Raw genomic sequence first — 144,179 nt, 5'->3', positions numbered from 1 at the left:
GCCAACAGTAAGAGCTCGGCGAATAGATACAGTCAGCTGTCCCCATTATTTCGGCATGTCATTAAGTGTCTTACAGAGACACAATCAGTGTGTTCGGGAGCGGTGTCAATTCGACGTCCTTTGGACTATTCGGCCACGCAGCCAACAATGAAAAGGAATCAGCAAATTAACTCTTTTTGGAAACTATCACACATTGGTAGCAAAGTCTAAACGCTCTTCAATTTGACAAGAATGCTTTGTTTAGGGTTCGAACAAGAAATTTTGAAAACTTTGAAAAAACAAGTTAAAAAAATGTTCTATACATTTCAGACCAACTGGGCCAACCCTGTATCTGATGATTATTATCATACTATTTCGGAAACAGCATGAAAGAAGTTCAATGACTTTTTCTTTATTTTTATTATAATAATAACAACATTTATATATATAGCGCCACATTCACAATGCAAACTATGCTCCTGGGTGCTGTACATGACAACGGTGATAAATAATACAGTACTTTTAGTTATTATTATTATTCCCTGGTTATTATTATCAAGTTAAAGTTATTATCTTGAAAAGCGAAGATTGTTTTCCATTATTTTCAAGTGAAAAGTAAAGTCAATATAAAGTTGAAGCTACAGTGTATGTAAACTTAAGCCTCATTTCGTTTTTGTAATTGTTTAGGAGGATCATTTGAAAGTGCATCTTTTGCCATGTCACTCCATTTCTCAATCTTTTCAGAATGTTCCCGATACCAGATAGATGCCATGCGAGATCGTTTGATCTTTTTTTGTAGTTGCAAAATTCCATAAAGTAAAGCTTCAGCTGTAGGGGGGCAACCAGGAACATAAATATCAACAGGGACTATTCTATCACAGCCACGTACAACTGAGTAAGAATAATGGTAGTAACCTCCACCATTAGCACAACTTCCCATTGACAATACCCACTTTGGTTGAGGCATTTGGTCATACACTTTACGAAGTGCGGGGGCCATTTTGTTTGTGAGAGTTCCAGCAACAATCATCAGGTCAGCTTGTCGGGGACTGGCACGAAATACAACACCAAACCTATCCATGTCATACCTTGGGGCTGCAAAATGCATCATTTCAACAGCACAGCAAGCAAGTCCAAATGTCATTGGCCACAATGAGGTGGTCTTGACATAGTTGACCAAATCATCAATCCTGGTGGCAATGTACTCAGCTTTGTTGGGAGCATTTCGAATGCTTCCAATTTCCTTTCGTATAGGCTGAAGGGCCTGTGCAGGCTCAGTGTCATTAGACTTTTTATTCTTCCACAGTGATGTTGATTGATGTAATGCTCGAGCATGTTGGCAGTGACTGAATAATCTACATCGCAGCATTCCGAAAGAATTAACAGAAGCCATTCCACTCATGAATTAAATTTTAAAACATTACCTGGAAAATACAACACGGTGAAGTAAAATTGAATGGTTGGTATAGCAGGCCTATTAACTTAATATATAAAAGTGGGGTAGGCAACTTAACATTAGAGAACAACTACACGCCCTGTCAAGCAAGTGCAAGAGAGAAGCCTAATTACGCTTAAAAATGGGGTCTAGGCAATTTAACGTATTAGAGAATAACTACATACCTTCACCGTTAAATTGCCAGTGCTACAAGGAACTAAAGTTTGAGAATTTTTGTCCGCTAAATCAGGGGTCAGCTAATAGTTAAGACTGTTCAAAGTCTAGCCAGTAGGTCAAATCCCGGTCAAATCCAAAACCAAGCAAAAAAGTTAGAATCAATGTTGCGTCATAATTGTAAAATCAACTAATATTGTTAGTCAAACATTCATTAGTTGTGGTCGTCGTTCATATATTTTCTTAATAGCCAATTTAACGACCACTTTTGAGATTTTGCCATAAATGTGACCTATTGCTGTTCACTTCCTTCTGGTTGTAACCGGATGAGGCTCATCATCATCATCATCAACCAATTTTGATTATACAGGCCATGAATTAATCCTCATGTCGAGGGTGTGGCCTGTCTGTCTGTCGAGAACGAAGTCTTCCCCTCCACACCTCGCGATTTATTGGGTTGGCAGAGTCCATGTTCAGGGCTACAAGGTCACGTTTTACAAGTTCTTCCCAAGAAAGTTTTGGTCTACCTTGACGCCGCTGTGCTGCGATGTTGACACATCTGACCTGTAAGATCCAGCTGGAGCTGCGCTCAACGTGACCAAGCCATCTCAGTTTGCCTAATTGGAGGACTTCACTGATGTCTTTTAATTTGAGCTTTGATAGCAGAGTCTCAAACTGGATGTTGTCTTCAGGTTTGACCAGGCAAGTCCATCTTACCATCGCTCTGTCATTACGTTGTAGGCGCTTGACGGTGCTTGCTAAAGCCCACGTTTCAGAGCCATAGAGCATGACACTCCCCACACAACTGGAGTAAACTTGTCCTCTGGTTGCAGCAGGAAGTTGTTTGCTTGTGAGGATAGGGAGGAGTTCTCTAAACTTTTTCCAGGCTGACTTGCACCGACTTATAGCTGCATGCTCACACCCCCCTCCAGAAGACATGGTATCACCAAGGTAGCAATAAGTCAGCTACCATGTCAAGTATGCCCCCTTCAACCTCAACCTCGCTTACCGGCCTGTCATCTATTGGTCTTGCTATGCCCTGACAGCATGGGCATGAGTAGTGTGGGTCCGGTCTGAGTGACCCTTTAATTCCACTACGCTTTTTGTGGACCCAGTGGGAGCAATTGGTGCAGAAGATGGAGTTGCTACCGGTTCCACTTAGGCATACCAAGCAAGGGTGCTTTCCTGATCTTCTTAGGGAGTTCTGGTTGATGTCAGAGATCATTATTTTGGTCTTACCCATGTTCACTCTTAGGCCCTTTGCTTCCATTCCCTTCTTCCAGGCGGCGATTCTGTCAACTAGTGACTCCAATGAGGTGTCGATAATGGCAAGGTTATCAGCGTACAACAGCTCCCAAGGGAAGCCTGTGTGCAGTTCGAGTGACAGGGCCTCCAAGACAATGATGAAGAGCAATGGGCTCAATACAGAACCCTGATGCACACCTACGCCTACTTTGAAAGTGTTACTGTGCCCATCCCCAACACGCACATAGCTCCTAGCATTCAGGTACATTGATTGTACTATCCGTACTAGCCATTCCTCAACACTCAGCTTTTGCATGGCCCACCAGACCACCTTCCTTGGCACTCGATCAAAGGCTTTTTCTAGGTCTACAAAGGCCATATAGAGAGTCTTGCTTACGGCAAGGTGTTTTTCTTGAAGTTGACGGATGATGAAGATGGCGTCAGTTGTACCTCGACCTGGCATGAAGCCGAATTGCATTTCATCAATCTGCACTTGTTGCCTAATCAATTGTTCTGTCACTCTCTCAAGTATTTTCATGGTATAATCAAGCAGCTTCAAGCCTCTGTAATTACCCCTATCAAGGGCATCCCATTTACCTTTATAGATGTTGACGATGTAACTTTCTTCCCAGTCTGCTGGTATACAACCCTCGCTAACAATAGCTTCTACAAGATCTCGTATAAGAGCAACTCCAGCTTCGCCTGTTGGCTTCAGCATCTCTGCTATTATTCCTGAAGGACCAGGAGCTTTGCCCATGCGCATCTTACTGATGGCTCTTTTGATCATCTCGGTGGTGATTGGTACACTAGGGCCCTCAACACATGGTTCATCTGAGAGATTATCCGGGTTCCAGGGGAACTCTACATTGAGAAGTCATTCATAGTATTGTTTCTAAGCGACCTTCCTTCCTCGTCAAGAGAGAGTTCACCGGCATCATTTTTGATGGGTTTATCACCACTAACGTCTTGATTGTCACATCGCATTTGCTTAGCCAGCTTGTAGACGGTCCCTGACTTTGAGTTGACATTGTAAAATAGTGTCTTCTCAGCTTCGGTTTTAGCATTGTATAATGTATATGGCATACTTAGCAGTTCTTTTGGCATCGTTGTATGCTTCTCTGCTTTCTCCTGCCTTCCATGCCTTAAAGGATCTCCTCTTCTCCTGCACAGCATTCTCCACTGTATCATTCCACCACCAGGTTTGTTTTCTCCATCGGTGCCTAGATAAAACACCACAAGTTTCTTGTGCAGCTTCAGTGACTCCTTCCTTCAGAGTTTTCCATATCTCTTCTACAGTGCTTGCATGGGCTCCTTCAATCTTGGAGGCAAAGAGTTCAGCATACTCAGCTTGTTTGTTTGGATCTTTAAGCTGCCAGAGTTTCATGCGGGGCTTAAACTGTCGCTTTTGTTTGTGTGAAGCTTGTACCGTCATGTCCGACACCATGAGTCTGTGCTGGGATGCACATTCTTCACCCAGAATCACTTTTACATTTGTAACATGCTTTCTGAACTTGCGCCGATATAGGATGTAACCGATCTGCGTCAAAACTTCTCCAGATTGGTAAGTGACCAGATGTCTGTGGTCCTTCTTAAATACGGAGTTCCGTATCACCAGGTCGTTTGCTACAGAAAATTCAAGTAGTCTTTCACCTTCCTCATTGCGTTGGCCAATGGCATACCCACCATGAACTTCTACATATCTGTCTGGATTGCTGCCTATGTGGCCATTCCAACCACTGCACACAAACAGTTCTTCAGTGGCAGGGACAGTGGTGATAAGGCTGAAGTTGTTCGTAAAACCGAGTCTTGGCATCTTCGCTGAGCCCAGCCTGGGGAGCATAAACACAGATGACAGCAAACACAACTTTACCCACAACTAACTGCACTAAGAGTATCCTGTCGGAAATGCGTCTCACTTCGAATACCTTCTCCCACTAATCTTCAGCCAGCATGATACCAACCCCTCCTGTGCCCTTGCCATTACCACACCAGAGAAACTTGGCTTGCGAGTCCTTCCCAGTAATTTTCCTAGTTCCAACATGCCTCCATCTGGTTTCCTGGAGACAGAGTAAGTCTATTCTTCTCCTAGTCATTGTCTCTACTACTTCATTTGCCTTTCCTCGCATGGTTCCCACATTAAGTGATCCCACACGGAAAGGCTTAGGGCGTTCATAGTATTTGCCACAATGGCCGTACTCTGCAGACCCACACACCCGGAGGTCCGCCAAGCCCGAGACATGACCAGTTACCTTGTTGTTACTGGCACTGCCTTGCTTATTTCTTCTTTTTCGACTTGACATGTTTTGATTTAGGCAGTTTTTACAGCCGGATGCCTTTCCTTGACTAACTTGGTACACTTTTGGCAGACCAAGATCTCCACCGTTCCCAACTAACTAGAGCAGCTGTGGGAAATTCCACTTGCATAATGCACCGTTGTCCCAAAAATATAACAGTGACCCGCTGCATAGGCTACTGTCATCCAGGTTATGACAGGCTATCCAGAGATAGCAGACGCCACATATCCCAGTGGCCGGGGATTGGATTGGTGAGTGCCGGGACGTTTCCGCAGTGAGTGCCGGGACGTTTGTGCAGGCCAGCGGGCCCTGCACACTGCACCTCTAGGCCTCCAATCTTCTCCGAGATCCCTAGCCAGTTAGCCTGGAGCCGCATGGCATCCAGTTTCCATGGTGTACCACGGGGAGGTTTGGCTTCTGAGTCTTGTCAGTGGAGAGGTTATGTACCAGCAGGGAAGACTAACGCACTCGGCTTCCTTTTTGTCAAAGACTATCTGGCGGATGAGGCAAAAGCGATAGATGAGAAGCATGTGCATTGTGCAACTACATCTACACCCAGCAGCATCACTAGACACATCACACTGACCTGTGGTACCACACCAACAACAACAGCTTATTATCTGTTGCTAATTGAGCTTATCTGCGAAACCGACAACAAACAACAACTTTCTCTCATGCCTTTTTAACTTTATTTTATTTTTCAGCAAAATGTTGTTTCAAAATGACATTCAATTTCCGAGTAAAATTGAAGTGTTACTGTTATTATTATTGTGTTGATTTCTGAAGGTCTTATTCTTAATAGCCTTTCCCAAGAGCACAACAAGCAAACTTACCTACTTTTCTTCAAACTGGATTAAAGCTGAAAGTCAAGCAGAAAAGCTATGAACACCATTTATTAAACTGCTTGGTATGGATATGAAACTGTTAAGGTTTATCTAGGGATAGTAGATTACCGGGATTGTTAACTACATCCGCTTTTTCGTTCATCCGCAACATTAGAAGGGTAATTTTTTTTTTATTTACAAAATAATGTATTTTTTATGGGTTATATAAAAAGAGTGAAGTTGGTTTTGAAGTAATTTAAAGTTTTTAGTTGAAAGCAAGCCAGCAGCAAAGCATGAAAAAAATGTCAAATTGGCAATTTACCCTTCTAATGTTGGCGGAACAACGGAGTTGCTCGTCCCGGTAATCTACTGTCCCTAGGTTTATCCCAACAACCTGCTGCATTCGAGATAAAAGATCGTTTGTCTGCCATGAGGTGCCACAAAATATTTTTATGTTCTGAAGGGTGCCGTATGCCTAAAAACGTTGAGAACCACTCGATTAAAGTATGGCAAACAATTTCGCAGACGTGATGATAGAGCTCGACCGATATATCGGTCAGCCGATATGTATCGGCCGATATCAGGTGTAGCCGATATATTGTATCAGCTATTTTTCGCCGATAAACATCGGCCAGCAAAAGCACACTCAAAACCAGCCATACGTGCCTTTAGAAGAAACACAAGTTGCTCAAATGTGCTTGCATAGCACAAACAATTGTTGCAAGAATATAATTTCTCGCCCATTCTAGTGCGCGCATCTAGAAAATGTTAATATTGTATCCCTTAGCTTCCATTCAAGCAGAAAAACTTTCGAGTTTTACGTTGCTTCAATGATTGATGACATTGAATCATTGTAATAAAGGTGAATTTTTCGCTAAGAATCGATGGGAGTACCGGTGTACTTTCACACTAACCACGCGTAACTTATTTCAAGTCTTACGTCACAATGTCTGGCTTTGATCTCCGACTGCGAGTGATATTGATAAGGCAAGATTTGTTACAAAATTAGATCATACGAGTAGGCTATCACAGCAAAATTTGTCAAGTTTTGGTATTACAGTAAGAAAGAAAAGGCCCAGGGAAAATAAAACTTTTGCTCACATGACATGCAAAAATAAACCCAAAGAAAAAGCCTAGTGAAACTTTGCACAGAAGAAAATAGTAGCGTCATTGTAAAAGTTTTCCGATTCCTGCCCAGAGCATTATGACGCAAGAAGCCACACGACCTCGTTCGGTATAAGTTAATCAGTTATGCGGCATATTAAGCAGCTACACGACTATATATATCGGCCGATATATATCGGTAGGCCTATCGGCCTAAAAATTTCATAAATATTGGTATCGGCCTGAAAAAGTGATATCGGTCGAGCTCTACGTGATGATTACATGTATGGTGAGTTTAAATTGTTTTGCAACTCAAAGTGAAAGATCTCATGATCCATATTTGGGTTGCAAGCCACTATTTCTGGGGTGTCAAAACTTTTTCCCAGGTAGGCCAGATTTGATAATGCAAAAGTGCCCGCTGGCCAATAGCCTCTCACAATCTTGTTTTGCGCAAATAAAGATGCATATCGGTATACAGTTATATACTGTATCCTGTATGTATATGCATCTTCATTGCTATATATCATTGTTAATTAAAATTGTACATATTATTTAATGTCATTTTCATACAACAAAGCAATTTGCAGGTTTAACTATTTTGTTTTATAGCTTACAAAATATCACGAGATATGATTAGTTAGGCTGCAGGCAGTGTCGGCTATAGGCCTAAGTCTTCTGCCTTTCCATCAGAAATTAATACATCCAGAAATTTTGTATAACACAGCTGTGTTAATGTGAAGTCTGGTTCGAGGTTCAAGTCTGGTTCGAGGTCAAGTCTGGTTCGAGGTTCATGATAGACAAGCGTAAAATATCACGAAGGTGGGAGTCGCTCAGCTTTGATCTTGAGCGGTTCTTGTTCAAATTTACAACCGAAAACATCTACTTATGCAAATATGTTGAACTGAACAAGCTAAACATTTTCTTTGCAAACTTTTGTATTTCTGGAAAATGTTTTTACCAACAGCTGGATAAAAATATTTTTAGTTTAAAGGTTATCATTATCATCATTAAGTTCCTTCCTCTCGTCGAGGATTGGAGGCAATGAAGTTTCTCTGTTGTGAGATTTTTATTCGTTAGAGGCAGGGAGTTAGAGGTTATAAAACACAGCTTTTTTGTTGTTTTGAGAGAAGGCGAGAAAAATAAATGTCATACATGTAACAAAACACAGCTCATTCAAAAAAGTTATGGTATGACTTCAAAATAAACCACTATTGAAATTTCAAAAGTTAAACTGGCAACATCTACATGTCGTAAACCTTGAAAGAAAACACAATCAAAACATAACAGAATATTTTTCACAAACTGCTGCTCAACTTATCAGCATAGGCAATGGGCATCTTAATATCCAGACAACGGCAGACATGAACCAAACTCAATTTGATGACACTGGACGGATGCAACCTATTTTGTCCCTGAACAATTCGTACCCCGATTTCATCCCTTTGGCTTAAACATTTCTGTTTAAGCTGAAACCCTGCCGTCATTGCATAGCACGAACAATTGTTGCAAAAATATCATTTCTAGCGCGCATCTAGAAAATGTTAATTTAGCTTCCATTTAAGCAGAACAATAAACAATAAGGACGGACACACAATAAGGCAAAATTCATTACAAAGATCATTAATAGAAGGGAAGATAAACGATAAAAGAAGTAAAGGCAGACCAAGAATGATTTGGACAACAAACATCACAAACTGGACAAAATTAACTTATGAATGTGCAGTACGCACAGCTCATGGTCGAGAACAATGGCGCATTGTATCCAACCCTCCATACAAGGAACAAAATGATGATGATTAAGCAGAAAAGCTTTAGATTTTTATTTGCTTCAACGATTGATGACATTGAATCAGCGTAACAAAGGTGAATTCTTTGCTAAGAAGGGATGGGAGTACAGACGAAATCGGTTAATTGAATCACCTATTTGCCAGACGTTTTGATACGATTATACGATTGATTTGTTTAACCAATTTACTAAAAAAAAGGTTTATTGTGAATGGGCGTAATTGTTGGGAAGATGTCTGTGCTGACTAGGCTGCAACGCACATTACAACTGATGCTTCCTACAACTGTTTACAATTCTGGTTAAACTTTAAAGAGTTTACTAGTTCTGTGTTACATAACACTATGCTGATGTTCCAACGTTTTCAACATCTGCAGATGATAAATCAGTGTAAAAAGGACCAGTTTTGCTGGCTTGGCTGAGCAGGTATGATCAAAGCATTTTTCTGCAAACTGCGGCAATCGGACTTCTTTTAATCTCACCGATCTCTGTGACGTCACAACGCGAGCTTTGACGTTGACGTTTTTGATTCAAGCGTGCTATTATTAGCTCGTACCAGCTGCGTAGTTTTGAGTATGGAACGTGCCTACGAAAATAGTGGTATGGTAGAAAAACACGGCTCACACACATTGTTTTGAAATCGCAAAGTTTTTTTTTTCAAGTCTTTTGCGCTGTCTGGTAAAATAATTAATTTGCCATGTTCTTCAACCGAACGAAACTGCTCAAATGAAATCATGCACTGCATTTCACAACAGTAGGCTACTTTTTTTCAGCAATTTAAAAAAAATTCTTTAAAATTTTCTGGTAAAAACTTTTGGACATGCTTTCCAACACTTCCCTCGTAGGGTCTGCTACTATTCGGTGAGTCCGATTCGGTGAGAGCCCTATTCGGTGATTTTTTTGAATTTTTTTTTGAAAATTATCGGGTACCGTAGCCTAATTAAAACCCCTAACCCCAAACCCCCTAACCCCAAACCCAAAAACCCAAAAAAACCCAAAACCCCCCAAAAAAAACCCCAAACCCCCAAAAAAAAAACCAAACCCCAAAACCCCCCCAAACCCTAACCCCAACCCCCTATCCCCTAACCCTATAACGGCAATAATAATTAGGCTACGGCGCGCAATAATTTAAAAAAAAAACTCACCGAATAGGGCTCTCACCGAAAAAGGCTCTCACCGAATCAGGCCATTCCGTCCCTCGTAAGCCGAAATAATTTGTCCATGTCCATTCTTTGGAAGGCCAGTTGCCGACGGATGACATCAAAAGCATTTAAACTTCTTTAGTGTGATTATTCCTTTTGTGTGCTCTTCTGTTTTAATGAAGCCCAGCTGTGCAAAAAGTGGTTCTTTGTAGTGCGATGTCTAGCACATAAGATTATGGCCTAGGACAGGGGTTCTTAAACTTTTTTTAACGCGGACCCCTTAAACAAAAATTTTGGTTTGCGTGGACTCCCTTTATGGCCTAGTTCGAGAAACTTTTTTGATCAGCATGAATTGGACATAACGCAATAAAATTAAAATCAATTGGTAACAAAATTTATTTCTATTTGAATTAGGACCTTCTGATGATCCTCCTTTTAGGGTGAAACAGGGTGTCAAGGGTTTGGAGAGTAGTAACTAACTCGTATTTGATTTGAGGTAACAAAATTTATGTTTAATTAAATTTAAGAAATAGCAAATGCAGATTGTTTTTCAATATCTTCGACTTAATTTCACTAATGTGAAGGATGCTGCTGTTTGTTTTCAACAAGAACATGAAATTGTGGCTTCGTCTTTGATAGGGCAATACGCATGTCATCCTTTGCATCCAATCGGTTTCGACTCCTTGTTGTGATAGTTACCAAGGATGAAAATCCTGACTCACATAAATATGTAGTTGCAAAAGGGATTATAGCAGCTACGGCTCTCTACCAAAAGAGGATATGCATAAACCTTTCACAATCTTAACCTATATTATAAACCTAGTCTAGCTGACGTCTAGCTTAGCTGCAACCATAGACTCCTATGGCTGCAACTAGAGATGTAAATGCAAAAACACGAACCGTTTTTTTTTAAAAAAAAACGTGTTTTTTTTGAAAAAAAACTTGAGCCAAAAAAACACTCGTTTTTTGTTTTTTTTTCATATTTTTCTGAAAAAGTTGCAATTTTTTTGCAATTTACAGTTTAGTTTCATTATAGTGCTCTTGAAAAACATTAAATTACTAAAAATAGTTTTATTGGTGTGCTGAAATTCCTAAGTGTTTGTGTTTGGCAGCATATGTTCTTGCATAGTCCTATGAGGACCTATGTTGTTTCGCTTTCTTCTTCATTCTCTGGCATGTTTGTGGCAGTAGACCTGACAAACATTGAATTAATGAAATTTGATACATGACATAATGTAGATGAGTTAATTTCTTTTTCCTTTTATGAAAGTTAGCCTATGATGTTAGTATACTGTGGTACTGGTTATTCTTGTACACACTCAATGGGTTGACGAAATTTTGACAAAACAAGGTGGCAGTATTCAGTACACACATTTACCTTGTTTGTGGACGTGGTAATTTACTAATGCAAGCTATTGCCAATAGCTTGTTTAAACATGTTTTGTAACTGATAGCTTGCCAACGATGTATATGCTTTATAAATGTTGAAACAGAAGTATTCTTTTCGTGTGTTGTAAGACCTTGGATTGGACACTTCGTCATTGATGCTTCTTGCAGATTATTTGGGACATATAATGCAAGAGACCTTATCACTGATATTTTTAGCTGTCAAAAGTTAGTGCATTTGTCAGAAAAGGTTTAGGTTAATGTTCCTTTCAAATGCCCACCACCCATGTTGACTATTGCTAGTAACTACCATTCTACCAACCTTGAATGAAGAAATTTTTCCTTTAAAGTGGAGTTTTTCAGCACTGCTCAGTGCTCAGTGTTCACATAGTGAATAAATGCTTTATAATGCTTTTCCTGACAAGAATAAAGTTTTACCCATATTCCCACAATGCAGGATAAAGATACAAAACAAACATCAAAGATGAAAACTTATTTTATTTGAGAACTAGGCCTACTGTTTTTTGAGATAAAAAGAAATTGACCTCTTGTCGTTACGCACCAATAAAACCATGATGCAAACTTTAATTTTTTTTATTGGGCAGAGGAAAGATTGACGAAAAGTTAGGCAAAAACAAAAAAAGTGCTAAAGTCTCAAAGTTCTGCAAACTAGTTCAAATTGGATGGATTAAGTGCAACCAATAACCATACTTCTTTTAAACATGTCTATGACTGCACAATGGTGTGATTAAGGGAAAACAAACATGACTATGACGTCACAAAGGATTATTGAATCTCTTCAGGGAAAATAAAAAAACATCAAAACGTTTCCATCTTTCACTACATTTAAATGTGATTTGGGCTAAAAATTGGGACTTTAGCACTACACTGCTTTTGCCAAACTTGTCATCAATCTTTCTTCTACCCAATTATTTTTTTTTAATTTACGCACCATGGTTTTATCGGTGCGTAACGACAAGAGGTTAATTTCTTTTTAGCTCAAAAAGTAGTAGCCAAAACTTGTTTTAATATTCATAAACAGATAGCCCACCCCATAAAACATGGGGGTAGAGCTAAAACTTATGTAAATATGTTGAGCGGTTCTTGAGATATGGCCGTTTTTCTATTGCTCCTTATCTATAAAGCCACTTAGTGGCTAAGGTTATTTCACTTATAACTCGAGAACCGCTTGTGTGATTTTCATCACGTTTGCACCAAATGCACATCAACTGGAACAATCTCTTGACGTTGTACTGGTAATGGTGTGGTGTGCTGGTGAAAAGTGCCTTTGTGAAGTAGAGAAACAGGACCCTGACCACCTGGTCCTAACGTAACATGCCCATTAACCAAAATCCCAGGTGGCTTCGAAACTGTACACGAGTGTGGTACTGCATTTAACAACTGGCTGAACCAAATTACAGACAATACTTGAGATGTGCCAACCATAGGACACTGTGTTACTATTTGAGACGATGAGAAACCTTTATGGCTCGTGTGTTGAGACTTGAGAGACATATTGTCTCATTTGAAAGATGTTATACGAGTTATGAGACTATTTTTTTGTTGAAAGAGACGCTATTGCAATGAGTTTACCCTAATTGCTGCATATTGTGACATTTAATAAAAAAATAGGTAAAAAAAACAAAAAAAACGAATAAAAAACAAAAAAAACGATAAAAAACAAAAAAAACGAGCTCGTTTTTTTAAAAACAAAAAAAAACGATTTTTTACATCTCTAGCTGCAACTGATAAAATTTTGCAATGTTCAAATAGCGATAAAAACGACAACGTTGCAAAGACAACAAAACAACAATTCATTTTTGAAATTATACACTAAGATTTCCATTGGGTCTTCATGGACCCCCTAAAACTAGTCCGCGTACCCTTGGGAGTCCACGGACCCCAGTTTAAGAACCCCTGGCCTAGGATTACAGACATTTGTCTTTGTTTTGAGTAGAGATGTAAAAAAACGTTTTTTTTGTTTTTAAAAAAACGAGCTCGTTTTTTTTGTATTTTATTGTTTTTTTTGTTTTTTATTCGCTTTTTTTGTTTTTTTTACCTATTTTGACATTAAATGTCACAATATGCAGCAATTAGGGTAAACTCATTGCAACAGCGTCTCTTTTAACAAACAAACAGTCTCATAACTCGTATAACTTATTTCAAATCAGACTATATGTCTGGTATATTGTTTCATTGCAACTTTGTAGATCTCAAGTCTCAACACACAAGCCATAAAGATTTCTCATCGTCTCAAATAGTAGTAACAGTATCCTATGGTTGGCAGTTGGCACATCTCAAGTATTGTCTGTAATTTGGTCCAGCCAATTGTTAAATGCAGTACCACACTCGTGTACACTACAGTTTTGAAGCCACCTGGGATTTTGGTTAATGGGCATGTTAGGACCAGGTGGTCAGTGTCCTGTTTCTCTGCTTCACAAAGGCACTTTTGACCAGCACACCACACCTTTTCCAGTACAACGTCCAGAGGTTGTTCCAGTTGATATGCATTTGGTGCAAACTTGATGAAAACCACACAAGCGGTTCTCGAGTTATAAGTGAAATAACTTTAGCCAGAGGTGGGCACCCGCTACTTTTAAAGTAGCGCGCTACCCGCTACTTGGGCCAAAGTAGCGTGCGCTGCCGCTACCCGCTACCAATTTACAAAAGTAGCGTGCTACCCGCTACCGCTACTCGGGCCAAAGTAGCGCGCGCTACCGCTACTTCTTCCGCTACTTTTGTCTAAAATGACACTAGGAAACACTCAAGTCTCTAGTGACGCAAAAATGACCTTGAAAACGAATGTTATGATTCGTTTACGCTGTCATTTTAACGTCGTTATAGAAAACACATTCTAAGGGAAATTTATTGTTACGCATCTTTCAAAAACACAAGCATTTCAAAATGAGAGTCAATAAGTCCTGCTCGCTTTCGCGTAAGCACATCTTTTCCAACAGAGAAAAGTCTCACCACCGCAGCACTGAAAGGAATGGGGGTGTTGTATTTAATGAACAGATGTTTTAACTCGGTATTCGAAAAGCTCAAGGACTTGCTCTTGTCCGAAAAACAGGCGTCCACAATTGTTGCTTCCTTCTGCACCGACGTTTCACGGGATGGCGTAAACACTCCAAAAAATACATCCTCGGAGTCATGACTGGTGTTGGTGTCACTCTTCTCGGTATCAATCTGGCTTGACTTTTTCTCGCAGTGCGTCAGCATCATCCGTGGAAACGTAGTGCAGAAATTGTAGCCAAGACGTCTTGAAGGAGGGATGAAGACATGATGCCATAATGCATTTCATGTTGTTGAAGCAATTGTTGAATTGTTTCTTCACCCCTTCAAGGACTTTCACTTTCAACTCCTCACAGGTCACAAGATTACTGATCTCGGTCAACTTCTTCGCGCAAATTGTGATGGTTGGAAGCAAGACTCCGTAATATGCCTTGGACTCGCCCTGGAGAATGTCTAAAGCCTGGCAGATAGGCTTCATCACACGGAGATATTCGCCGAAGAAGTTGACGTCAGCTAGAAAAAACCGAAACTTTGCAACCAAGCCGATTATATAGCTGCTTGACCCCGTCAGTATTGCAAAAAAAACAAGCATTTTTTTCAATTTAAATTAAAAAGTAGCGGGTAGCGGGAGTACGACTGAAAAAAAGTAACGCCTCTCCCGCTACCGCTACTTTGGAATAAAAATAGCGCCGCTACTGCCTACTGCAGCCACTATTCCAACTAAAAAGTAGCGCCGCTACCGCTACTTTTACCAAAAAAGTAGCGCCGCTACAAAAGTAGCGCGCTACTGCCCACCTCTGACTTTAGCCACTAGGTAGCTTCATAGATAAGGAGCAATAGAAAAACGGCAATATCTCAAGAACCGCTCAACATATTTGGTTAATCTTTAGCTCTACCCCCATGTTTTCTGGGTGGGCTATCTGTTTATGAACATTAAAACAAGTTTTGGCTACTACTTTTTGAGATAAAAAGAAATTAACCTCTTGTCGTTACGCACCGATAAAACCATGATGCGTAACTTCAAAAATAAATTTGTTTTTTAATTGGGTAGAGGAAAGATTGATGAAAAGTTTGGCAAAAGCAGTGTAGTGCTCAAGTCTTAACTTTTAGCCCAAATCACATTTAAATGAAGTGCAAGATGGAAACATTTTGATGTTTTTTTATTTTCCCTGAAAAGGTCCAATACTCCTTTGTGATGTCATAGTCATGTTTGTTTTCCCTTAATCACACCATTGTGCAGTCATAGACATGTTTAAAAGAAGTATGGTTGCACTTAATCCATCCAATTTGAAGTAGTTTGCAAGACTTTGAGACTTTAGCACTTTTCTGTTTTTGCCAAACTTTTCGTCAATCTTTCCTCTACCCAATAAAATTTTTTTGAAGTTGCGCATCATGGTTAGGCTACTGTGTGATGTGCAGTCTAACCATAGAAAGAGCTCAACACCTGCTCTCCTGAGCCACATTGAAATGGGCTTTTGCCTGAGGATGGGTTTCTTTTATGTCCGGTTTTCTTTCTCCGTCCTATTATTAATTATGACTGCTCATCCACATCAATATTGGAACTGGCAAATTCAATCCACAACACTTTTTATTAGGCTGTCATTCATTACAACATGTGTGCTTCTCTCTGTTTTTGTTTTATTTTTTGCTATTTGCTTGTTTTGGGTTTTGTGGCCGTGCTAACTACTGATATATAGCCTACTACATAATTTTTCATTCAGGCACGTTTTAAACCTTTCAAGGTTTTGCCACCTTTTCCCGTTCGTTAACATGCTGGTAGGTTTATATCGATTTTTGTAGTTAGTATCTTTTTCGTCCCGGATGCGTTAATGACGAAAAATAAAATGATTGATTGATTGGTTTTATTGGTGCGTAACGACAAGAGGTCAATTTCTTTTTATCTCAAAAAGTAGTAGGCCTAGCCTAGTTCCCAAATAAAATAAGTTTTCATCTTTGATGTTTGTTTTGTATTTTTATCCTGCATTGCGGGAATATGGGTAAAACTTTATAGTTGTCAGCAGAGATGGGCGTGATCTTGATCTTGAAGATCACTTTTTTTTGGTGATCTTGATCTTGATCTAAGATCACTTTTTTTTGTGTGATCTTGAAGAACAATAAGATCAAGATCACTTTAAAATTGAATTTTACTTCCTAAATAGAGGCATTTTTTTAGAACTTGTACTGTATGTACAAAGCAGTTAGTGGCAACTAAGGATGTGCCGATTAATCGGCATCAGCATCGGAATCGGCAGGTATCGGCAATTTTTGGAGAATCGGCATCGGAAAAAATTGCCGATTCTTTATCAAAGTTTCCTAATCAAAAGTAGCGCGAGCGCGTGGAAATACCGATCAAAGAACGGCTTCTTTGAACAACCGCATCAGCCTCAACTAGCATTCGGAGAGCGGTAGTCTAAATTATGACGATTGTCTGCCATTTTGTAAACTCTTGTTTAGTAGGCACGAGATCAAAATACTTTCTTTCTTTGAAATGACAAAAAACGTTCAAAGAGAAAATCAGACCAGATAAAATATAAAAGTTGAATGATTACACAACGGTTAGAAGTTAAAGGAGAAATAGATTATTACGTAATAGTTGTTAGCTTGCAGTATGCGAGGCGCTAAAAGCAAGAAGAGAAAAAGCGAGGGAGTATAAACTGCTAAGAAAATGAGAGCAACTGTCTGAAAGATTCAAAACGCTTTAGAACAAAACAAAGGGCGTCAATGGAAAACAACGTGTGAAGTTGCAAGTTATATCTTTTCAGACGCTGAATTGCAGTGAATTAATCTTGTCACTTAGTAAACACGTGAAAAAAGATTACCTCGTTTGCGCAATAATCACTCGATTGTTTGTTCAACCCATGAAACGGACTATGTTACAGCCAAATGCTGTCCCAGCTCTAGTCGGCATTCGGCAAAATTAGGGAGTTTTCTTTGATCTGTAGAATATACCTTAATGCAGACATTTTTAGCGCAGCAAAAAAAGAAATGACATCGTGTACAGTTAGAAGTTGTCATTGTTTTTAAACATTGTAGACGTCAATTTATTATGTTCTTGTGCGATTATTTTCTCCTGTATCAATCACCTGCTTTAAGTTATGTAACGGAAAGGAAATCTTAATTTATTTCGTCATCCCCGCACTGGCAGCCGTGGCCGAGTGGTTAGCGCGTTGGGCTCGCAGTCGAGAGCCTGCATGTTCGACTCCAGCCACCCGCACTTGCTGTTGTTTCTCTGGGCAAGAAACTTAACGATAATTGCCTCTACCTAGTGATCGATTTCGAGTAATGGGTAGTACTAAATTTAAGTCATAAGTAAAGTAGACAACCGGAAACAGATATTGCAGTCGGCTGCAGCGTGGGTCAGGTGTATGTCGGAAGGCGTACACCGATGCATAGCGCTCAAGTCCGCTTTCCCGCAATGCAGGATAAAGATAAACAAACAAACAAACAAAATCCATCATTGTTGAAAATTGCAAATAAATTGCTTTCGTCACCACCATCGTCGATCGAAAGCGAACGAATTTTTAGCACAGGTGGCAACATTTTTACGCCTCAACGGACCAGACTTACTGCAGCAACTGGAGAAAAGTTGATGTTATTGCATTTTAATTTACGTGCCTTTAATTTTGAATATTAAAAAGCGGAAATGTTCTTTGTAATTATTGTTTAATCGTTGTAAAATTCGTAGTCACTGAAAGTTGCTTAATGTTAATTTACTAAGCAGAGAGAAGTAAATTCCAAGTATAGGCCTATTACGCTTAATGCGTTCAACAAACAATCGTGTGATTGCGCAAACGTAATCAAACCAGCTACCCGGTAATCTTCACGTGTTTGCTAAGCAACAAGATTGTCTGCAACTCTACGTTCGAAAACAATAGTAATTTCTTCACAAGATGTTTTTCTTTTTTCGTCTATTGATGCACTTTGAATGCAAGGCTAGTGTGTTACTTTTTTAAAGGTTTTTGTGTATTCAATACCGCTGCGTTCATTTTCTTTTACACTCTGGTCTTTTTTTCTTCTTGTTTCTGGCACCTTCTTGAATTCTGCGAGAAAAATACTGCAAACCGCACAAAATAATATTTTGCACACTGCGTTAAGCTACGTTTATTTTGCACTCTGTGAGCGATGGCGATTTTTCTCTTTTGACTGATTTCCGCGACAAATAAAACGCGTGTCTATCAACACTTTGTAGCGCGCAAGAAGTAAAGAACTACGGTACCGTAAAAAATCATGCTGTCTAGAGCAGGCGACAAAGTGAACGCTTTTAGACACTTCAAAGGCAGCAACTTGTAACAAAATCGCAACCACTTGTAAAGCGCCAACTAAAAGCAGCTTTAATCATTTAACCAAAGAATCGGCATCGGAATCGGCAAATATTTAAGAATCGGCATCGGAATCGGCATCGGCAAAAATTCTGTAATCGGCACATCCCTAGTGGCAACTACTAACATTAAGCCACTGTTAATATGATATGTGTCCAACAAAAGACGATTTAAACTCTCCGTCTAATCTGGTCAGTGTTGCCATTTCAAAATTGAAAAAGTTTTCTGTGTTGATCGTAATAAAGAAGTCAACTACCGTGTACTTTATGTTGACGTATATTAAAAAATGATTTAACTTTGTTCACAATTTCCATGTGTGAATTTAAAAAAAACGTTTTCTTTCTTTGACCCAATTTTAGATGTTTCAAAACTCTAGAATGGCGGCGTTAAAAAATCTGGACTCTAGGACGCCGACTTTGGTCATGTAAAGTGGTTTATTGCAGCAAATCAACCAGACCAAGACTTGTTTAGCCAGTTTAGGGTCTGAGTATAGAGCGATTTGTCTGACCGCAGGCCTCTGAACTTTTTTGATAGCAGACAACAGCATCAAGGTTGCCAGATAGGTAAATGGTGCAATAAACATTGACATAATACAGTGAAAGTTAAAACTGCTTAGTAACACGAATAAAAACTCCCACATGAACCAGACAAAAATTTGGTAAAAGATGATGCAGTTCAAAGTTTATTTTTATTTATTTATTATAAATAAAACGTATGTATATATAAAACTAATTGCAAATTTTGCGACTTTTTCAGAACTACTGTAATTAACCTCGGCCTGGGGTGTGACGTTGCGATTCTACGCAAACTACATCAACAATTGATAAGCCTAATAGCAACAGTCACTAACTTATCACAATTCTTAGGCCAGCGATCGAGTAGTTGAAAGTAAAAGTTAGCAATACCAACTATATACCTTTACCCAGGTTGCTTATAGTAATTATTTTTTGCAACATCACTGATCAAAAACTTCATTTTTTTTTCAAGTACACAAAAAGTGATCTTGAAAGTGATCTTGATCTTCAAGATCACATAGTTTGGTGATCTTGATCTTCAAAATCACCTATTCTTGGTGATCTTGATCTTCAAGATCACCAATACTGGTGATCTTGCCCATCTCTGGTTGTCAGGAAAAGTGTTATGAAGCATTTATTCACTATGTGAACACTGAGCAGTGCTGAAAAACTCCACTTTAAAGGGAAAATTTCTTCATTCAGGGTTGGTAGTTACTAGCAATAGTCAACATGGGTGGTGGGCATTTGAAAGGAACATTAACCTAAACCTTTTCTGACAAATGCATTTACTTTTGACAGCTAAAAATATCAGTGATAAGATCTCTTGCATTATGTCACAAATGATCTGCAAGAAGCATCAGTAACAAAGTGTCTTTGAAGACCTTACAAGTTACAACACACGAAAAGAATACTTTTGTTTCAACGTTTATAAAGCATATAGCGGTAGCCTAGGCTACATCGTTGTTAAGCTATCAGTTAAAAAACATGTTTAAACAAGCTATTGTGTATTCTGAATACTGCCATCTTGTTTTTGCCAAAATTTCGTCAACCCATTGAGTGTGTACAAGAATAACCAGTCTCGGTATACTAACATCGTAGGCTAACTTTCATAAAAGGAAAAAGAAATAACTCATCTACATTATGTCATGTATCAAATTGCATTAATTCAATGTTTGTCAGGTCTACTGCCACAAACATGCCTGAGAATGACGAAACAACGTAGAACTATGCAAAAAACATATGCTGCTGCCAAGCACAAACACTTAGGAATTTCAGCACAACCATAAAACCATTTTTACTAGTTTAATGTTTTTCAAGAGCACTATAATGAAACTAAGCTGCAAATTGTAAAAAACTTGCAAGTTTTCCAGAAAAATATGAAAAAAAACAATAAAAACAAAAAAAACAAGAAAAGCTGTTTTTTTGGCCCAAGTTTTTAAAAACACGTTTTTTTTTAAAAAACGGTTCGTTTTTTTTTGCATTTACATCTCTAGTTTTGAGCGCATGCGTCTGTCTCACCTTTGTTTCATTTCGCCTTTGAACATTGCAGACAATAATGCGAAGCAAAAAAGAGACATTCTCTTTTTGCTAATGGGTATAATTATACGATTAAATGAATGAAGTATGCAAACTAGAAGCAAATCCTGATGCTTTTATCCGACTTATTCTTTTAAGCAGTATGCGCCGATGTTTTTACTTAACATCAGATTGGATTTGGTTTGGGATTTCAGGTTTTGATTCAAATAAACGATTGATACGTTTAAGCAGTATACTATTAACCGATTTCGTCTGTACCTACTTCTACATTAATCAGTGCAATTTAGTTCAAGTTTTACGTCACATCGTTTGGCTTTGATCGAGTAATATTGATGGCAAGGTTGGTTACAAAATTAGATTATACGAGTACGGTAGGCTAAGTTTTGGTATAACTTCACAGCAATGTAAACCCAACAAAATTTCAGTCTCAAACATAAATTAACTTGCCAAAATTACGGATTTTATTGCAATGTGCAGTTGTGCACTATATGTCACGAACACTATGTCAGACAACGGGACAAACCATGACAAAGTTTTCCACACGTTGGGCCACACATAGTCTGGTGTGGTAAAACGCATCAAAGACCAAGCCCCAAGTGCTGTATGGACTTATTGCATTCTCCACAGAGAGGGCTAAGAGGCCCTTGCTGCAAAACTGTGTGAAGTGTGTAAACTTCATCAAAGCAAGGCGTTTGTTTTTGTCTTTGTGCACTGACATGGATTCTGATTATCAAGCATTGCACATGGAAGTGCGATGGTTGTCACGAGGTTGTGTCCTGAAGCTAGTTTGTGATTTACAAGAAGAGATTGCTATTTTCCTGAGGCAACACAACTGTGTGCAGGCCTCGAAATTCGTTTTTGTTGACGGCGGACAAATTAAGTCTCACGGCGGACACACCAGTTTTAGCGTCGATCGTCATGCTTAATCACTTTTTCTTGATAATTCTTTGCCATTTGAGAACTATAGCTACGGTTTAGAAGGCTTTATAAAACTTTAGCGAAGTCACTGACTTTGAAAAGCTTTTATCAAAACAACGACGTGCGCTTGAAGAGCCAAAGCGCTGTGTAGCTGCTTAATACGCCGCATAACTGATTAACTTTCACCGAACGAAGTCATGTGGCTTCTTGCGTCACAATACTCTGAGCACGAGCCGGAAAACTTCTACACTAAAGCTACTATTAAACTTAACTTACCGTAACAAATTTTGCTGGATCTTGCTGTAATAGCCTACTCGTATAATGTAATTTTGTAACCAACCTTGCCTTATCAATATTACTCGGAGATCAAAGCCAGACATTGTGACGTAAGACTTGAACTACGTTGCGCGTGATTAGTGTAAAAGTACCGGTAACTCCCATCGGTTCTTAGCGAAGAATTCACCTTTGTTACGCTGATTCAATGTCATCAATTGTTGAAGCAACGTAAAAATCGAAAGTTTTCCTGCTTGAATGGAAGCTAAGGGATACGGGACGGTATTCACATTTTCTAGATGCGTGCTAGAATGCGCGGGAAATTGTATTCTCGCAACAATTGTTCATGTTATGCAATGACAATTTGCATCGCTAGTTCTTGTGTTATTTCTCGGCGGACAAATATGACCGATCTAGATGGTACTTCCCGCGGACATCACATGCTGTGACGGCGGACATGGCCGCCGTGTCCGTCGTGAATTTCGAGGCCTGGTGTGGGATTAGCCAAGAAGTTTTTGCAAGAAGATTTCAATGCAAAAGTTGCTTACCCTGCTGATATATTTGACTCTCTGAATTCTCTAAATTTATCTATGCAAGGCAATGGTTTTACAGTGATTGATCATGCCGCAAAAGTTTCTGCTTACCACAAAAACTCATACTCTGGATGACTCAAACTGTCATATATCAGATAAATGCCTGTCATCTCTCCAAAAAAATGTCACTAGAGAAATAGAAAAAATTGATGTGTGGATGAAATCCAATAAACTTTCATTAAATTATAGTAAAACTACTTATATGATCCTCTGCAACAAAAAAAGTGCAGCAGAAAATTTTAGTCTGTCCATCAGTGGCCGATCCATCAAAAGGAAGAAATGTATAAACTATCTAGGTGTAACTTTGGATGAGCGATTGACATGGGATAATCATATTATTAATCTTAGAAAGCAGCTTGCAAAGGTCTGCGGCATAGCATTTAAGCTGAGATACATTGCCCCTTTAACAGTATTATGGGCTTTATATTATGCTTTGTTTCAATCCAAGATCCAATACTCGATTATAAATTGAGGAAGAGCAAACTCTACATTGCTTGCTCTACTACTAGGGTTGCCAGATTGGGCGCTTTTACGCCCAATTGGGCTACTTTTGATTTCTCCAGGCGCCAAAAATTCGCGTTAGGCGCGCTTTTTTGGATGGCGCCCAATTGGGCTACTTTTTTTAAAAGTATAATATAACTTTTTATGTAAAAATTGTGTCATGTTTAAGATTTTTTCCCAATTCGTAGTTATTTCATTGAGGAGGAGCATTTTTGGAGGCCTCGGTCAGGCAGGGTTACCAATTTGATAGGCTATACAGATGCCAATTTTCAAAAATGTGCATGTTTAGGCTTTAATATCTGGCAATCCTGGCAACTTAAAGAGATCCAGTTTTCATGAAAATGCAGTGAGTGGGCATCAGTTCAGATTTGTTTTTGTTTCTGACCATCGCAACGAAAAACAATGTATGTCAAACATAGCAGGGGTCTAGAAAAAGGTAGAAGCGACAAAACACGGACGCTATAACGTACATGATGCCAAAGCAGGACAATCAGTTATGGCATGGTCGCAACACCTTATTAAAGTTTTTACAAAATGTACAGTAGAAAGATGAGAAAAAGAAGGCTAGTGAAGGCATTTTTTGTGGGCAGTGGCTATTTGACCGGCGCCGGTCTTTGAATCTGAAACACTATTTGACCGGTCATGACGTCACTATACAGTCACTTTTTTCTTTTTCTCTTTCAAAGCAAAAGACGAGAAGCGTATATAAGTTCTAAATCCAACCATCTCATTCAACTCGTTACATGGCGCGTGCGATACGTCGCCGCCTCCGACTCTTGAGGGACTGAGTTCGATACTACCAGGAAGTGTTCTTTTTTTTTATTTATTTTTTTTTTAACTAAATTTTGACACGAAGTGCATTTTTGTAGTCAGTTTTTAATTATTTTTTATGTCTTTTCAAATGTGAGTAATAAAGTTAGAGTTTTTTTAATTTGCTGGAATTTGAGAATTTCTCTGGGTAATTTTCCGATTGTGGCCGTGCTAACTACTGATACGGTATATAGCCTACATAATTTTTCAATTCAGGCACGTTTTAAACTTTTCAAGGTTTTGCCACCTTTTCCCGTTCATTAACGTGCTGGTAGGTCTATATCGATTTTTGTAGTTAGTATCTTTTTCGTCCCAGACGCGTTAATGACGAAAAATAAAATGATTGATTGATGTGACCGTGTTTGCCGAACGAAGCAATAGGCTACATTTTTGCTCTCAACAAGTTAGTTATATACAATGCTTCTTTTAAAAAAATGGTAATGGTATGTAAATGTAATGCAACTCAAATTAAAAATTGACTACAAAAATGCACTTTGGGTCAAAATTTAGTTAAAAAAAAAGAACGCTTCTGGGTAGTATCGAACTCAGTCCCTCTAGAATAGGAAGCGGCGACGTACCACACGCACCACGTAACCAATTGAATAAAATGGTAGGATTCAGAACTTATATGCGCGCTTCTCACATTTTGCTTTGAAAGAGAAAAAGAAAAAAAGTGACTGGACAATGACGTAATGACGGTCAAATAGTGTTTCAGATTCAAAGACCGGCGCCGGTCAAATAGCCACTGCCTTTTTTGTGTTTAGGTACCGGTGCCTGTTTGTAGTTATTTTAACAAACAGTTGATTGATTGATTGAATCTTTATCCTCCGACTGGGAAAGCTTCTTGAATAGCTTAATCCTGGCAGTTTCGCATACTTGTAGAGGCTTTAAATTACTGACGCAGGCCCGGTCACCGAGATTGACAGAGTGAAATTGTCGATTGTTGAAGTGTTGTTGCCGGGTAATTATCCCATCCATTAGGTGCCACTGAATGGAGAGCAGTCCTGAAAATAAGTTGCTCAAGCGCACACCTCGAGAGTCGAATCAGTGCCGCTTGATCTTGAAGCTTCTTCGTTCTTGAAGTCACGCGCTATGCGCTAACCAAGTATCAACTGAGCTATCGGGTGAATGCATGGTTGCCAATCTGTTTAAAAGATGTGAAGAACTGGAAAAACACTTAAAATTTGGGACTGATGATCAAGCGCTCCGGAATAATTTTGTATATTAGCCTATCTCTTTGCTTGGGCTCCATTTTGGGCTCTCTTTTAGAACCCCCCAAAAAATTGGGCTACTTTTGGGCTACTTTTTGCATAAGCTTGGGCTCTTTTTTATATTAACCTCTGGCAACCCTATCCACTACAAGTGTTACAAAACAACTTCATTCGATCCTGCTTATTTTTGCCAAGGGGTAAGTCTTTGTCAACTTGACCAAGCTATGTAACCCATGGTCTCAGATTTTGATGAAACTTAGACACTTTGCAGAGCAAGTCATTCTGAGAAAAATGATACCAATCTCAGCAAAATCGGTTCAGCGGTTTTTGGGATATGGCCATTTGAAAATGAGGTGTTTTCGCGTTCGCTCAAGCATGAAATTAGTGAAAAGTTGGTACAACAAATTTTAAACGTAAATAAAACATACACCATTAATGTTACAAACTTCAAATTTTGTGAGAACTTAAGTTTGGTTGAAGTCAACACATTTACAAACTTTCAACAATTTTGGTCATGGTTGAATGATTTTGAAGACAAGTTAATATTGTTGTGGAATTGAAATCAATCAACCGTGACGTAACTTCCAAGCACTATACTGAAAAAGGCCCCTCTTCAATTTTTTCGAGTAATACATCATTTGAAAGGTCTTGACTTCCCCTATACAGTGAAACAAAGATATCTTTGTGTATTTGAGAAAATCTAGGTGTAGTAAGTCGAAACGTAACATATACACAAAGTGGCTAAATTGATTGTTTTTATAATTGTTCAACAGTGCTTTGCTTCCCTTTTTTCCAATTATGCACAAAATATATACATTAGTAGACATAATAGGTAAGTTGAAAGCTTTGAATATCTTGCTTAGTCAATTAACCATACTAATTACTATGACTACTGAAAATCAAAGCAAAGATTATTGAAATTCAATGTGTAAAATGTTTTACTTGAAATTGGTTTTTAATGATTGTATGGTTTAATGCCAGAAGGAAATAAAACCAAGAATACTAATAGAGAAGTGGCTCTTTTTACCTGGTCCAAAGATGCAATTTAATCAACAAAAAAGGTTATCGTGCTTTGAGAAATTTTGAGAAAAACATAACGATATATCACAAAATTCGTCAGCAAAAGCCAAAGGATAATTATATTGAACTCTCATTGCAGTTTTGAACCATAAAAACTTTTGGGCTGCTTTTCAATTTATATTCCCAATTTAAAGAATTGGTCAAACTGGATATTTATGTATATATAATATATTCCAAAGCATATGTGTGACAGAAATTAATTATTTATTAGCTGATCTCCAATGAGTTTGAATTTGTTGCAAACATTGCATGGAAAATTGATATTGGTCTTGAGTAGTTGCAAGGGTTGGACTGTCTACAACACACAAAACATGTTCAAAGGGAATCCAACATTCGTCTTTGTTTCTTGGCCAATGAAAAGATGGAGACGGTCCATTAGGGTGCAGAAAATTTACAAAGATGTCACCATTTTCTGTGTCAACTACCAAAGTTACTCCAACATAACCACTTTCCATCATACATGGCTGCTACAAAGTTACCTTGATTGATGCTTTTGTTGCTGTACTTGGTATCAAAGTTGAAAGTGCAATTATATGTGAGTTCATTGCTTATTCTTTTGATGCCAATTTTAGACTTGTCAACTGGTTCAAAGTAATGAAATCCTCTGGTTCCTTTTATTGTACTTGCTAGCTTCCACCTTTCTTCCAGACGTTTTCTTTCATTCGTCAAATCTTCCTTGAGAAGTTTGATGAAATGTATTGAAGGCAACTTTACAGTGCAGTGATCCATCATTTCATCTAAAGTACCAATTTGATGATGTAGAGGTCTTCGTAAACTTTCCATAGCTATTGAATGCTTCACAGTGCCTCCAGTGCCATCGCAAGGTGACTTACCATGACTTGTGGCAAAGAAAGACCATGATGTTTCCAGGCCAAAATCATGTTTGTGCAGGCACAAATCAAATTTTCTTTGCCAACAAGCTAGCAAGTGCAATAAAAGGAACCAGAGGATTTCATTACTTTGAACCAGTTGACAAGTCTAAAATTGGCATCAAAAGAATAAGCAATGAACTCACATATAATTACACTTTCAACTTTGATACCAAGTACAGCAACAAAAGCATCAATCAAGGTAACTTTGTAGCAGCCATGTATGATGGAAAGTGGTTATGTTGGAGTAACTTTGGTAGTTGACACAGAAAATGGTGACATCTTTGTAAATTTTCTGCACCCTAATGGACCGTCTCCATCTTTTCATTGGCCAAGAAACAAAGACGAATGTTGGATTCCCTTTGAACATGTTTTGTGTGTTGTAGACAGTCCAACCCTTGCAACTACTCGAGACCAATATCAATTTTCCATGCAATGTTTGCAACAAATTCAAACTCATTGGAGATCAGCTAATAAATAATTAATTTCTGTCACACATATGCTTTGGAATATATTATATATACATAAATATCCAGTTTAACCAATTATTTAAATTGGGAATATAAATTGAAAAGCAGCCCAAAAGTTATCATGGTTCAAAACTGCAATGAGAGTTCAATATAATTATCCTTTGGCTTTTGCTGACGAATTTTGTGATATATCGTTATGTTTTTCTCAAAATTTCTCAAAGCACGATAACCTTTTTTGTTGATTAAATTGCATCTTTGGACCAGGTAAAAAGAGCCACTTCTCTATTAGTATTCTTGGTTTTATTTCCTTCTAGCATTAAACCATACAATCATTAAAAACCAATTTCAAGTGAAACATTTTACACATTGAATTTCAATAATCTTTGCTTTGATTTTCAGTAGTCATAGTAATTAGTATGGTTAATTGACTAAGCAAGATATTCAAAGCTTTCAACTTACCTATTATGTCTACTAATGTATATATTTTGTGCATAATTGGAAAAAAGGGAAGCAAAGTACTGTTGAACAATTATAAAAACAATCAATTTAACCACTTTGTGTGTATGGTACACTTCGACTTACTACACCTAGATTTTCTCAAATACACAAAGATATCTTTGTTTCACTGTATAGGGGAAGTTAAGACCTTTCATATGATGTATTACTCAAAAAAATTGAAGAGGGGCCTTTTTCAGTATAGTGCTTGGAAGTTACGTCACGGTTGATTGATTTCAATTCCACAACAATATTAACTTGTCTTCAAAATCATTCAACCATGACCAAAATTGTTGAAAGTTTGTAAATGTGTTGACTTCAACCAAACTTAAGTTCTCACAAAATTTGAAGTTTGTAACATTAATGGTGTATGTTTTATTTACGTTTAAAATTTGTTGTACCAACTTTTCACTAATTTCATGCTTGAGCGAACGCAAAAACACCTCATTTTCAAATGGCCATATCCCGAAAACCGCTGAGCCGATTTTGCTGAGATTGGTATCATTTTTCTCAGAATGACTTGCTCTGCAAAGTGTCTAAGTTTCATCAAAATCTGACACATTTTCCCTTTTTTCTGGTCAAGTTGACAAAGACTTACCCCAAGGTCAACAAATACAACTGTTCTTTTCACCAATTTAATGTGCTCAGAATTGACGATATTATTAAATTAGAAACTGCAAAATTTATGTACACATATGTGCACAAAATGCTACCCCGGCCTTTGCTGACTGCTTTATTTTTGTAAATGAAATTCACCATCATAAAACCCGTCACAACCAAAAAAATGATTTATATTTGCCTTCTACGTCAAACTCTGGTAAGAAGATGCTATGTTTTAATGGAGTGAAACTATGGAATCAAGTACCAAAAGAAATAAAAGAAAAGTCTTACAATGTTTTTAAATTTAAATATAAATGTTTATTAAAGAATTTGTACAATGATCACTCCTGAAACGTATCATCCGCTTATTTCTCTACACAATGTTTTTTATGTTGCCCTGTGTTATTCCATTGTTAATGTATTGTTAATTCCATTGTTAATTTTTACAAATTAAAGTGCTGGTATTGTGCTATATATTATATACCGTATGTGTTAATGTTCTTAATTTTGGGTCTTTTGTTTAAATGTTTGGGTGGCAGCTGACTTTGGTGACCTTTTGGTCTTTCGCTGCCATCCTTGTTGTGTGAATTATTTGTGTTTATTGTGTTTTGCTAATTGTGTCTTTCTTTTTCGCCAACAAAACAAAAAATAAACTGAACTGAACTGGAAAAGTTATATCATTATATCAACGCAATATATTTGTGACAAGGAAGTTGACATTATTGATTAAGCAAACCATAATTGGACACCTAGAACAGCTTGCCAAAAAGTTTGTGTACTACTATGGAGAATCTCTAACACCTAATAGCCAAAATGATTGGATAATTGATACATTTGCTGGAAAAGATCTGCCTCAACTTCACATCCATATTGCAGAACAGTTTATGGACATAACGACAGAAGCTGCAAATCGTATTTTTTTGCATCCTCCAAAGACAAATACCCCAAAGATTCCGCAAACATCCACTTTTGGGTTTCCACGTACAAAATGTATTGGAAAGTTGCAAAAGTTGGAAAGTTGGCAGTTTCAAAATTAGTGATACAAAAACTGATTTCATTTGCGCCAACTTGGCTTTGTGAGACTGGATTTAGCGCAAGTTGAAGCCGAGATGCGACTATGCCTAAACAAAATAACTCCGCGATTTCAAAAACTCACTGACAGGAAGCGAGCACAGCTACCTCATTAGTGATTTCATAAACATATTATTTTCGAAAAAGTTACTGCTTTTGTAGTGCTGTTTCTTTGCAACGCAATGTTGCATAGATTTTAAAATATTACAATTTGCTTGGGTTGCAAAATTTTACGGAACTATCTTTTTTTAAATGGGTTGCCTTCAAAACATGCTGGGAACCACTATCTTATCTTACTCAGAGTATTGAAGTAAACATAATTATATAATTACTTTTTCAGGTAAAAGTAGATTCGCATTCAGGGTTGCCAGGCCAGGTAACCAACTGATTAAATAGCCAAACTACTGTACTTCCAAAATATAGCCAAATTATAGCTAATCCTTAATTACAAAATATAGCCAAGCCTTCTACAATAATAAATCAAGCTCATCTAAATGTCAAAAATATCTACAAACGACTTGTTAACCTAATTGATAATCATGGAAAATGCGAGAGGTTTTTCGCTTCTTTAACTTCTGTATATTGTAGGCTATAAGGCAACGGAAACGCTGAAGAAAAACTTTATCATGCACCAGTAGAAGGAAGGCACTTTAACATGCAGATATCCAATTCATGGACTTCTGTCCAATCCAACCACGAACCAATGAGATGCTACGTTATCTGTCAAATTGTGACCATTCCAGCATTCAGCCAGAGAATTACATGTAATTATTACTTTGAACTTTGTTTGGTAATTACAGAAGAAAAAAGAGCTATAGCAGAGGTGAGAATTAAACCCACGTCGATGTAATGACAACCGCCGCCCTAACCCAATGCGCCAATTCAACCTATGGCAAAGCATATTGATTTAATTTAGCTAGAATTTGCGTTTTTCTTTTCTTCTTTCTAGACGCAACCTTGATGACGTCAGAAACAGCGTAGCTTCTGATTGGTTCGTGGTTTATTAGAAATCTGCTTGTTAAAGTGCCTACCCCAGTAGAACTTTTGATATGTCTTATAGAAAAGCATGTTTCTGGCCAGCAGGTCAAAAAAGCCAAATAGGCTTGGCAAATAAAAAAGTTCGCCCGGTTAGCTCAGTGGTTATGCTCAAGATCACGCGGAGCTGGTTTGACTCTCGGGGTGTGCACTTGAGCAACGCATTTCAGGACTGCTCTCCATTCAACGGCACCTAGTGAATGGAATAATTCCCCGGCAACAAGACTTCAACAATCGGAAAACTTCACTCTGTCAATCTCGATAACCGGCCCTGGGTCAAGAGCCTCTACAAGTAGCCTACGGTATGCGAAACTACCAGGAATAACCAATCAAGGCTTTGTCAGTCCGAGGATAAAGATACAAAAACCAACCAAACCAAAATTCAATAGCGAAGTACCGTAACATAAAAAATAGCCGAATTCGTGAAATTTGGCTATGAAAATAGCATTTTGTCACGCCCGAGCAAACCAGGCCCAGGTTCAGCACAGGGTGGATAGGGAAACGCCCTTCTCAGGGTGAGGCAGCTCTTCTGTCGAAAAGTACCGACGACCCACCGCTGAACACCGAGGGAATTACGGCCAGCAAGCTCAGCATCATCGAGTAGGAGAGTGGGGCTAGTCGGAAAGATTTTTTTTAAATTGAAATTTAAAACAATTGGTGCATAACCTGACAACGTGAAGTGGCTTAAATTATCATCTATGGTGTCCTCTATCATACAACCAAAAATAAGTATTGAGTCAATTCAGCTTTTAATGAAAATTTAAAATAAACAAACATAGGCCTACAATTGATTTTTCAACTAACCCCATGCCTGGGGTTAGTTGAAAAACGTCAGTTTAATGCCCACTAATGAACTGGATAGCCTACTCTTTTTCAACCAAGAAACATTTACATGGGGTTGTAAGCAAATATGTTTACCTGCTTTAAAATCAAAATGCAATGAATTCTACACCTAATCATCGTAAAACCATTTTTTAATAAACGCATTGTTAAAACTTGTGATGCCGTAGGCTATATAGGCTATAGCCTAACACTTTCCAAGTTATTCAAATTCAAATTTTACAATGTATGTCTGCTTAAAACAAATACATTAGAGTTTATAAATTACTACTTATTATCATACCACGACGATATACTCGTATCGTACTGCATAGTCATACCGTTATCAATCCACTTTCCAACTAACCCCACCCACTATTTTCCAACTAGCCCCATTAGCATATGACAAACTATTTTCCTAAAATATTCAAGCATGGCGCATTGGACTAAAATTTGTTGTTGCTGAACACCTACAGATGACACACACCAAAAAACTTCTGCCTGTCTTTAACGATGTCGACGCATAAGATGTTTTTTAATAGCCTACGCCAAAAATTTTACTTCGAAAGTAAGAAAATAGAAAATTGTTAGCCAAACAGGTATACCTTGACTCAACAAATCGAAACTAACATGGATTATGTGTTTTTATAAACTACTTCACATGTTGGCAGTAAATATTTAAAAAAGTTATCGAGAGTTAAAAAAATGATCATTTTTCAACTAACCCCGCCTTCCAACTAACCTCACTCTCCCCTACCTGGCCATAAAACACCAGGCCTTCTCTATTCTCCAGGAGACCCACTGCATATTTGTGGATAAGTTAGTATTACCCAACTTCACACTCACAGGCGCAACTATCAGCAGGAAACACGGCCTCGCCACGTTTGTCCATGAGCAACTGAGCTGGACGCAAATAGACCAGCCCAATCGGAGATAGAGTGGCTATGCATAGACATATCAGGCTATGGCTATCACATCTTCAATGTCTATATAAGTAGTGGTGGTTTGGTGGATTTCCAGAAGCTTAGCTTCCGGAACGTTAATTTTTTACTTTCTAAATGCGCTAGGTGCCGTAGAAGATTCAGAATTATGCCCTTATAAGACTTTGAAACAACACACTTGATGTACGTGTTTAAAACGTTGCTGAAGTAAATATGGTATCAGTTTATATGCTGCTTGAGGCCTGAGGACTAGCGACCCTCCCCCCCGCAATATAACGTTGTTGAGTGTTAAGACGGACTGCTTGCCCAACCTGCTGAGCCACGTCGTAAAGAAGCCACGATTTATCTCGCTAGCCACGCCCTGGACCCCGATCATCCCCTCCAACCTTCATTCAGGAGACCACCACGTATAAAGCAGCGGCGGAAATCAAGACGCCCCTTTGTGCCTGCCGCACAACAACTACAAACGCAGCATAACTTGGTTTAAGTGATGAACACGGAGCGGCAAAATCACAACTCCACGCTTCGTGACTTCATACCCGACGTCGATCCCGTCCACCTCGAATGTTCCTCTCAAGGCTTGCGTGGGTTAGAATTAATCGCCTGCGAACTGGCGACATGCACAAGTGGAGCCTGGCTCCTCCATCAGAATGCGATTGTGGCGCCACAGACCATGTCGTTCGTCATTGCCTAACCCACCAGCCTCCACACGGTCCGCAATCGCGTGGACTGAGGGTCCTGGACGAGACTATTGACTTCCTTCCCTCCAATCTAGCCAGGAAAGATCTACTCATACGCGGACGATTGGGAAACTCTCGCGACGATCCATTGCTACCTTTATCTCTTTGCGGAGCTCGTAAAAGCGCTGGAGCATTTTAGCAAACTATTCCATCGAGTCTTACAATCTACGAAAATCGTTTTTTTCTTTTCCAAAAAAGCCAAAGTTTTAAGTCTGTAAATTGTGATCATTACGTAGGGTACCGCGGATGTTCTAAACAGCTTCATTGTCTACGGATCTTTGCAACGATTGTACGAAAATCTGTAACCAGGTTTACGCCTGGACGTTGTTTAAAGTTGAATTCAGCAGCATCGTCTTCATCGCTCTCTTCGTCATTACCTCCAACAATATGAAGAAGGGGGGAAGGTGGGGTAAAGCGGACCAACGGGCTAAAGTGGAACCCCGCTTTTTTTCTATTAAAGTTTCACTACTGTGCGGATACCAATAAGTTTAGTGAAGCATGACAAAAAGTAGCTGCACACGCCGTTATTCAAGGCTTAGAAGACACAAAAAAGCACGGAAATTACTTTTTGCACCCTCTGATCTATTGAAAGGTATGTATGGTAACTTAAATTGTATCTTGTGTCCATGAGGTAGAAGTTTTTTTGAATGATAAAAATGAGCCTCACTATATCACGTACGCATTACGTAGATTCACTCTTGTTGCTGACTAGCCTAAATTTGGCCAACAGTTAAATTAATAGTAACGTAGAGGTGGGGTAAAGTGGACCAGTGGTGGTCCACTTTACCCCGTCATAAATCTTTTTCTTGTTATGATTTCTTGACCGAATTAGGTGCTGTGTTACTTATAATCTTGTAGCTTATTTTACACAACAGCTGTGTAGGCCAAATTAGCACTCAAGTGGACAGTTGTTCTGATATCCCACCAATCATGATCGAGTAGACGAGCTGATTTTTAGCTTAGTTATATTCTTGTTTTTCAGAATGCCTCGTTATCACCAAAGGACATCCACCCAACAATCTTGGACCGATCGAAGAGGCTATGGCAATTCAGGCAGTCAATGAAAAGAAAATGGGTTACCTCAAAGCAAGCAAAGATTACGGAGTTCCTAAGACCACACTGAGAAGAAGAGTTAAAGAAAATAATATTAATGACACTGGAAGCAAAAAGGGACTAGGAAGGTTTCATTCAACATTTTCGAAAGCCCAGGAAAAAGAGTTAGCTGCACATGTGCTTGAACGAAGATTCTTTGGGGTTACAAGGAAACATCTCCAATCACTTGCATTTGAACTGGCACAAAATGATGGGTGGATCCAGTGCTCCAAATGTTTGCGGTAGGCACATGAAGCCTGCGCTGGTTGCAATAAAGAGGATGACAACTTTATCTGTGAACTCTGTTTTTAAAAAAAATTCTTCAAAGTTTGATTTGTAATGGACTTATGAACTGCAGTTGTAAAGTTTCATAATTTCTTCGCTAATGATGCTAGTTGTAAATAATTTGATTTCTTGGAAAAAAATTACGGAATTTGCTCAAAACTTACAACGGTCCAGTTTACCCCACATACATGGGGTAAAGTGGACTATATTGGAAGTAATTTTAAAATTAAAAAAAATTATATAAAAAAGCTGGCAGTCATCAAAAGTGCACTTTAAAAATTGTCGGAATATGTTAGAGTTAACGCTCAAATAAAAAAAATATTTTTTTTGGCAAAATCAGTGAACGGTACTGAATTAACCTTTAGGTATTCCACTTTACCCCACCTTCCCCTACAGCCTACATGAACGGACAGAGTTTTCAGTCTCTCGCATGATTCGCGTCAGAGGTAGCATGATCACCACAAAAGCAAACTGGTAAAAAGAGACTTTCCCATGTTTAAATCTTAACCTCGAGTCGGATATTGTGGGCACAATCACAGATGGAGTCAGTATGATGAAATTCGGTCGAGATACAAGTCCAATGCACACTGCTTGCTTAGCACATGCAATTCATTTATACCTTTGTGAGGCATTATATTAGGAAAATAAAAAAAGTGACAAATGTAGGCCTAATGATGAACTCAATATTGTCAGAGATAATGACGAAGAGAGCGATGATGCATAAATGAGTGACCGGATGCCTGCATTCAGAAATTGGACAATCTCCCCATTCTCACTGGCATCCAACCTACTGAGCTTTGTCACGAAGAAGCCACTCTGGCTCTCGGTCGATGCGCACTGGAGCCTAACCATCTTCTTCGACACAACATCTCTGCTCCCCCAAACGAGCACCATTGTCGACTGAAATCAATACACCCTTCGTGCCAGCTGCTCAACGAAGCTGATGAACAAGACATCTCTGCGGCTACTTGGGAGGACCATAAATGGAATTCTGAATGAAAGTCAAGTACCACCAGACTCCATTCGTTCACCTCCGACGCCGACACACGCTCCATCGGCCTGACACTGCAAAGACACCACATGGGTGCGACTCAACCGTCTCCGTACGGGCGTCCGACTTTTCCGCTCAACCATGCACCAATGGAGAATGGCCTCTTCCTCCTCCTCGTGTAAATGTGGTGCCAAGGAACAGTCCGCAGACCACATCATCAATGACTGTACCATATTCATTATTCAAGTCACCTAACGGAGTGGAAAGTCTGCGCGTCATGGATGATGAAACCAAAGATTGGCTGCTCTCTAGTAGCCTTTCAGTGTAGTCCGGAAACACCGTGAATCTGGGGTGGTAAACAGGGCCGGATTTAGCTGATGGGGGGCCCGGGGCACTTTTAGATCGGGGGGCCCCCTGCAAAAAAATTTTTCGCGCCTACGGCGCGAAAATCCACCTCTACGTCTACAATAGCATTAATTCAGCACTGCACAGCAATTTGCAGAAACTTTAAAGGCTGAAAGGAAAAAAAATAACAAAAAATTACATCTTTTCCACCTAGGGGGGCCCTTCAAAAGTCGGGGGGCCCGGGGCACCTGCCCCCTCTGCCCCCCCCTAAATCCGGGCCTGGTGGTAAAAGGGTAGACCCTCGGCCCCAGAGGCTCACACAACGACCCGCATATGCCACAGGAAATCACTGTATGATTAGAAATTGGTAACGATTTCACCTTGAGTGAACGTCGCCGGCTCCCAAGGTTTCAGAAATACATCAAAATTGAGGTATTTGGATTTTCAAGGGCCGTGGCTCACATCTTGATGACGTCATAATTAACTAAAATGTTGGATGTCAAGTTTTTACCATGGCTCACTATATTAATATACTATATACTGGGCTATGCGTTTTACTCAAACTCAACATTAAACACCAGGTTTATAGAAAATCAAAAATGATGAAAATATGAAACACTCACAACTATCGTCATGGTTTTATTTGTTACCTTTTAAGTTCTCCATCATATTTTTTCCCAGATGTTGGGTTGGCTACGCAGGAGACAATCGTTCAAAATTATTTGCAGTTTGTGACGCTAAATCTATGTAAACATGAAAACAACAACTGGCGTCATAAAAACAACGCGGGAATGTAAAACAAGAAACTGGTAGCGCCAATTATCTCGGAGACGAGAGTCCTCGGGAAATTATCGCAGTATCCAACAATATGTTCATGAAATGTAAAACAAAAGAACTTCCAAACTACAAACACTAAATTTGATTCCTCATTGGAAAGTTTCGCAAACTTCAGCGTGAGATTGAATAAAAGGTTTGGTCTCATAAACACAATTCCATGTGTAACTTACAAAATCAAGTTACAGTAAAATCAAATCAACGTTTTGATTGTTAAATCATTTTGTAGAAACTTCAATGAAAGCTGATAATAAAATCCATTTACAACTTTCGAATCGAATCTTCAACAATTGGGTTGTATACGGTTGCAAAGCACTAACGTTGAAGGTTAGCGGGCTAGGCCGTTTCTTATAAATCTCGACAAAAACGATAAAATTTAAGTGTTAGCACCAATAAAACAAACGACGAAGGTTAAGTACCGTCAAGTCATGACGACGCCAAGATGACGTCACAACAACAATTAAAAATATATAAGAAATCATGCGAAAAACGTCTGGTTGTTCTTCGGAAAACATTTGGCCTTTTTCGTATAAATATTCTTCACATGGCTTCTAGCTTAATCCACTCAAGTTCCTTCGCTCTGTCGCCTGAATCTAAATTGAAAATACAGCAATGATTCATGTTTAGTTTGAAAAAGGCAAAATGGAACTTTATTTTAAGATCGAAGCTAATAGAATAAGGGATATTGTAGGCTATTGAAAGTTGGTCATCATTATTAGAAACAACAAATTTCTTTATAACCCACCAAATGAGAGCCCGATTCATCTCTCCGATCCTAATTACCCCTCAGCGACAGGAAGCCACACAACGGGACCGGCCTGCTCTTTGATGACGCCCTTAACATTGTTGTAAAGATCATCCAAAGTTTCCCCATGAACGACGGCTGCAAGGAATCATGGTTTATTATTATTGTTGGGCGTACGAGTAGTGATATGCACCTACTCACATTGTGTCAAAAATTAATGTCTTGATTTGAATTTCAGCATTATCTTTTCACAAACTGAAGCATATAGCATTAAATATGCTGCGGTTTGGCATACAAGTTGGACATAGCTGGCACGTCAGGCATTATGACTGCCATCTTAGACTGTGCTACAGGCAGATAATCGTGGCAATATACATGCTTTAACTTGATTAAATTGAGAAATATTGCATAGAAAAACAACTGCTAGATGGCGGCAAAAACCATGCCATAAAATAATCCGGCCCAGTTAATAACTGACCAGTGAAGTATTCTCCGAATTCCTGTTCCTGCTTAGTTGCTCGTTCGTAAATCTTTCTCGCTTGTTCCTCCACAAGACGTTTGTTCATTTCCCTGAACGAACACAAGTGACAAAATCTTGAAATAGCTCGCATTCAAATAGCACCATTCACATCAACAGTGCACCAACCGACAACCGACTTTCCATTAACATAATCACATTCTTTCTTAACGAGGACGACATAGCTGGGATGGAAGTCTTCGGTCTCTGATACAGACTTTAAGTTCAACTCCACGTGCATTAAGGGGAGTTCTTTGAAGTGTCTGGCTGTGGAGTCAGAGTCGTATATTTTGCCCGACTCCACAGCACTAATGTTTATCGTGCTACGGCTGCATCATTGACGAAAGTAAGATTATTGGTTCCGTGTGATGATTGCTGAAAATTACTGGAAAAGCGCACACGACTGTTCAGTGTTCACCTCGCTGAAGTTAGCCAACCGGGAGGCAACTTTCCAAAAGGTACCGTTTAAAATCTCCGATGTTAAAACTTCGGAAGAACAAAGGAAAAACGCAAATCGTAGCTAGTTCAGGCCCTCAGGGGAATCTTTAGGCTAAACGTGTTACACGTTGTTTTTTTGCATATTTTTGCAGTTGATCAACCCAACTTTGATTTTAGTGGGTGCCGCAACTTTTTGGGTCACGTGATCACCCCCAAATCGGGGATTTCCCCAGAAATCACGTTTCAGCTCTTTTTACGTCATTTTTGTGCAATTACATATTTGATTTTTGTATATTTTAACTTAAAAAGCACATACAAATAAGTGAGACAAAATAAACACAAAATAATTTTACTGATGACGTCATTGTGACGTCATCACATATATTTTTTTGCTTTTTTAACCTATTTTGGTCGTTTGCTGTTGGTTTTAGTTGGAGTACCGGTTACTAAAACCATTTCACAATTCCTAAAAGTAGTTTCGTCATGATTACATCTTTTATGACGTCATCATTACATTATTAAAACTAGACAACTTCAAATTCAGGAACCAAAGGTAAGTTTATTCCGAAAAAGGCGATCAAATACTCTCATTATAAGTTTTGCAAATGCTTAAAATTTTACAATTGCAAGCAATAACAATAATTCCAGTACAGTATGACGCAATAACGACGTCATCAAGGAAATAACCAGAAGAGCAGCTACCAGGGGTGAATTTCCCTTTTGGTCATGCCACTTTAAAATTTAAAATAATATGTAGGCCTAATTATGATCTACAAATCAAATTAATACACGACCCCAGATGATGCAATGTCAGAGTCTTAACACTGTTAATTCAAGATGAAAAAACTAGCGGTTTTCGATGTTAAATTTCTACCATACGTAATTTGATGTTAAAAAAATTCGTGTACGACAAGTTTTTTCAAGTTACAAGATAGAGTTTAGAAAGTCAAAAGCATTTCTTGAATGATCAGTGTGGATTGGAGATGAAACGTCAATGTGGATTGAAGATGAAACATCAGAGAGGATTGGATATTTTGTGGTCGAATTGCATGTTTCGTACTCGCATGAACAAAGACTTGTGCATTTTATGGATTTTTTCTTACAGGAACATCGAGAGCCACAAGTAGACTGACAAAACGGAACAAGCTGATTTGCATCATTATGCTTCCAACCCCAAGCTAAAGGAGAAGGTAGTTGCTGAACATTTACGAGGCTTGATTTCCGTATTTCAGCTTGATGTATCGCTCTGCGTGTATGTTGCATCAGAGCAGCTGACGTTGGTTGCAGCTTTTCAATAGTGCAACCATTGGTAAACATCATATAACGGCATTCGTCTACATCCGTGATAGTAGGACTATTGCCTAAAGAGCTATGACATACTTTTGTATGTCATTTATAGAACTAGGTGAGCTTGAAAAATTCAGAGAGTTAAATAAGCCACACATTGCGGTAAGATTAAGCTTCCAACAATCCCAAGCCTTTTTTTCCAAAGACGAAACAGTATCACAGATTGTGATAGTATAAAACAAAGGTAAAGAAGCGCAAATCATCGGAGATTGAGGTGAAGATGAAACAATATCATGGATTGGAATGAAGCGAGTTTTTTCTCCAACTCCAAATTCAACCCATAGTTTACAGATTTCTAACTTGTCAAAACACGAAATTGCAATAACTACCACATCAGTATCTACTGTTTTGACTATGGCATCGGATTTTTCATGTTTCACATGGAGAAACATACGGGTGTCTGCCTCTTCGTGATCACATGGGGAAACCTCAGACATGTCCAATGTTTGATTGTTAAGAGCTGTATCTAACGATGTTACAACAATCGTAAACAAGTTTGGATCGACTGGAGTTATCACAGCTTGTTGAACCAGTTGATATCACGTAGTTTTGTTGCTGTCATTTCCCAAAAACTCAGGCCAGTTGAGAGGAAGACGAGTATTACTTGTGACAGCCACGTAACACCCAGACCCTGTTTCTTGCAGAAGATAAGCCTCAAATACCTACTGCCATCACAGAACATGCCAGCAGTGTGATGTCAGCTGATTATGAACTAGTGAAAGAATCTGCCTCGAAAACCGATCACTACGTCCTTGATGGAGGGTTCTTGTTGCATCGAGTGCCATTGAAACTGGAGACAGTTATGGGTCTATTGCACAGTCGTATGCAGATTTTACCATTCGTCATTATCGCTTAGCAACAGTGGTCTGTGGTGGATATGGTGGTCCGTCTATCAAAGACAATACCCATCAAAGACGCGGCATGAACGTCCACCCGGTTGTTCACTTTACTGTAGACACCAAGTTCATTGGAAAGAAGGAGCAGTTCTTGCCTCGAGCTTCCAACAAGGAAGGTTAACTTCTGCTTAACTGAGGAATAGAAGCTGCAATGTGAGGAACGCTCCAGGTGATGCAGATGTTGACATCGTCAAGACGGCAGATGGACAGCCCTCATCGACATAGTACGACTTTAATTGGTGAAGACACGGACCTTTTAATATTGATACTACGCTATGCTGACACTGACCCAGACATTAAAGACCTCTACTTCCGCTCCGAAAAGGCTTACGCAACCAAGATACACGACATCAACAAACTTAAAGCAATCATCGGACCAGACATAATTATGCTCACAACTCCTCTTCATTCATGCATTCACCGGTTGTGATTCAACGTCAAGGATATTTGGTATCGGGAAGAAGACGCTTTCAAGAAACTAGTGAAAAGTCAACCAATAATCAAAGAATGTGCAAATTGCTTTATTCTCCCAAATCAGACAGACCACATCATCTTGGAAACAAAGCTATGACCGTTACGTTTGGCAACGATGGCAGTAGTAACCTAGAAACACAGCGATACAATACATTGGTCAAGAAAATTAAAACAGCCAAATCCTTTGTTCACCCTGAACTTTTGCCACCTACATCATCCTTTACCAAATTCCACTGCCTCAGAGTTTACTACCAGATTATGGTCAGGATGGGTAGGTTACTGAAGATGGTATGGATGCTCTAGACTGGGGATGGAAAGTAGACAATAATCAGATGGTTCCAATCATGACGGACATGAAAGCTGCCCCGGACAACCTACTGAAAATGATCACTGCATTTGCGAATCGTGTTCACCTCACTGTAGTTGCCGGAGATATGTGCTACCATACCATGCTGGATGTGGACCATGCCAAACTGGTTCATGTGTCCATACAGCAATCACATAATTACAGACGATGACATCGAGAGTGACAGCGATGAGCATTAGTAATACTTGATCCATTTGCTTTCTTTACGCTGATTATGTCAAGAGTCTACATGACCACATCGTATGAGCTCTTTATGCCTGCTCAGTTAACACAAATAGGCTATACAGGGTCATCAGTATTTATCGTTACAACTTAAATTGGTTATATTTATGAAATGAAAGAAAATTTAGAATTTTGGCAAATGTATTATTGTGGAAAAAGCAATAGAGAATTAATACACAAAATATTATTCAATATGTCCTCCATCTGCGTCAATAACTAGTTGAAGACGTTTAGGAAAAGCCTTGCATGTGTCACGAATTACTTTCTAAGGGACTTTGGCCCACTCCTTCTGCAGTTTCACCTTCAGAGCTTCCAAACTTTGATGGTGAGTGGACGAGACCTTGCTCTCAAGGTATGACCAGATCCCAAAATCAAGGGGATTCAGATCGGGAGAAGATGGGGGCCATTCCTCTTTGAGAATGAAGTGCAGGACATTCTCGGAAAGCCACACCTGAGTATTTTTAGCCCCATGTGATGGTGTAGAGTCCTGCTGAAAAGACCAGGGACGTTTTTTGAAGTGCTTGTGGGCCCAGGGCAACAATGCGCTAACGAGGATGTCATCTCGATAGTTTTGCTGGTTCAATTTCACCCCCTGGTCAACGAAAAAGAGGGGTCTTTTACCGGACTCTGTCACGGCTGCCCAGACCATCACTGAGGTGGCACATTGTTTCCTTGTTACCACTCGAGATGCTTCATCCCATCCCTCGACCAAACCCGATCGTTTTGGGTGTTAAAGTGATGTTCAACATCAAATTTCTTATCACTGAAAACGAGATTTGGTAGCATGCCATCCTGAATGCAGGAAAGACGAATCTGGGATCTTTGGAGTTGTTTATCAACAACTTGAGCAGAAAGTTGTTGTTTCTTGACATGCTTGAATGGAGACATCTTCAGGTCCTTTCGGAGTAAAGTTGACATGGTCCCATACGACACTCTCGACTCTTTAGCCAGAACCTCGATGGATGAAATAGATTGTAACGCTAAATATTGATGACCCTGTATATAGAAATCCCTGTGATAGAAATATACTGGGTTGTTTAATAAACAATACATTGTTATTGTACATTTTTAATTGTTTTGGCAGCCATCTTGGATTGCCATATTGAATTTATAGGCTATCAGATAATTTAACAATTCTGAGAATGGTCTCATTGACTTCACAAGGTATAAAAACCTAGATATAGACACCAAAACTACACGTTTTGGTCATATGATAACCTAGTTATGGTCAATTTACTGTTATTTTAATGGTTTGGCGGCCATCTTGGTTTGCCATATTGAATTTATAGGCTATCAGATAATTCAACAATTCTGAGAATAGTCTCATTGACTTCACAGGGTATAAAAACCTAGATATAGACACCAAAACTACATGTTTTGGTCATATGATGACCTAGTTATGGTCAATTTACTATGTTATTTTAATGGTTTAGCGGCCATCTTGGATTGCCATATTGAATTTATAGGCTATCCGATAATTTAACAATTCTGAGAATGGTCTCATTGACTTCATAGGGTATAAAAACCTAGATATAGACACCAAAACTACACGTTTGGTCATATGATAACCTAGTTATGGTCAATTTACTGTTATTTTAATGGTTTGGCGGCCATCTTGGTTTGCCATATTGAATTTATAGGCTATCAGATAATTCAAAAATTCTGAGAATAGTCTCATTGACTTCACAGGGTATAAAAACCTAGATATAGACACCAAAACTACATGTTTTGGTCATATGATGACTGAGTTATGGTCAATTTACTGTTTTGTTCAATGGTTTGGCGGCCATCTTGGAAGCTATCTTGAAAATAACCACTTTCCGGAAGTTGGATTCCTTAACATTTTGAATATGTTAGTACTGACACTCAATACTAATCAAATCAGTTGAAAAACCATTGGTAACTTATTGTAACCAAAAAAGTAACACCAACAACAAACAAGCGACTACAATAAGAAAAAAACAAGCAAAAAATTAATACATGACGTCACAATGACGTCATTAATAACATAATTTTGTGTGATTTTTATCTCGTGCATTTTGTAGTGGCAGTCAGTCCAAATGTAAAAAAATAACGTATCTAATTGCATAAAAATGCCGTGAAAAGAGCTCAAAATTGACTTGGGGGGAACCCCCGATTTGGGGGTGATCACGTGACCCAAAAAGTTGCGGCACCCACTAAAATTGAAGTTAGATTCATCAACTACAAAAAAATGCAAAAAAACAACGTGTAACACGTTTAGCCTAAAGATGCTCATTTTTGCCCCTAAGGGCCTGCACTATAAATCTAAAGGTCATCGGTCTGGCATCGGCTGACTTGGCGCAGAGGGTTAGGGCGATGGTAGTCATTTCATTGATGTGGGTTTGATTCTCACCACTGCTATTGCTGTTTTTTCTTCTGTAATTACCAAACAAAATTCAAAGTAACAAATATTAAATTGCCTACCCTATTTATCAGCGCGACTCTGATTGGTCAAACTTCCAAGTAGGGAATTTTTTATGGTACCTTTTGGAAAGTTGCGACCGGAGTGCTTCAGGAGAAATTAAAAGATTAAAATTATTGGTCTACTCCTTCACAAAGATTCCAACAAATTTTAAAAAGCTTAGTTCAACAACATAAAATTTTGAACTACACAAACCTAGATCAGCGTCTACAACTGAAAAGAGCATCAACTTACATCAACCAGTGAACTGATTTGGGGCGAATGAATATCGCGATGGGCCACAACCCGGCCATTTGCAGCCGCTTGATAGCGTTGCCGGACACATCTAAAATGCAGTGCTTCCCCTGAAAAGTCGCAAATATAAATCAAATGGTACACGAACATTAGGGTGGCCAAAAAAAATGGAAATTTTTTATTTTTGTTTGCACACCCCCTCATTTGAGGAGGATTCATGAAAAAATGACACTGTGAAAATTTGAAGTGAATCCGACAAGAGGAAGTGCTCTCCCACCGACCTCTAAATTTGCTTTCTTTGGCATAATTCATCAAAATTCCGTGAATATGTGACGTAATTCTTTTTTGACTTATCTACATTGCAGTTGCAGCATTTTTGTGTTAACCATTGTTTTACTCTGAATTTATGATACAATAAGTGTTTCCACATGCAGAAAAACATAAATAATGCACAAAATAGATCACATTAACAAGCGTTTGGTATGAAATTAAATGCACTGAACTTTAGCGAAAACCGTATAAAAGTATGTTCACTAGTCACAATCGCAACGCTTCAGGTGACAGCACATTGCCCAGAAAAAGCAAAAGAAATGTTTGTAAAGAGTCAAGCCATTGATTTTATTTAATGGAGCTGTTGGCAAGTTGGCTTTTACTTGCACTTGTTGGAAGCAGCTTTCTGTGGTGCTCGATCACCTGATAGAGAAGCTGGCGCTGTTGTTCATTTTCCGCAAGGACTTCATTGAAGTCAGTAGCTAATTTGACTGCCCAGTGCCCGCTCTGCACAATCATTGACGACTTTGAGATCATGGCATGCAAGAAATAGCAGCCTTCGATTAAATGCCTGCTGCATGACAGTGATAGCTCCAGTGTGGATTCCCGTATTGCTTGATGTCGTGTCAAAACAAAGTGCAGCTAAGTGCTCTGCTACAACTCGTGTATGAATTCCACTACTTTTTGGCCCATTAGTGATCCCGTTCCAACAGGCAGCTTTGGAATGCCAAGCAGTATCTCAACATGCATACCAGAAACTACAATGGCCAAAGATTCGCACTTTGTGCCATTGGCATTAGTCAAATGTTTACCATGAAAATGAACAACAAGTGGAACTGTAACTGTTGGTTTAAATTTTTGCAGCACTGCAGCTGCCAGGCTTTCACGTGAGGTGTTTCGAGGCATTCATGACAGAGGAATGTGACATTGTCAATTCATTTATATCAATTCCAGCTGCAGCAAGAGCAGGAGTGACGATCATCATTGCTTGACGACTTGATGTTATAGTTCTGTTCAGTGCTGCATTAAACAGTGGATTATCGATAATGCAGCGTTTTGGTAATGGCTGCTCCTACTGGGTTTTCTTTTGTTTTGGTGTTATTTGGATTTACGGTGCAAACAGTGGGTCACTGGAAGAATCTTCATCATCTGCTAATCATTTTCAGATGAGAAAGCAGCAGCACTTGATGGTACTGGATCAATGCGATTTCTGTTGCGTCTCTGTTCATCATCTTTGCGCTTTCTATACTTTGCAGCAGCTTGCCGATGCATTGGGTCCTCTGTTGTCATCAGTATCTGTCATGCACCACCTTGGTCTATCAAAAACTGGCAGTCTTCTGGTATTGTTATGCGGCATTCCCAGTTAGCATGTGCAATATCAAATAATGCACTTAAGCTCTGGGTGAAGTCAGCTTCTGAGGTCAGCTGGGAAGCTGAATTTCGCCTCCCTTTGTGCTTTGATTCTCCTATATGCTCTTGATGGATGCGTTTTAGTTTGGTAACAACGTGAGTCTTTGCAGTGGTAGCGATATTACCTTTCACTCACAAGAACTGTACTGCAAGCAAGTGGCAGTGTAACCTTATTGATCTTCATCTCGTAGAACCACACCACATACAGGCAGCTGACATAGCCCCTCAAGGGAGTCAACACTATAGAGTGGGTGTCCATTTGTTGACTCTCTTGAGGGCCATGTTAGCTGCCTGTATGGGGTGTGGTTCTTCGTCGTGTACTACGAGATGAAGGTCAATAAGATTACACTGCCACTTGCATGCAGTACAGTTGCAGATGAAGTAATATTAACTACTACCATCTATGCCACTTTTTGGTTTGCAGCACCTTCATCAATATCTGCCCCTACAAATGACCTAGCAATGTCACAGCTCACAGAGGATTATAAAGAGGTTGACAATGCAATTTCTCAAGTGGCAGAAAAAAGTTGAGGTTGCGCTTGTGGTACATCAGTGAGGATCTTGCTGCACTGCCTTTATTCAGTGATAATAACACAGATGAAAAGAAGGCAATCGTTAATGCTCTTAAGAAAGACCCATTTCCCGAAGATGTTCGTCGTGTTGCCCCAAACAAAATTGTCAAGTTTTAACGTCTCTCTTTGGCACAGTTTGTAACACAGCATTCACTTAACCTTTTCGAGTCACTGCTTCTGTTGACACATGGCGTGATCGTGATGATTATAAAGAAGCATGCAAAGTTTGGCGTCATCTCAAAGCCGTCAATGATTGTGCAGAGCGGGCAGTCAAATTAGCTACTGACTTCAATGAAGTCCATACAAAAAATGAACAACAGCGCCAGCTCCTCTATCAAGTGGTCGAGCACCACAGAAAGCGGCTTCCAACAAGTGCAATAAAGTCAACCAATGGCTTGACTCTTTACAAACATTTCTTTTGCAATTTCTGGGCAATGTGTTGTCACCTGAAGCGTTGCGATCGTGACTGGTGAACATACTTTTATGCGGTTTTAGCTAAAGTTTAGTGCATTTTGTTTGATACCAAACGCTTGTTAATGTGATCTATTTTGTGCATTATTTATGTTTTTCTGCATGTGGAAACACTTATTGTATCATAAATTCAGAGTAAAACAATGGTTTACACAAAAATGCTGCAACTGCAATGTAGATAAGTCAAAAAAGAATTACGTCACATATTCAAGGAATTTTGACGAATTATGCCAAAGAAAGCAAACTTTGAGGTCGGTGGGAGAGCACTTCCTCTTGTCGGATTCACTTCAAATTTTCACAGTGTCATTTTTTCATGAATCCTCCTCAAATGAGAGGGTGTGCAAAAAAAAATAAAAAATTTCCATTTTTTTTGGCCACCCTAACGAACATACAATTGAAAGTACAGGTTAAATCATAAGAAAAATATTTCAAAGCTAGGTGAATTCGAAAAATCCAACCAGGATAAATTACATTTTTATTGAACCGAAACAATGGTATTTCTCAGTAATGTCATTGTTCAGTGTGCAAGAAATGATAGCTCGCTGTGCACAACTTCGCTTGAAGCAGTGTGGATCATAACGTTTATCAGCACGTGGTTTACCGTCAGTATGCACTATGCAGTGTTAGATAATAATTTGACTATTAAAAGTCAAAAATGAGACAGAGACCTTTAGCAAGATATGCCAATGTCTACCTGTTCCGCGATATCTCTCACAGATTGCACGCTGGTGCCATATAAGTTGCCGTTGTACTGGCCTGCCTCGATAAAGAAGCGGTTCTGTATATCCAACTCCATCTTCTCCCGGGAGGCCACGAAATGATAGTCCTTCCCGTCCACCTCATTTTCTCTCTTCTCTCTAGACGTGTCTGTGAGATGAATCGTAGTCACAAAGATCTAGTGCAGGCCAAAACATTACCACCTAACCAATCTGAATAGAATCATATAGAGATAGAGAAACAAACTGTGCTGTTAGTTAAATAAAAGCGACCCATCGACAAAAACTCAAGTCAGTTCATAATAATATTGTCGCCTTTTACTTGAGCTATAATTCGTCTGTTGGTAGGTTCGTGTTTTAAAACGGAAAAACAATGAGAGCAATAACCAAAATATAAACGCGCGGGAAAGAGCTCGAGTCAATGACAAGCCAGAAAATAAGTTCATACTCACGAGGCACACATGAGCCGAACTTTTCAGGATATTGGGCCATGAGATCATCGTTTATTCGGTCCTTGAATGGGCCCAGGAGGACGATAGGCCGGGTGTACTTTACTGAAAATCAATTTTCTGTTTGCTTAATTTAATTTCATTTTGTTCATTTAATAATGACACTTTTATCACACAAAGCTTAGCATTGTTACCAACGATGAGTAGTAGGGTAGTTTGTTTCTTACCTAACAATCATATTTATTTCAAAAAAGTAGAATATAAGCATCAACATAGACTGTGATAACAATCTGCAGGCTGATAACCAACTTCCTAGAGAAGTGCCACTAGCTTCAAAGAAAAAAGTATCTTACGTTCTTTTTGCTCCACGCTTTCGTAGGACAGTATCGTATCACCCTCTAAAAGAAAAGTTCATCATCGTTGACAAAGTTCAGCTTTTAATAAACAATCAAAGAAAATTAAGATTTTTTTATTTATTTTTTATATATTTGAATTATTTAAATCATAAAAAATGCAAAATTTCACTAAGTCGTATCCAATTTTGAAACATTAAATGGAAGACCAAATTAATTGCAATCCTTCATCAGATCACTTCATCGTGATCGATGATTTATATAACTAAGGGGGAGGGGGCATAATTTTGATTTTAATTTCTGCCCCGATTTTAGGATACAACAGTCTATTCTAAGACCTCTGGTACAATTTTTTTTTGAAATTTTTGTCTAAAAACCACCCCCCAACCTAAATTACTTGTTGCGTAAAATTGCATCGTATTGCGTGGACGTCTTATGGCATTTAAAGCTTAAATATTATTTGCTACTTTACTAAAACACGTTAAAAATGTTGCAAGACAGCCGCAAACAGTTTTTTGTATTGGTTTTAATTCAACGTAAACACGGTAAAAATGGGAATTTACATTTGTGCGCATGACTACGCGCATGTGCAAAAGCGTACCGAATATACAAAAATTCTGTATTGAGGAAATAGAAAGCAGGCTACCACATTAAATTGATCTAAGAGTATTGCACATCTTTTCCCGGTTTGGATGGAAATTTTAATTTTTTTACCAAGGGTCTTAGAATGTACTGTTGTATCCTTAAGTCAAGATTAAGGTTGAATTTGAAAAAAAAGCCGATCAATCCTCTCCCCCTAAACAAAACTAAAAAAAAATGAAAACCCAAGAATCATTGAATACCAAACTCACTTAAGCTGGCTTCACTTCCGCTTCTATTCGACGTCAAATTGTCTGTGAAAATGAAAGTATCGTTGGCAACTACAAGTGATGCTCATGGAAAGTACAACATTGACGGACTTCGATACATTTTGTTTATGAAATTTACGTTTTACTCGGATTTGTAGATGCACATTGTGATGAACCACATGTGGAGAACGATTCCAAATGTGAATTCAAGTAGGATCAAATAAAGAATCTGCTTCTTGCTTAGTGTTGGGCGATATATCGAATTTTCGATACGATACGATATCTTTTCAATATCGATATTTATTTCAATATTGTTCGATATTTTGACTATTACAGCCCTAACTCGTAACTGCAAACTCCTACAAAAACGTTGCCAAGGCCAAACGGCAAAAGTTGAAATTGCCTCGGCAATTGCTGTGAACGTTTATGACGAAAAAAACTGTACCAAAACATGTAAAACGAGAAGCGAAAAATATACTAGAGTAGTCTATCACGACCGCACTGTTGGATTTGTTGTGATGTAATAATACCAAAAGTAGCGATAAAGCGAACAACGCGATACGCACGCTGTTACGGTGATTCACGTTGAATAAAAGTAAGTTAAATTTGGGTTGATTCAACGTTCGAGTCAGCACAAATCGATTTAATTTTCCCGGCGGCTTATATTGGTTATATTGCATAACAACAATGCCCAATAAGAAATTTACGTTTGTTTTACATTAATTCGACATCTAGCGACGTTGAATTATCATAAAATAACGTTAATTGTTCAACCAGGTACCGGTAACAAATTAATAGCTCCCTGCGAGAAGATTGCCTCGATTTACGTATGCACTAACACTGTTTTTTTTTTTTCGGTCATTTATCGGTCATTGATCGATTATTTAACAAAATGTCCGCAAAAAATAGTCAATTTGGTCAAAATGTCCGAAAAAAAGTTTGGTTGAAGTTTCGCTGATGAACGTTGAAGAAACGTTTGTCTGTTCCAACTTTTCTCAGATAAAACACGACAACGTTTCTCAGCGAAACTTAATGTTGTAGCTAGTCAGGAAGTGCAAGTTTTGGTTTGTATCAGCTACTTGAAAGGAAATATCGTATATCAGAAAAAATGACCGAAATAAATAAAAAAAAATGACCGAATTTTTTCAAGTTATTTCGGACAAATGACCGAAAAGTCTCGACAAAAAAAACCCCAGCGCTAACATAATTTCGGCACAATTGGGATACTGCGAGCAACACAAAGTCTGTTTGATGAAGAACTAGTCAGAATCGGAAGCATCAGATGCTGTATCGGAGGATGAGGTGGTCGCGTCATCACTGGAATCGGACACATCAAGAGGCTCATCGCTTGGCTGTAAATCTACACTGTCTTCGCAATGAAGCGTCCACGTTTTGCTGCTTTCGTTCTTTGATACCCATCCACACGCCTCTTTCGCAGAGCTCCATCAGGGTGTTGACTAAGGAGCATATCTATGGCTGTGGCATAACGACCGGGAGGAATGTCTAACCCTAACCTTACAAGCGCTCATTTGGACTCGGCATTTTCATTGCCGACGCTAATGCGCCATTCATGCATCTGCGTCGGCAATCACCTCGGCAATTGCCGGCACTAATTTCGAAGACTGAGAAACTCTTTTCTTAATTAGAACAAAAATATCGAAAAGTATCGAAATATCGAGTATTTTTTCAAATATCGTATCGTTTTGTTTTTTTCAATATCGCCCAACACTAATCTTGCTTATAGGTGTACGGATTCTTTACCTCCGGTTGCATTGGTGTTGCCGATTTCAAATGTAAACTAACATTATATCAACAATCTATAAGGCAAAAGGAAGCCTAGTAATAACCCACTTTCTTGGTCACTAGAGTCGTCTAAGTTTTCCTTGCTTTTGTAGAATGGAAACTTTCTGCTGAATGTGTTCGTCTTTTTTCTTTTCACGTTACTGATGGATTCCTGAACGGTTTATTGTACTTAAATAAGTAAATAATGCAGCAATAAAAAAACACTTTCACAACTTTCCTAGTTTAAATTTACAGTCTGTAATCCCTGGTCGAAACATGAGAAAAATCAAAGTTATTACCTGACAAAAGCAAATCTATTGAATCTTTTTAATTAGCTTCAAACTCAATGCAATAAACTTATATTTTTAACACTGGCAGAAGCTCAAAACGTAAAAAAATTTGCAGCAAAAATGAATCATCGTAATCGAAATTAACGAAAAGACAACACAAATGTGATATGGAGTCACCTTTTGTTCTATCAAGTTGGGCTTCATTTGTGAAAACTTGACCTGCTTTAATCTGGCCCGCTCTTTCCTCTCTACGCGTTGCTTGGCTGGTATGACCCCGAATTCTTCACTGTCCATGCCGCGTTCCTGGAAATACACAAAACAAATTATTGTCGAAGCACTTGAATTGACCACATACAGCATCCACGAAAACGTTTGAAAGGGAATACAAATTCGCAGTAAAGGAAATACAAATTATTGCCACTTCAATATTTTGATGTCGGCGGAAACTAACTCCCTCATTGAAGATTTAACTCTTGAACATATTGCTTACGTATGCCATATACAAGGTTATTCCAATATTAATAACACTGGTCAACACAACTTTTCTTGCATGGAGTTTTTCGATGGATTTAGGGTAATTTTGGGGTGCTGAATCCGAATCTGACCTCAGATTTATCCTATCACGTCAGGTTTGTGAGATATAATAACAGCAAATTGTTACTTAATTGTCAAAAGTGGAAGATTTGACGTTGCGTTTATTGCACATACACATTGTGCTATATCCAGAAATCCAGGCCATGTAGTACATAAGTAGCTGAAATACACCCACCAACTATAATTTTGATACCAATTTGTTTTCTAAGCAACATTATTAACCATGCAATAGTAAAAAGCTAAAAGGGAGGCTAAAAGTATAACTAACACCCACCCCCGTCAATGTTTTGCATGATTGATTGATTGATTGATTGATTTTATTTCGTTGTAGGTAAATATAATACAATAAATACAGCAATAAAAAAGGAATTTCCAGCAACGGGAATCTGCGAAGAGACCATGGGTCTTCGAGTCAAGCAGATACCCCAGATTCTAATAGAAGTTCTAAAATTGCGATAAGAATAATTCAATAACGAAAATTGAGACAAGGTGTTAGAAGATGGTCATAGAGAAATATATTTAGTAGTCTATCGGTAGCATAAAGGTAATACAAAATTAATCGTGCTAATATTTGGCGATGAGTGAGTATTTGTGTTGTTTTTTAAAAGAATAAAATGACAATTTACGCAAGCTCGTTGGTAAGGAGTTCCAGACTTTCACTCCGGCATATTTAATGCTGCGCTGGAGTCGGGATGAGGCGTAACGTGGGACAAAATAACAATCATTGGAAGAGTGTCTAGTAAGTCGTGCATTATACATGAGTTTGGTTTTTTCAAAGTAGTGTGCGAAAGGCAGAGGCAATACATCCGTATCAAATTTAAACATGAATTTAGCAATTTCATGTTCGTACAAATCTTTAAGCTTGAGTATGTTAAGTTTCTTATAGAAAGGTGTGACATGATCAGACCACCTGCCACCTGCTACTATTCTGACAGCCTTATTTTGTAAGGTGCTAAGCTTGTTCATTTGTGTCTTGCAGCATGAACCCCAAATCGTTATCCCATATACGATATGAGAATGTACCAGTGCGTAGTATAATTGTAATGGAACCACAAAAATTTAAAGTGCCTCTGACAGGAAAATAAATTTGCTAAATTTATCTAAGATACCAAAGAGTTGACACTAACAAACTTCCCTGACCAACAAATCGTAAAAAATATCAACAGGCTACTAAGTTACACGCTTGCAAACTTTCGTTCACTTTTAGCAAATCTGGCACTCATTCAATTGTGAAAATAAAAACGGCAACCTCGCTGTGACGTCACCGTGGGTGGGAAAGATACATTTTTTCTCTGTGGTGAGTTGGTAAGGTATGGTACGACTGCTCCAAAACGTCAATGTGTGGGGCTCTATTGGTCTAAAGCATGTGCAAAATGAGAATTAGCGAAATGAAAAAGTCAACTTATTATTACTATCAGGTTTAGATCAAATAGATTGAGTTTATTTTTATCAAACAGCATCTCAATTCAATTGAAATTGCAGTTTTTCTAAACTCTTGTAGGGCTACAATTTGGATAATTTTTTATTTGTCCTAATCTGGCTATAGCCATTTGCAGTGTAACAGCAGTATCTCACAGACAGTACCCTTAATTTATGGTTGAGGTAATGCCTGGAAATTGCTGTTTATGTGACAGAGTCAGTTGCAAAGACGTGTGCTATCTTTTCATGCTTTCAAACAAAACAAGGTGCTGAGAAGAAAATAGTCAAAGTTTTCTTCAAGTGTTCGAAAGTGGGATGGACCATACAACACTAGTTGTATATGTTCTCTTCACTTCAATGGAGATGATTTTGTTAACACCACCAACCCGAGTTGGATCTTCTCAGCAATGAGTTGCGTGCTGGGAACTGTAGGTGGTGCGTTTGCCACAAGTGCGAGTCTATGTCTGTCACGATTTCTTTCTATCTCTTACCAGGAAAAAGACTTGGAAAGGTTCAATGACGTAGTTTAATGGGTCAACCGAAAAGCAGTCAATTAAATGTCGAATAATTCTACTAGCGAAATGATAATCTGACTTCTTGAAGAACTTTAACGAACGGCTTCTCAAATAACTCTAATTTCTGCATCAACTACCAATCTACAACTCATAGCACAACTCTCATAACCAACTCAATAATAATCATCATAATAATCACCATAATAATAATCTCAGAATAAACATTACACAAACTACACCACTATTTATAGTTGGCTGTTCAGTCCAGTAACTTCGAGAAGGTTACATCATAAAGAACCATCGTTCGGTCACGTAGCATTTAAAAGGTAAACAACAGAAGTCTCTAGAAGGTCACGTTCGCAAGAAGATTCTTACATAATAACGATTTCGCAATCGGACATTTACTGATAAACAACCTTATGACGTCATGACAAACGACGCTCAGAAATCATGAAAAACAACAGAACCTTCTAGATTTGCATGCTTACAGATGATTCTAGAAATACGTTACATAATACAAATTTCTCAATCAGAGGTTACTTCAGGTCATAACCGATAATAACACAACGCACCAGAATTCCATAATGAAAATAGCACATTCGTTGAAGATACAAAGCAAGCCATCGCGAGGCATTGCACCTTGATTGTGACAATGTCCCAGCCCAATGAATGTGTATGTTGCCATGAAGTGTCACAGACGAAAGAACTTTTGAAGAAAGACGCATCTAGCTGTGTTACCAATTTGATCGATTTTGAGGCACACTTACATCCTGCAGGTTTGAGGACTTTTTTATGAGGAGCAGGAAGAACTGGAGAAAAAGCAATAAACCGAAAGGAGAAAACGGAGACCTATCAAAAGAGTAAGGATGCTACATTAGACTAAAAATACCCTAAACGCTAAAGAATGCACACTAAACGAAGTGATTTTATTTCCTTGCAGGCAGTATCGGTAATTAGTCGCTTACAGGCATGTATTGGAGTGGATACTATAAGGTGGTGCTCTCGGAAGCAACAATCGGATTGTTCTGCCGTCATCCATTGTTTGGCGAATCCGAAACAATTTTCAATTTTTGATTGCCGAAGCTTGGCACTAAAAAACCTGCATGCAGTGGATGGTCTTTCTACTTTTACATAAAAGTGGGCTGAGTGGGAAGCAGAGTTTACTAGGGAATGTGAAAAATGACTGGCTATTTCTTTCAAACATCATAAATTCCACCTTCTTTTTGTTCTTTTGTTTACAGCTTTGGTAGCTACCACAAACGTACAAAATTAAGCAGTGCCACAAAGATTTAGAGGTGGGCAGTAGCGCAGTATTGCTGTAGCGCCGCTATTAAAGCGCTACATCTTTTCAATGTAGCGGTAGCGGAAAGAAATTAGCAGGGGTCCCACTCAAAAGTTTCCTATTTTTTTTATGATTTTATGCCAAAAAAGTCAAAAATTTTATGATTTTTTATGAATTTTTTTGGTTATTTTATGATTTTTTTATGATTTTTCATCAAAATTTTATGCTTTTTTTATGATTTTACATCAGAGCTCGATGTTTTGTTATATTAAATTTTTTAAAGTATTTCTTTTTACAATTTAAGGATAAAAAGCGATTACGGAAAAACAATCAATGCAAGTCATCACGTCAAACCCAACATAGGCTACAGCTTTTGAGTGGAAGTACAAAACATATAATAATATACTGTAAGCTTGTTATTCTTTACATTATTTCAATATGGTTAAATTGTTTAGCTCAGTTCAGAGCAAGCTGCACTTTAAAAATCAAATCAACGCAACAACAGACTTGCGAAGACATTGGGAATAACCAGTAGGCTACTTCTAGGTTCTGCAGAAATCTAACTTATCATAATTCCTTTGGAACAGACCTGTTAATCAGTATTTGCTGTGGCTTGATCTTTCTAGCATGGCTCATGTAAACCAACTTTTTAGTAACATTACCGGTACTCAAATGGTCAAACTGAATGTCCAGATCACCCTGCTTTGCTGAGTGCCGTAAATCAGTTATTATATTATTATACTCTTACTACAACCAGCCTAAAAAATAAAGAAAATGAATATGTAATGTGTGAAGAAAGTGAAATATGTGATGCAATAGTGCTTTACAATAAACGAAACAACTGTTCAGGAAGCTGCAATACCATAGTGTAGAACATGGCTAGTTGGCTACTATGTCACTTAATTAAATGCAAGAACAGTAGAATACCTAGTTTCAAATAGCTACAGACCTATATTTTAACACTAATAGGGGCTTTTCTAAAATACGAGTGGCCACTATATATGGTTAATGCAACCCAAAGCTGATCTAGTCCTATTTCAGATCTCGAACCGAGTCATGACCTTACTTTAAATAAGTTCAGGCTTAACTCTAAACTTAAAATAAACCTCCATAGGTATCATAACCAATGATCCTTACTCGACTAGTGGCCAAAGTGACCCTATGAAAAACTATAGCGGCCATTCATAGTATAGTGCAGCCTCTTCACAACACTGAATTGAAAAATGATAGGATAATGATGATAAAATTTCTGATAGGATGATGATGATAAAATTTCTGATTCTGAAGTACAAAAAACCTAATAAGCCATACTAGATCAAGAAAATGCAAACAAAAACTAAGAGAGATACCGATTGCAAGTCAGCATAATTTAGGCTACTTCACACTCACAGCAAGGCAGTTGAAACACGAACAAAATAGAAATAAAAGAAATAAGACTGAAAATGGCGTTCGTTCAATTTCAAAGTCAACTTAACTTGTTGAGACAAAGTTAATTGGTAAAGAATTCCCTTTTACGATCTTTTCTTTTTAATTTCAGTTTGGAGCCTAAAGCATTAGCAAGCACTTTCTCACATTTTCTTTTACGATTACGGCGATGTCAATTCTTGCTTCAGCTGCTTGAAAAACTTTTCGATCCAACGCTTTGTTTGACAATGCCTCCTGAAGCTTTGCATGCCCATCTCCAATAATTTCATCAGCAGCTTTAATGCTTGCTTCAGTTTTTTTTAATTTCATCTTCAATTTTTTCGATTTCCTTTTGTTTTTCTGCCATATTGTTGGCTTCAACAGTAGCCTGAGCACTTTCTTTCTCTTTTCTCAATTTTTCTTCCAGAGCTCTTTCCTGCTCAAGGTCAGCCATATACTTTGTATGAGCACCCTTTTAGTTCTGAAACTAGTGTTCTGTTAATGGGAAAGTTTACCACATCATCATACCGATTTAGTTCACCTTTCACCATTCTCAGTGCAACAATTGTGATTTCTTTAAGAGAACTTCTATGTGAATCAATCAAATGTTTATTAATGGAGAAACTTCTTTCAGGACTGGCATTACCATGACTTAATGTTAGAACATATTTTGCAAGACAAAATAGTTGCGGATATTTTTTTATCCCAGCATCATCTAACAGGCCTCCAATTTTTGTCCAATAATAGTCAATTCTCTTGTAGGAAGACACTTTTGGTAGGGGTGTTACTGTTAAACCATATTTGATTAGTGCTTGAGTCCAGTAGGAAGATTGGGAATTGGTGTAGCTATTTGTTACTTTCAAGATCAGTCTTTTTGTAAAACTCATCTAGAATATCCTTAGATTGATACCATAACCACTGCAGTCTTGCCTTATCATAAAGCTCTTCTCTTAAAACAGATGTACATCAATTGCAAAAGCATTTGCAGGACACTTTTTAAGGCAATTGGAGACTGTCCAAGTTAGATTGACGATAGAAGTTGTAGCTCCAACATTATTTCATTTTTCTGGGTACAAAAATTGGGTGCAACCTAATTCGTACTCTAAACACTTCGTACCCTCATTTCGTACCCTGAAAAGATCAAGAGAAAAAATTAAAAAAAGCCTAAGTGGCTGATCGCAGTATCGGCAATTTTAAAATTTTCCTCCTGAAAAGATCGAGATTGCATCCCAAAAATTGTGCCTGCTTAAGAACAGATGAATGGAATGACAAATGATGTAAAAGGTAACTTGTAGCAACCACAAAAAAGTTCAGACAGTCAGATTTAAATTTCTTGTCAGCTTCAGTAAGGACTGCAATATCACTGACTAAAATTTTTGCTCGTGTTCCAGCATCAATCAAGTTCAACGGCTTCTGAAGTTCTTTGTGACATCAAGCAAAAGATTTTCTGACTCTGTGGATGATGTTTTTTTGTTGTTGATAAATTTACTAAACAAAGCCGTGATCAGATAGCAGATTGCTGAGTAAAGAATGTGAATCAGTGGCTCTTCACATTGGAATAGGACTAAAAACCGTTCAAAGTCACCAGAAGCAAATGATACAAATGAAATATATTCAATCAAAGGATCTTTTAATGCTTCTGAAATCCTTTTGTATCTCTGGGTGGATGCAATGTTTGACTTGAAGTTTTTTTGCTGAGGCAAAAACTGCAGGAAATAATGTCAGAAGTCCCATTCAAGATTTAAGGACATGTCCGCCATGAATTTCGAGGCCTGAGTAACACATTGCTTGCAAATGGCCTCAATAGTTTCCTTGCCTAACCCTACGCTTTTTCCCAAAACATTGCTGTCAAATTATCCTTTCACCATTCTCCCACAATAACTGCAATGTCTTGAAATCTTGTCAGCGTCTACTTGTCTAGCCTATGTCTAATGACGTTTAAAACATGCAATGAAAGTATCTAGCTACGATCCTTTTCTAATTCCAGCTCCACAGGCAACGCTGGACTTGATTACGCAACCACATGTTATCCTAAATCAGTGCATTCAACAGACGGCGTCACAATCGTTGCACGAGTAATTATTCTGTTATCATGGTTGGAACTGTTACACATTACACTATATCAATTTTTTGATTTTTACATGCTCAGTTCTCCATCACAACTAAATTTTATGATTTTTTATGATTGTGTCTAAATTTTATGCTATTTTATGATTTTTACCAAATCAAGCAAAATTTTATGATTTTTTATGATTTTATGCCGAGTGGGACCCCTGAATTAGCTTCACTTTTTCATTATCCGGTTCAACGAATTCTATAAAATTACCAATAGTGGAGGTAATGTTAGATTTCCCGAATAGCTTTCAATGACAAAACTATAGGTTTGCAGCTAAATTAATGTTAGATTTCAACAAAACAACATTAGTTTCTCACCACTCTTCTGGCTTGCCACCACTCATCATCGCTGGCATTGACAACATGAAGTATATCGCCATAGCGGAAAGATAGACCTGAAATTTAACAAGTAAAAGATGATAGCATGTAAAGTTGAAAATTATATGAAGTCAGAGCAAAAAGCCACAGCTGAGAAATGAGTATGGGCAACAAAGAAACCATCCATCTGTTCATCAAATGCTTTTTAGTATTCATGGGTGCGGTAACGTCTCCACCGAACCTCACCTTTGCTGGGCAGACCAGCGTCTCTGTGTGAATCATAATCGAAGAGTGCCCTCACATACAAGGTACGCTTTTGTGACGTCAGTAGACTTCCACCGCTGCTGACGGACAAACTCATCATTTGCTCTCTCAGTTCTTGGATCTTTTCCTCAAATCGATTATATTCTAAAGAATAAAGTCAAGCTGGTTAGATATGCCAATGCAGATCTGCTATTGCCAAGACACAAACATTAAATTGTGCCATTATAAAAATTGACACAAGTGTTTCAAAGCATTTTGACGATCAAAAAGAACCACAACAAAAGATCGCAATTATTTTACATCACTTCGTCGTGGATGCCACGAAAAAACAAACTTCTAAAAACAAGAAATTTCAAAATAACTCAACTCACGGTTAACATTGTAAAGAATCTTGCCACACTTGCAGTTTTATTTTTAAACAAATAAATACAATTGCTGACCAACATTTAAGACTCAATTCGGTTTCAGACGAAGCCGTTAAACCGATATTTGACATATATCTAATTATCAATGAAAAAATTGTGGAAGAAAAAAACTCGCGTTTGTACTTAGATCAGTGGTTCCCAACCTTTTTTTGGCTGTTACCCTAATCTCTACCCTGAAGTGAGCCAATTCCCCCCACAATCAATTTTCAAAAACAAAAGTGTTTATTGCTATCAGGCATAGGCGCCGACTTTTCAAAAAACCTTGGGGGTGCGAAAGGTGATGACGTCATAACCATAACGTTATTTTACTCAATTAAAATAGTCTTTGATTAAGCTTACTGTCTTGTTTATATTGGCACCGAGGTTGCAAACCGAATTTATTAGAACCACTGCTTGAAACGATTAGTTTTACGCATTCAGTACGCCTAGTCGTACAAAATTTGATATTGTCAGCTCATAATTGGAACAGTTGGAAAACAAGCCGATTCATATCCTTTTCTTGCGAGTGAATAACAACGATCAAGACAGTGAAGTTATCGAAATAAAACGCAAAAAGTCATGATCTCAAGCAGAGAGGAAACCCGCTATCAGTTTTATAAACCTCTTTATGCTAATTAGTTACCTTCAAAGCGTCAACAACGGCGAAGTGCTTTCTCTTCTGTTTTTTATCGAAAGTCTTTATAGTCTTTTATCGAATACGGTAGTGCATGAGTGTATATCGATGAGTGTATGAGATGTATAATTGTATATATTTTCACATTATAGGCCTATACCATAGACATCTTATTAGATGTCTGTGGCCTATACGCGTATACGGTACATCAATACAGTGCTTATTGATGCAAAACACGGATGACAGTTTTGAAAAATGCATTTTTTCTTTAAGGTGTATTCACGTAATTGTTCGTTGTGTCGTAGTTTCAACTCGATAAAGTTTGCTAAAATCGATTTCATGTTTGAAGTCACAAAAAATCTAACGGACGTTTGGATAACTCGTGAATTGAGAATAAACATTCAACCTCGCATTCGCTTTTTCGCTACAACGCGTTTTGACTTTGAAGTTGCTCCTCACGCGCTGAAGATAAATAGTGTGTGACTGTCAGCGTGCGTGCCGTGCGCATCTCAATAGTAATTCACATTTCAGAGAAAGCCATGCGATCAGCTGTTTCTTTAAGTCCGTTTAAATGATCTAAATCTTTTTCGCGAAGTATTTTATTTTTGAAACACCACTTGCAATAGGTTTTTTGTTGCCCCTCAACCATAAATTTATGAGGGGCGCCGCCCCCCGGAAGTCGGCGCGTATGCTATCAGGGACTTGCTATGTGTTTCAAAGGGCTAACTATGACAATCAAAATACAATACAATACTGAATACAAGATAAAAATGCGTGGTAAACATTCAATGGGAAGGTTGGGTCTGGACTTTAGCCGCCAGCTTTGTGATCCTGGGCTTTGTGGTACTGAGGGTGATTCTTGCGTCGCTTTCGACATCCAGGCAATGGCGCTTCTTTGTCTTCATTCCCAAGACAGTTGAAAATCTTTGTTCATAACCATACGTTGTTGAAAAAGATGTCAGAATATTTAATGCCTGTGTCGCTAATGTTGGTGTGTCCTGGAGTCTGCTAAACCAGAAGGGTTCCAACCTTTCCCCTTGAAATCAAGTTTCAACTCCTCGTTCATTCGGAGAGTGATAAATTCTTCTTTAGTCGGAAAGTCGTCATCATCCACCTGGCTGTCATCACATGCGAAGGGCTCAGTGCACCATTGGAGACTAGCCGTGTCCAAATTCGGAAAGTAGTTGTCCAATGTCCATCTTCTTGGCTATCTGGCCTAAGTGGCCAGCTATGTCCTCCTTCAACGCCGCTGTCAAATCAAGTCCATTGCCTTCGAGGTAGGCTACATGTCAAGCGTGTGAAACTGTGCCTCTTCCAACTCGCTTGTTCCACAATGTAACCTTTGAGATAAATGCTGCTACGGTTACTTTGGTGTCGATCACAATTAGCTACATTCTTGCCTTGAATTAAAAGATTGCCTTTGTTCAATTCACCAAAGATATCAGCGAGACAGCACAGCTGGGAAATCCACTGTTGGTTAGAAGTATTCAGCCAAGTCGGACTTCTTTTTTACTAAAGAACATGGGCAGCCTCACGAAGTTCGACCAGACGGGTTATCACTTTGCCATGAGACAGCCATTGTACTTGTACAGTAATCGGTAAGGCGATCTGTGTGGTACAGTAATGCTTCGTATCTTTCTTCCATCTTCTTGCACAGTTTCTTGAAAAGACGGCTGTTCAATTCCTTTGCTTTTATAAAGTTCACAACCTTCACTTGCTTCACTGCTTCTAAATCGGGTCTTGTTACCTCCCAAAAACAGGCAAATTACCCCCCGGGGGTAATTTACCCCAGGTTGGGAACCACTGACTTAGATGATTAAACGTCTTAACTAGCTAACTAACTAAACAACAAGAAATATGGAACGATCTGGTACATGAAGAAAAATAACAACTACACACAAGTTAAGCACCACTGTACTATAAGGATACGTATGCGGTTACTAAAGATTAATGACCCAAGTGTGACGTTTTTTATAAAAAACCCTGGTAGCCTACCATCTTTGTTCAACACAAAGCAGACTAGACAAATATAATTTTAGATCATTTTTCACTCAACTGGTGTTAAATAATTATTATTATTTGCTAAAGCAATCCTCAAGGATAAGTTTGCTTATGACTAACTACAAGAAGGGCTGTCGCTCGAACGAAAAGTGAAAATATAGAAGGCAGCAACACATATTTTTTGAAGTATAAAATAGAGATGTACCGATATATCGGTATCGGTGATATCGGCCATTTTTTGAGTATCGGTATCGGCAAAATTTGGCCGATAGTAAACATGTAAAAAAGGAAAAAAGGCGTTTGCTGCAGATTTTCTACAGAAGCAAAGATATAACTTGTTTAAAGTAGTAACTAACGTCACATTGAAGTAGAAAAATAACAACCTGTTCAAATTTTTTATACGTCACACTCCCATGACTTCTTGCGCACACGTTTTAACATTGGTTGCTTACAGTGATTCTTTCACTTAAACAAAACGTTTTGTTTCAGCAGTTTTGCGTTGTTCGATTCTTAAGTTGTGTAAGAAGACTCAATTTCTCCAATATTTATCATTTCTGTTTCTTTTTTACTCTCAGCAGAGTAGACCTATAAAACTTGTAAAAGTTTTTCATTCATACAACGTCATGAATTAAATCATATCTCAAATCGGCATAATGACGTGACATCATCTAAACGTAACAGAAATAGCAAGAGCAAGTATCACTATAAAAAAAACACAAAAATGTGACGCAAATTGGCAACATCAAAAGACATAGATGTTTTCTTTGACTTGTCAGCAGCAAGTGGTGATAACTGTGGCTGTGGGAGTTCGTTGCGCAATGCGCAGCCTACTTACTCTGACATTGTTTAAAGTGCAACTGCACGATGACTTTGACCGCACTTTATCTGAAAGAGCATGTTTCAATCTATAAATACCAACCTCGCCCTTACTTTTTAAGGCTATATTTATCTCAATAAAAATTATCAAAACTATGGTTTTCCACGCGCTTGTATTTTTGGCCACGTTCCTGCCATGGCGGATTGCATTGCGCAACACGCGGATTATGACGTCAGTTGGAGTCAGACAGAAGCGACAATCGCTTTTGCAAGTCCTTTAGTTATGTTTGTTCTAGAGCAGTGGTCGGCAACCTTTTTTAACAAAAGAGCGATTCTGTTACATATTTTGGCAGATATGACCAGCTGAGAGCCACAAAACGCAATATATGTGTTTCAAGTAGATCAGACCACAGTTTCTTTGCTACCGAACAATTCTTTTTTATGCCGTCATCTCTATCTGTGTACGGCTTTCCTCGTTTACAATCTATTGAGCTGCCACAAAACTAGCAGCATTGGTGTGGCATGGGGCTGTTTTCCATTTATTGAAATTACTCTGCTCCGATCTTTGCATAAGTTCCAATACTGCCTACTTTAACCAATCTCCAAAATGGGAAAATGTGCAGCAAAATTAATGCTCTGTGGCTATTCTGACAGTGCCTTTTGAAGTCATTTGTTTTGGGATTTTTTCCCCACAGGCAATTAAGCATGCAGAAATGCCAACATCATTTGCATTGAATGCAAAGTTCATGTTTATGTCCAATTGTCCATGCTGAGTAACATCTCTGTTTTCGCCTAAAACTTTTCTCTTTTTTATTTGTGCATGGATACTCATAAAAAAGGGTATGCTGTTCAAGTGTTCAGTGTTCAAGCCAAAAGATGTAAACTGACCTGATAAAGTCAAAACTTGAATAACAAAAATTGTAAAAAAAAGTCTATTATTTTCTGACAGAGTATCACTCGATCAGAGTTGGCTCATTGCTGCATTATCTTGCACAACTAGTAAACAACGTTGTTTTTTTGTTTTTTTCATTATCACAGTCGAACGCATAGGCTATACCAAATCATGTCAAATCTGGAGGTAGCCGCTTCAGAGGAGCTAAAGAGCTGCAAGTTGCCGACCACTGTCCTAGAGAAAGGAGGTTTTTTTGCTGCTTCGATCTTGTTGCACGTGCTTTCTATGTGAAAGCAGGTAGTATAGGCTCTTTGCAATCTCAAATTTGAAAAAAATAAGCCAGGTCTGTTGACTTATCCATTGAAATTGTTGGTTAAGGGACAGACCAAAGCTGTCATAGGCCCACGCGAGGTAGTACGGTACGTCTTAACCAATGCTATGTGACATTCGAACCACGAAATCGGGCAGCGTGTAAGGGTGCTTAACGGCATGGCGGAGAGCACCTCTTGCATCACTGTGTTGGACGAATCCCATGCAATGGTCAATCCAGCAGTCCTACAAACCTTCTTCAGGGTTGATAGGAAAAATTGGGAAAAAGATGGCAAGCCCAGAGGACGCGATGGAAAGTTGTCAAATGAGTGAGTTTACTTGAGCTTGTTTACTGTTCAACAGCCTTTCAAGAGCTGGTTGCGTAATTGTTCTATTCATTATATTAAACGAAGCTGTTATATCTCCCAGGCAATTCAGGCTGGTCGCATTATAAGCACGTGCTGGAGTGGCTGTTGGATGGAGAAGTTCTGGGCAAGTCAAACAGAGTCGTGCTGCCATCCTGCATTGTCTCTTTCATCCGCAGAAAGTACCCCAGCGACGATGGAGATTATGCTGGGTTCCGAAAACCAGTGTTACCATTTTAGTCTTTTTAAAACCAAATCTGGTTTAGTTGCAACTGTTTTTTTGTTGGTGTTTTTTTGGTTTGGTTTGTTTTCGATTTGTGTGTCGTAATGCGATTTTTTATCAGTATTGTATGTTGGTTTATTTTTTAGTTTATTTCTGCTTCAATTTGGTTTATTCTGGTCTTTTTTTTTAGCTTCATCTAGATTATTTAAAAAAAATCTAGATGTCAACACTGCCGAAGACAGTCCCAATGAATGCTAAAGCGTTATCGCATGATAGTCGACTGTAATATGTCCTACAATACAATACAAAATGTTTTCGATATAACCAAGTTTGCCTGTTGTAATCTACGAAACTAGCCTTCGGCGATGGGCTTCGCAAACCACTCCTGGCACACAGGCATGAACAACTAAATTTGTATAATGCTGGCTGAAAGATGCGTCTTCATTATGGAATGGATGCCTTATAAATTTGCGCATTCACTAGCAACCAAGCCTATCTTGGCTAGTTTGGTCTCCACTAAGCTCGACTCCAACTGACGTCATATCACTAGGTGGCGTTAACGAGTTTGCCACTTCCAGGTAGCGTGAGAGAGAAGCGCTAGAGAGCGTGGGAAAAGGGTCGGTTTCTCGGCTGTAAGCCTCAATTGTAAGGAAGTGAGTTTTTCAACAGGTACCAGATGTCTTGGCAATGGATTCTAGCCAATGTTAATTCGATCGTGCAGTTGCACTTTAAGCTTGATGAGTTTATTACAACGAAAGGTGGAAATTAAATCACAAACTGATAAAACCAGCTTACTAAAAACAACCAGGTTACATGGGTTTTTTAAACGTTTAGAACGTAAAAGCGATGCAAAATTATACATTTTTGGTACCTGGGTAGTCTTCGCCTGGCAAAAGCTTCTCAACCAAACGACAAGCGCCCTTAGGGATAGGAACTTTAACATACTGATATCCAATTGAACGAACCCGAACCATCAGATGTTAGGTTGTCCGTCCAATTGTGACAATTTCAGCATTCAGCCAGAGAGTTGATTATTACTTTAAACTTTTTTTGGTAATTACACAACAAACAAGAGCAATAGCAGTGGTGGGAAGTTGCATTTTTCCTTTGTTCTGAGAAACGCAACCTTGATGACGTCATGAACAGCGTAGCTTCTGATTGGTTGATGGTTCGATGGGATATCAGTATGTTAAAGTGCCTACCGCCCTCAGGTTGCACATTACTTGTCGAATAGTTTTTGTACGACTACACAAATGACTTGGTTAACATTTTACATCTAATTATCAATTATGACAGCCTATTTGGAGTGTTTGCGCAAACCCTTCATTAATTTTTCAAAAACCCCAATTATGATGTAATGTTTCTTCCCTTATACCCCAGTCCTCAATCACGGTGGCCTTTCATTACTAAAACCTACTATTATGACACAACATTGAGTTGGGATTGGATTCTTGAATCTTCAAGTGCCAAGGACTTCCAAATCCGTCCATTGTCACTCATAATGACGTAATTGCCTCTTTGGCCCCTAATGTTGCCCATTTGAAGTTCCCCTTGCTGCTCTATAAATTTCCAAAGTTGGTTGGTTTTGTGGCGTATTTTGGAATTTGTTTATTGTAAGCGCCAAACTTGAACACAACTAATTTTGAATTTTGGGGATTTTTTGGTTTTAGACTAATTTGTCACTGTGTCAGTCGCGGTGGTGCCACGGCTTGTGTTTTAGCGCAAGATCTTGTGGTTTTACTTTTGATCTTGTGCTTTAAGTTTTACCTTAATTGCATAAAACTATTAAAAAAAGCTTTGAATTGGCAGATGCCAATTCAAAGCTTTTTTTAATAGTTTTATGCAAATAAGGTAAAACTTAGCATTTGATATAATTACTTGCAAATACCAAAATTGCTTCTTTTTGTAACACTATTAAGCATCGGCCAAAATATCGGTATCGGCCTAAAAAAGTGATATCGGTATCGGCCAAAATATTGTTATCAGTACATCTCTAGTATAAAACAAAGAATCTTTGAAAAATGCCAAATGATTTAAGTTTTAAAAAAATAGATCTTTAAAGATACGAAAAAGTAAATCTGTAGCAAAAACGATTTTTTTCCTACAGTGGCTTCCAATTATTTACTTGTCAGGCATATTGAATAAACTGGTAAGCTCAATGTATCGAGTTTTTAACTGCAGGGTAAGGGTAAAGGTGTAGCCGACATTATGAGTTCGGTGAACACATACACATCTAAAAGTAAGCTGCAGCTGATCTCAAACAAGTTGCAGCAGGGTAACCTACTCCACTTCCCTCAAATGCAAGCAGTGCTACAACGTCAAAACAAAGGTGTAACAGAGCTTGACAGTGCACATTATGATGAGCAAGTTCAGAGCATGTTAGGAAGACGTTTTACTGACTTTGCATCCATCGAGTCTGCAGCCAGCTTTAGGCTGTGTGTTATACGTTTAGTGCAAGTATTGATGTTGGTAACATTGCTGCCAAAATCAAACCACTTTTTGACTTGGAAAGTTCCGCTCTTGAGGATGAGACTTTAAATTTGAAAAATGGCCTTTGAGATGAAAGCCAGATCAACATCCTCTCAACTTTGAGTGCAAGTAATCTTTTAGAAAGTACTGGTGAAGAAGTACCCCAATCTCAAAAGATGCGCCTTGAACCTGGCAGCACTCGAAAGGGCACCGGTTTAACACTGTTCAAGAGTGGTACACGACTTAATGCCGCGGTTCCAATGACGCGATCCCTAAAACGCAATACTCAAATGACGCAATGCCCGAATGCCGCAATATGTAAATGACGCGAGGCTCAGTTACTTCTTACTAAAATTAATTTATGGACGCCTTTTTTTCGGACAGGAGCAAGTCCTTGAGCTTTTCGAATACCGAGTTAAAACATATGTTCATTAAATACAACACCCCCATTTCTTCCAGTGCTGCGGTGGAGAGACTTTTCTCTGTTGGAAAAGATGTGCTTAAGCCAAAGCGGGCAGGACTTAGTGACTCTCATTTTGAAATGCTCGTGTTTTTGAAAGATGCGTAACAATAAATTTCCCTTAGAATGTGTTTTCAATAACGACGTTAAAATGACAAATGTAAACGAATGATAACATTCGTTTTCAAGGTCATTTTTGCGTCACTAGGAACTTGAAGAGTGTTTCCTAGTGTCATTTTAGACAAAACTAGCGGAACAAGTAGCGGTAGCGCACGCTACTTTGGTCTGAGTAGCGGTAGCAGGTAACGCGCTACTTTTGTAAATTGGTAGCGGGTAGCGGTAGCGCACGCTATTTTGGTCCAAGTAGCGGTAGCGCGCTACTTTAAAAGCAGCGAGTGCCCACCTCTGCCTGTAACATTTATGGTTTTACAAGCATTAAAAAGGTGTCAAAAGATAAGCTTTTAAATATTTTCTGTTTTTGAGTCGACTTCACAAAGTAATTAACTAATTATGCTTGACAAGCTGAAGCATAAACACAAAAGAGAACGTGTAGTTCTAAATAAAGCATTTAGCATTAATTAGTTGAATAGTCAACATCAACATTGTACTGGCCGTGTTTTGTTTTTCCATGAATAATGCAGCAAGTTCAAAGACTAGCCTATTAAAAATCTACAAAAAAAAGCTCAAACTTACAAAGACCAAGCCTGCTTCAAGAACATGTTCTCATAAAACTCGATCAACTTTACAGCTTGAAATAAATTTTATAGGGTTTCATAAGCAGTCACGAGATACAACACATAATATAGCAATCATACATACAATAATCATGATATACAACCAAACATTCAAGAACTATGATCTAAATCATGAATGGAAAGAATATTGGATAAAAAATCAACCATATGGTGGACACATTATTGACGATCCAAAGCTACCCCTCCCAGGTATCTTGACATGCAACAGAAAGGAGTGGATCAGTTATAATAGTATTTTATCCGTCATGTCCAAACTGCTACCACTGTTCATCGATGGGGATATCAAAACACACTAATCTATTCAACTTGCGAAACAAGAATCAAAGTCATTTGATTTTAGCTGTCCACGAACTGCACTACCCGGTGGTTTCAACACAATTTATTAATGCGGAAACATATTTAAAAACCAGTCAAACGACAATGAGCTTCAAATGTAAAAACGCCAAACGAAACTACTACTATGACCTAAAACTTTAGAAATGATCACAGGGGGGCTATTTGGTAACCTTCTTCTTTATCGCTTGAATTTTTTGCCAGCGCAAGGGTCGAAGATCTATATCTTAACAAAACTTAAATTATAGTGCAGCCAAAACATGTTTAAATTTTTTCAACAAAAACCACCTCATCGCAGCATGGAAAAAGGCCAAAGTGAGGCAGCACCCTTTCACCTACGAGGCTAACCACATGCCTTGATATGCAATATGTTTCATTACATCCTGGGTTTTTTTTTTTTGCTGAGACTTTTCGGTCATTTGTCCGAAATGACTTGAAAAAATTCGGCCATTTTTTTATTTATTTTGGTCATTTTTGGTCATATATAGTCAATTGACTATATATTTTTTCGAACATTTTGACTGAATTGACTATATTTTTATCGGACATTTTGCTAAAAAATCGGTCAATGACCGATAAATCACCAAAAAAAAAAACCAGGATTACATCTGGTGTAGTGCAATCTCTCAACAAGAATGAAAGATAGGCTAGTTAACTTATTCAGCTGTTAAGATACCAGCAGTTACACACCTCCAAGCCGTGGAAGACAAGAAAAAACTCGTTTTTGACTTTTAATTCTGCACATCCAGCTAAGAAGTTAAGTCAAGCCACTACACAATATATACACATGACATGATTTGGTTTTACTATATCATCACCAAACCACCAATAACACACAAAACCCTTTCACATGATACTTCAAGATTCAAATAACACTGGTCAACAGCAAGTTTTAATCAGAGACCAAATTAGACAATTTTTGAAGGGTTTTTGACGCTGATTCCAAAAATGTCCTTATTTTTTACCAGCCCATCAGGTTTATGAGTTATTTGAAGTTTTGTTGTTGATATTTGACCTATAGCAACGCAAATATGACGCAATTTGACATAGTAATGACTATTTTGACCACAAGATTGCACAAAGCGGATTTCACAATGCATTGTAATCACCAGTTGCATTTTAGAAACATATTTTATTACTGTATAACTAATATAATTTGAAAATTTGATATATGATAATTTGAAAATTCTGTATAATTTGAAATGTGGATTTATAGAAGAATGCTTAAAATTTCATGGAAGGATAAAATCACAAACAAAGATGTACTATCCAGAATACAAACCAACATGGAAGTTCTACAAACAATTAAATCAAGAAAATTGAAATATTTTGGCCACATGATTCGCAATAATTCTATTCAAACACAACTACTAGAAGGAAAAATGAACGGCAAACGAAATAGGGGCAGACCACCAAGAATTTGGACTAATGATATTGAAGACTGGTCAGGACTTAACTACAAAACTGCAAAAGAAAAAGCTCAAAACAGAGAAACTTGGCGTCTCATTGCCTCCAACCCTCGACGAGAGGAAGGAACTTAATGATGATGATGATGATAACTAAATACGTAAATATACCTAAAACAGTTAAAGCGTAAATATTTTGAAAACTTGATGTGCTAAAGAAAAAACAAGCTCAGATTCAGAATCAGAGCCAAAAATTCATCTATGAATGTTTACTTGCATCTTACAAAATTTGTTAACCAGTGTAATTACAATGTGTTGTTGAAAGCACAGCTGAAACTAACAAAAAACTAGTCATTTATGTCAGTACCCACTAAAATACGGAATGGCCTGTTTCGGTGAGTCCGATTCGGTGAGTCTGATTCGGTGAGTCTGATTCGGTGAGTCTGATTCGGTGAGTCTGATCCCTCAACGGGGGATTTTTTCAATTTTTTTTTTAATTATCGGGTACCGTGGCCTAATTATCATTGCCGTTTTAGGGTTAGAGGTTTGGAGTTAGGGTTAGGGGTTAGAGGTTAGGAACTCACCAAATCGGACTCACCGAATCGGACTCACCGAATAGTAGCAGACCCCTAAAATACATACCTTGGGAACAAAATGTACACAATATATTATGTATAGTTGCTTTTCAGTATTTCTTTGAAATGTCAAGTTGAATTAAAAAATGCCTTTTCATGTTGAATAACAACAGTTACGAAAACTAACATTGATGTTGAAACTTAAAATAATAATAATTTAAGACGAAGCACGTGATACAACTTCGTATCAAAATCTTTTCTGTAGAACATCATATTTGTCTTCAACTAAAATCTACTGTAGCTCTACCTTGACAATTTGTGCTAATACAAGTACTTCGAAATAAGTGAATACTTTTTCCAAGGAAATAACATTCATCGCACACTAGGACGATATATGAACCATGTAAACTTTTGGTCACTTTGACCTATTAACTCTAATGAACGATCTAAGACTCCAAGCTTCTTCGCAACAAGGAACTGGTTACCTATCGCAAACTACCTGGCCAACGTTGAAACTATCTGACTTGTCTTCAGACTACAAAGTCAACATAGATTTCGTCCATATACTAAATGCAGATGGATGTAAAGTTCACGTTATGACTAATTGTTTGCGGAGTGATCAACACACTCACAATCTCACTAATGCCAACCAGATATGGATCCTCAATTCAATATTCCAACTCATGAAAAACAGTACAAATAGAACTCGGTCTGTATCGACTGGGTAGATTAAATACCAAACAATTTTACATGGAATTTACGTAATATATCATTGCAATACAGTTAGACATAATTTTTCACGAGCAAGTGGTTTGCTTATAGAGAGCGGGAGAGAAAAGAAATAAACATTCCGATCTCTCATCTTCTCTTGTTAACGCTCCGGTGCGTTCAGCCAACTACAAAGCACCTCAGATACCATCGCAAAGTACGGTAACAATTTGACAAGTTTGTTTTCAGAAGAACTCAAAAGCAGCGCAATGGTCTCTAACCGTTGATCGCCATCGTGTTTTTGCGGCTGATTAAACGTCTGACACAAAAAGAAACACATGGAGACATTACAACGGGTAGAAATTACACAAAACTCATATATTAGGACTGTTGGGAGCAAAAATATTTGAAATGATTAAAAGTTTTTTTTTTCGATACAACTCTTTTGCTGCGTTTCAGTAGAAAAATTGCACAATTGTAAATTTACGAAACCACAATACTTAAACCTGAAATGAAAACGAAGCACTCGATAATCTACAAAAACAGTAAACGTCTGTTCAAAATTTGTGGCTTTGTCTCATGTTCTTCACAAATTACTCACGCCTGAAATTATATATGCCTAGTGTATCAGAATATTGTTTAAATCGAAGTTTCGTTTTGACACAAAACTTTTTTGTCTTCAATTTCTTTCGTATCATCTGTCACCTCAAAATATTTATATATTTTAAACGGTCTTGATTCTTTTTGTTTAATTTGACCTTTAACAAATTGTTTATGCTGATGATCTTCCGAGGTTGTTGGAAGATCCTTACCATATATCTTCACCCATAAATCTTCACCCGGGGAGGCTTTATTTCAACTTCAGTCTATGAAAAATGATAAATTTGTTTGCCAACAAAAGGTTTTGTAGTAAAAAGAACTGAAAAGAACCTTTCCCTCGAGCGTAAACATGGTGCGAGCCTATTAATGCCGAAAAAAACTTTTGGACGTTGAAACAAGTAAACCCGAGTGCTTTCAACCATTGGAATACCATTTAAATCTTGAAATTTGGTGTCATAGAAAATTAGAAAATCACAAACAAATGAACAAGAAATCTAACAACTGCGACTACACAAAACCAATCTATTGTAGATCGAAAAGTTTACAGTACTGTATAAGGGAACATTTTCATAATAAGTTTTAAGAGATTTTATAGCTGTTAATTGCACAGAGGTTTACACAAAGAAACAACAGCTTCATATCAATCAATGGTCAGTGAAACTGTGTCTTTTTACTTGATTCAATCAAAAAGGCAAGCATAATGCAGCACCTTTTTTGGTATTGAGGAAACAAAAACGTAAAAAAATACAACTGAAGAAAGCAAACAGATTTCAATACTCGCCGCGTCAAGAGCAATGCCCGTCCGATAATAAAATGGGGCGGTCGTGGATATCAAGGGCTGCATTTCACATAATTCATCTATTTTAAATAATAGATTTAAACTTCAAACCTTCTGGCGGTTTCGCAACATTATTAAGGGCTTCCCCATTATCGAGATTTTCAGCTGCAGGAGTCGAAGTCTTCTTCCTCTTTCTTTTGGTACGACGTGATAACCTAGTGGTCACTCTCCTGATGAAGTGGCCTGTTCCAGCTTCAGGTGCTGTTGTCCCACCCTCATCACTTGGGGACTTATTCATGGTCAACAAGAGTGTAAAAAAAAAAAAAATTCATCCAAGAATTTGCTTGAATTGGCAGGTAAGTACTCCTCGTCGTTGGCATGAAACACGCTAACACTAAAAGCAGGTTGAAAATAGGCTAAAAGTTCCTGTTTTGTGAAATAAACACCTTTGAATAATTTGAAAAAACCATAAAGGCTATAAACAAGTTGAAATCAACCCAGATTATCACTTACAACATCGTGGAATAGCTTTCCTTATTTTCCAATAGAACAAGGGTGTCTAAACTTTTTCCAGGCGGGCCAGATTTGATATTGCGGTCGATCCTATCAAACTTTGTCCTGCAAATCTCATCTTTTGTTTCTCTAAATCGTTTGCTCATCTATCTTGCCCTCTAATTCTTGTTCTATTTGCTTAGTTTTTAATGTGTTTTTTATATGATAATTTTAATATTCTTCTGCAACACCTAAGTTGAAAAGCATTAATTTTTTTGTGAATTTTTTTGTTGTAGGTCCAACTTTCATTTCCATATGACGACTGCTTTGATAAAACAAGATAATAGTTTCAGTTTTAATTGTAAATCTATATCTCTTCTTAAAAATTCCTTACATTTCTAAAATGACGCTTTTGCTTGACCGATTTTTCTTTTTACACCAATTTCACTTCACGAATATTATTCAGATGCTTCAAAGCATCGAAAAGTAAACAACATCTTGCAATAGAATAAAGATTGCTATTGCAATGAATCTGCATTCATAAAGTACATGGCAACGAATTATTCAACCGTGGCTGGCTCTGATTATAATATCACAAATCAGAATCGAAGTGTTTTAGCTTACACCCTGCAACTTGTGGAAATGGAAATACAGTACTTTGACCTCAGCAAAGTTTGCATCAAACGTCCAAATACTTTTCTGTGCATGTCGTCCAACTCAGTATGAGCAAATGACGCTGTTACACATCTTCTGTGAATAACTTCCAACCTTTTCCGCGTGGTTAACAGTGTGTTGGCTGCCAACATTGCAAACTTACTAGATTCGGAATCAATGACGTAAAGCCTGGCAGTTAGTCAGTCACATGTCTACTGGCTGCAACAGAAAACAACTTTAGTCTTGCTTTTATCTGGAAAAACTGATATTTTTTACTGTGACGTCAGCATTATTTCAATTAAAAAGTTAGATATTGAGCCCAGGCGCGGATTTATGGGGAGGCCCAGGGGGCCCGGGCCTCCCCGAAATTTTGTGAGGAATTGTTGAAATTGTATGTTTCCTTATCAAATGGTTTAATATGCTTCTAAACAGCTGATATTAGTCCCACAGCGGACTTAACTTATCCCGGGGGGAGGGGAGGGAATAATTTTTTGTTATTAGTCTACTTTGGTTGAAATTATCCATCAATCAGACTCCGATATTTTCTTTCATACAACTTCAAATACATTTTAATAGTAACATTTGTTGCTGCTGACTCAGCTGAAACCAACGCTAAACCAAATGACGTCAGTTGAAATAATCTGAAACTTTGAATGGCTGTTTTATAGTTTTTAGTCTTCATTATAATTTCAATCAATTGCCGCATATGCCTGCAAACATACAAATAACTAATTGGTTATGGACACTGCATACAGGGTTTTAAACCAGGGCCGGTTCCGGCCCGCGGGCCGTAGTTTGGTGACCCCTGCTCTAAAGCTATCATGCCGATGTGATTTTAAAGTGCAGTATCATTGCTGAATCCTGACGTCATCATATCCTTGGCATTTCACCAGTCCAACCTAAATCCCCAAAAGTTCTGTACTTTAACACCTCGTTTGCACTTGAAGATAGTCTGCTGCTATGCACTAAGTTGACATGATAGCAGCAACACCACTATCTGTTCTTTCAGAGAAAAGAACAAGCGAAAATCAACAAGTCAATCTAAAAATGTTAGGGTCCTGCTGCTGACCCATTTTCTCGCTTAAATCACCATGTAGTCATAGCAGGGACAGCCAACAACACGTCACACAATTTGTCAATCACACTCAAACCCACCCTACGTCGCAAATGAGTGACGTCTTTGCTGTTTTGCATCACACGCAAAACGATGAGAACAATAAAAATTTAAAATATACTGTCAGTGTAATTTTCACATCATTTTAATGCTAGTAAATGATAAACTAATGCAGCAACTGGCATGCTCGATGAAGTCACAGGAAATCATGCACAAATAGAATAGTTTCATTTAAATAAACAACGGCCAACTGTTGAAGAGTTAACCACAGCAGAGTCAACCACGCAAAAGGGGTGGTTTGAAATCGAAGGTCATGCTGCATTCAAAGGTCATGACTCATGCATCAAGATTGGGAACCAAAAAGTGAACGCGGAGATCTTTGCCAACCAACAGAAAAATGACGCAAAACAAGCTGCGCTCAGTTCGGTTAACCAAAAACCAAACGATAGCAGACGCCAGGTGTCAGCCAGCAATGTAAATTGTAAGTAATCAATTACGGTAGTTTATTTTCAACTGTGAATAGTGACATTACACAATTTGGCTACAGATGAAATAACCGAAGAGAAAATTTGTAACGAACACGATAGCGTTGCATTCAAATTTAACGGACATCGTCCTGTGCTGACTTTTAACGCCTTACCAAAGATGAATTCGCTTCATCCTGAGCCCTTCTATCATTTAACATAAGATTGTCATCCTATTGCTGATAAGGCTAAGCGATACTCCAAGCAAGACAGAGATTATTATATTCACGAGGAAACACAACGGTTGCTACAAGACGGCATGATTGAACTCAGTAATTCTCCACAGAGGGCTCAGGTTTTAGTTGTCAAAAACAAGCAATTAGGAAAAAAGCGCATGATCCTGGATTACAGCAGAACTATCAATCGTTTTACTCAGCTTGACGCATATCTATTGCCACTAATCGAAGATATTGTGACTAAACTTTCTAAAAATAAAGTATTTACTACTGTCGAGTTAAAGTCCGCTTACCACCAGATCGAACTTGATCCGGAGGCTAAAAAATACACCGCTTTCAAAGCGTGCTCTGGCTTGTATCAATGGCGACGGTTGCCGTTCGGTTTAACAAATGTCGTTCCCGACTTTCAACGGTCATCGACTGCTTCATCAAAAGCAACAATCCAAAGGATGCTTTTCTTACCTCGATGAGATTACAATTGCTGGTAAAAACCAAGCTGACCAATGACCATAATCAGAATTTGGAAGAATTTTTTAAAGCCGCGTCAAAAGCCAACTTAACTATCAACGAGAACAAGACACAGGACTCCCAATCAAAAGTTCCTTTATTCATCATCATCATCACGTGCCGTCTCCGATCCGAAGGTTGGCTGTCATTTACATGTGGAAGCAAATTTACAAGAGACGGCACGTTTACATCATCTCCCCAACTTCACCTCCTTCTTCCCCTGCATCTGCTTCCTTCCACCATACCTTCAATAACCAATTGATGTAGCTGTCCTGTCGATCCTCTCAGAATGTGTTCCGCGAATTTCATCTTTTGTTTTGCTAAGTCGTTTGCCCATCTATCTTGCACTCCAATTCTTTTTCCAATTGCTTCATTTGTAATGTGTTTTTTTATATGATTTCTTTATTGGGATATCAAATCAAACATCATCCAATCAAACCAAATCCAGATAGAGTAAAACCACTTCTCTATTTACCAGTACCCAAAACACACAAAGAGCTGCACCGCTTGGTTAGACTATTTGCTTACTATACACGCTGGATTCCTAATTATTCAGATAAACTACACCCGCTTATCAAAGCTTCATTGCCTCTGCCATAAATCGCCTATTAAGCCATTCAAGAAATCAAGTCAGTGCTGGCTACAGCTTCGTTATATCTCATTGACAACTCCTTGGCCTTGGCCGGGAAAACCGACGCTTCCAATTTCGCTATTGCTGCCACTCTTAAATCAAGATAGATTTACGTCCTGTTTCCTTTCACTCACGAACCTTGTCGGCCGGTGAACACTGAGCACTAGTGAGCAGCGTCACTCTGCCTTGGAGAATGAGGCAAATGCTATCGAAGCTTTGCACAAATGGAGACACCTTTTAGTCGGACGTCACTTCACATTCATTACAGATCAAAAGAGCCTATCGTATATGTTCGACGTCAACATGCAAGTAAAATAAAAAATGAAAAGATAACTAGATGGCGAATCGAACCCTCTCAATTTAATTACACTGTCTTACACAGACCAGGAAAAGATGTAGGCCCTGATGCGCTTACACGAGCATTCTGTGGTGCAATTAGGCAAAACAATTTGCATAAGTTTCACATTGCTTTGTGTCATTCTGGCGTTACTGGAATAACTCACTTCGTGGGAAACAAAGACCTTCTTTATTCCGTAGCCTACCAGAAATACGAGACATGATTTCCAAGTGCTCCGTATGTGCTAAAGTCAAACCACGCTTTGTCAGATCAGACCAGTCTCAATTAACAAAGGCTACCCAAGTTTTCGAAGGACTCTTGGATTTTAAAGGACCTCTTCCAAGCGCAACAAAAAATTGATACATTTTGACTATTGTCGATGAATATTTCCGATTTCTGTTCGCTTTCCCATGTGCCAACATGACCTCAACAACAGAGATCAAGGGTTTCACCGAACTGTTTTCCACTTTTGGCTTGTGTTCATATATTCATAAAATCTTGGCTGCACTCTCATAAGGTAGCTGCCAGTCGAACGACCAGCTACAATCCCAGAGGAAATGGACAATGTAAAAAGATAGAAATAAAATCATATGGAAGGGCAGGAAGGCGGTCCAATATGTGCGCTGAAATCCCGCCAGTTGCCACCTTACCATTAGGAAGATGTTTTGACAGATGCTCTGTATTCCAGTCGTTCGTTGCTGTGCACCTCTATCAACTGCACACCGCATTTACGTCAAAAGACATGTGCAAAATAAAAACGATCTTCTAGTGACAGGGCTTCCCAAACTTTTTTGCTCGCGATCCTTTTAATCTCCTAAAATTTTTCACGACCCATTACGATTAAAACGACGAACAGTGCGAAATATAGCCTACATTTGTAATATTTATTGAAAAGCTTAAATCTAACGAAAACCAAAAACAATTTACCGGCACTCAGTTCAATTTATTTATTTCTGATCATAACAACGAAGCCTATGGGCACTGGGCAGCCAACTGGAAACAAAACGAAAAAGCAAACACATTTATTCAGTGAGATGGGTGTGACTGCCTTCTGCTACAAAGCAAGTCGAACCGTGGCTCAGTGTTTGTTAATGCACGTCTCAAGACGGTTTCAATGTTGTTTAGGTAGGAACGGTAGGCAAAGTGAGAACATTTCAGATAAATCATTTTGAATTTTGGTTTCCAGATGTTCAATTGAATGAAGGCACCAATTTTAGATTTCAATGCAAAATATTGATGTTTTCTCCTAGGAGGGACAAATTAAATTCGTTTAGTTTTTAAGCAAATCTGACATTTGACATAATTCCAAAAGCTAGATATCATTGCGAAAATGGTGGACCAAGACTGAATTTTATTCTGTTGGAAAAATCACGATTTCGGTTTTCAACGTTAATTGGCTAGCCATTTTTAAACCTTTGACTTTTGAAAGCCATCTCACTTCACGATGCAGTAAAAGAATTTTTAACTCCGATTCCATTTCACCTCATACATTTTCAAATATACGGGCAGCCTATTGAGTGCGCGACTCTTAATAAAGTTAATAACTGTCACAGCATCTCGCACAGAAGTGTTAATATGCAGTACCTTGTCTAAATTGGTATACTTTCTGCGATCCCCAGTTTGGGAAGCCCTGCTCTAGTAGACGAAGCAGAACTGCTTGATGCAAACCCAAATTATGCTTATGTACGCGCAATGGGAAAGAAACAACCATGTGACAGGTCTGCCGAAGACGCTGTTATGAATACTACGTGCAATTCTGAAAACAAATCCTTTACCGAACCAGCGAACTTGATGCTACTACTCCGGAATCTTTATTCATTGTTCCTCGAGAAACTAACACTTTCGAGCCGTCGCCTTCAGAAATGATGCAGCCTGATGATGGACAAAGCGAAAATAATGACGTTGGCGTTGTCACTCTAAGCTGCGCCGATCTGAACGGAGACGCAAACCAGTTGTGTGGGGGAGAATGAGCTGTAATTGAACAAGTGCTTCGATGCCTAAAGCCGACGTGTCGATTTCATTGTTCCATTCACTGTTGGTGAAATTACGTTTCTGTTCGCAGTTTCAATTTGTGCAGGTTGTAGAAAAGATGTTGGTTTTGCTGGTTAGTTGTTAACTTTGAATTGTATTGAAGTTATTTATTTTGTAGAGTCGAGTTTTAAGTTTAATAAAGCCAAATCATGGTTACAACACTTTAGTTTAGAGTTAGACTTTTGTTTTTCAGTAATCACAACGCAATTTTACGGAGTTAAAATAAAAAGTATGATACAATCCCTTCATAAAGTCACCGTCCATATTGCATAGAGAATGTACCACAAAATTATTGTCTTTCATAGATAGTAGTATGCCTAGCTACTGCATTCCGCTAAATCATAGCTTCAAATTACGATGCAAGAAAAAACGAAAACGAAGAGTTGAAACACCAACGTGATGACGGTTGATCACGCTATGCGAAGCGCGCTTTCTTCAACATCACCAAAACTTAAGAAATTACTATACAATTAATAGTGGTCTGCACCATGATAATTCTCGATGTGATGAAATAAATCGTTGCACTTCAAAACAATGCGAGTCTATTTCACAACAAGCCGAGAGCGACCAACGCTCGTCATTGTGATGAGATAGTGGGCAACCACGAGTCATATTTGGCATTATTTGGACGAAATGAGAATTGCTAAAGAAACACTGACATAAGAAGTTGAAACATAAAAAAGCTCCTCACCTTCCGGCTTGTACTGAGCAACGATTTTCACAACATTGTCGGCTCCTTTCAACGCTTGAGCAGCATCTTCGTGACTCGCTTTAGTGAGATCAATTCCGTTCACCTATATTGTAATATGAGGGTTCATCATACACCACAATAGGAAATTGCAAAATTACACACTTAACACCAAAGAAACTCACGCATTCATTGGCACAGACTTCCTTACTACCAAACGCGTATGCGAAATAGCACGAAAATTTCTTTCAGAAAGCCAACCACAAGGCTGTGTTAACCGCTCCCCGCACCTCTGGCCGGGGCACATCCGTTTAGGGGCCCCAGTCTTTTTAGTCCGCTTAAAGTTCTTGTCTTTGAGATGAAAATACGGTTACAGAAGCTCGATATTCAATAGCTTAGATCACACAAGACCATGTTAACCGCTTCCCACACACCCGGCTGGGAGACCCACTTCCGTCTAAAAGCCTTCGTTTTTAGTTGTTTGACTATTTGAAATAAAAAAAATGTAAAAATACTGCTACAAAAGCTTGATATTTAATAGCTTACATTACTTAAATGGTAGGTCAACAGGAAAAACACAAAAACTTGCACCATGCACTGTTTACACAGATGGAAATGAAAACTGTGTGTGTCCAACATTTTGTCGTGGATGCGTAATGTAAAAAATGAGTATAGACCGGAAAGATATTGGCGTGTTCACCGTTCATAGCAGAAGCACGTCAATTTTTTTTTTGTTAAACTTGTAGCCCTTTGTATTGTTATGAAGTCAAAGACGATATTGACTCTTGAAAGATCGTGGAGTCAAGACGAATGTTTTCTCTCCGAATTTACATCCTGTGTGTAAAACACAATTGTACCTGCTATGAATAAAGTAAAACAAACTGAAGCTGAAGCACTAACCAGGAATAGTTGACATACTTAGGACATTGCGACATATTAAGCATTCTTTTCCAGAGAATGATGCAAGAGCTTGTTTTTTGCCAAAATGATGGAAGTGAAATTTTTATTTCCTCTACATTGAAAGAATTTGCGGCCCTAACCAAATACTTTCTTGTCCCATTTTTGAATTATGGTTTGAGAAACACCGTCGAAAAGCGCCATTACTAAAAAAAATAAGGACCCAGCAATGGATTTCGGGAAGAGCAAGCGCAGACAATGCAACAACATCACTTTTTATTTATCTCATTCACCGACAACAACTGGTCTCCTCTGTGTAATTCTCCACTAAGATCAGCAGTTCCTCCAGCCAGAATGTAGGAAATGTAAATTTCTTCTCCTCCATCGCCTCCAACAATGTTAAAGCCAAGTCCAGCACCTGTCTTGGTGAGAATCACTGTTCGGGGTTCCCTGGAAACATCGATCAAATCAAATCGATGTAAGGTGGGTGGGTGGCTATACTAATGGTAAATAACTTTGTTTGTCTGTTATACATCGCTTTAACGTCCGCTAACGCTACCAATATCTAAGTAAATAAAACGTTTTATCAACGTCATATGAACACGGTGATGGTGGACTTAGAAATGATTTACCTGGACCACGCTCCATGGTCGGAGGAGAGAGGAGGTGGTTGCAACGCGATCATTTCAGGAGGGAGATCACGGTGATCTTCATTACTCCTGTGAATGGACCGAGATTTGTGGTAGTTAGGAGGAAGAGCAACTGCAAAAGAATAGTGTCATGCGAGACGTGCGAAAACAACCAAAAGAAAGATATGCCTGGTCCTAACAACACCACTTCAGAAGGGAAAGCAGCGTTCTCTGAAACTTTGCGTCAGGGTATGTGGACTTTGTTAAAGATTAAAACATGTTATATTGTATGTTACCCATTTTCAAAACATTGCACCTTTATGTTGTTCAGCATGTCCGGTGGATGGGGACAGAGAGCTTATCAATGGCAGAGTTTCATCACTGGTTGGCGGCATAAAATGAGAGGAGTCTGGGAGGACATTGCTTGAGCTAACAAAATCTCCATGTCCGTCCATCTTTTTGAGACGGGAAAAGCTGTCCTGGGGCGCTCCGAACCCATCAAACAAAAGATAAGAGGGGTTGTGAGATATCTTCAACCTAACAACTTCCGATGTGAATTTCAGTATCGAGACCGCTTCTTCGTGAGTGACGTCATGCAAGGGAGTTCTGTCGACCTGAAACGTAAGAAAAACTATTGTTGATTTTCGAGCAACGTTAATGTCATGATTAACATTACTTTACGTTAAGTGTATGCACTACATTCCAGCGTCGCTGCAACAAAACTTTCTATGTTTCTGGGGCAAACCTTGAAATCTATTGCATTCGCACTTGCACGTTGTAATCAATTAGCGTTCTGTTCCACGTTCCTTAATTGCATGTCGTACGTTTGTTTGTTGGTATATATTGCGTATATAAATTGCCCCATCTTGTGAGTAACATCTGCACCAAAACAGATGCGAAACAAAACTTGCCAAGAGCCTCCACCCGCGGACGCGAAATTTTTTTTCCCACGAGATTTCTGTCTCATTTACATATTTTGGTAAAAGTTTGTATTAAAACCGTGTGAATGCAACATTTTTTCGCGGGCACGGTTGGTTCAGGGGTTTCATCCTCTGCCTAGTGATCGTGAGAACGAGGGTTCGACGCCCGTAGAAGTCAAACTTTTTTTTTCTTTAAATTGATTTTTGCGGTGCACAAGAGCTTTTCAAAAAAAATAGGGTTAGAGAAAGCTTATATTTTATTATCATTGCAGAATTTCATTGGCAAATAGTTATTTCCGCAATCTGAATCAACCAATCTCTCAAAACACTTTCGGAAAATCTTACTTTTAGAGTGACTAGAATCAATGAGACAGAAATCTCGTGGGAAAAAAAATTCGCTACCCGAACAGCACAGCTACAGGGGGAACGGAAAGCAGAAGCAACGTTTCTGATAAGTATATACGCGTCACCATCCTGCAGCTCAACATAGGCTACACAACAAGCAAGATCAACGTTGTGAAGCAGATCGCCCGTATCAACCGGCATCCGGTCTTGTAACAAAGAAAGTGTTTGTTTGTAAACGTCAAAAGACCTAAAAATATTTGCAGATTTCAGTCCAGAAAAGTTTATTACCACTCTCTGTCCTAGTGAAACTACACAAGTTTCCAGGGAAAGATAAGATTTGCCCTGAGCTTGCACTCCATGCTGGTCCTTGTCCTGGTTACATAGATTCCTTTCTTTCTGCTTGCACCACCTTAAAAATTTGGAGAAAAGCTTCAGTGGTTGCGATCAAAGGATTAAAGAAGCTATCGTCCCATACACCTCCTCTGTGTTTTTTCAAAATTCTTAAAACGGCTGATCCGCGCCCGTGTCAACCCAACCATGGAACCGCTCCTTCCAAAACAGCAAGCTGGGTTTCGGTGCGGAAAATCCACGGTGGATCAAATCACCTTCTTGACAGAAGACATCGAAGATTGCTTTGGGGTAAACGCGAAGGACCTGCAGTCTTCTTAATCTTACAGCTGCATACGACACTGTGTGTGGCACCGAGGCCTCATTCGTAAGCTGCTTCGTCTGCTTCCAGACCAACATTATCGTCCATATGATCACAGAGCTTGTCAGGAACAGAAGTTTCACCTTCACCACTGGCAATTCATGAGACGCCTGAAAAATTGTGTCCACAGGAATCGGTCCTGGGCGCAGTCCCCGTAAAATACACATATGCGGACGACCTGGCAATTCTCCACTGTATAGTGTATATGGTCGTGAGAAAACTTAGGACACGCTCTGAGCCATAACATAAAACCCTATCAGCTTATCTCCAGAAGAGGCGACTGAAACTTAGCGAAACCAAAACTGTAGTAGCGCATTTTCCTATACACATTTGGGAAGCTGATAGTGAGTTAAATGTCAAGAACAATGGAAAGTCTCTATCCTTCTACCCAGAGCCAAAGTACCTCGGGGTGAGATTAGTTCATCCCGGACACCGATACTCGTTCCATCTGCCTGACCCTATCGAAACAAGCGTGGGTGTGCTTCAACCGGTTTCGTACAGACGTCGAAGGGCTTACGACCAGCGAGCTTGACACTGTCGAGCCTGGCCTACGAGCACAATGCGACCACTATTCTCCAGGAAACCCATTACACAAAAGTGGGAAAGCTAGCAATCAACAGCTTTTCACTAATTGGATCTTACTGTCTGCATCACCTCCAAATACCCAAAATTTGGAGACGACCGGACATCATAACCCAAGCCTTAAAGCAGCCGGCGGCCATGGACGCTAAGTAGTGCTTGAATGACCGCCTGTGCTACCTCCTCCGTCGGCCAAGTTTGGCCGCCGGTTTCTTCTAGCCAATTATTTAATTTCGCAATAGAATGATCGTGGATTAAACGTCGAAAATATGTAGTATCAAAGAGTGACGCAGAATTAGGTCAACGCATCATAGTCACCACTGTTGTATTGAATATATCCAGCTGCGATCACCAGCGCTGTAAGTCTTGTTTGCAATTCACGATGTTTATTTTAACGAAGTGTTAATCTGAAGTGCTAATTTACATCGGCTGGCAATATTGTCGTTTTTATATCGATTCAATGTTGTCGGATATTGAATCGTTGTTAAAAAGGAGAATTAGGTTAGTTGACATTCCTGGGTAAAACACGTGTCTTCATAGTTGAGAACGCTGTGGGTTAGTGACTTCACACCCTCAATGGTGACATCATAACGGAATAAATGGTCAGGTTTTATGAAAGGCGGTATGCTGTATGCCAGCGTTTCTTAACCGGGGGTGCTAGCACCCCTTGGGGGTGCTGGAATAGACTATAGGGGGTGCTAAATGCATGCAGTATAATATCAAAAATTGCCATTTTACTTTTCTGCATTTTTTCGTCTTTCTGCCAGTATCAGCACTTGTCTTATCAATGATTGCTGTTTCGAAGTACAGTAGCCTACATGATTTGCTGTTATTGTAGTTATCTCTCAGTCAAGTACGCAAATTGATCCTGAGTAGATTGTGCAAACTTACCTGGTGGGTGCTTTGTTGTAATATTGTTGCTCACCTCTCGCTTCTAGAAACCACCATGGCAAAATACGTTCCCACAAATTACTCATATCCAGAGTGGATACAGCAGCCTTTCTTGGCAGACATGAGTGATGGTAATAGACTAAAGGAGGAGCTGATTGACATGCAGGTGAATCAGAGTTGTCGGACAAAATTTCGTCCTTCTGCTTGCTGATTTCTGGTGTGATCAGTTGACAGCATATCCTGTATTGGCACGAGCAGCATTGGAATTGATCGTTCCATTTTCGATTACCTACTTGTGTGAACAGGCGTTCTCCACCATGCTCCAAATCAAAACAATTGGCCAGAACCACCTTCAACATGGGTGGCTCCACGATATGAGAGTGGCTTTGACCAACACGAAGCCTCAAATTGAGAAATTGGTCTCACATAAGCAACAACAGAAATCACATTGATACATGTGTAACTATAGTTACCCAGCTGGGTAACTTAAGTATGCTTAAGTTTGTCCATGTTCTTTCACTATTCTCGTGTTTTCCTATTTTTTTATCGTCAATGACGACATTAGTTTTGAAGAATAAATAAAATGATCAATTTGTAGGCTACATCGCTTTCCTTTCAATAGTGCCGGCCAAAGTTTAATGGCGGCTCCGAAATTTTGACATGCTTTTTGATCGCTGGCGGTATATTTTGTATTTTTTGTCGCCTAACAAACTGTGCTGTTGTTTTAAGAGAGTTGATTCACTTACACATTGTTATAATTGAATTTCTGTTGGTGAATGAAAGTCAAATACCAAATCCTGAATCAACTTCGTTAAAACAACTGCATAGTTTGTTAAACAACAAGAGACTTCATTTCAAAATTTATATATCGCCAGCAATCTGAAAGGCATGTCAAAATGCGGTCTTTACTAAACTTTTGATCGGCACTGTATAGTAGTCGTATGTTAGGGGGTGCTAGACTGTTCAGACCTGTTTACAGGGGTGCTAGAGTCAGAAAAGGTTAAGAAACGCTGCTGTATGCAGTTGAAACAATTTACTGAGCGGCGAGCAGTTAAAACAATTTAGGGTCGTTAGATGGTCCCGCAATACCAGATTACAATCCCGATAAAGCATTTAATGCGTGGTACAACGATTCTATTGCAGGACGTCGCCCAGACTTCAACAACGCTAAGTGATCATTTTAACATTGTTGCAAGTTTAATGCTATTTACTTGTGCTATCGTTATTGTATTTTGGCCTCCAAGCACGCAGATTTGGCCGCCGAGAAGGAGCTCTCGGTAGGCCACGATGGCTGCCGAAAAAAAACACGAGTTTTAAGGTCTGATAACCAGACCAAATACAATAAGCCCTGGATGATGCCAGAAGTTATCGTTCTATCTCACTCCCATGCACCAACTTATAAAATATTCGAACGGCTCATCTACAGTACAGTCTACAGCACACCCGTGTCGATCCAATCATCGACCCACTCTTACCACCACAACAAACAAGTTTTCGCCGTGGCCGATCAACTGCAGTCAATAATGAACGACACTACCATAAAATGGATGATGGAGGAATGCTCTGACATCTGACCCCGATGAAAAATAGTCAAAATTACACATAAAACTTTTCATACTAAAAAAGAAATTTAGTCTGGCCTAATCTCACGTGAAAAAGGTTAGACCTTCACCACCAACAACTCAAACAAAAATGGTTTTTCATATTTCAAACATATCTAATTTGGGTCTGCTACTATTCGGTGAGTCCGATTCGGTGAGTCCGATTCGGTGAGTTCCTAACCTCTAACCCTAAAACGGCAATGATAATTAGGCTACGGTACCCAATAATTCAAAAAAAAAATTAAAAAATCCCCCTTTAAGGGATCGGACTCACCGAAACGGGCCATTCCGATCTAATTTAGCACTTTCTCGCTTTTTCTGAATGTCTACTTGTTCTCCATTATTACATCACACATATTGTTTCTAATTAAGTTATTAAATCGCAAATGTTGACAGGTATTCGAGATAAGTCAATGCAATAAATATACAAACATAATTTGTACATGTTGTTGCATTTTGAAAAATAAGAGGCAGTGGTGCGATTTTTACTTTCGGCAAAAATTTAAGTGAGAAATAAAATAAAAACAAAACAGAATTAATATTCAAACCATTAAAATCTTATCCCCGACTTGCAGAGTGCCATCCGCCTGTGCACCTCCTCCTTCAATGATCTTGGTGATGAATATGCCGTTGTCTCCAGGGATGTGCTGATTACCGACTCCTCCTGCGATGCTGAAGCCCAAACCTGGAACATAATAAGTTGGTGAATGGAAAATGAAAGAGAAGTAGAATATCGGCTGCGTGGCCGACTAACGTCTTTACCGACGTTAAAAAAGGACGTGGGTTCGACACCGCTCCAGAGCGGTGTCTCGGCAAAGACACTTCATGGCATGCCAAAATAAGAAGAGTAGCTGACTCGAATACTAATGTGTCCCTTCGCTGCTGCTTCCAGTTGTCTGTAGTATCGCATCTGTGATCGCAGCGTGCGGCATGTTGTTGCAATGGGTGCAAAATAAAAGATGATCTATTTGAATAAGGACCCTTTTATGGTGAAACAGGCTGTAGTGTAGAGGTTTTAGAAAGTAGCAATTATATTAGATGTAAATACACTTTATACATGCTTTATACTTTATGCTTTATACATTTCATTTTAATTAGATTCTGATTCTTTCACGTTTAGCATGCACAACGCACAGTGCAAAGTAAAGACACAAGATATTTTCCATAAAGAAATGTGTGACAAAACAAAAAAATTCAAACGGAGGATTGTAATCGGAGGAAAAACAGCCAACTTTTGATCTAGCACGAAAAACTAATACGAAACGAAAAGCTAAGAATTAAAACTTCGTCGAGCTACTCAAACGTTTTTGCATAAAAACTCAGTTGACACAATGTCATTGAACAGATGGTGTATAATTGCGCAAAACTACAAAAAATATTAAAATAGCTAAAACTGAATGTATGAGAAAGACAAGTTTGTTGTTTTTAAGCAACGCAGTTGAAGGACAGTTTTTGTTCGATGTGTCAGGAAAGTCGGCTAATAACAATGGGGGCTAATAACAATCACATATCGTGTCTGTTTACAAGCACCGCTTTTGCGCTAAAACTTTACGTTGCAATTAACTATTTCGTAGACACCTTTTGTTCCTTTCACAAGCCTGACGTCGATTATCTCCTCCAACGCGGGAGCATCGTCTGTAGTGGTGTGCTCCCTGTAGATGAGATCCGGTCTCACAGGAGGAGGCCGATCAACGAAAGGCCGGTGGTCCACTTTTCTTCTTATCTGAAGCCTAAAATTTAAGGAATAACATAAACTTCTTCTTCGTGTGCCATGCCTGTTCCAGGCCAAACCGTTCATGTGCAGTTCTTTCCATTTATCCCAATATTTGACTGTCTTAAAAATTGTTCTGGTTGTAACATGAAGGTGACCCTTGAGGTTATTGAGAAAAGTGAGACCCTGTTTTCCACGTGCTCGTTTTTCTTTGATCTATTCTATGATATTGGTTGGTCTATACTTATAGGAATGATATGCGTTGCATTCTGCATAAATCTTTGCTGCCAATTGTGAAGAAAAACATGAACAAGCACAAGTGTCGGATGCTTGTGCCTTAGTGACTTTAATTCGCAAAAAATAACATGCAGATCATCCACAAGACATTGTCAGGGAATCCCATGTTTGTAATTGCTAGTTACTTTCGTAATACGTCACTACTAGGGGTATTCTAATCCCTTGCAGAAGATTAAAAAACTTTTATTCAGTAAACACCAGTATTTATTGCAACAAAATTAAACCAAAAACAAATATTTTTGAAAATTTTACAGGTTGTACTTACACAACCGTCGGTCCGCTTTTCTTGAGGAGATCCACAGCTTCCGCATGGTACACGTTAGTTGTGTCGATGCCATTCACTGATACGATAGAATCGTTTGGCCTGCGACAAACACACGATAGTGTCAGCTTTGGATCGAACAAGAGTGTTGGTCTATTGACTGGTAGATAAGACTGTTCAGCATTTGATTTTTCATGTGAAAAACATGCTCCTAGGCAGTGAATTACTGATTTTTTTATATTGAATAGATATATTGAACTATTTGGCAGACTGCTCTTTTGGACGCAAACTAATGCAAATAAAAAAATTTACCTTTTTTAAATGGTAAGATTTGCTTAGAATTGTCGTTAAAAGATGATGTAATAAGATGTTTGAATAAACATTCATCTACAATCTACATCATAAAAACATTGATCAAACAGCAGCTGAACCACAAACCTTTCCAAAATATTTCGCGAGGTGGTGCTAAAATGTTTAGATATTGGTGTTAAATATTAAGCAAGTAGTGAAAGGATAATGGAATGAGTGCTCATCATCAAAACGAAGGAAAATCTGCATCCAGACACCTGAGTCGTCCATCAGCCGCTGCCCCTCCTCCAGGTATAATCTTGGTGATGTAGATAAGAAAGTTATCTCCTTCGATAGGATTGTCCCTTCCTCCAGCAATAGAAAAGCCCAATCCGGGTGGACCCTAAAATTTCCATGAAAAATAGTATAAAATTTAATCGTGGCAATTTAAACAAATTTAATATAACAGCAATGAAGTTCATCTTCGAACTGCAAAAGCATCTTTTCAATCTTAATCCTCGCAAAGTTTCATGGAGACTTACATCACTGATCAATCTCGGCTTCCAGGTTAGCTTTCCACTTTTACGGAGAGTTGTTGCCTTAACTACAAGACAAGATAGCAGGGCTGTGGTGGGTAGCTGCCAGGGTAGCGAAATTTCTTTCCCACAAACTTTCTGCCTCATTTGCATACTTCGGTAAGTCTAGTCATTATTGGTTACCGCGTGCGGTAAATGTTTCTGTCGAGTACTGCGCATAGAGTTTGTATTAATACCGTGTGAATGCAAACATTTTTTCGTTGGCTTATTTAGTTCAGTGGTTTCACCTTGTGCCTAATGTTCGTGAGAACAACGGTTCGATGCCCATCGAAGTCGATTTTTTTCTTTAAATTAATTTTTGCGGTGCACAAGAGCTTTTCAAAAAAATAGGCCCTTCTAAGCTTATTTTTTATTACGATTGCAAAATCAAACAACGCACAATAGGTCTTTGAATTAGGGCAGCATGGTTAGATTGCCTGCACAACCTAAGCTCATTAAAAGTAAGGGGGGGGGGGGGTAGACCAAACGTTTCGGTCTAACCCCCTCAAAATATGGAGACACGTGTATAAACGCCAAAAATCTTACTCAAAAAACGTTTACCCCTTCTTGAAAATGAAGGTTGAAAATTTTGGACATTTTAAAAAATGAATCGGTAAAAACAGTTACCGCGCGCAGTAACCAGTAATGGCTACACTTACAGAAATATGCAAATGACACAGAAAGTTCGTGGGAAAAAAGTTCTTACGCCGGTACCTGCGTGGACTGGGCTTTTCATACAAAAAAAAACGAGTTTTTAAAAAGGACATGGCTAGATCTACAAAATTAGTGTTGCCTGATTAGGAATTTATCTCCAATTTGAGAAAACTTCAAAGTTGTTCAAGAAAAAAACTTGTAGCAACACCTGTGTCCAAACAAAGCTTTTTCCCAAAAGTTTTATTTCCAACAACTAATCAAATAAGTGTTGCAAAGTTTGGGTGTTCATCGGGACTGCTATCTTTTCTAGCATTAGTTTTGTTGTAACTATTGCCAGAAAAAAAAACAAAGAAAAAACTAATGTATATGTTTGAATTAAATTCTTGTTATATTTAGCAGGCTTAGCAACCAGCAACACACTGCCTAGGAGCATCATCTTTCATACGAATGCAAATTGCACAAATAAAAATTAAACAAATTCCGCAAAAAAATGTTTTGGTTTCTTTTACGTGATAAACCCATTTTTGCCCATAAAACCATTTTTTTACCAAAAATCCCGTTTTTGTCCATAAAAACCCAGGCGCGCTAGGTTTTATTAAAAAAGCTCAGATTTTTTACAACCCTGTAAGGTAGGGACAAAAAGTTTATAAAAACTGGCAAACCAGCAAACAGCACTAAATAATAAATATCGGCGTTTTAATACTCTTTTAGTGAGTTAGTTACATCCCCTGCCCTGCTTTGTTGGCCAAAGGATAGTGACACCTGGCTTACCTTTTCCAAAGTAATCTCTTCATCTTCGTACATAGGTGCGACAGGGGAGGACTGCAAATAATTCAACATATATTTTCATTACTGAACTTACATAACCTCATCATCATTACGGCATTTTACGTACCGTGGTCATATCAACCAACGCTACGAAAATGAAAAAAATGAGATTAAAGACACATAACGTGAGACTTTCCAGTTGCTACTTGTTACCAATGTATACATTGTATAGGAAATGTGTCTTGATTCTAATAGTTATTAAGTAATAATTTTATTCCGGTGCAGTAGTCCAAAAGTTACTGTAGGCTAGAAATCATATGAACTTCCAAAATAACTTTTCATTAATTTTCCTGCATCAAGGGGTCATACTCATATTGACAATTATGCCAATTTAACAATTATATAATTAGTTAAATGATTTGGCAACCTGAGAACTTCTAGACAGCAGCAATTCCTGCACCGTACAACATTTTTTCCAGGGTTGACAATTCGCAAAGTTCTTATCAAATGGGGAACATGCCGAGGCACATAAAAGCAACTTTGCATTTTTAAATTTGTCAATTTCAACTATGGTTAGAACGTGCTTAAAAAAGACCAATAAGAAGATCAAATTTTGAGCCCAATCCTTCTGTCCTGTAGTATGTACCCAAGTATCCAAGCGTCGAAGTGCACACTGCACATCTCAAAAAGAAAAGCAAGTTCATACAGCACAACCCCAATGCAAGCAGGCACAACAGGCAGACAAGGTCGGTCTGAAAGAGGAAAATGAAATGATTAGAATGAGATGTTAAAAAGGGGTGAAGACAATCGCAGCAAGGAAAAAAATTGGCCACCCCCACTGGTTATGACAAAACAGAATTTCAACGCAACGAGGCTTCAATGCTGAGAGGTTTCACGACAGAACTTAATTCCATCAAAAAGAAATAATAAATTGAAAAGAATTGAACAAATCTCTGTTTGGGCTCATTTTGATAACTGAAATAGTTTCAGTGACCCATGCGTGAATAAGTAGAGTAACTTTCTGTAGAGTAATTCGCTAATTCCACAGCGAACTCGCAGCATCAGGCTAAAACAGGTCGTTAAAATCTACATTGTGAAGTAAACAGCAATCATGCCCCTAAAACCGAAACTCAATCTATTCCGACGTTTCGTCAATCAAACACGATTGACTTCTTCAGGGGCTAAACAATTAACAAAATAGAAGTGTTGGTTCTTGTCAGTTTTGTGAAAGTCCCGTTTCAACTTTGATTACAAATTTAATGAAATTCATTTCTAAAAAAATAGAAATGGACAAAATTTCAAAAAAAACCTGGCAACCTTCTAAAATCTGGTAACACTGAAAGTCGGAGTCGGCCCGTTATAAATCGAGGAGTCGGAGTCGTACATTTTTCATCCGACTCCACAGCCCTGGGCGACTGTCCCACTACTCAACAACTAATTGGACAAGTGTTCTTTAAAACTACGTGTATACTTACTTTGTGAGAGGTTATAGCAAGTGCTTGATCCTGAGCGATATTATGGTTGGAAGTCATCATTCGGCTATTAGCATACGGGGCTTCTATAGGACCTTCACTTTCGTCGCGAAATTTCTGAGTTAAAAACGACAAGTTTGTAAAAGATTCCAGCGCCGATAGATTTACTTCATGTGTAATTGACTGTTTCGTTTACAACTTGAACACGTTGACAAAAATTCAAGTGAACCATTTCGCATTTCTTTTTTTCCGAAATGGTATAAAAGCATTTTGGAAATTTGGACTTGAGGAACCAGCATGATAACGTTCTGGCTTGGCTCAAAACTACACTTTTTAGGCAACAACTTTAGTGACTCTATAAAATCATTTGCTACAAAAACATTAAATTTGCTGATGGGTGGGAAAAAAGCCAGCCTTGCAAATACTTTTGCAAAAATTAGTGCCTTCTAATAAACGTCGCGGCAAATGAAAAATCAATAACACGTTTGGCTTATCCAGTATCGACGTACGTAGATATAATTAGTTATGTTTTCATTGATTCTATGTCGCCATGAAAGTCAACGTTAAAAGATCGGCTTAATCAGGAAAACCCAAAATAATCGATCAGGCGATGAAGCAAGATGATCAGCCACCCTCCCATTATCATGATTGTGAGCTTTATCTTTCAAAAGCGAAGTGTATGTTCGGGTTGAGTTAACTTTAATTTGCATCACAAAGTCATTCATTGTGATCAGTACAATGTCGTCAGACTCGACATGACATAGACTTTTAGACGGTAAATTAAAATGAAATACTTAAATTCGATAAAAATGACATTTATGAGAAATAATTCAATAAACAATTTTCACATTTTTAGACCGTCAAGTTGGATTTAGATAAAAAAAAAAGCCAACACTATTGCTATAAAGACACTTTGTTACCTTTTGGTTCAGAGTATAACACTTATCCAGCACTAAAATTAATCTTAAGGGTCAAACCGATCTTTTCAAAGACTATTTGGTGTAAAAATTAACAAGAAAAAACTTTAACGTTCTGAACTAGAAAAATAAAATTATTTTGAAAAATGTAAGAAAAGTGAAATGAATACATTATTTGATGATTTTACATTTTAAGCAATTTTTTTAAAAGTGCTGCATTTCTTTTCTCTCTGGTGGTCTGATACCACCACTTTTCGACAAAAATTAAAGGAAAAGTTACGCAGTAGCTACAAAAAGTAGTATACAAGTAGGTAAAAGCTGGTAACTATAAAATGTGATTGATAACAAAAATAACAACAAGCAAGCAGCAACAAACAGTTGAAGTCAGCAAAACAAACTTGAAACAAAAGCAACCATGCGTGACAATTCAACTTATTCTTGCTACAAACAACTAAACATACAAATAGGACTATCCCTTTTATGGATAAAAAATGTTGAAAAATCATTAGTCATTCAACAATTAGCCCACTAAAATTATTGTTGGATGCCAGCAAAAATGGAAAATGGGGAGATTGTTCAATGGTGTGGGACGGAATGGCCCGTTTCGGTGAGTCCGATTTGGTGAGTCCGATCCCTTAATGGGGGATTTTTTCAATTTTTTTTTAAATTATCGGATACCATAGCCTAATTATCATTGCCGTTTTAGGGTTAGGGGTTAGAGGTTAGGAACTCACCAAATCGGACTCACCGAATAGTAGCAGACCCGGTGTGGGACGCAGGCATCCGGTGTCTGTGTGCAGGACGCTGTTGATGTTACGGAGCATTACGCACCAAACATATGCGCAGTACTCTGCTGAAGCGTAAACAAGGGCTAAGGCTGCAGAACGCCAACCGTCAGTCTTCGTTTCTCAGCTGGACCCAGACAGACGCTTGAGTTGCGCAGCGCGCGGTGACAGTTTCTTGCGCAGTAGCACCAAGTCCAAGTGATGGTGGTACGTGGCAATTTGTCTAATGCCAACCCGAGGTATTTTGGTTCGGGGCAGAAGGATAGAGATTTTCTATTGTTTTTGAACATTCAGCACACGATTAGCTTCCGGATCATGTAAATGGAAAAGTGATGCCGCAGTTCTTGTTTCACTGAGTTTCAGATAAACCAACAAACATCGGTCCATCGCAACATAAAGCTTAAAGTATGTAATGTCGAAAAAACGCAATCTTCTTCATTATCATCAACCAAATTCGGTTTTGTTCCCGTTTAACGGGGGTGGCCGAATCTTTCCTTGCAGCAATTGTTTACTACTACAACATTCTCTATCTCATTTTGTCCATCGCATCTTCTCTCAGTCCCACTTTATCTGCCTCGTTGTTCATCTGCTCTATCCATGTTCTTTTTGTACATGAAATTATTGAATGTGACAAATTTCCATATAAGCTAAATTTTTTTCCAGGTGAGAGGAAGGACCTGCATCGATTGCGAGCATGGGACGGATTCAAAGTTGGCAGTACAAAGCCTTTCTTTGTGCATGCGTTAACTTATCAAAACAGATTGCGTGAGGAAATGAGAAAGCAGGGATATCTAATGAAGGAGATACGAAGGCTCGCAGCGATTGCCTTAATATTCTCACGACACTAAAAGAGTTAAACATGTTTTTTTTTTAAATTGCAGAAACTTTTGTAGTGCAGCTGGTACAGTCGGCTACAGAAGACAGTTAGCAAATTTTATGTCACAGAGCATATTTAAAGAATATTTGTTTAAAAACACAGTTAAAAGATTACCAGTAAGCTGTTTTTCTTAAAGTCTTTGCAGTAAGCTCGAAGTAAAGCAAGTATACGGATAGATGACATAACATTAACAAGTAACTGTGAGCATGCAGTGAATATTCAGGCCTGATGCAAATAGACCAGTGCAAGTTATCATTTAATCACTATCACTTAAATCACTATCAGTGCCAATTGTCATTTTACGATAAACAGAGATTATTTACGATAAGCAAAAGCCCTTCTGTTGTCAGACGTAATAAAAGCCTTCGTATCCTCTTCTTTAGATATCCTTGTGAGAAAGCACAAACGAAATGCTTGTGATCTACACAACGAAGCAACGCAACACTTTCTAATAAAACCAAATGAAAGCTACTTACTTTGCACTTACAGCCAAATGTATAACAACTTATTGAAGTTCTCCTGCAGTTAAGATTACATGAGCACAGCATTTTCAATAGTAAGAAAGTCAAACGCACCATAACACAGGTAAAACTTAGGTTATGTGGCTATGACCGACTGCCATTCATTTTTAATACAACACTCTCAACCTACAATCCAGCCATCTACACCTGAGTGCCAATGTGCAGCTAAAACAAGTAAATACAATAGATACTGTTCACCATCAACGTAAATACAAGGCCGATGGCCTAGCGCATTCGGCTTCAGCATCTAGTTTTCCTTAGACTTCTTGACACACAATAAGAAGTCACTGACGTCTAGAGTTAGTTGCGTCTTTTGTGATCTGATATCCAACCTTTTCTTTTTTTGCCCAAGTAGCCAGAAAGTGGTGGGTGTTTCTTTGACAAGGTTGGTCTACACTATTTTCAAATTTTCAAATCAAGTCCAGTTTCTTAGCATGTGTCTGCATTATTCTGACGATACCTTTGTCATTTGCAGCTTGCTTTAATGAAAGTTGAGATCTTTTCTGAGCGTGAAATAAACAAGTTACAGTGTCCACTGTCCTTCCACCAAGTAACTTCAAGGAAAAGAGGTTGGAGCTGATCATGTCCCCTTAAAACTGGCACGCCCTTAGCTGGATATGAGTAAATGCTTTTAATCATCACGTACCCCACTACTACAGGCAACTTGGCAGCTGCAAAGGCATGCTCATATGCACCAAGCCTAAACCAGATCGATAAACAAAAGCAAGTAAAAATCGATTTAAGACCAAAGAAAAATTCGACAGCGCTCTGGGGAAAATATTTCACTATGGCATGACTCAACTTTCTCTCGATTTCGCTTTTCATACATCTACATAACGTTAACGCATATTTAGTAAACACAAAAAATTTCAGATGGTACATTCGAGGTTGTAAATATGCCATTCCTCAATTCTTGTCCTCCTTATCAGAAGATAATCAGGGTCAAGTCTGCAGAACGTCGAGAAAATGTTTTTAAAATCTTTGCTTTATGTGCGGAGGCAAAACGCAAAAACTTGACCGATTTGAAAGTCAGCCCAACTTTGTCTCCATTGGGAAGAGACCAAAAACAAGTTGGTACACTTGAACACTTGTAGACTCTTGTAAATTATTCAGAAAACATGTTTGTGTCACTTTGACCATGAAGTGCAAGAAAGTAATCGATAAGTGGAACGCACGGTGATGCGTATGCATGCAAAACAAATGCCACAAGTCTTACTTCAATTAGAAACCGAGTTGTTTTACCTTATTTTCAAAGAATAGGAACATATATCATATCTGCAAATATTAGCGTTTCCAAGTAAAGAGTTTTTAGAAACTCTAAACAAAAGTGGTCACAGTATGCAAAATCATTAGACTGATTGCAAATCGACGGCAACGCAATGCGATTTGTAGCTTTACGAGTTAATAGTTACAAAAGAGTTACGACACCAGGCTGGTAATGAGCTAGAGCTAATTGGACTCCAGGCGCCAACCCTTCTCGTCTAGTATTGGTCACTTGTACTTAGAGTTTAACGAAGTCAGGAAAAACAAAAACCTTAACCGAACTTGTGGATCTCATCTGAATGTACTTGTTGGGATAACTTACTTATTTGGTAGTCAGCGGAAGACTGGTAGCATATTGAGAAAACTTTTCATTAAAAAGATTTAAGGATTAACAAAAATTGACACCAAACATCAATACTACGCAACAAGCGCACATGCCAAGAGTAAACTGTTAAATCTACCTTTACAAACAAGTAAAAAAGACGTTATATTGAGCTGTCTAAAGCATTTAGAAATTGTGCAGACGTGGTATCAACGTAAAAAAGGCTTGTACGTTCATCAGTAATTTAACTGAGGTGAAAAAAGATGTCCAACAGTGAGAAGGAAACACTGTGACTCCTGACGTAAGCGGTTGACATCATTAAAAACAACTGAAGTACCGCCTTGAAAAAAAGATTAAAAATATTGAATTCATACAAAACTAGGTCAGTGAAACGTGCCATGAAGACTCCCCATGACGTTCTTAAAGCAATGATACTCGTCGGATTATGCCAGAATTAAATCGAAATGTGATAAAAGAAATGATGTTTAATGGTCTTGGTCGTAAATAGAAATATTACGGCTTTGACGTTCTCGACATTTGCGTTTTCGATTTTCGACTGTCTAAAAATGGTCATACTCAAGTTACTGTCAAACGATGAAGAGGTAGCCTCTTCTAACAGGTCAATTCCCAGTAAGACCCCCAATGACACCGTCACCCAGTCGTGACCCTTCTAAGTCTAACACTCAGAAGAGTAGATTCTTGCTTTAAACTTTGTTTGATAATTACAGAAAAAGAGTTATGGTAGGGGTGGAAATCGAACCCCCGTCATCAAAATGACTACCAACCTAACGCTAACCCTCTAGTCTAGAGGCCCAGCTTCCGATGGCAAAACCTACACTTTATTAACAGTACTTTCTATCAAAAATGTTTGCCTTTTTTCTTTGTTCTACATGTAACTTCTGATTGGTTCAAACGCTGTTCTCCTGCAACTTTTGATTGGTTCAAAGTCTCGCTGAGCTCTTACAAAAATTGTTATATTAAAGTGGCTACCCGATGAAGATTGAACATTGCCGTTGGTAGTGGGTAGGCTATAGCCTATATCGCTTGCAGGTTTGGGATCGCCTGCAATGATCATGGAATGTTACGCTATGAGAACGATTATATAGAACACAAATAAATTGAAAAATTATGGCTTGGTCTTGAAACAGCTCTATATTTGCTTTCTGTGCAGTGAATATTATTTTCAAACAGATATTTTGTCTCATGAGCTTTGCATATTGTTTAAGAAGAGCATAAAGTTTGGAATTGACAATCATTAAATTTGAAAATGCAGTTTAAATCAAGGCTAATAAACGTGTTCAAAAATTTTATTTCGGCAATTGCCGACGCCATTTCACAATCCGGAATTTGACAATAATTTTGCTGCAGTAAAAATATGGCAATTTCGAAAATTGTAGTGATCATAATCAGATCACTTTAAACAAAAGCTTTCTCAGTCCGAAGCTAAAGATTCAATCAATCAAAAATAAATGGTGCACAAAGTACAAACAACAATGCATTTTCAACCTTAAAGGAACAATGAGGGAGCTTATGGAGCCAAGAAGCCACTATTGGCAAGCGGCTTTGCTTATCTTTAAATAAAATAAATTCTCTTTTCACCGACCAAAATATCGTGAAAAGAAACCACAACTTCACAACAAACCAACACAGCAAGCTACAGATAATGAATTACAAAATACCACAAACAATAAAGATTTTGCAAATGCAGCACATTCACATGAAATGTACGTTGATTCAAACTATTTTACACAACAAACCAAGTACAAAATGAACGCAACTGTCACAAAAAACGTATGATTGAAAATAGATCATTTATAGCTTACCTTGTTGGAACAAAGACAAGACATTACAAGGTTGACCAAGGGAAAGCAGTAAAAGCTGGCAGAGGAAAATTAGTGTAACATAATCACAACGCAAAATAAACGTGAATACATCTGAAGAAAATGTTTGAAATGTAAAGTTCTAACCTCGCCTGATGACTACAGTAAGAGTAACTTAATCGTGTTTTACTATAGTTTTGAATAACAACCTTATGTTATCGTAAAAACAATCAGTTCAGTCACCGGCGAGTCAGTCACCTGTTGTAGCACATCATCTCCCCAAGTTCTTCTTACTATGCATCTCTTTCCTTCCACCATACCTTCAGCAACGAATTGATGCAACTGGCCTACAGATCCTCACAAAATATGTTTTAAAATTTTCATCTTTTGTTTTACTAAATCATTAGCCTATCTCTCTTGCTCACACATTTTGTTTCTAATTCTAATGTGTTTTTTGTATGATACTTTTTGTAATTCTTCTGTGGTACACACCAGAGTTGAACTTACTTTTTATCATTTTGTTAACGATAATACAGGGTGGTCACTAGAAAAGCAGAAAATTTGAAGATCAAATTAAATGATGAATAAAATGTGTGCTCACTCATTTCTATTTTAACATGTTTTTATTTCTTTTAGGTTCTAGGTTCTTTTACGTTGTTTTAAATTGATACTTTCTACGTTCTATTTGAGTACAAGGACGACATTTTGAACATCTATAAGTGTAATATACCATATGCCTTCAAAAAACTTTGTAAAAGTTATTCTTTGTAAAAATAAATAACAGTTTGACAAATTTTCTGCTTTTCTAGCGACCACCCTGTATAATAAATCGCCGTCGTCCAAGAACATCAACAGTCAACACCCTGGGTGATAAAAAAGGAAAGACTTTCGACTCCAGAGGCACAGATCAATCAGATCATGGCGATAAGAACTAATGTGGAAATTCAATGCTATTCGTAAAAAATCGAAACGAAAAAAGTAGGATTAGTAAACAAAGCCGTTTGAAGCACGATTGTGAGCAATAAGAAGTGTTTTCAATGTTAACGCAAAAGATGAAGTAATCCAGTTCTCACATAGCTTCCGAAAACTTTCTCATCCAATATCATTAGTGAGTTTACGAGTGAGCGAGTCCAGCGATTGAAGTCGAGGCACTCATTTACACAACTCTTGGAAGACCAAGCCATCGAGGTGGCTACTTGGGTAGACCACCAATGAAGCTTGGAGTGGAAGAAGAACTCCATAAGACTTCAAAGCTTCATCTCCGACACCGGCCCCCACGCAACCGAAATGCTTTTGCCAAGAAAGGCCTGGGTGCGGCTCAATCGCTTGCATACTGGAGTCGGACAATTTCGCTCCAGCATGGACAAATGGGGGATGGCACCATATCTGTGAGCGCGACAAGACACGTACCACACCATCAGCAACTGCGTCATCTATTATGCGCCTAATGGTGTACGTGGTCTGCGCGAACGGGACGGCAAATGAATCAAATCGCTTCTCGACACCTGCCCATTGCCCAAACATCTAGCCCACTGCTCAAGAATGGCAACAGACAGAGCCTCTCGACCTTTGGAGCAGCGAAAAAGTAAGGTTCAAATGAAGAAAAAGGTATTTCCACTGGCCCAATTACATAACGCTGTTATTGCCCAAAACTGTCTCTAGACAATATAACAAACTCTCACAACAATAGACTCGTTTTTAAGGGAACTTGAAATTACCTTGACACACAATACTGCAACATGTTTCAACTGGCAAGATCAGATGTGGATCGAAACAAAGGCGTGCAACATATGGCCTGCGACACCCATTATTGTGTCTGTATTTTATCCAAAAAATAATAAATCATTTTTTTCTATTGCAATCACAGGAATGTTCTTGTTTTTAACGTAGGATACTTAATAATATTTTCGACGCCATATTACATCTCTATGTTACTAAATTTACACTAAATTATAAAAACTAGCATCTTGCGAGTAAGAAAAAGGCTGATATTGAAAAACAAGTGTTAAACTCTTAGTGGTTCGCAATAACGTTGTTCCTCTACTACAACATGAAAACTTATGTAGTTAGCCTGATTTATCAAAGTAGCCTAACAAAAAACAAAATTAATTCGTCAGCAGGTTTATCGAACATGTTTTATAATTTCAAACGAAATTACGTTTCTTGCAAATGCAGTTAGACAAAGCATAAACGGCCAATTCCCAAAATATACAAACAAAAATTGAAATACCCAAAATGAAAAAAGTGGTTAAAATCATCAATCAATCGCTTGTTTATTTATCAAAAAGCAAAACACAAAAATGATGTTACAAAACTAAAATCCACACAATGTTTTAAAGTTTTGCCTTTGATAGAGAGACAACAAAACGACCAGCATTTGTAACATTCTTTGAAGCACGTTAAAAAATTTTCGAGAAAACAAAGTTGACTTTCAAAATTGTATTCAAAGTATATTAACCTACTTGTTAATATAAGTAAACGTGGTCCCATGCTCAGTAGTTACTGAGGTTAAAGGAATGAGAAGATAAGATACTCATCACACTAGGCCTTCAACACTATTAGGGTGGCTACTGGCCAATTCCTTTTTCTCGGCCGCCTTTCTTTCAGCAATTACGCCCACCCAATTTATTACACGATACACAGTTACACACCCGGTAGAGGTGAGAACTAAGCAGTGTTTATCAATAATCAACTTAAGCTGAGTGTCGTAAGACGTACCAGGTTTGCAAAATCCGTTATGCTTTGTTTTGTAGCTCGCGCAAACCAAAATTTAATTTAAACCTATCAATGCATAATTAACCAAAAGATAAATTATCAAACGTTGATATTAAAACGCTTTATCGCTAAGCAACACACCCTCAAATAAAATAATCAGCATCAAAACTTTTGTCCTTGTTCTGTAGGCTGTGTATGTTCGAAGACATCTCATCTCTGCGATTTGGTCAAATTCATAATCTTCCGATGTTGATCCCAACCGACTGCTGAACATCCAACTTAACAAAAATTTCCGATCGTACAATATTTTGCACCACACCCTTAATACACATGCACTTGCTAAATCTTGTTAAGTTCTTCAAGTCGAAATATATTAGTACGGTACGTAAAATTATGAACTGCAGTATTATTGACAAAACAGTCTGGTTCGTATACAATGTAGATGTTCGAATGTGGATAACTCCACAAAAGAAGTTTGAAGCATCTGGTACATTCGACTGTCTATTTTAGGCTGACATGAATGCAAATAATATTCTGTGCCTAAAACGAGTGATGATATTGGTTATTACAAAAAAAAACATATTTGAAAAAAAAAGCAATTTAGCATTGAAGAACAAGTCGTATGATCTTTCAATAGCACAACCGAGCATCAGCCCACTTACTTCATTTATTAAACAACGTTAGAACCGTTAAAAATGCAGTGCGAACTCTGAGTGACGCAAACACAAGCTAACTGCTCAAGAAAATACTGTCATTCCTGCATTGATTCCAAGTTTAAAAACGTACAACCAACATGGTAATGGCATACTTGAAAGTCGAGTGCGTCAATGAAGATTCCTGCTCCGTTAAATATAAACGCAAGGTAATTCTGCGACCAGAAGCAAGAGGTTTGCAAAGAATTCTTATGTGTGTGACAACAAGGACGAGGATGTTTACGTTTAAAAACCTCTGTTGGTACGTTGTGTGCATGCAAATAGAAATAAATGTAAAAAAAGCGGAGTCTTCCACCATAGGTTCATTATTTTCACAAGAGAAAAAACGACGACTACGATAGGCTAATCAATGGTCATCTATTATGCACAAGCTTGCCACTAATCATGTGCTCACCAAAAGTGCATTTAATGTGTTTAAAATGACACAGGTTCGCAAATAATATAATGTAAAATTATTCTCCAATGACATGGGTAAGAGTGTAATTTAGCTTTGCATTCGCCATAAATTTAGACATGTGTCACCAACAGCATACAAAATGCAGCGCAAATCAGCTAAAAAAAAATCAATAAAAGTGGAACAAACCAAAACAGCAGGGGGGGGAATGCAACAAAGATGTAAAAAAGGTTTATAAAAAATCAGGTCATTTCAGCATCTCGTCGTTCGTCCTAAATAGACATAACGTCGCAATTGCTCATTCCTTTGATTGATTATCAAAACTCTTCGGAAATGTTTAACGAAAGCGTCATTGCCATTAATTCTAATTGTATTGTCATAAGGCATGCATAAGGTCATAGTACTAATCCTACATTTTCAAAATTGAGACAAATAATGTGATAAAAAGTTTCTACAAACTCCACCTTTAGGCTTCTTGAACAAGGCAGCTACGGGTAGGAACGTGGTGATTACATTTATATTGACCACGAACACTACAAGGCAACTTGCGATTAAGTTTATAATTACAATTAGTTAAAACGTCAAGTCATCAGTTGCAATTACTTGCCCATTCTGGGACATATATATATTATCATTCTGAAAATCACAAATACGATTACGGTACTCAAACTTTGAAAACACCCAACCATGATCATAAAATTTGAGATGAACAGTTTGGGCATGTTCCAGAAATGGGCTAAAGTGTACAGTGCTGTACAATATACTAAAGATATTCTTCAGTCCATTTTCTTCCCTTTTTCGTTCAACAAGAGCCATAGCCCATTCAAATAAATAACTTATATTTGTAATAGGTAATCAATCAACAGTTTTTTTTTTGTTTTTACAACTGCTGTTGATGCATTTTTATCCGGAAAACAGATTTACATTTATGTACTAGTACATCCAGTTGAAGTAGTAAAAATAAGTGCCGTTTCAACAACTGATAAGTACGAACTGCAAATACACGCACTGCGCGACTCATGCATGCCACCTAACGAGAACAAGAATATCAAATACTTTGTGGCATTTGTTAACATATTTAAAAAGAAACAAGTCAACAACTATAGTCATGTCAGCTTTTAAGACCAACTCGGATTAGACGATTTTGAATGTATTAAACAGGTCGTCATGTAGGCTACTGTACGGAATGGCCTGCTTCGGAGAATCCCCAATGCGGAGACGGACTTTTTCGGAGATGACCGATTCTGTGATTTCTTGAGAATCCAGCAACAGCTGTTTATCTAGAGCAGTGGTTCTCAACTAGAGTCGTGGTTCTCAATTTGGCATCTTTTTGGGTACCAAATTTAAAAACTAAATTTTAAAAAGAGCCGCAACAAAAGAAATTCCATTTTATGTGAAACTTATTTCAACTTGGATTTTTGATAAGTTTCGCAACACGAGGGGTAACCTAACATTGCAGTACGCTACTCAAAACCTCATAAAAATGATGGTTCGTCTATCGGTTGTAATATTTGAACTTAATTCCAACCATTTTGCTAAAAAGTACTTCACACACGTGACTTAAAATTGTTAAACCAAATACAGAGACTTTTTTTTCAGTGCATTGACTATCAAGTTAGGATACTTTCCGTTTGGAACTCGACTCCATAATTGAAGTAAATGATCACATTTAAGTGCTTGTCAGCTCCACATCTGACTGCAAATCTAGCAGTTTCAGCTGAAAATCATTGGGGGGAGCAGTGGCTGTGTCTATTGCCATAGGTGTTGCAAATATTTTCATGGGCAGGAAAGAATTGATGGGTAACGTCCATGCCACTTTCAAATTCATCAACCCTGTCGCCATGAAGCTTGCTGTATTTTCGAATGATCAGCTGACTTGGTGCTCTGGCTTAACTATAGTATGGCGTAATTGGCTTAACCACCGAACGGCAGTGAACATGAGCAGAGCACGACTTCATAGTCAGCATCAATATTTGCTAGAAACTGCTCAAAATTGCGATGATCAAGCGCATTTGCACGAATCTAATTTACTGATGATGTTACTATCCCTATCACATTAGACATCTTCAATGACTTATCAACGACAGTTTCTCGGTGTAACATACGCTGGTGCCACATCACAAGGGTAAGATTATCTTCTTCACATCATCTGCTAACGAGTCCATGAACTAAATGAAGGCCTTGATTCTTCCCTAACATGGACGAATACCATTTGTAGCAACTGAACTGAACACAGCTTTGGCGGGTCCAAATAAGCTTCTCGAAGACTTGAACAAAACTCACAAAACATAAATACTAGCCTATCCTTTTGTTGTGCCATGAATGATATATACACAAAGTGAGAAATTGCTCTCAAATGTTAAGGTCTGGCGTAACTCCGTTGATATACACAGCATATTTCTTTGTATCCTTAGTGTAAAGAAACGTTATTAATATTAAGCCTAAAGCACTTCCTTTGCCAGCACGTAAGCTATTTTCGTCATTTTAGGCAGTTCTTCTAGAACAGTGTTTCCCAAACTATGCAAAGGTTTTAGTGCTTACTTTCCTATACCCATGCAAACGAAACGGTTATTGTTACGGTATTTATTTTCATTGTTTCAAAAAAGAGATCAAAACGTTAATTTTACAAAGCTACAGTGCATCGTAAGTGATATGTTATGAAAACCAACTTGTCAGTTTGATATATGCAATACAGCCTAACATGTTCAGTCAGAAACTTGATTAATCTCTGCTTGCTTCTTGGAATTTTGTGTTCAAGCGCGGGAACGTTTTAACGTTTTATTTTTTTTCTCAAGCTTATTTTAAATGGCAAAATCGTCATTTCCGTAGGGTGGCAATTGACTAGTAGACCGTATGGTCGTCTCATTGTCTCCCTGTCGGGATGAGAACTTGTGTAACTTTTGCATTGTGTATATTGCTTGCATATTTCAAACATGTACCTATGTTCCTGTTACTGACAAATAAAACATTGATTGATTGATTATTGCTTCTGTGAGGTAGATCATAGATGTAAATTAGCTATAGCATTATCTAGTAACAATTATTTTATAGTTTAGGCAATTAACCGAACCTATAATCGTTGATGTCACAATGGTAGAAGAGCATGCTAGTAACGTTGAGGTGAGGGGCGATTTTATAAAAGTAGTTTGTCTAAAGGTCAATGAAAATAATTTATTCCGTTTTAAGGAAGCGATTGCCAGATTCGCCACTGATGCACCGACAGTGGTAATGTTTCATGCGTCTCAAGCATGGATGAGCATTTGGAATTAGATATTTGCATGCACGTCTTAAACCAATGCGGTTTTGCCACCTTTTCCTTATATTGGTTCTGTTACTATATTTTATTTCCACAATATTGTTTCTTCTGCATTCTGATAAAGAGAAATAAAATGAATTGAAAATTAACAAAAAATAAAAAGCGAATTAAAATTTATTTTTGAACTTTGAAATTATAAGTTTGCTCACATAAAATTGACATGTTTCGCAATCTTTATCCAAACCTTTCAAATGAACAGTGAACACTGTACTGAAAAATTTTACGCTTTGAATGGGAGGCATAATTTGTTGTCACAAACAAAACATTTACTTCATTTCCATTTTCGTTGAGATGATGATATTGAGACTTTATTTGATTACCGTAACCTCTATTGTTAATCATGAAACGTGGTTTGACAACTTTTTTTTCTCGCTGAGACTTTAATTGAATAACCTCCATTAGTTCCTTCGAATAAATAGGTACCGTAGTGGGATTTTAGAAATCTCCAAAAAAAGCTGTCTCCTCATTGGGATACCTCCGAATAGGCACTCACAATCCGATTCTACGAATAGTAACAGACTGTATACTGCAAGTCGAAAAAAATTGTACTAAACTAAAACCAATAACAAACCTCAAACTCAAACTAAACCTCAAACTAACCTCAAACTAAAACCAATAACTACTCCAAATCAACATATCATCTAGCAACTTTGAATTCCACTTACCTTATCTACCGCATTATTGTTGTATTGAGGATGGTGAGAATGTAACAATGGAATGGTCTCGCGGATACGAGAAGACTTGAGGTGTGGATTTTCGCTGAACTCCTTCAAGGATTCGACCAGAGTAAGTTCATAATACTCTTGTATGTCTGAACAAAACATAACTATGTACTAGAGATGTACCGATACCAATATTTTGACCGATACTAATATTTTGGCCGATACCGATATAACTTTTTTAGGCCGATACTGATACCGATATTTTGTCCGATACTTTGGTGTTACAAAACGAAGCAATTTTGGTATTTGCAAGGAATTATATCACATGCTAAGTTTTACCTTATTTGCATAAAACTATTAAAAAAAGCTTTCAATTGGCATAATTTATTAAGGCAGTGACTATTAGACCGGCTCCGGTCTTTTAATCTGAAACACTGTTTGACGGGTCATGACGTATTTTTTTCTTTTTCTCTTTCAAAGCAAAAGACAAGAAAAAGTGCCCATATAACTTCTAAATTCAATAGTTTTATTCAACTGAATCAGTGGCGCGCATAGGCGCCGACTTTTATTTTTGCACGGGGTGGCGGATAGCACAATATGGCAACCTAAAAACTTAAGCCAAGGGAATTCGCTTTCCCACGATTTTTGATAGCTTCTCCCTTCAACAGCGATTATCCTGCTCGTGCTCGGTTCTTCCACCTCCTTGATCATGCTAACGCCTTTTGGCAGTGGCACACTTTCGTTTCGTTCAGGCGTTTGGTCACTTTCATGCTGGCTGAAATCCTGACTAGACGCAACAAAAAATGACTCAATGGAGGGCTGCAATTTTGAACGCTTTTGTAGTGGCACCTTTAAGCGGAATAAAACTGGAACGTCGGCGAAAACTTTTACTGGACTTTTCGTAATTTTTTCTATGATGTAACAAGCAACTCCTATGTCAGACCAATAAATTCCCGCCTCAGACTTTTCGTAATTTTTTCTATGATGTAACAAGCAACTTCTATGTCAGACCAATAAATTCCCGCCTCACAGTTTGTCACGCCATATTACTGCATGAAGTAGATAACAAAGTAGAAATTAAAGCATGAAGTAGATGACAATACACTCCAATTGAAATCGGAAAATAATTCAAAATGCAAAATCTTGAGTAATTGAAAAAGGTTGCTTTTATTATTGGGAATTGGCAAGGGGTGTAGCTTTCCTCGAATAGAATCATGTAAACGTGGAAATTTGCAGAACGTTAAAACTGCTACTTTACTAAGTGCACTTTTTAAATGAAACTCAAAAAGTTTCGAAAATTGCATTTTTTTAATGAAATTTGAAAATAGATATTTATTTATTCATTTCGGGGGTGGAGCTTTCAATCATCGAGATAATTTTAATTCCAAGTATTTGATAGCTGTCGTAATTTATAGCGATATTATTGTTACAGACGGTTGTTCGCCTGGTCAAACGTCATGTAGAAACCGTTCGGGTCTACTGAATATTACGTCATGGAAATTCCTAAAACATGAGCCAAAATTGCACCATCGTCCGTAAGACTCGTGTCAGACCGGTTTAAACCTGTTTGGACATGTTGTTGCGTCGCGCTACTGCTGGCGTGCCTTTGAGTTATCACAAATTTTTCTGATTCATTCTCGAAGTTGTTTGTTGGAAGTCGGTCGCACATTTAACTGGTTTATTTGGTGCTTGCTAGCTGGACAAATTCTCCGTCTTTTATCCAAGTAATCTGTATCGTAGTGACAGTTTTAGAGGTGTAGGCATTGCACCAGTCATTTCGATAGCCGCGGGCTAATTTTACTGGAATACACTTTGAATAGACGTTTCGAAGGTGTGTTTATTTTTCGGTCATTACGTACAGACAAACGGATCCGGGAACTTTATGTTACAATTTTCCCACGAAGAATTATGGTTTACCGCTGTGACCATAAAAAATAAAAGACGATTCTCTGTCTAGTGTTTGGCACAGAAGCACTTAGAAGCAAGAAAAAATAAAAGACGATTCTCTGTCTAGTGCTTGGCACAGAAGCACTTAGAAGCATAAAAAAAATAAAAGACGAGTTCTTGTCAGTTGGTAGGTCAAGAAGAAATTAAAGCAAGAAAAATAAACGACGAATTTGTTAGCTGGTAGGCCAAGAAGCACTTGAAGGCATAAAATTAAACGACGTGTTTGTTGTCAGCTAGTGCAGAAGAACTAATTAGAAGTACAAGAAATAATAAAAGAAGATTTGTTGGTTGGTAGTCTACACTCTTACAGAAGCAAAGAAAAGTAAAGACATTTCTTCTCAGTTTGGTACTGAAGAAAAATAACTTTGACAATCATTGGCAAGAAAGAAGATTAAAAGACAATCCATCTGTGCTTGTAGATTCAAGTGGAAGAATCCAAGCAAGTTTTGTGGACTTTAGGACTTCATACTCGTACAGCTACGGTATCGTGCATTTAAATTCTTTTTTGTATTTTTACGGTCTTTGCAGTTAAGTTTTTTATAACTACTGTAGATTAATAATTTTGTGTGTTTGTGTAACTTAATTTTTTTAATTGTTAAATTTAGCTCCAACATTTAATATGTCTACACTCGGTGGCGACAAGGACTCGACCGCCGTAGACTCGACTGAGTTTAAGCCTGATGATGTTCTTTGCGGTCGGGCAGGCCATTCTGGGGAGGGACCCATTAACGATGAGGCTAAGTCAGTTCGAGAGGCCCGGCATCTTAGACGGGATATTTTGACTCAAATTGGGAAACTTTCTGTAGCCCTAGGTTCTTTGAGTGATAAGCAGGAACTGTTAAATTTTAGATCTAAGTTATCTACTTTAGAAGAGGAATTACGGCATTTCCATGCTCTTTTGACTAAAATCTTTAACTCTGCAATCTTGGCAGAACTTCGTGATAGGGTAGATCCCGAATTTAACTCGTTAAAAAATAACTTTGAACAAAAAGAAAGTGAGTTCTCAGATATGTTGGATGCTGACATACATCCTGAGGATAGCGCCTCAAATGTAAGCACTAGGATGTCTAGGACTTCGTCTCGGATAGTGGCACAAATTAACCTGCAGCTAAGACGAGAGGAGCTCCAGATACAAGCTGAGGCCGAAGCGAGAGCTGCTGAGGCTGCCGCGAGAGCTGAGGCCATTCGAGCTGAGGCTGCCGCGAGAGCTGAGGCCGAAGCGAGAGCTGCTGAGGCTGCCGCGAGAGCTGAGGCCATTCGAGCTGAGGCTGCCGCGAGAGCTGAGGCCATTCGAGCTGAGGCTGCCGCGAGAGCTGAGGCCGAAGCGAGAGCAGCTGAGGCCGCCGCGAGAGCCGAAGCGAGAGCTGCTGAGTTCGCACTCAAAGACGCTCAGTTGAGGGCTGAACAACGTAAAGAGGTAGTTTTAGCTGAATATCGATCAGAGGCGGGCTCCCGGCGTAGCTTTAAGAAGAGCTCTTCTAGGCATTCCAGAAATGAACATCAATCGCAGTTTAATTTACATAACCTTTTCCAAACGCCCGTTCAACCTGTGAGTGGACCAGTGCAATCCACACGTTTTCCAGCTGTTTCAGGAGGTCTCGGGGCCGCGGCTAAGGGTCTTCCGAATGCTGTAGAGCCAAGGTCTGCGAATTACAACCGAACTCCTCCCCCAGAGCGTACAGGTCACGGGGCCGCCATTAGCAGTAATGCTTTGCCCCCTTCAAAGTTTTCTGCGCCGCTAGTTGTGGATCGCCCAGCTACACGTAATTTGGGTGGTTGTGAGAGGCGTATCGCGTCTCCTGATTTTAACGTGTGTGAGGATCGTGATCGGGCTGTGCATGTGACTGAGCCCACTCAGCCCCTTAAGGGATATAGCTTGTCTTCTCCCGCTAAATCGAGTTCTCAACAGCAGGATTGCTTTTTTGAATACCAAAATAGTAGGACGTTTTTCGATAAGGCGGCCTTGATTGGTTACGATGGTAATAATATGCCATTTATCTTCTTTAAAAATCGTGTTACGGCCTTAATGGCAGCTTCGCCCTTTAAGGGGACTTGTTTGACTTTGCTACAAGCAGCGTGTGTTAGAACAGCTGCGCAAACGATTGCTAATTTGGTTTCTGACACCCCTGGCTTGTCAGAGGAAGACAGGATAGAAATGTCGTTAGCTCGCTTGTCCCAGCGTTTTGGGGTTCGTGGAGGTCTTTTCGCAGAACCAGAAATTAGAAAGTATCGCTATGGTAGCAAATTGACTTCGACCTCTTCCAGTGATCTGAAAGAGTTTAAAGATGAATTATCGCAGTGTTTGCTTTACGCGCAAGCTTATGGTCAGCGTGATAAATTGGAAGGACGTTTTGTTTTGGATTTGTCTAAGCGACTCCCGTTTGACGCTAAGCAGCGTTATCTTGACTTTTTAGGTGATCAGTATGGTGGCACTGATGAGCCTACTTTTCAGAGTTTGTTTGAATTTGTAGTACGGGAGGAAACGCGTAAGTCGACTGATTTTAGCATTATGCTAATGGGCGATTCTGGTGAGTCGCAGCATTTTAAAAAGTTTGGCAAAGGAAAATTGCCTTCATGTCCGGTTAGGCAGACGTCCGTAAAACCCCACGATGATGTGATGTCAGGGAGTTCGCAGTACTCGACTGTTGTTGGCGCACCGCGCGGTGGTGAAGCCAGACGTAAAAACCTACCGGCATGCATTTGTTGTTCGTCACGTGGTCAAGTTGAATATCATTTTTTGTCTAATTGTAAAGAATTTTTGCGCTTGACACCTAAAGATCGGAGAGATGTCATTGTGAAAGCTGGCAAATGCTTGAATTGTTTGCGCCAGCATATGGTTAGGGATTGCGTTCATGCAAATAACTGTCATAAGTGTGGGCCTAACAACGATAGGAAACACTATTTTCTTCTGCATGATTTTTATGTGACGTCACGTGATTCTCTGGATTCTGTTGGGAAAGATGATGCTCGTGCCAGAGTTCCTGTGCGTAATGTTAAGATTGGAAATGTTAAAGCAGCCTTTAACCGCGTTACTGCTGCTCGTGTTTTGAATCCAATGACTGGCAAATCGAAGTTGGTGTATTGTCAGCATGATCCTGGTTCGCAGTTGACGTTTGTTTCGAGTGACTTGGTGTGTGAACTTGATCTTAAACCGTACGATAAAGCGTCGTTTAAAATGGATACCCTGGCTGGTCAGAAAGCTACTTGTGCTGACCTTGTCAAACTCAACATCCAGTCGTTAGAGACAGATGAACTGTTTTGTGATATAACTTCGGTGGTTAACCCAGCTTGGGCTGATGATGTTAAAACTTTACCGCATAAACAAGATTTAAATGGTTTCCGTCATTTTCATGACGTGAATATGTTTCATTTGAATGATTGTAGTACTGTAGATGTACTGATTGGCAACGACAACGCTTATTTGATGTGGGCAAAAGAAGAACGTGTTGGTGAAAATCGTAGTGAACCGCATGCTTTACTCACTCCTCTCGGTTGGTTGGCTTGTGGTGGTAAGTCACCCTTAGAGGAAAGCGTTGCTAAAGTGTGCAGAGTGCAGACGTCTTCAGAGTCGGATGTCATCTCTGGCTTTCAGCGTAAAATTGAGTCTCGTGATATGGAAATAGCAGACCTGAATAAAGTCATTCAGGATTTGACGTTGCAAAATGAAACCTGTGAATTGTCTCGCAATGATAAGTTGGCTAGAGAACTTGTTGAACCGAATATTGAGTTGAAAGATGGTCGATTTGAGATACCTGTTCCGTTGAAGGAAGATATTGATCTACCTAACAATTTTGTGTTGGCGTCAGATAGAGTTGCTGCTTTAAGGAAGAAAGCTTTAAAACAACCTGAACTTCGTGATTTCCTTACTGACACCATGAAAGATCTTAAATCAAATGGCTATATTGAGCGTACTGGTGAAGCAGGAAATGTCAAGGGATTTGAATGGTATTTACCGTACTTTGTTACGTCACAATTAAAAAAGCGCATTGTTTACGATGGCAAGTCTGAATTCCGAGGAACTTGTGTTAATGATGTAATGTTTTCGGGTCCTGACTTGTTAAACCCTCTGGTAGATGTCTTGGCTAGATTTCGGCTTGGTAGATTTGGTCTCATGGCTGATGTGACTAAATGCTTCTTTCAAATAAAGTTACCTGAGTCGCAAAGGGATTTGTTTCGTATATTGTGGTTTGAAGATGATGACCTTGAAAATGGTAGGATGGTACCATTTCGTTTTTGTGTACACCCTTGGGGAATAAAGAGTAGCCCGTATATCGCTTGCTTGGCTATAAAGAAAATGATCGAGCAGAATCCCAGCAGTGCTGGTGAATTGACTCTCTGCAATATTGCAAATAATATGTACATGGATGATTTTATATTTTCGGCTGATAGCTTAGAGCAGTGGTTCCCAACCTTTTAGATCTTGCGGCACCCTATCAAAGAGATAAATAGTCGGCGGCACCCTGGCACGACTGGATCAATTATATGACGTTTCTGTATTTCAAATAACTGTATAAAATAACTCAGAAGTGATTACCGGTAGGCTACAGTATTTTCTATGTCGGCAAGCCGGCGGCAAACATATCACAAATTCTTCTACAAATGGTATTATTTGACAAGGGAATCTTTTTTATTTCTTCCTCGGCCTTATTTCCGAGCATTGTTTTCACAATTGTACTGCATGCAGGAAGAATAATGCTCTCCGCTTCGGTGTGAGGCTTTGAGTTTTTAGCAATAGTTTCTACTACTAAATAACTGGCCTCTTGAACTTTGGTAGATATATACTTCGAAAATTTGCGTAAATGCCTGGCTTTGCTGTTTTCTCTCAGCTAAAACTCTCTCAAAAATCAAAATGTATTCGAGGTTTATAAGAGAGATGTCCATGTTTTTTTAGTGAAGTCTCTGTTCAATTTTCTTGGCACCATGGCTTCGTTTGACAATTTTTGTTTGCATGTAAGACACTCTGGTAGAGGTTGTGCTTATGGTCACCATATCAAGTAAAGCCTATAATCAAATAACTGTCACAGAAAAGACCAAAGACCAGTCTTTTTTGCTTTCTTTTTACTTGTACTTCCTACTCCTGCATCATGATCGACATTGTTCCACTTTCTTTTCTGTGTAGTAATAAATTTCTCCATCATAAGTAAGTTATAAAGAACAAATTAATTATAACTTGGCCTTTTCTCGATTAGCTATGTATCGTGCTTGTATTTGCAGGTATCCCCATGCAAAAGTTTTCAATTTTATTTCGCAAACAATCTTGTTCTTAGGTTCGCAAACAATCTTGCTATTTTATAATCCTGCTGGGTCACACAATCCGATAATCCATCACTGCAATTTGATTTTGTGCGCCTTGAAACGTAAAATAAAAGCATGAAACCTGGCAATAATGATGCGTTTCAAACGTTTTAATGGAAAGAACAGCAACGAGTCAAAATATCTTTCACGCTGTTTTTCCTGGGCGAGAAAACAAAGGCTTACCGCGGATTAGAGTTTAAATAAATTGCGCACTTAGCGGGTTAAAGTTAAAGTAAAGAATGGGCCCCAGTATTGCAATATCTCGCGGCACCCTTGAGCATTGCAGTTGGCACCCCAGGGTGCCGCGGCACCCCGGTTGGGAACCACTGGCTTAGAGGAAGCTCAGCAAATCACTCATGAATCAATTGCTTTGTTTGATAGCCGTGGGTTTAAACTTGGTAAGTGGAGTGCTAACAAGGAGGCTATGATTGTCTTGTCAAATTTGGATAATGAGATGCTTTCACCTTTGATTCGTGACATTGACTTTCAGACTGAAAATATGACTTTGCCATCAGCAAAGACATTGGGTTGTGTGTGGCAAACCGAGTCTGACGAGATGCGTATCGCATGTTCCTTAAAGCCCTTAGCTAAACACACGCGCCGAAGTATGCTCAGTCAGCTTGGACAAAATTTTGATCCGCTAGGCTTTGGAGCGCCATTTTTTCTAAAAGCACGCCTTATACTTCAGCAATTGGCGATAGACAAGTTTGATTGGGACACCGAGGTCCCTGATAGCTTTGTTAAAAAGTGGGAGTCGTGGCTTCGCTCTTTGGACCTGCTTAAGGATTTTTCGTTACCGAGATGGTATTTTGCAAACTCTGGTGTGTGCAGTCCGGATGATATTGTTTCATATCAATTGCATGGGTTTAGTGATGCTTCGAATCAAGCTTTCTCTTCTGTTGTTTACTTACGTAGACTGGTTAACGGAGTTCCGAGTGTGTCTTTCGTTCTGGGTAAATCTACCATTGTTGTAAAAAATCAGTTTTCTTGGCCGATAGCTAGGAAAGAGCTTGTTGCCGCTTTGAATACAGCAAGACTCGTGAAGCAGGCCTACGAGGCATTGAAGATGCCCGACTGCCTTAAGTATTTTTGGTGTGATTCTCGTACTGTGTTGCAGTGGGTTAAAAACCCTGATTTACGTTTGAATAAGTTTATTACGCGTCGAGTTGAGCATATTTTATTGTTGTCTGGAGCCCAGGATTGGCGTTTTTGCCCTACCGATATGAACCCAGCTGATGTTGGTACAAGGCCAAATCTTATTACAAAGAAAGAATTTCGAGAGTTGTGGTTAAATGGTTCTAGTCTTCTCTACCAGTGTGAGGAAATTCCATCTGTAGAAAATGCCACTCCAGTACCTGTCCATAGCCTATATCTTCGTGACGAAGAGGAGTCGCTTGACGTTGGACAGGGTGGTCTTCACAGATTGATCGAGGCCGCACCTTCTTTCTATGTTATGAAAAAGAGAATCGCTTATTTGGTTGCTTTTGTTGAATTTTTGTGCTGTAAAACGAGAAAGCGTAGCTTTGTGAAGCCAAAACTGGATGCATCTTATCTTAACAGTGCTTCAGAGTTGGCTGTGAAGTTTGTTCAGAAGAGCGTGTATGGCGATGTGGTACATTTAATGACCAAACGATCGCCGGATGCCCTTGAGGAAGTGATAAAGCGAGGTAGTGTTGGCGCTTCGCAACGTGAGAAGGAACGGTTGAAAGAATTACGTTCACTTAAAAAGTACAGACCTTGTGTAGATGACGCTGGTGTAATCCGCATTGAAGGGCGCTTAAGTAATTCTCCCGAGATCTCTCTTGAAGCAAAGCATCCGATTGTTTTGCCTTCGAAGCACCCCTTCACTAGGCTTGTTGTACTGTCGCATCATAATGGAAATGCGCACTGTGGAGTACAGCACACTTTGTTGTCTACGCGACAGAAGTTTTGGATCGCTAATGGTAATGCCTCCGTGAAAAGGTATCTTAATGACTGTGGTGTATGCGCGATTGAGAAAGCTCGACCTATAAGGCAGCTCATGTCTGATTTACCTTTGTCTCGCACAACTGCGCATAGGAAACCCTTTTTTGATTGCGGCTTAGACTATCTTGGACCTTTAACCTTTGTTGAAGGTAGAAGTCACAAAAAAGCTTGGGGACTCTTGTTCACATGTATGGCATCTCGCGCTATTCATGTTGAGCTGGTTACGTCATTGTCGCTGAGTGATTTTTTACTTGCCTTTACAAGGTTTACAGATTTACGTGGGCAGGTTAATGCTATCTATTCCGACAATGGAAGTACCTTTCAGGCAGCATCTAAGAAGTTACCCGAGTTGATAGAATCAGCTGAATTTCACAACGCCCTGAGACAGAGAGAGATAAACTGGGAATTTATACCTCCGTATGCTCCGGCGCAAGGTGGCGCCTGGGAGGCAATGGTTAAACAATTTAAAATTGCATTTTTTCACATTTTGGACTCTTCAAGTCGTAAGCCCAATTTTATTGAACTGCTTACGTACACAGGCAGTGCTGTTCGGATCGTGAACGAACGCCCTTTGGTACCTTTGAGTGACGACCCTAGGGATTTTACTGTCATCACCCCTGCCTCACTTTTGACCCCATACTTAGACCCATACTGTGCTGTTGGGCAACCACATGATCGTGACCAATTAAGAAGGGATTATCGGTTCAATTTGTCACTTTCTCAGCAGTTTTGGAGTAAATGGATCGATTTTTACTTGCCAGGTCTTCAGGGCCGGAAAAAATGGCTAAAAATGGCCGAGAATTTGGAGCCTGGTCAACTTGTAGTGGTAGGTTCTCTCCAGGACATTGGTAAACGTGGGAAGTATCAACTTGGGAGGGTGCATGAGGTAGTTCCACAAATTAGGAAAGGGAAGCCTGTGGTTCGTAGAGCTAAAGTTGCAGTCTGCAACTATGATGAGAGTACGGGGAAAGTGAAAGTAGACTATGTGTTGAGGGATATTTCGTGCCTCGCCCCCGTAAAGAACACCTAAGTGTTAGGGTTTGAGCCTGGTTTTGTCTGCGGTGGCCGACACTTGTCTGAGCCCAGAACAGTCAGTTATTATCGCAACCATTGTATATAGCATCATTTTTTGCGTGTACCTACTACCTATGGTACCAATTTCATGTATCGTCGTGTTTATTCTTATTGCTGTTCATTCTTTGCATGCCCTTTGTATTTGCGTATTAACTTAAACGTGAGTGATTCAAACAATTTGTGTATCATGTGTTTTTATTCATTGGCTCACAATTGTCGTCAATTCTTTTTTAGTTATGCCATGTCAGACTGTCATAACTAGGGGCCGCTATGTTACAGACGGTTGTTCGCCTGGTCAAACGTCATGTAGAAACCGTTCGGGTCTACTGAATATTACGTCATGGAAATTCCTAAAACATGAGCCAAAATTGCACCATCGTCCGTAAGACTCGTGTCAGACCGGTTTAAACCTGTTTGGACATGTTGTTGCGTCGCGCTACTGCTGGCGTGCCTTTGAGTTATCACAAATTTTTCTGATTCATTCTCGAAGTTGTTTGTTGGAAGTCGGTCGCACATTTAACTGGTTTATTTGGTGCTTGCTAGCTGGACAAATTCTCCGTCTTTTATCCAAGTAATCTGTATCGTAGTGACAGTTTTAGAGGTGTAGGCATTGCACCAGTCATTTCGATAGCCGCGGGCTAATTTTACTGGAATACACTTTGAATAGACGTTTCGAAGGTGTGTTTATTTTTCGGTCATTACGTACAGACAAACGGATCCGGGAACTTTATGTTACAATTTTCCCACGAAGAATTATGGTTTACCGCTGTGACCAATTATAAGCAGTTTAAAAATTTTCAAAAAAAATTTTTGAGGGAGGCAATGGAAAGATCGTATTTTATTGATTAATAAATCCCATTGTAAACCTGACAAATGTAACAATGACTTATGACAAGTAACAAATAAAACGATCGCAACATTAACAAGGAAAAAACTCGTAGCCACGTGTTGCGTAATCTTCACGTAGCTTGCTTGATGTTACGCGAGTATCATGCTTGTGACAAAAACAATCATTTTCTTCGCAATACTGTATTGTATTGGTTTACCCCTTGCTTTACGTTGACTTGAAGCGAAAACCAATGATCAAAAAAAGATTGAAACGTCCGTTCAAATTACATTTATTTGCAGTAAGTAATGTAACCTAAACGGGGTGGCTGCCACCCCGCCACAGCGGTTACGGGGTGGCGTGGCCACCCCGTATCCCCGTAAGTCGGCGCCAGTGGTGGCGCGTACAATGTTTCTCGGGCTGGTATTCCCAAGGGCATGAGTTCGATACTGCCCATAAGCATTTTCATTTTATTTCAAACTAAATTGCCTGCTAAAAAACACTGCCAAAAAGTAAACTTGACATTGATGAAACCATTTTTTTTTAAAGAAGTATAATATATATTGTAACGTTTTACAGCCACCAAACTAACATATTGAGAGCAAAAATGTAAGGTGTCGTTCGACAAACACGGTCACATCCTCTTATGACGAACGGACACTTACCCAGAGAAATTTTCAAATTACAACAAATTAACAAAACTCTAACCTTATTACTCATATTTGAAAAGACATAAAAAATTGGGCTGTAGGTTACTCAAATTAAAAATTGACCAAAAAATGCAGCAGCTTAACGATTGAGTCACTTCAAGTCAACTTCAGCAAACTTAGTTAAAAAAAATAGAACGGTTCCGGGTAGTATCGAACTCATTTCCTCGGAAACACCAGCCCGAGAAGTATCGTACGCGCCACTGATCCAGTTGAACAAAGTTGTTGAATTTAGAAGTTATATACATAGTTTTTTTCATTTTTTATCTTCTAGTCTTTTGCTTTGAAAGAGAAGGTGAAAGAAAAAATACGTTACGTCATGCTGGTCAAATAGTGTTTTGAATTAAAAGACCGGAGCCGGTCAAATAGCCACTGCCATTTATTAAAGATTCAAGGATCTAATCTCAACCACATTGTTGTGTCATAATAGTAGGTTTTAGTAATGAAAGTCCACCGTAATTGAGGACTGGGGTATAAGGGAAGAAACATTACATCATAATTGGGGTTTCTTCTTCTTCTTCCTGTTTTACGTCTCATTTCCTAGAATCAGGGTAGGACGGGGTCTGGCAAGGCACATCCTCAGTCTCTATTCATCACGATCTAGGGGGGCTAGTGTTGGTCATCTGCCACCGCTTCCTGTCATCGTTTATGTCACTCCATGTCTTCCTGGGACGTCCAGGCTTCTTTGTACTAGCTACTGGCACATCTCGGCATTGATTTATCCATCCACTGCTCCTTTCAACATGTCCAAACCAGCGGAGACGGTTGAATCGGAGGTCATCTTCAATCTTTTGCAAGCCCAACCTGGCGAGTAGAGTGTCTGAGCTGGTGTACTGGTTCTCTTGCGGTCTGATGTTGCAGATCCACCGTATTATTGCGTTGTCATTTCGTTTGATTCTTCCCGGTACCTCTTTTGTCACTGGCCAGCATTCACTCGAAAACAACATCACACTCCTGACACAGCTGTTGTAGACCCTGCCTTTACTGGAAAGGGGGATATCTTTGTTGGTGAGTATGGGCAGTAGTTGTTTGAATTTAGCCCAGGCTGTCTTCACTCTGGTAGTGGAGCTGAGGACGGTACCTCCGCCTGCACTGAGCATGTCACCTAAGTAACAGAAAGCGTCTACCACTTCTAACTTTCCTTCATCTACTTGGATGTCAGTGATAGTTCTACCCTCTATGGGCCGGGCTTCTCCTACACATCTTTTACACTTGAAGGATGGGTCAGGTTTCTGAAGAATTAATAAAGTGTTTGCGCAAACTCTCCAAATAAGCTATCATAATTGTAATAAGATGTAAAATGTAAACCAACTGATTTGTGTAGTCGTACAAAAACTATTCGACAAGTAATGTGCAACCTATGGGCGCTTGTCATTTGGTTGAAAAGCTTTTGCCAGGCCAAGACTACCCAGGTACCAAAAATGTATAATTTTGCATCTGTTTTACGTTGCTAAACGTTTAAAAAACTCGTGTAACTTGGTTGTTTTTAGTTAGCTGGTTCTATCAGTTTGTGATTTAATTTCCACCTTTCGTTGTAATAAACTCCCCAAGCTTAAACAATGTCATGGCAGAATAAGTAGGCTCAAAATGAAAGAAATGGGACTACGAATTCTCACTAAGCTAATCAAAATGGTCTTACACCTAAGATTACAACCTCATTGTGATGAAAGGCGTGTTCTTCCCGCTATCAGCACAAGGTTGAGCACTCACTAGTACAGCGAGCAGTTGCGATTTGCTAACCACAACGGTGTAGCTTCTACACTGCGGTATTCTAAGATTAATATTAACAACATGTAACGCTGGATACTAGGTACAAAATGCGTTCTTTTCTAGAATAAGAGTCAACCTACCTAAAATTTTATTAGTGCGGCCCGCCACAGCTCTCCTTAGCGCCAAAGTGGCCCGCATGCAAAAAAGGTTGGTGACCCCTGCTTTAGAGCATCAACACTTGGGTAAGCAATGGAATAGGCCTTGACTCCAATAACGACCACACACAAAAGTCCATGGGATTCAAATCAGGTGATGAAGGAGGCCACATTTCCTTGCTTTCCTAAAATCTTGGAAGTTGACGTGAGCAGCAGTCCTGAGTCTTTCTTACGGTGTGGGAAGGTGCACCATCTTGTTGGAATATGAAGGGCTGACCTTTGTAGTGTTTCTTTATCTCTTCAAGGGCTGGAACCAAAATATTGTTGATGTAGCAATCTGAATTTATTTTAACCTCTTGTTCCATGAAAATCATAGGAGACTGCCAAGTTTTGGAGATGGAAGACCACTGGACCACACCATGACAGAAGACGGTTTTTGACGGCGGTAAACTGTTCTCACAGAATCTATAATATGCGAAGAGTGACGACTTTGCATAACTTTTATCATTCTGATTATTGAACTGAGCTTCAATCGTGAAGAGTTTTTCATCAGAAAAAATAATCTCTTGTCCTGTCATGTTCTCTGAGAAGAATCTGTGCTCTTTCATTTGCTTTTGAAGAGGTGTAAGTAACTGCCGTTTTCTCATCTTGTAAAGAGACAAGTAAAGATCCTTTCCAGAACGGTTCTCATTGTCTGAAGTGTTGCTCACTCACATTCATGTTTTTGGCCACTTGACAGGTGGATCTGTTTGGGTTTCTCCTCACTCTTTCTTGGACAGCCTTAACCACTTTCTTTGTTCGATCAGTTCGAGGTCTTCCATTCCTAAGACAATCTTCAGATGTAGGCTACTAAGTTTCTTAAATCTACCCACAACTAGGGGTAGGCAGTACAGGGTGGATTTTAGGCACTAACTTCGGATTTTGCATAGGACTCTTTTTTAAACAATAATTTGGTATGACAATGCAGAATCTGCAAAAAAATTTGAACTTTAGGCGTTTTTGGCGGTTAGCACCACAAAAAACTAAAAGTTGCATTTTCGGATTTTGAATTTAACAAAAAATCACAATTTTCTGGAATAAATGGTTTTCAAATGTACAATACTGCATAAACTTGTCATTTTTTATGCAAATGGGCTCTGTGAAGATGGAATAATAACTCAAGACTAATTTGGAATTTTATTAGTCAAAGAAAAGTCAAAAAAACACAAAAAATGGTGGAAAAGCATCAATTTTTTATGATAAAGTGTTCAGGAAAGGACAGGCCTATTGCAAAGCCCTGGACACTAGAAGAGATACAGTAGAAGAATGGTGGGGCATTAAATGGTGAACCTTCCAAGGTTAATGCATTTAATGGACTTCTTAAACCGAGGGGAGGACATTTCTGGGGGGAAGGGGTATGAAATAAGGATTTGAGTAACTGATTCCAGAGCAATGCCGCTGAGGGAAAATACCTAAACGGATTTTATTGAATACATTTAGTAGGCTACTATGATTATGTTAATCTTGTTACTAATACTATATTATAATTGTTTTTTTCAGATGACAGAAAATAATACAATATTTGTGCTAGGGGATGTACTTCCCAAAAATTATGATGCAGCAATTGCTATATTTAGTGTTGCCCAAAAACTGAAATCAGAGAAGATGACGCTTTGCATCAGGTTATATGTTACTGCTTTGATAAAAACATGGGCAAAAGCATTCGGAAAAGATTACATCATTGACCGGAAATGCATCATGGAGAAAGTACAAAAGGTCATAACCCACTACCACAATCATGTTTATGCCGAACACAACCGCACAAAACCAAAAAAGATAGGAATGGCTTTCGTGAAAAAGAGTATTCGGCATCTCCACATATCCTGGAGAAAAATGTTATTGATGTTCAATTGTTCATAAAGAATCGCAAGACGTGTACAGTTACCAACAAATGGTCTTCTTGAAATAGGGAAGAATATGGATGAATATGAGTGCTAATCGGCCTGGGCACATGCGAAATACAACGACAACCAATCAGTTGATCACTTAATGTATTCGATAGGTCGATTTCGTCTTCAATGTGCATGTATTGTTCTTCAATCCTATCTTGTTCAATGATTGCCTGTTGTTCAGCTAGTTCTGATTCCTTTTCTATGCCATACTCATTACTCAATTTCTTCACTGATGCGCATGACTTGATACCCCAGTTGGTCGATATAAAAAGCCTTTTCGTCGCTTGTTATATCATCCATATTCTTCCCTTCTTCAAGAAGACCATTGGTTGGTACTGTATACGTCTTGCGATTCTGAACAATTGAACATCAATAACATTTTTCTCCAGGCTATGTGGAGATGCCGAATACTCTTTTTCACGAAAGCCATTCCTATCTTTTTTGGTTTTGTGCGGTTGTGTTCGGCATAAACATGATTGTGGTAGTGGGTTATGACCTTTTGAACTTTCTCCATGATGCATTTCCGGTCAATGATGTTATCTTTTCCGAATGCTTTTGTCCATGTTTTTATTAAAGCAGTAACATATAACCTGATGCAAAGCGTCATCTTCTCTGATTTCAGTTTTTGGGCAAGACTAAATATAGCAATCGCTGCATCATAATTTTTGTGAAGTACATCCCCTAGCACAAATATTGTATTATTTTCTGTCATCTGAAAAAAACAATTATAATATAGTATTAGTAACAAGATTAACATAATCATAGTAGCCTACTAAATGTATTTAATAAAATCAGTTTAGGTATTTTCCCTCAGCGGCATGACTCTGGAATCACTTTACTCAAATCCTTATTTCATACCCCCTCCCCCCAGAAATGTCCTCCCCACGGTTTAAGAAGTCCATTAAATGCATTAACCTTAAAAGCTTCACCATTTTATACCCCACCATTCTGCTACTGTATCTCTTCTAGTGTCCAAGGCTTTGCAATAGGCCTGTCCTTTCCTGAACACTTTATCATAAAAAATTGATGCTTTTTCACTATTTTTTGTGTTTTTTGACTTTTCTTTGGCTAATAAAATTCCAAATTAGTCTTGAGTTATTATTCCATCTTCACAGAGCCTATTTGCATAAAAAAATGACAAGTTTATGCAGTATTGTACATTTGAAAACCATTTATTCCAGAAAATTGTGATTTTTTGTTAAATTCAAAATCCGAAAATGCAATTTTCAGTTTTTTGTGGTGCTAACCGCCAAAAACGCCTAAAGTTCAAATTTTTTTGCTGATTCCGCATTGTCATATCATATTATTGTTTAAAAAAGAGTCCTATGCAAAATCTGAATACCTTCATTTTTACTGCCTACCCCTACCACAACATGGCAAATGGTGGATTTGACAACTTTTTAAGCGCTCAACGACTCGGAATTGGTTTTCCCTGCACAATGGAGCTGAATGATGGCTTCTCTTATGCCCATTTTAGACCTTACAATTAATGCTTATAATTAGACCTAAATTTTAGAGAGTTTAGCAAGATATTTAGCATATTAAAACGCATATAAGTGACATACAACTACTGACAGCAGGGTTGTCGGTATTTTACCCGACCCAAAAAAAACCAGGTAGTTTTTTTTCAAAAAACCCACTTAAAAAAAAAAAAAAAAAACATAAAAAAACCTAGAGCATCATATTTGTCCAAATTTTATCAGAAAATTGAAAAAATGAACCAAAGCACTACAAGCTAAGTTTAAAACAAACTTCAAATTAGGACCTAAGGAACTTAAGGAAGTGACTGTGAAGGAAATTTCCAAGGATAAATTGAAAACACAGTGGATATTTTTGTACACAAAAATCAAGTAATGCCACTTCGTACTACACTAAAACTCATTTATGCAAGAAGGCCTCATAGTTAAACAGCCCTAGTGCATTATTTTATTGAGTTATGCCAGCATGTACTGTGAGTGAGAGGCACTTCATTGGTAAAAGTAGTATTTGAGGTGAAGTAAGCATGAATCTACCTTTTTTGCATCTTTTTTAAATAAAACCCCCAAAAAAACGGGGTTTTTTAAAAAAAACCATGCGGGTTGGGCTTTTTAAAAAAAAACGGGTTTTTTTCATCCCTGACTGACAGTGGCACACCGTTTCGGCCTTCAGGGCTCCTCAGTGCAGTAGGTACACTGACATTCAATATGTTTAATCATAAAAAAAAAAAATTCAACGACCTAGACACTTTGGCATCTGACATCATTTCAAGGCAACATCAAACATGTGACAATTTTCAAGACATCACACCAAATTAAGGTATCAAGAATTTTTCCCATTATTTTTCAACTTACCAATCAAGGCATTAAAAAGTTCACTTCGAAAGATTACCATCACCTTGTGCAGTGCGTCACGTAATGCATCATCGTCTGGTTTGTCAAGTTGGATATGGTATTGCTCTAACAAAGCTAGAGCACGCTCAGCATCTGTAGGTATAAAAATTGGACAAATGTCAAAGCACATGACAGTAATGAATGATGCTTGAATAATTCTTAAGCAAACTGAATGATAACACTGGGGAACAAGTTTTTTGTTGCATTGCCAGTTGCCACCTACACACTTGCCCTTGACTAAATACAGAATGGCCCGTTTCGAAGAATCCGATTCGGAGAATCTAATTTGGAGAAAGCCCTTTTCAGAGATTTTTTTTTAAATCCAACCACGCCTTCTGTTTATTTAAAAAAATTAGTATCTTATTCCACAATATCGTTTCTTTTCTATTCCGACAAAAAAAAATAAATTGAATTGAAATTTAGTGAAAAATAAAAAGCGAATAAAATTTATTTTTGAACTATTAAATTAAAATGTTTGCTTACATAAAATTGACATGTATCCTGCGTCGCCGTCTGTAATTTGTATGCAAACTTGAAATATATTTGAATCCTCAACTATTAGAAAATTCCAATCCCTAGTTTAAAAGTCAATACAAAAACGCCGGAGATGATTCAATTGATGTCAAATAACAAAACAAACAAAAAATAGCAGTTGATGCGTCCATTTGGAAATTATGGCTGATTAATATTATCAAGTACCGTAGCCTATAAAAACACCTTAATCTTAATCAGGCCTCGAAATTTGTACTTTTTTCTGGCGGTTAAACATGTCATACCAGACTGACCCTTTCAGCGGACATTTAATATCTCAACCGGACATTAGGGTGATTCATAAATTGAAATTTTTTTTAATTCAATGGGGCACCCTCTCGTATCGTGTCAATACCTGAAAAAATAATCCTGTCAAATTTTTAGAGCAATCGAAAGCATTTACATAATACACAAATGGGTCATTCATGTCAACTCAACAGGGTGTGCAAGCTCCACCCTCTTAGATTTTCTTGAAATTCACACTAAAGTTTCATATTGATGTATAATGAACACAAAAAAAATTTCAGCTCATTATCTCAAGACGTTTAGAAATTACAGCCCTTCAAACTCACCAAGGTCCCTCAAAATGCTTTCGCGTGTACATTTTCCTCCATGTTTGGGTCTTCATAACTTTAAATCTAAAGCATTTACGCAGCTGAAATTTGGTATTCTGATTAAGAAGCAGCCCTAGTTTTCATATCTACCACCAAAATTGCTAATTTCAAAGTAGTTTTAGATATAGAACCTTTCAAAAATTGAAATTTTTGTATTTCAAAAAAAATTTATCAATTTTTGATGTCCGCTATCTCCCAAACCAATAGTCACAGAACTACCATTTCGCGAATCATTAATCTATACGAGTTGGTAATTAACCCCCATGAGACTGACACCAAACAAATGTGAAGTTATTGAAGTTTGGAGGGTGTAAAGATGGTTCGGGCTTCATCTTTGCACCCTCCAAACTTCAATAATTTCACATTTGTTTGGTGTCAGTCTCATGGGGCAAGCCTTAAAGCAGCCGGCGGCCATCGCGGCCATGGACGCTAAGTAGTGCTTGAATGACCGCCGGTGCTACCTCCTCCGTCGGCCAAGTTTGGCCGCCGGTTTCTTCTAGCCAATTATTTAATTTCGCAATAGAATGATCGTGGATTAAACGTCGAAAATATGTAGTATCAAAGAGTGACGCAGAATTAGGTCAGCGCATCATAGTCACCACTGTTGTATTGAATATATCCAGCTGCGATTACCAGCGCTGTAAGTCTTGTTTGCAATTCACGATGTTTATTTTAACAAAGTGTTAATCCGAAGTGCTAATTTACATCGGCTGGCAATATTGTCGTTTTTATATCGATTCAATGTTGTCGGATATTGAATCGTTGTTAAAAAGGAGAATTAGGTTAGTTGACATCCGTGGGTAAAACACGTGTCTTCATAGTTGAGAACGCTGTGTGTTAGTGACTTCACACCCTCAATGGTGACATCATAACGGAATAAATGGTCAGGTTTTATGAAAGGCGGTATGCTGTATGCAGTTGAAACAATTTACTGAGCGGCGAGCAGTTAAAACAATTTAGGGTCGTTAGATGGTCCCGCAATACCAGATTACAATCCCGATAAAGCATTTAATGCGTGGTACAACGATTCTATTGCAGGACGTCTCCCAGCAACGCTAAGTGATCATTTTAACATTGTTGCAAGTTTAATGCTATTTACTTGTGCTATCGTTATTGTATTTTGGCCTCCAAGCACGCAGATTTGGCTGCCGAGAAGGAGCTCTCGGTAGGCCACGATGGCTGCCGGAAAAAAACACGAGTTTTAAGGCCTGTGGGGGTTAATTACCAACTAGTATAGATTAATGATAAGCAAAATGGTAGTTCTGTGACTATTGGTTTGGGAGATAGCGGACATCAAAAATTGATAAAAAAATTTTCAAATGTAAAAAAATTCAATTTTTGAAAGGTTCTACATCTAAAACTAATTTGAAATTAGCAATTTTGGTGGTAGATATGAAAAGTAGGGCTGCTTCTTAATCAGAATACCAAATTTCAGCTGCGTAAATGCTTTAGATTTAAAGTTATGAAGACCCAAACATGGAGGAAAATGTACACGCGAAAGCATTTTGAGGGACCTTGGTGACTTTGAAGGGCTGTAATTTCTAAACGTCTTGAGATAATGGGCTGAAATTTTTTTTGTGTTCATTATACATCAATATGAAACTTTAGTGTGAATTTCAAGAAAATCTAAGAAGGTGGAGCTTGCACACCCTGTTGAGTTGACATGGAATGACCCATTTGTGTATTATGTGCAGCTTTCAAAGTCGGTAGCAACCTTAAAAATGCTTTCAATTGCCCTAAAAATTTGAACAGGATTATTTTTTCAGGTATTGACACGATACAAGAGGGTGCCCCATTGAATTAAAAAAAATTTCAATTTATGAATCACCCTACCGGACATATTTTTTGCATGTAGATTTTGCACAAAATCACACTACAGTATTGTGTAGTCGTGTTTGTAGAAGAAGATTTTCTTCAACAGAATAACTCTGCAATGGTTGATGGCATAGGCGCCTAACTATTTTTTGGCCGTGGGGGCGAAAGCGTGTTTCATCAGCAGCAACGTAAATTCAGCAAATGTCACGCAGATGGATGACGTAATTATGTCGTCACACTAGGATTGCTTTTATTGCTGCACTCGGAGTTATCGCTACGTTCGACCTACCGTTAATTATTATATAATAAACAAAACTCGACCAAAACACATGCCATGCGTCTGCGTTGGCCAGCGGTTGATGGACTGCGACTCTTTAAGCTAAGCACAACATAAAGTTTAGCAACGAACTAGATTTATTAGCATGAAACAAGAGACGAAAAGGTTTACTAAAAGGTATACTGTAAATGGAATGAAAATACTAACTTGATCATATGCTTGAAAATATACCTGTTAAAAGCAAAATCATTCATGTTTACATCAATTCAACAGCACGTCAACTTTAATAAATTTAAATGTTGTTGACACCCGTAAACAGCCCTTGAAAAATATCACGGAGAGACGTTTGATTAAGTTTTCGACTTGACATTGCTCCCTTTTCACTACAATATCGCAACTTATGGCTGACCAGCTTTCAAGTTTCAATTCGCTGAAATACGCCCGTTTTCGTGTTGCAGATGAAACAAAAGATGCGCATATTCCTGCCTTTGATCGGGTTTCTATGGCAACGGTCGTGTGTGCGCCATGCAGTTTGCGCGAGTCCGTTGTTGTGTTGATTATGCTGCCGCGTGTGCGCAATGCGGTTTGTACCAGCCCTTGTTACGCTGGGTAGTGGTAACCTCTGGCCGAGACTTCAAGTTCATTTTCACAGCAAGCGATTCACTGCTGCGACAAATTCTCTGCAGAGGTTTCGACTTTCGAAAGCGACATCGAGTCTGTTTGCAAGCGCATTAAGCTAAACGCACGCTGCGTCGACGTAGCAACTAATGTTGTTTTTGGGTGCATTCAACATCTGATGCCATTGAATCGACGCAAAATGGTAGATTTTTGCTATGTCTCAGGCAGCAAAATCAGTCATTTTTGCATTGATTCAGCAGACGTTAAATCAATGTAAAAATGACAGATTTTTTTGTCTGGGGTGGGATTGTAGCATCGCTACTCTCGAGTACTCGTTCTGGTGATTATATATCGTGAAGCTGTTGCGGTTTGCATTTAAAAATGTTTTCCTGCTGCCGATCGCTAGTTCATCTATTGTTTTATGTATCAATGCAGCATAGAAAGTTGCTCCCACGCGGAAATATGCATAGGGGCCTGGCCCCCACGGCTTGATGGCTTAATTAACCGACCCTGAAGTATACTGGAGCAGATTGCTTGCAAATAAATCAGTGCGTTAATGACAGTCGTGTAATGACGCAATAAACACAATTGAAAACAACAATCCAAATTTCCTTATTACAAAAGCAACTACGATCACTTATTCCGTGGTTTTCAGAAATTCTATTTCTATCTAATGGTGTCAGACAAAAGTGTCTAACACCCTCCCTTCTGTGCAGAAATTATATTTCTATCAGTAACAGCGTGTATAAGGTCGCCACATTAGCCTAAGCACGTGCGGAACCCGGCTGAGACTTGCTTCTCTGTGACGTTCCTTTTTAACAAACGATCAACGTAACGCAATAATCCTCATTGTTAAAATTAGAACACATATCCTGCCGAAAAGTTCCGACAACTTTATTTCCAGGCAACATTGCAAGGTGTTGAAATGATGTAAAAATGGCTACTTTTGCCATCAGCTCGTTAACCGCGCCGCTCTAATGTGATCTTTAAAGTAATTGCCTGTACTATTATTGTTTCAGCTCCGTATTTGTTCGCGTTAAACAAACAGTTGTAACAATTCAAATTTAAAGTATATTTTTGCTGCATTAGCTCTATTTTTGTCAAGAATTTTGCGGCGGTCATTTATGACCGACCAATGAGTCGGCTTCGGCAGACATTCGAGGTCATTCCGGAGATCATGACCGCCGGATATTTTGAGGCCTGTTAATGTTAAGCAACAGACGGCAAGATTGTTAAAATTAACTTTTAAATTGGATGATCATTCATTTCTCTATTGTAAGCTAATTCTTTTCAATATACATATGCTGCTGTGATTTTACAATTCTCCGAAAAAGGCTGTCTCCGAATAGGGATTTCTCCGGATCGAATTCTCCCAATAGTAGCAGACCCACTAAATATGGGGTGCTGAATTTAAATATGCAGTTGGTTTTTCTCTGGAAGCAGATTTTTTGCAATTCAACCCTTTTCAAATAACTTTTACCGTTTTACAACGTTTTGGGGGGGGGGGGCAAAGCAGTCACAAAAATGGGTTGATGAATGACAGTTTGCATAAAAACGTCAAAAAAAAGGCAAGAAAATCATTTTGAGTGACACTAGTCCAACACTCAACTCTGAAACATTTCACAAATATGAAAATCAGAGTATGAACAATTTACAATGATAGAAAACAATGTCAAATTAAACTGTTCAGGCAAAAATTTCCACTTGTAGCTGGTGCAGACTTCCTCGCACGTATGCTTCAGCAGTAATCTGCCAAAATGGTTTGTTACCATCTCCCTCGGTAGCGATGCTCCATGGCCATGAAGCCCTGATAAAATCGCACTTAGTTGATCGCTTGGTTATTGGGGAAGGTTATTGGGGAATTCACCAAGATGACTATTGAGGAAATGGAGTTTGATGCTCATTTTGCACACAAGTTTGAAAAGGCTAATGGCATTGTAGTGACCACAACTTGGTTGTTATTTGCTTTTCAGTTACGGTACCATGAAAGTTTTTTGTAACTTCTGCAAAATATAGCCTTAGAGCCGTTTCTCTTTGCTGTTCATTTTTTAAACCATTACTTACCAACGTAAGAATCTGAGGTCCATCAAACACATCTGCTTTGGTTTTGGCAAAAAATAACTGAATGAAATGCAGAAAGTACGAAGCAGGACATTAAGGCGCGAACAAAACGGCGCAGAGACAAAATGGCGCAGAGGCAAAACGGCGTAGACAAAACGGCGTACACAAAACGGCGCCAAAACAGCGCAGAGACAAAATGGCGCAGAGGCAAAACGGCGCCAAAGTCATTGGGAAGCACGAAATAACATTATTGTAAAGAGAAACTACCGTGCAATAATATCTAATTTGTGATAATTAAATGAGTAATTATCCAGCTGTCAAAAGTGCGACCACAGTGCTTAGACGTGAAAATTGTTTGTTTTGAAAGGTGCGAAGATCGGAAACAACTCAAGCCTTAAAGTAGCCGGCGGCCATGGCAGCTAAGTAGTGCTTGAATGACCGCCGGTGCTACCTTCTCAGTCGGCCAAGTTTGGCCGCTGGTTTCTTCAAGCCAATTATTTAATTTTGCAATAGAATAAGCGTGGATGAACTGTCGAAAAAATGTAGTAGTAAAGAGTGACGCAGAATTAGGTCAGCGCGTTATAATCACCACTGTTGTATTGTGCAGGAACATTTGCTATATATCCAGCTGCGATCACAAGCTGTAGCCTACCCGCGCACTCGCAAATGCGTGAGCGTATTCGGCTAACGCGCATTCATCCATTGTGCGCGAGTAATAGCGTTAATTACCGTCACGCGAAACACCAAGTCCCAGGTTTGCGATTTTTTGAATGATTATAGAGCAGTACCAGACGAACAAAACTGAACAAAAACAAGACGAACTTTCCGCTTATTATATGATCTAGAAGAAACAGACATAACTCAGCAACAACACTACATTTAACATTATAAAAACAAAAAACAAAAAGCGAACGTTTTCGGCTAGTCATATAGCCCTTTTCAAGCCTATAAGAAAATACATTTTTAAAAGAAATGCTAAAGAATCATATAGTATCACAGCAAAAATATGGTCAAATCTAAACAATTTGAGAAACTGCCTCGCTCACACAAAATGATAACTGAAAATTACACAGCACAACGGGTCAAGTATTTCAGAGGTAAAATTAATTGATTGTTCAGACAAGGACTCAGGCAGATTACGCAAGAAAGACAGAAGCACAAGAGATAGTGGCACAAAACAAAGTAATTGCGAGAAACACAAGACGTGATAATTCAATCAATAACTGCTACCTATGCGAACATCTCGATCTAGAATAAAGTTTTTAAAAAACCTTTCGCGCATTTGCCTGTTTGACTAAGTCATGTTTGTAATTCCCGACGTTTATTTTAACAAAGTGTTAATCCGAAATGCTAATTTACAGCGGCTGGCAATATTGTCGTTTTTATGTCGATGCACTGTTGTCGGACATTGAATCGTTGCTATAAAGAAGAACTAAGTTAGTTGACATCCGAGGTTATGTGACTTATGGATTAGTGACTTCACACCTTCAATGGTGACATCATTACGGTATAAATGGTCAGATTTTATGAAAGGTGGTAGGCATACGCGCCGACTTACAGGGGGGGCCGGGGGCGGCGCCCCCCGTAAACTTATGGTCGAGGGGCAACAAAAATGGCTATTTCAAGGTGTTTCAAAAATAAAATATTTTGCGAAAGAGTTTTAGATCATTTGAACGGACTTAAAGAATGCTGAAAGCGAAAATCAGCCTACGTTGTTCTTGCCCGCAAAACAGAAGCTGATCGCATGGCTTTCTCTGGAACGTAAATTCTACTGAGACGTTCAGTCACACACTGCTTATCTTCCCGCGCGTGAGGAGCAACTTCAAAGCCAAAACGCGTGGAATCGAAAAAGCGAACTTTATCGAGTTGAAAACTACGACACAACGAACAATTACGTAAATACAGCTTAAAAGAAAAAATGCATTTTTCAAACTGTCATCCGTGTTTTTGCTTCAATAAGCACTGTGTTGATGTATATTATGTGAAAATATATACATCTCATACACTCCTGCGCTACCGCATATAGCCTACTCGAGTATAGGTCGATCTCGTGTATAAGTCGAACCCCTACTTTTGAACTGAAAATCGGTGATATTTCCTTCTCCCGTGTATAAGTCGAATAGCTTATTTCTGGCACTATTCGATGGTTTATCTAAGTATTGGCATTGACATACAGTGAGGAAATTTCAAAGTAGGACAATATTAAGTAAACCAGGTAAATTAGACGCGCTATTTTCAACGAGGTCTTTCCGCTGTGAAGATTAATTATGATTCAACAGAACGCATTGTTGTGTTTGCAATGTGTGAGAATTACAGTGTAAATCGAAAACCGATAAAAGAAAAGGTGTTTATTGTTTAATGGTCTTGGTCGCAGATATTGCCTGCATTAACGACGTCTCTTACCGCTATTATCACCTAGCCAACCGTACATCGTTGTTTTATGCGGCCGCTAAGGTTTGACATCGACTTCAACGGTCATGGAATGTTACGTAATAAGAGCGATTATATCCTACACACAAAAAATAAAAAAAATTGATCTCTTAAAACAGCTCTTTCTGCTGTTTTCTCTCGTGAGCTTTGCATATTGCTCAACAAGTGCATAAAGTTTAGAATTGACAAGAAATCATTAAATTTGAAAATTAAGTTTGAATCACTGCAAATAAACGTATGCGAACGGTAGGCACTTTAACATCACCCACTCGTCGAAGAGTGCATGCTTTTCAATGTGAAATTGCTTTGTGTTTTAGTCACAATTTTCCTGATAAACTCCATTGATTGCAGTCATTAAGATCCTTCTTGCACTCAGTTCAGTTGCAGAAGAAAAAATAGTATTAGCAGAGGGTGGGAATCGAACCAACGAAATCGAAATTACTACTCCTCTGCCCTAACCATTAGGCAACGCTGGTTGTAATGAAGCATTCAGTTAAATTTCTTTGTATCAAAATTTTTCGATCAGAATATCACGTGTCGAATCACATGACTGAAATCAGCTGAATCGCGAGTACGCTTTTCGACGAGTGGGTATTGGGTAATGTGAAAGTGCCTACCTATGCGAACATCTCGACCTATATTCGAGTATATACGGTATTCGATAAAAGACTTTCGATAAAAAACAGAAAAGAAAACAAAGGTTATGACGTCATCACATCTCTCGCCCTCCATGGTTTTTTGAAAATGTATGCTGTATGCAGTTGAAACAATTTACTGAGCAGCTGAAACAATTTAGTGTCGTTAGATGGTCCCGCAATGCCGGATTACAATCCCGATAAAGCAGTTATTGCGTGGTACAACGATTCTATTGCAGGACGTTGCCCAGGCTTCAACAACGCTAAGTGATCGTTTTAGCATTGTTGCAAGTTTAATGCTATTTACTTGTGCTATCGTTATTTGTATTTTGGCCTCCAAGCACGCAGATTTGGCCGCCGAGAAGGAGCTCTCGGTAGGCCACTATGGCTGCCGGAAAAAAGTACGAGTTTTAAGGCCTGCTACTGTTTGCTTGAGATGTAGGCAGATTTGGCTACAAGCCGCAAAAAATATATTCTTACACAGCTAACAATTCCATTGTTTTTGCATTGATGTTGTTGTACAGAATTAGCACATGTGACAGTTCAGAGAGATGGGTGTCAAACCAGACAGGTGTCAAACCAGACAGGTTTTATTTTTTCTGTTCGATCTAGTTTGGCTAATGGTATAAATACGGACCGGCATATGTCATTTATTGAGAGCTAGACACAAGGGGTTGAGATTCAAGATGTCATTACAAATCTCGCAATCGCAAAAAAATCGTGACAAATTAATTGACAGTGGATTTACGAGTATGTATGTGTTCAATCGGTTCAGCTCAGACAAGTCTAAAAAATTTTGGCGATGTTACCTCAAAAATGATGAATGCAAGGCGAGGATTCATACAAACATTCAAAACAATCAGGTTAGTGACAGCACAAGATGTTGATCATAAAAATTTAGTATATACAATGCAAAATAATAATGTTTCTGGTGGCCTAGTGACTAGTATCGATTGTGGCCTTATATGATTGGAAGATCTTAACCATTCTTGTTTTGGAGCATAGAATTTGGACTTGAAGAAAAACTTTACTAAGAAAAGAATACGTTGTAAGTTTTTTTCTTGAACTTGAAAATTTAATGCTACATGTTTTATAACAATTTGTGTTCGGCCAATCTGCAAAATATATACGTTATGCTGTTTTCTATAACGGTGGATAGATACAAGCAAATATTACGTTCGCGACAAAATAAGTCAATCACATTGTTTTAGGTATTAAAGAGAATAAATCGCCACACTCATGATGCAAGTGCGGTTGATGTTGAAATAGCCAAAGTCAAAACAGGAGTAAAAAGAAGAGCTAAAGACACAATGGAGCTGCCAAGCCAAATTATTGTGGCAGAATTACAAAACGTCAGCGCTGCGACTAAGGTGGTCCTCGAATCAAAAAATTTGAAGAAACTAACGCAGCGCACCAGAAACACCGCAGCAGCCGCCCCTGGTAACCCACCTTTGTTGCAGCAATTGGTCATACCCCATGAATACAGCATTTATAAACCCATGGATGAACCAGGTAAATACTGGCTGGATCTTTTTGACAGATTTTGTTTTTTTCGGTTTGCTATTATCGTCATCGGGCTTCCCAAATGAACTTGAAGTGAGCAACGCGTTTGAATCAAAACTATTATTGATCAACTATAGCGCTTGAGTTAAGTATTTTCAAAAGAAAAAAAATTGTTACGTTGACTTTGGCGCCGTTTTGTCTGCGCCGTTTTGCCTCTGCGCCATGTTGTCTCTGCGCCGTTTTTTCTGCGCCATTTTGTCTCGCGCCGTTTTGTTCGCGCCTTAATGTCGTGGACCGCAGAAAGTATATACTGAAAACATTCATCATTGTTATCCAGTGACCTTACAAACTGTTTCCTCAACTTGTGCTTTGTGCAAAGTGGAGAAAATACCACCTTCTCTCGGCTTACTTACGATGGATTTGTGTACAATGTTTGACATGCTTACCTCCAATGTTTCATAAATGGGCCACTCCATATGTGTCTAGTGTTTCTGTCGATATACGTCAAAGAGAAAGCTGACCATTTTGAGGTATACACAAATGATCCAGATGCCTTCGTGACATGATTGATTGAATCTCTATCCTTGGACTAGAATTTTCAAATTTTTAAAGTGTTGCTGCCAGAGAATTATTCCATCCAACAGATGATGCTGAATGAAGAGCAGTCCTCACGATGCGTTGTTCAAGTGCACACCCCCTGAGAGTCGAAAGTTTCTTCATTCACAAAGTCACAGGCGAACCAACTGAGTTTTTGGGACATTTCACTAAGTTGAAGATCTCTTTAGTTATCCTACGTTTCTCTCAAATTTAGGCTACATATAGCCCTCATCATAATTTTATTTGTCTTCACATGAAGAAAATCCACTAGCAACCGGGATCAAAGTTCGGAATGTGGATTAGGTTGAATGGCTGATGGAATGCGTAGCATAAATACTACTCAAACTATGCAGCATTGCAGCTACTTATATCCGGTGTTTTCTAACCCTTATTTTCACCATAACCCCAACTTTAATCCTAACTCTGGCAACACCTGTCATGAAACAATGCTGTTTAGTCGCAACTATGGCAACTAACGTGAAATAGCCACTTTAATAAATATTGCAACTTCACCATCCTCAACATGTGTTCTTCCATTTTTGTACTGAAAACCCCACACAATTCAATACTGGTTAAAGATTAGGCTATTCAAGTTACTGTTAAACAATAAAGACAGTCGTTGGTGTTAGGTGTATTGCTTATGACCTTCCGTGCATTTTTAATTTATTTTTTTGTATTAATTTTTTTTCTGTTAGTACACATTGTCTTTTATTGGATCAAGAGCTTGCATTAATGATGTTACCATACTTTGCAAGTTCTATTTTAAATGCAACAATTACATGCAAGGTGTTGTCAATACAGCCACTTCTGAAGCTTGTAGGATTTAACAAGCCTTAAAGCAGCCGGCGGCCATCGCGGCCATGGACGCTAAGTAGTGCTTGAATGACCGCCGGTGCTACCTCCTCCGTCGGCCAAGTTTGGCCGCCGGTTTCTTCTAGCCAATTATTTAATTTCGCAATAGAATGATCGTGGATTAAACGTCGAAAATATGCAGTATCAAAGAGTGACGCAGAATTAGGTCAGCGCATCATAGTCACCACTGTTGTATTGAATATATCCAGCTGCGATTACCAGCGCTGTAAGTCTTGTTTGCAATTCACGATGTTTATTTTAACAAAGTGTTAATCCGAAGTGCTAATTTACATCGGCTGGCAATATTGTCGTTTTTATATCGATTCAATGTTGTCGGATATTGAATCGTTGTTAAAAAGGAGAATTAGGTTAGTTGACATCCGTGGGTAAAACACGTGTCTTCATAGTTGAGAACGCTGTGTGTTAGTGACTTCACACCCTCAATGGTGACATCATAACGGAATAAATGGTCAGGTTTTATGAAAGGCGGTATGCTGTATGCAGTTGAAACAATTTACTGAGCGGCGAGCAGTTAAAACAATTTAGGGTCGTTAGATGGTCCCGCAATACCAGATTACAATCCCGATAAAGCATTTAATGCGTGGTACAACGATTCTATTGCAGGACGTCTCCCAGACTTCAACAACGCTAAGTGATCATTTTAACATTGTTGCAAGTTTAATGCTATTTACTTGTGCTATCGTTATTGTATTTTGGCCTCCATGCACGCAGATTTGGCCGCCGAGAAGGAGCTCTCGGTAGGCCACGATGGCTGCCGGAAAAAAACACGAGTTTTAAGGCCTGATTTAAGCTGCCTGCACCCGATGGCCGGCAATGTCTCTCCTGTATTGCTCTCTCATAAAATCGCTGGTGGTTTAAAGCCTACAAGCCCCTCACTTTCAAATAAAAGCCTAACAAACAGGGCACAATTATATAGGCTATTACATGATAATTATTTTCAAACAATGCTTCAATTTCAATCTAAGAAGTATTTTGAGCCTTAGGCCTATAGGTTTTAAGCTGCCCACTAAATTGCAAAATGGAAAAAAGTTTGCATCTCAAGATTACGGTGGCTTTGATTTTGAATCTTTATCCTCGGATTGACAAAGTGTTGAAAGGTTATTACCGGCAGTTTCGCATACTTGTAGAGGCTTTTGACGCAGGACCAGTCATCGAGATTGACATAATGAAGTTTTCCAATTGCTGAAGTGTTGTTATCGAAGAATTATTCTATCCATTATGTGCCGCTGAATGAAGAGCAGTCCTTATAATGCGTTGCTCCAACCCACACAACCTTGAGAGTCGAACCAGCAGTTGATGAAGCTTCTTCGTTCCATGCTAACCAACTGAGCTATCAGGGCTTAAATCCAACTACCAGTAGACTCAGTATTCGTATTTATAGATTTAGTTGAAGACCAATAAACATACCTTCTTTACAAACTGGCATTTGCTTGGTCTATAGGTTTTATTCCAGAATCTTTTGAATGTAGACAAGCTAATGAGCAGATGTTACAACAAATGTTACTACTGAATATCACAGCTTAATTCTCTTTGTATATCGGTGTTTGGTATATAGGTTATTCTAGTTGAACCTGGTCTAGTTCAGGTTTATTCAAAGTCCATCAAAGAGGTCGACTGCTGGCATGAAAGTATCTTGAATATCCAATAATGCAGTTTCATATTATATTTCTTGCCATAACACACCTAGCAAGGGTCTGAAAAGGAGAAAATATGAACATTAAAGTGTGCTGTTAAGACAGAAGTGATTAATTAAATGCAAGCATCTGGTATTGCCACAACACCTTCAACAAATTTAAATGTGAAAAATTCTCAAAAACAAGTTTACAAAAAAAAAACTAGATTAACCTACCATATCCTATATATATATAAGAAAAAAACTTGATATATAATACAAATGTCGTATAATCAGAAATAATGTAGGTATCTTAACTGAACATTTTACCTAGATTTGATTACAAAACCTCTAATAATTAGGCTAAAAAATAAACTTTGTACATATCAGAAACCAGACCACAAACTATGATAGTCATAATTTAAGGTATGGTCAAATGTGGCCACATGCACTGTAATGTTCCATATCCGCCACTGACTTTACTGGCCGGAAATCCTTTACCAGGTGATCGACGTCCTGAATGTTAGGTTTGTGGTGTGGGCATCCAGGGCTACTGAAAGTATCCTACCGAACCTGTGTAGTGTTTAAGCAGTGCGGGTGACGGGCGTACTTGCTAATGATCCTGTTTGCTCTGTCTGACTGTTGTGTGAAATCCTGGAAGAATCGTTGTTGGGTCGGTGATAATGATCTTCTCCTCTTGACAAAGCTGCATGCCAGTATTGGTTCCATTAATGATGAGAATCGGAATTGTTGTAGCTGGTAATTTTAGTTTATATGAAGCAAAATTGTAAACACACAATACAGGCATTGAAAATAGCTAAAGAAAACATGGAATCCATTCTTTGGCAATGATGTTGCTAGTTATGTATGACAGCATCAAATAATTTGCAATGTCTGATTTGATGCACAATTGCACACCATGAAAATGCTGTTCAATCAGTTTTGAATCATGGTGGAGCATAAACAATTCCTTTCAAATTTCTGTATGCTGAACCCACTTTTTTTGCAGCCGTTGGAAGTAAAGCAACAAAAATATTTGGAAAAGTGTTTCTAAAGTTGCAATTAATGATTTCCTTGAGTAGACATTATGGGGTGGTGCGTTGCGGTTCGCAGCTTCAGTTTGCTGTGTAGCTTTCTTTCAAAAGTACCAATTCATCTAAAATGTCATTATTGTAGGCTACAACTTGTTTAAATTTGTTCCACATGCCCACAACTGCACATCAGACATACGATATTTCCATAGAATTCAAACTTATCGATATGTTTTGAGTTTGTTAATACATTTTTTAATAGACTACAGTACCAACAACTAGCGAATCTTTTGCAACATTATATGGTAGAATAAGTTTTGTTGGCATACGGTAATTATTATTGATTAAGGTGGCGAAGCGGAATTGTTGGGGTGTTCCGTCACGAGTAAAAATATCTTTTTTAAAATTTCATAGTCCCTACATCTTAAGCTTGCAAGTAGGCTAATTTTTCCAGCTTTCTCTAACTTTAACTTCTCTAACTAGAGTAATTACAGTAGGCCACATCTTTGTTTTAATTGAATTCATCAGCTTATTGTGCATTGAACAGTTCTTTATTACTGTATGAACACCAGGGTTCGATCTTAACGCTAGTCCGCTAGCCAATGGCTAGTGAAAATTTGCGCAGAATAATAGAAATGTTGCAGTACTAGTCCGATTGGCTAGTGGAAATATTCGCCGGCGAGAAAAAGCTTTTTGTCACTGTGTAATTGTGTCATATTAATACGTACCCAAGCTTGAACATTTTTACTAACAATATTTTATTTAACTTTTATTTCGTTTTTCCCTCTTCTTTGGATTGCTACTTTGTCGTAGTTGAAGAGCTCGTAAGCCTTCATGACGTAAAGAGTTATGCTGACCTAACAAGCTAGACAGGTCTGAGGGTAGAGGCCTAACCAAACGCAATCCAATAGTCCACTTCTTTTGACAGTGAACGAATATTATGTATCGTCCTACCACCCTGGCGAGTGGCGTGTCATCTTGTACTACAGATGCACACAATGTAATATTACAAGATAAATAAATATTAAGCACACACCGCATGCCACATTTATTTTTTATGTTTTAATATTGCATTGTTTGCGTCTGTAGTACGAGGTGTTTTTGTTCGTATTGTTGCTCTCTTGTGCGTACTCAGGGTTGATCGGTTTAAACCGGGCAGTTTTGACGGGTGCCAGATGTTTCGTCCCTGAGATCTTTCGTCCCGACGTTTCGGCCCTACAAGACATCGGCTATTTTGGTGAAAAGTGCGAGATTAACAGCGGCAAAACTCCGCGGCCGAAAAAAAGTTTTATTCGAAGTCGGCAAGGGGCCGAAACATCTCTTTAGCTGGCAAACACCGCGGCCGAAAAAAAGTTTAATTCCGCGGGCGAAAAAAAGTTTAATTCGAAGTCGGCAAGAGGCCGAAACATCTCTTAAGTTTTCAAATTAACAACCTTTGGGCTACGGCCGTGTGACACACGATGAAGAAAATCAATCACTAGGCTGCCTATAATCCGGCCACTGCAGGATTCAACATAACAGCATTTGCTAATATATTCGTCAGAGGTAGGCTAGATGAAGACATGACCTTTAATTTCAACTGTCAGATAGTGGAAACGAACTAATAGTAGGCTAGGTCTATATCTGAATACAATTGTGATTAAAAAAGTTATACGCTAGCCCAATTATCATGTCATATATTCATTGATTTAGACTAGAAAAAGAAACGCATGTCGTTTTTTTTTGATTATTCACAAACGTATTGTAGCCTATAGAACATTGTTTGAAAAAGAAAGCTAAAACAGCCACTTGATTTAGACTAGAAAAAGAAACGCATGTCGTTTTTTTTTGGTTATTCACAAACGTATTGTAGAAAAAGTAGGCTAAAACAGCCACAGTAGGCTACATCATGTCTATTCGTCTTTCCATTGATCCTGCTGATGTTGGCCAAAACAATCAAGCAGCGACGATCGCTTGATCCCGCGGAGGTGTAATTTTTTCAAAACGACTTTGTATAGAATAAATATGCCAATGGTGTGTTTAGGAAAAAAATACAATTGTTACGATATTTCAAAATATTTATTTCACAATTTTTTTTCCATCATCAAAACAAGAATTCGAACGCCCAAAATTACTAAGCTACATGGACGTAGATTTCTTTATGAGGTCACTCAGAACAAATAAGTTAACCGTAGGCTAAGTTTTCAAAATGAATAAATGCAAAACATAGACTAATATATCTATTCGATCATGCGCATGTTTAGTTTTCTTAAATGTGTGACAAGCCATTTACAAGCTAATTAAGTTATGAGTCTGAGTTATTAATCAAGATGGGCTTTTAAACTCTCGCCTCTTATTTTCTAAGCAGTCGAGGAACAAGTAGGCCAGATTATAACGGGGAGGATTACTTGAAGAAAAAAATGTTTTTGAATGTACCTTCATAGACGGGTGGATGAGCTGAGGGATAGACATATAGGCTAGCTAGGCCTACTAATTTGCTTCACCGACCCACATTGAGATACGTTCGTACAACAAAAACGATATTGTAGGCGGATTATCGAGACGACAGGAGCTTGCGGTTGTGAGAGCAGAAGTGTCATTTAACTTGGTATAAGCTTTATTCTGGCATACTTTTTTATTCTTCCTGACAGGATGTTTGCATTAAAGTATTTGTTGAACAGCTGGCATTCGTAGATAGGCTAATTGGCCACATAGTGTCTTGTTTTGATTCGATTTCTAGGCCAACAGCAAACATTATGTATACTTCACAGTGTAGATTCAAACGATCTGTTATTATGTAGGCCGACAATTGCATTAGTAGATAATTGAAAACCTTAGTAGCGGAAATCAGTGATTAACTTATATTTCTTTTTTATTTACTCGTACTGTTGTTACCTATTTTCTTGTCTTCAACACGCTTCGCACAGTAGCCTACTTTATATAAAGCCAAAGTTGTATTCATCTGCGGTTTCAGTTTCACAACTTCTTAGAGATGAACGTATCAGAAAAAAGCTCCTGCCCTTACTGCAGAAAAGTGGTTCGAAAACGACAAGAAGCGATACAGTGTGATAAATGCGCAGGTTGGCAGCATCGCATCTGCAATACAGGCTTATCGCGAACATTGTAGGCCTACAGAAAAATAATCAAGCATGAGTGGGAACTGGAGAATTGGCTATGTTTCCAATGTTCGTCTGAACAAGTAAGTTTATAGCCTACAGTGATATTTTATTAACATACTAGCCTGCATCTATCTCGAACCAGCCGATTTTGGATAGGCTAATAACAAGCGGTAACTGCAAATGCTGAGGATATTGCCAATTTTTATGAAAACCTAGTCTTTAGAAATGTGCAACGAGGTCAAGTGGTGGGATTAACCTTTGTAGCCTAATGCTTTTTGCTAAAGTAGGGATGCCCAAAGCGCGGCCCGCGTGAACTTCTGCGCTTATAATTTGATAATATTCGGCCCCAGTCTGGGCTTGTCAGTTCAGTTTGTTTTTGTCAAGAAAAAGATAGAAGCGACAAAACGCGAACGTTATAACGTGATTGATACTAAAACAGTACAATAAGTTTTAAAATATGGCATGATCGCAAGACCTTAGTAAAATTTTAAAATTAAAAAAAAGTGATTTTCAACATTTGTAGGAGTAAACAAAAAAAAACAAGACAAAAAAAATAGACAGTTGCAAGGTTGATCATCAAAAGTGCTGATGGTCTTGAAGAGCAATATAATTTCCCTAAGTTATAGCTTACAGTCAGCCACGCTTAATCGGAACCAAGCCAAAGTATGGTCTGATTAAGCGAGGAGAGCAAATTCCAATGTTTTTGCGTGTTATAACGTTGTCGCTTTGCTGCCATTTTTCCTGTCCCGTGTTTTTCTGTGTTGTTTATTCCGCACAAGATAAAGTAAAATAAACACAAAACTAAATTTACAATTTTTTAGCAGTCGGGAAAACTTTGCAATTACAGGTTGTGCGGTGGTTGATTTTTTTGTTTTAGGCTATTTCAAACCTAAGTTCACAAAATAAATATAATTTTTAGCCAAAAGTTTCGTTCTTGACTTTAACAATTTGTGTAAACTTTCAAGTTGTTGTCTACTTTTGGGCTTGTTTCAACTTGTAAATGCTTGCAAATTACATCGAGTTGATAAGATGAAAACAAATTCAACATTTGAAACATGATGGTTTATGTTTTTGCAGTCTACTGTCTACCCTTCTTTAAGTTTTCTGTCTTTAAAGCTCAGTAGCCTAATATATTTTCTAAACCTGAAAATTCTTTTCAATTTAAGATTTTAAAATAAATTTGCAACATCACTGCAAGATAACATAATTGTAAATTGCTTGAAATCAGTTTTGTGTAACTTGAA

General features: G+C 38.6%; 3 protein-coding genes across 3 annotated transcripts in view; all 3 read right to left on the bottom strand.

Moving 5' to 3' along the window:
• The window catches only part of LOC145765009 (NADH-quinone oxidoreductase subunit B 1-like), a 2,158-nt gene extending 735 nt beyond the window's left edge, over positions 1 to 1,423 (bottom strand). The window contains exon 1 of the mRNA XM_082576741.1: positions 1 to 1,423. This exon is cut by the window's left edge and continues 735 nt beyond it. Coding sequence (XP_082432867.1) covers positions 635 to 1,381 — 747 coding nt within the window. The 5' untranslated portion in view covers positions 1,382 to 1,423 and the 3' untranslated portion in view covers positions 1 to 634.
• Positions 1,424 to 3,890: 2,467 nt separating this feature from the next.
• Positions 3,891 to 4,646, bottom strand: LOC145788443 (uncharacterized). The gene has a single exon (XM_082600210.1). It carries the CDS (start codon positions 4,644 to 4,646, stop codon positions 3,891 to 3,893), a length of 756 nt encoding a protein of 251 aa, XP_082456336.1.
• A 31,867-nt stretch (positions 4,647 to 36,513) lies between these two features.
• LOC145764515 (disks large homolog 4-like) lies at positions 36,514 to 138,879 on the bottom strand. Its single transcript, XM_082576133.1, has 25 exons — positions 138,602 to 138,879; positions 125,202 to 125,333; positions 107,265 to 107,410; positions 92,960 to 93,073; positions 91,488 to 91,538; positions 89,766 to 89,890; positions 89,203 to 89,301; positions 88,508 to 88,659; positions 87,478 to 87,614; positions 82,201 to 82,498; positions 81,888 to 82,017; positions 81,549 to 81,705; positions 80,362 to 80,464; positions 59,459 to 59,620; positions 59,213 to 59,289; positions 51,743 to 51,868; positions 51,345 to 51,447; positions 49,497 to 49,538; positions 48,646 to 48,690; positions 48,296 to 48,397; positions 47,822 to 47,994; positions 44,405 to 44,514; positions 37,945 to 38,036; positions 37,467 to 37,604; positions 36,514 to 37,314 (listed from the first exon to the last, which is right to left on the bottom strand). The coding sequence occupies exons 1-24, from the start codon at positions 138,618 to 138,620 to the stop codon at positions 37,501 to 37,503; spliced, it is 2,799 nt and encodes a 932-aa protein (XP_082432259.1). The 5' UTR covers positions 138,621 to 138,879; the 3' UTR covers positions 36,514 to 37,314; positions 37,467 to 37,500.
• Positions 138,880 to 144,179: the final 5,300 nt, after the last annotated feature.

This window comes from Aplidium turbinatum, chromosome 2 (genome assembly GCF_918807975.1).
Source record: "Aplidium turbinatum chromosome 2, kaAplTurb1.1, whole genome shotgun sequence".
Classification (NCBI taxonomy): Eukaryota; Metazoa; Chordata; class Ascidiacea; order Aplousobranchia; family Polyclinidae; genus Aplidium; species Aplidium turbinatum.
Note: the sequence above shows the minus strand (reverse complement) of the source record. Positions and strands in the feature narration are given on the sequence as shown.

Excerpts from the sequence above, each read along its gene's own strand:
- LOC145788443 (XM_082600210.1), bottom strand. The coding sequence starts at position 4,646 with ATGCCAAGACTCGGTTTTACGAACAACTTCAGCCTTATCACCACTGTC.
- LOC145764515 (XM_082576133.1), bottom strand. Across the intron at positions 107,411-125,201 it reads ACTTTTTAATGCCTTGATTG|ACATACAAGAGTATTATGAA; the intron begins GTAAGTTGAAAA and ends TGTTTTGTTCAG. Across the intron at positions 49,539-51,344 it reads CGACTCTAGTGACCAAGAAA|ACAATTTGACGTCGAATAGA; the intron begins GTGGGTTATTAC and ends TCATTTTCACAG.